This window comes from Hyla sarda, chromosome 2 (assembly GCF_029499605.1).
Source record: "Hyla sarda isolate aHylSar1 chromosome 2, aHylSar1.hap1, whole genome shotgun sequence".
Taxonomy (NCBI): domain Eukaryota; kingdom Metazoa; phylum Chordata; class Amphibia; order Anura; family Hylidae; genus Hyla; species Hyla sarda.
Window position 1 is genome coordinate 265,182,174 of NC_079190.1, and position 121,896 is coordinate 265,304,069.

The window sequence follows — 121,896 nt, forward strand, 5'->3', positions numbered from 1 at the left end:
CTGCCGACAGGTGGCGCTATCAGCTCTAGTTGAAGCCTTTGTGTTTAATATTAGGAATCGTTATGGTGATTTTTTTTATTCCCGATCTGCCTGTGTAGCGGAATGTATATAATGTATTTGCATAATTGGTAATTCTCTACATATATTATCGAAATGGCTAGAGCAGTGTTTCCCAACCAGGGTGCCTCCAGCTGTTGCAAAACTACAACTCCCAGCATGCCCGGACAGCCAAAGGCTGTCCGGGCATTCTGGGAGTTGTAGTTTTGCAACAGCTGGAGGCACCCTGGTTGGGAAACACTGGTCTTATTCGGCAGCTTCTTATTCACTGAAGTTGGTTTCTTATTCGGCAGCTTCTTATTCACTGAAGTTGGTTTCTTATTCGGCAGCTTTTTATTCACTGAAGTTGGTTTCTTATTCGGCAGCTTCTTATTCGCTGAAGTTGTTTCTTATTCGGCAGCTTCTTAGTCACTGAAGTTGGTTTCTTATTCGGCAGCTTCTTATTCACTGAAGTTGGTTTCTTATTCGGCAGCTTCTTATTCACTGAAGTTGGTTTCTTATTCGGCAGCTTCTTATTCACTGAAGTTGGTTTCTTATTCGGCAGCTTCTTATTCACTGAAGTTGGTTTCTTATTCGGCAGCTTCTTATTCACTGAAGTTGGTTTCTTATTCGAGCAGCTTCTTATTCACTGAAGTTGGTTTCTTATTCGAGCAGCTTCTTATTCACTGAAGTTGGTTTCTTATTCGGCAGCTTCTTATTCACTGAAGTTGGTTTCTTATTCGAGCAGCTTCTTATTCACTGAAGTTGGTTTCTTATTCGGCAGCTTCTTATTCACTGAAGTTGGTTTCTTATTCGGCAGCTTCTTATTCACTGAAGTTGGTTTCTTATTCGAGCAGCTTCTTATTCACTGAAGTTGGTTTCTTATTCGGCAGCTTCTTATTCACTGAAGTTGGTTTCTTATTCGAGCAGCTTCTTATTCACTGAAGTTGGTTTCTTATTCGGCAGCTTCTTATTCACTGAAGTTGGTTTCTTATTCGGCAGCTTCTTATTCACTGAAGTTGGTTTCTTATTCGAGCAGCTTCTTATTCACTGAAGTTGGTTTCTTATTCGGCAGCTTCTTATTCACTGAAGTTGGTTTCTTATTCGGCAGCTTCTTATTCACTGAAGTTGGTTTCTTATTCGGCAGCTTCTTATTCACTGAAGTTGGTTTCTTATTCGGCAGCTTCTTATTCACTGAAGTTGGTTTCTTATTCGAGCAGCTTCTTATTCACTGAAGTTGGTTTCTTATTCGAGCAGCTTCTTATTCACTGAAGTTGGTTTCTTATTCGGCAGCTTCTTATTCACTGAAGTTGGTTTCTTATTCGAGCAGCTTCTTATTCACTGAAGTTGGTTTCTTATTCGGCAGCTTCTTATTCACTGAAGTTGGTTTCTTATTCGGCAGCTTCTTATTCACTGAAGTTGGTTTCTTATTCGAGCAGCTTCTTATTCACTGAAGTTGGTTTCTTATTCGGCAGCTTCTTATTCACTGAAGTTGGTTTCTTATTCGGCAGCTTCTTATTCACTGAAGTTGGTTTCTTATTCAGCAGCTTCATATTCACTGAAGTTGGTTTCTTATTCGGCAGCTTCTTATTCACTGAAGTTGGTTTCTTATTCGGTAGCTTCTTATTCACTGAAGTTGGTTTCTTATTCGGCAGCTTCTTATTCACTGAAGTTGGTTTCTTATTCGGCAGCTTCTTATTCACTGAAGTTGGTTTCTTATTCGAGCATTTTCTTATAGACGACTATGACAGAAAACCCTTTCCTCGTCTTATTCCTCTGCAGTAAATCTCTTTTTTATACATAAATGCTGAATATTATTTGTGAGCAATCGAATTCAGAATAAAGAATCTAAATAGTTTTTCCTAAAAAAAACAAAAAAAAAAAAAAGATAATAAGCAATGGATGAAAAAATATGGGTTTTGAATAAGTAACTGGTAGTAGCCACTGAATCAAAAAAACAAATAAAAACAAGCATACATGCAACGTGTTCATCTGCATACATGTTTAAATGCAATACATAAATATATAAATAAATAAATAATAAATAAGCAAACAAAAACAAAGATTATTTTATGGACAATAGTGCTAGAACATCTGGATCTATATCTATCATATTGAATATTGTTGTAAAGTTTCACTTATTGTAGACATTGCTATCCATCCACCAGACCAGTGTTTTCCAACCAGGGTGCCTCCAGCTGTGGCAAAACTACAACTCCCAGCCATGCCCAGACAGTCACAGGCTCTAGTCCCAGCTGCAGTCCCATCTAAACATTCTGCTCCTCTTTCTCCCTCTAATAGGCACATGACTGTGTGAATCCAAAATGGCTGCTGGGCAAAGTTAACATCCATTTGGTGTGGGCTTCATAAATATTCTAATTTGAATGTAGCATTTTTTGGCACATTTACACTACAAAATACATGCCAGGAAAGTGATGTAATACTGGCAAACTATGTGGCAAAAGCAAATGTATTATAGTGACATGACAGTTCTTTTTACCCCCATAACAATTATGTGTGTGAAAAATAACACCGTAAACACTATGCAGCGTTTTCCCTTTGCATTCAATGAATTTCAATTGGTGACACATTAAAGATACAAAACATGTGTGTTACATACAGTCATGGCCGTAAACGTTGGCACCCCTGAAAAATGAAGTATTTCTCACAGAAAAGGATTGCAGTAACACATGTTTTGCTATACACATGTTTATTACCTTTCTGTGTATTGGAACTAAACCAAAAAAGGGAGGAAAATAAGCAAATTGGACATAATGTAACACCAAACTCCAAAAATGGGCTGGACAAAATTATTGGCACCCTTAACTTAATATTTGGTTGCACACCCTTTGGAGAAAATAACTGAAATCAGTGGTTTCCTATAACCATCAATAAGCTTCTTACACCTCTCAGCCGGAATGTAAGACCACTCTTCCTTTGCAAACTGCTCCAGGTCTCTCTTATTGGAAGGGCACCTTTTCCCAACAGCAATTTTAAGATCTCTCCACAGGTGTTCAATGGGATTTAGATCTGGACTCATTGTTGGCCACTTCAGAACTCTACAGCACTTTGTTGCCATCCATTTCTGGGTGCTTTTTAACGTATGTTTGGGGTCATTGTCCTGCTGGAAGATCTCGGACGCAAACCCAAGATCTTGGACGCAAACCCAGCTTTCTGACACTGGGCTGTACAGTGTGACCCAAAATGTGTTGATAATCCTCAGATTTCATGATGCCTTGCACACATTCAAGGCACCCAGTGCCAGAGGCAGCAAAACAACCCCAAAACATCATTGAACCTCCACCATATTTCACTGTAGGTACTGTGTTCTCTTCTTTGTAGGCCTCATTCCGTTTTCGGTAAACAGTAGAATGATGTGCTTTACCAAAAAGCTCTGTCTTGGTCTCATCTGTCCATAAGACATTTTCCCAGAAGGATTTTGGCTTACTCAAGTTCGTTTTGGCAAAATGTAGTCTTGCTATTTTATGTCTCTGAGTCAGCAGTGGGGACTTCCTGGGTCTCCTGCCATAGCGTTTCATTTAAATGTCGACGGATAGTTCGCACTGACATTGATGCTCCCTGAGCCTGCAGGACAGCTTGATTATCTTTGGAACTTGTTTGGGGCTGCTTATCCACCATCCGGACTATCCTGCGTTGACACCTTTCATCAATTTTTCTCTTCCGCCCACGCCCAGGGAGATTAGCTACAGTGCCATGGGTTGCAAACTTCTTGATAATGTTGCGCACTGTGGACAAAGGAAAATCTAGATCTCTGGACTTGTAACCTTGAGATTGTTGATATTTTTCCCAAATTTTGGTTCTCAGGTCCTCAGACAGTTCTCTTCTCCTTTTTCTGTTGTCAATGCTTGGTGTGGCACACATAGACTGTTATATTATGCGCTACGGCCGCACACGCTGGCCGTGAGCACATGGTCCCGTTACCTTCTGCTGCCGGCGGAGCTGGGATTCGCATCGTGGGACATGCCCGCATGCGAATCCCAGCCCGTCACTCACCTGATGCTTCTCCTGCCCCCACCTCTGCCTCTCTGCTCCGGCATGCATGTCCTCATCCCCTGGGGCGTGCGCGCGACGGAGCTTTAAGATTTAAAGGGCCAGTGTGCCCATTAGTGAAGTAACACCTGTGGCTCATTGATAAATTCCTCCACCTCCCACACTTCCCTGCCTGATCTTTGTTGCCCTAGTGACTGAGAGAAAGCGTTCCTGAGAGTTGCCTTGCCATGTATCATACCCTTTGCTCCGTGACCTGACCTTGCTCCTTTGCTGCCTGCCTACTGACCACTTGCTACTTTCCTGACTATGCTACTGTGCCGCCAGCCCTGACCTTCTTCTATCCTGACCACGAGTTGCCTTATCCCGCCTGTGCCTCGAATCTCCTCAGCCGCCTGTGTGGTCGAGCCGTGCCAGGGGTAGTGACCTGGGTGCCGCCTGCCGCAGCAAGTCCATCCCGCTTTGCGGCGGGCTCTGGGGAAAACCAGTGGCACCTTAGACTCCGTTCCCTGGTACGGTCCGAGTCATCTACCACACAGGTCCAGTGGATCTACTATCATCTGTGTTCCAGTCTACTGAAACGTCAGTGTTACACAGACACACAATGCAAAGACTAAGTGAACTTCTCTCCTTTTTATCTGCTTTCAGGTGTGATTTTTATATTGCCCACACCTGTTACTTGCCCCAGGTGAGTATAAAGGAGCATCACATGCTTGAAACAATCTTATTTTTCCACAATTTTGAAAGGGTGCCAATAATTTTGTCCAGCCCATTTTTGGAGTTAGGTGTGACATTATGTCAGTTTGCTTTTTTTCCTCCCTTTTTTGGTTTAGTTCCAATATACGCACAAAGGGAATAAACATGTGTATAGCAAAACATGTGTTACTGCAATCCTTTCTGTGAGAAATACTTCATTCTCTTCAAAACTTTTAGGGGTCATCATTTACGGCCATGGCTGTATGTATTGTAGTTCTAAAAAAGAAAAAATAATACATTAAAAAAAAGAAAAATAACAAAAAAATAATAATAAAAAAAGATAAAAATTCCGCCAGAAATGCAGCCAAAATTTAAAGCGCATTGATTTCAATGTGATTCCGCAGTCCCATTCAGACAACAAAATTTCCATGGTGGGCATTCCGAAATGGAAATTCCGCTTTACGGGCCAGTCTTATATTTTGCAGAATTCCATGTCGGAATCCCATAAAAATCAATGGGGCTTGAATTTTGATGGAATTCTGTGTTCTGTGAACACAAAAATTCTGCCACAATTCTGGTGGAATTCTGCAACCTTTGTTGAATGGAATTTTTGCAGAATTGTGCCCTGTGTAAACATAGCCTTTTGCTAAAAAAATGTTCAACATAGAAAAACAGCATTGCACAAAAATTTGCAACTTTTGTGTGGCAGTTTTCTGGTGTAGACATTGATAATTCATCTCAATGTGGTGTGAATATCTAAATTAGAATATAAAAATATATACATCTATATATATATATATATATATATATATATAAAATATTTGTGGTCGGTGCTCATTAGTATAGCGAGCCTACTAAAAGAACCTCTTACTAAACTCCTATTCCTACTAAATCCTGTAACCTAACTAGGCAGTTAGAGTTGTGCGATATACTACCACGTAGGAGTACACCTTAAAAAATAGAGGGCAAAAACCCAGAATCAGAACAAAGTGCTATTAATACGTGTAATAACCACGTGACTAATGACTGAAATGCATCATGCAATACTGACTATGGAATAGGGGTACAGTGCATGTAGCACCGAATTCCCAGCACCACGATTTCTTAACCACGTGTGCTGGCACACCATGATGTAACGTCTGTGCAGCAGCCCCAATGCTTAGAGAATGACTGGATATAATGGATGGATCACTACAAAAGGATTTGACAAGAATACGTACGTGTTTGACAAACAACATAGTAGTGAGTGCTTGCCCCCTAAAGAATAGCAGTGGCTGATCCCGTTGGATCCTAAACATGCGGAAGCAAAGATAGCCAACTCGAGCTGAGCATCACTCGTGAGACTTGGGAAAATGCCGTATGATGACAACCTGACCGGACAATGACATTCTACTGCTATACAATTCCCATGCATAAAACCTACATCCTAACGAAATTAATGTAACTATGGCCATGCACCTACATGTAATTCCCCTAAACCTTAAGTAACCTCGACAACTCAAGAACAGCGAGGCTTCTAATGTTAAGCTATCCTGATATCCTAATGGGGAATTACCTAAAGCACCAGCTAACCAAGTAACTAAGCCAGCTGCCAGGGCTGATGGCTAGAGGGCTTGCAAACCTCCCTATTTGCGCACTCTTCAGAGCAGATTTGATGGCCTGGGACGCAAACAATGACGCCCTGTCAGAGCAAGACAACATGATATTAAGCTGGATACCTGACAGACAGATACACTTTGATAGTATTATGCTAGATGCAAAGAAGAGTGGCAAAACCTGATGAATGCAAATAGGAATAAAATGGTGAGTAAGACAACCTCTGGGACTCTAATGTAAAATATTGTGTAAGTATTCCAGGCTGCGTGTTGAAAGCTCACCTTGAGCTGTAGACGTGGAAAGACTCAGAGAACAACCCAATGCCCGTATGCACAACTTGAAGTGCTAACAACGTGTATACACAAATGACTACCTAGTCGCCAACCTAAACCTGTGTGAGGTTATCACTGTAACCAACCTGTGTATGTGACCGGCAATGAAACCACTTATGCAGCAAAAGTGACAATGAAACTCAACCAACATGTGATTACTATCATCGTCAACCTAAGCCGAGACAAACAAACCCAACCACCCAGAACCAAGCTGCATCCCTTTACGCACAACCCAAATGCTCATGGACACATAATGACGTTGCCGCCAACCTGAAGTCGTGTCAGGTTGTAACTGAACCGACTTGTAGACGTGACAGGCCGAAAATAAATGAAAGATTCAACCAAATCTGTAACTAATTGTATGACTGTCAACCTGAACCAAAACAGGTTTTAACCGTGATAGACCTATAGACGTAGCAATTAACAATGGATATATAAACTATCCCTGTAAATAAACACAACGTATATAAAGAAGTCGTGTCAGGTTGCATCCGGACTGACCTGTAGACGGGACTGGTCTAGCCGAATTAAAAGCTTCAACCAACATGTATGACTACTAGTATTGACGTAAACCTAAAGTCTAAACAGGTTGTAACCATGATTGACCTATAGACGTGTCAATTCACAATGGAAAAGTAAAGCTATATCCCTGTGCATAACCCAACAGCTGAATAACACAACGTATATGATCACATTGTCGCTAACCTGAAGTCATGTTTACAGGTTGTATCCGGGCTGACCTGTAAACGTGACTGGTCTAGCCGAATTTAAAAGCTGAAACAAGTCGTAACCATGCTAGACCTGTCGATTTGGCAAGTAATAAACCGAACCCCAGCTATTCACGTATGCACAACTCAATATTTACAAAAATGGTGATGAATTATCCGTGAACAGATTCGCCCAATGCCATAAAAACCTGCGCAGTGTCAAAGACATGGGTGTATGGTTTAACACCATAACATGCACAGCAAGACATCAAGAAACGTATGTGCCTAATAAACCTATGAATGTATACCGAAAATGAACAATCTAAATGTATGTCTAGCATGACTCCTTGACCCATATGCAGACCATGACAGCATGAACGTGAGCCCGGCATAACCATCAAGGCCATATGTACCTCACTAACACTACGACCGTATGCTCAAACAACCCACGACTGTATACACAGACAAAAACTATATAGGCATATGTACAAAACTTTTAGTGCGTGCACCGAACAAACTAAACGTATGGCTAGAATAAACTGTATGAGCGAGCATATGCACTGAACAAACTACAGTGACCCCCGACCTACAATGGCCCCGACATACAATAATTTCAACATGCGATGGCCTCTCAGAGACCATAGCATGTTGAAGGCAGCATCATGCTTTTGTATGTCGGGATCATCGCATAAATGGCTATCCGGCAGCACAGACTGCTTCAGCTGCTGCCGGATAGCCGTTTACGGTGCCCCGTGTGCTCCAGTTATTGTCTCCTACCTGTCCTTGGGGCTCCGGAGCGTCATCTTTACGATCCCCTCCATCACCGGCGCCCTCCATCATCGTTATCACGTCGAGCGCACGCCGTCCGGTCATCCAATAGGAACGGCGTGCGTGCGTAGTGACGTGAGGACGGCGGCGGAGAGCGAGGATCCCGGGGAAGCAGAGACGTCCAGAACGTCGGGGAGACCACGGAACGCGGCAACAGCGATGGAAGGTGACATCCAGGGCAGCGGTGACGGGTCCGGAGTGGCGGGGACAGGTGAGTACAGCTTCCTATACTTTACATTGCACTGATCCCTCAACATACGATGGTTTCAACAAACGATGGTTCATTTGGAACGGATTACCATCGTATGTTGAGGGACCACTGTATATGAGCAGATGTACAGAGCAACTTTTCCACACATATGCCCAGTACAATTATATAATTGCATGAAGCACTGATGTATGATACAACACATGAATTTATACATATGATGTCTGTCCTACTGTACAATAACTAGAAAGCACTGATCTGAAGCGAATTTTCCTTTTTTTCTTTTTGTATTTATTTATTTATATATATATATTTTTTTTATTGCGGCCATGGCAGGTATAATGGGTATACACCGCCTATGTGTCGTGTTATCATTGTTCTGAAGACGTGTCAGTAACAACAACTATGCAATGTACCCCCCTGCAGACGTGGTAGGTATAATGGGTATACACCACCTATGTGTCGTATTATTGTTGTTCTGAAAACGCGTCAATAACAGCAACTACACCATGTATCTCCCTGCAGGCGTGTGGTATAAACCACATATGGGTCGTGAGGCTGTAACTCTGAATACGTGTCAGAAAAAACTACTGAGTACCACCCCCTGCTGACATGGTAGGTATGATGCCCCGACCGCAACAGCTGTATAAATACTAAAGTGAGGAACGCATGAGCCCCAATGCTATGCAACTATATGCACTGCAGACACTACAATGAATTTACAAAAGGGCACTGTAAACACTATAACGTGTGAGAACTAAATGAACTGACATTAGCATAAAACCCTGAGCGGATAGACCAAATGAACTACGTGTGCGTATATATACAAACGAACTATATGAACGAACGCCCATGGCAATAAACACTTATTCACAGTATCAAAGTAACAAGCAGATGTAATGTATAACACAAGCGTAAGAACAGTATACTGTAATTAATACCAGCATAAATAAATTACAAGCATAAGTACAACATGAATCTATGAGCGTATATATGTGAGTGTGTTATGTACAGTATAATTCCTATGAGCGTATGTACGACATGAAACCTACAAGCGTGTGTACAGTATAAATACTACCAGCGAGTGTACAGTATAAACCATCTGAGCATATGTACAGTATAAACCTGCGAGCGTGTATACCGTATAAATCCTACAAGCGAGTATACTGTTTTAATCCTACGAGCATGTATACTGTATAAATCCTATGAGCGAGTATACTGTATGAATCCAACGAGCGTGTATACTGTATAAATCCTACGAGCTTATGTACAATATGAATCCTACGAGCGTGTGTAAAGTATGAATACTACCAGCAAGTGTACCATATAAACCCTCTGAGCGTATGTACAATATAAATCCTACGAGCATGTGTACAGTATAAATACTACCAGCGAGTGTACAGTATAAACCCTCTGAACGTATGTACAATATAAATCCTACGAGCGTGTGTACATTATAAATACTACCAGCGAGTAACAACAACAAAAAACGTGGTCTCAAATGGCTGGAGGTGCTCAACCCCAAATGCAGTTGTGCATATATACTGGGGGAGCAGATCCTGCCCTTGTAGTCCGTTGCTAGGGGCGATCCCCAGCATAAAAATGCATACAATGGAGGATGCCTGCAGTGGACTACAAGTGCCACAATAGAATCCTACACCAGATAAACGGTGTGGATGTGTAACAATTAGAATACAATACAGAAATGTGGGTGCACTACTGTGGTAGATGTATACAATGACATTGGCTAATCCCTCAACACTGGCCCCTGGTTTTTGCATATTACGCACAGGTAGGTTAGCGTTAGGTCCCGTGCCATCTGAGAAACCTTGGCGTTGGTGTGCGGGCTCTGGTGTGTCCTTAATATAAGGATACACTGGCGAATGTCTCAATTTTAACATCAGTGTTGAGGGATTAGCCAATGTCATTGTATACATCTACCACAGTAGTGCACCCACATTTCTGTATTGTATTCTAATTGTTACACATCCACACCGTTTATCTGGTGTAGGATTCTATTGTGGCACTTGTAGTCCACTGCAGGCATCCTCCATTGTATGCATTTTTATGCTGGGGATCGCCCCTAGCAACGGACTACAAGGGCAGGATCTGCTCCCCCAGTATATATGCACAACTGCATTTGGACTTGAGCACCTCCAGCCATTTGAGACCACGTTTTTTGTTGTTGTTTGTAAATTTATACGTGGAGGTGTGTAAACTCCATATGTTAATGCGCCTTGAACATTTTCCAGGCAGCATTAGGGTTGCACCTGTGAGGCCATGCACCTATATCAGCCAACTTGGGTGGGGCTTGTAGCCTCTCTCCCCCACTTCCATTGTATGTGTGCTTAGTCACGCTGGAGGGAACTGGGAGCAGGCTACATGTCGACCTAGTGCTGCTGTAATTGCCCACTGGCCCCTGGTTTTTGCTTATTACGCACAGGTAGGTTAGCGTTAGGTCCCGTGCCATCTGAGAAACCTTGGCGTTGGTGTGCGGGCTCTGGTATGTCCTTAATATAAGGATACATTGGCGAATGTCTCAATTTTAACATCAGTGTTGAGGGATTAGCCAATGTCATTGTATACATCTACCACAGTAGTGCACCCACATTTCTGTATTGTATACTACCAGCGAGTGTACAGTATAAACCCTCTGAGCGTATGAACAAAATAAATCCTACGAGCGTGTATACTGTAAAAACCTATGAACGTGTGTACAGTATAAATCCTGCGAGCGTGAGTACAGTACAAATCCCACGAGCGTGAGTACAGTATAAACCATGCGAGCGTGAATACAGTATAAACCCTACGAACGTGTGTACAGTATATATCCTGCAAGCGTGAGGACAATATACACGTACCCTTGAGTGACCCTTCAACTACCATGGACCAACCTTGCTGACGAAGTGTTTGTCACGGAGGATCAGTTAAAAGCCTAAATGGGGACCGTAGCACCTAAAGAAAATAACTAATCTAAATTTCACACAAACACCATTTTTATTTTAATGATTTTTTATTATTTTTTATAAGTTCCGCATAATTATATCTGTACATGGGTGGCAGAAGGATGCTAGACATAAAACACACCCAATACGTAAAAATGCTAAAGCTGAACCTACCTAAACACCCTGACATGAATAATTAAGTGCATATATGATGTGCTTGATCATCTGATACCTAGAAGAACCCCCCCCCCTTTTTCTTTTTATTATTTTTATTTATACCTGTAAAGAGAACACATATATCACACAACTTTCATAACGTAGCCATGCATTCTCTGCATGTATGTAACAAAGCCCCTGCAATGTGTATGGACAGAGCGGAGCAGCCAGGAAGCGTGCCGGCATATAATTAACCCCTTACAGTAATGAGTGGAGCAGCCAGAGAGCGTGCCGGCATATAATTAACCCCTTACTGTAATGTGCAGAGCGGAGCAGCCAGAAAGTGTGCTGGCATATAATTAACCCCTTACAGTAATGTGCAGAGCAGCTAGAGAGCGTGCCGGCATATAATTTGACTGCTTACTGCAATGATTAACCCCTACTGTAATGTGCAGAGTGGAACAGCCAGAGAGCGTGCTGGCATATAATTAACCCCTACTGTAATATGCAGAGCGGAGCAGTCAGAGAGCATGCTGGCATATAATTAACCCCTACCGTAATATGCAGAACGGAACAGCCAGAGAGCGTGCTGGCATATAATTAACCCCTACTGTAATGTGCAGAGCAGTCAGAGAGCATTTTGACATATAATTAACCCCTTACTGTAATGTGCAGAGTGGAGCAGTCAGAGAGCGTGCTGGCATATAATTAACCTCTACTGTAATGTGCAGAGCGGAGCAGTCAGAGAGCGTGCTGGCATATAATTAACCCTTTACTGTAATGTGCAGAGTGGAGCAGTCAGAGAGCGTGCTGGAATATAATTAACCCCTACTGTAATGTGCAGAGCGGAGCAGTCAGAGAGCGTGCTGGCATCTAATAAACCCCTTACTGTAATGTGCAGAGCGGAGCAGTCAGAGAGCGTGCTGGCATCTAATTAACCCCTTCTGTAATGTGCAGAGCGGAGCAGTCAGAGAGCGTGCTGGCATCTAATAAACCCCTTACTGTAATGTGCAGAGCGGAGCAGTCAGAGAGCGTGCTGGAATATAATTAACCCCTACTGTAATGTGCAGAGCGGAGCAGTCAGAGAGCGTGCTGGCATCTAATAAACCCCTTACTGTAATGTGCAGAGCGGAGCAGTCAGAGAGCGTGCTGGCATATAATTAACCCCTACTGTAATGTAATGACAGGCACCGGGGGTATGATGATAAGCCTGTATGATGATACAACAAGCAGGGGCCAGTCCCTAGGCAGAAAACCCGAGGCGACAGCACCGACCCGGCAATAGAAATGCAGGTTCCGTACTGCCACGGGGGTTTGTGGGGAAGCGAGGACTCATGCTGCCATCCCCAGATTACAGCAGCATGCCCCCGTCACGGGTCCCACTGCCGGTGGAGACTCGCTGTGCACTGCCGTACCTGACCGGCCGGGAGAAGAGAACTAGCCACGTGGGACGCATGTCCCCCTGTTGCTGAAACTGGGGCCGGGGCCTGGCCGAGGGTACACCCCTGGACTCTGGCTTACCTCCGGAGAGGAGGCTGTGCAGAAACGCCGCCACCCAGGCTAGCCCCGGACCACTTACCCGTACCCCACCGCTGGAAACAGCTTCCGGTCAGCTGACCTCCCATCACGTGACGAACCCGCGGCGTCAGAAACAGGTACGGCCGCGGGTTCTTATAGGGAATCCCCGCCCCTCCCACAAATGCAGGCTAATGAATTAGCCTTCAAACATATAGTTCCAAAAATTAACAGGGCGGCACTCCAGCGATCCAATATAAAAAATATTTATTCACCCAAAATGTGAAGCGACGTTTTGACCTACTCAATGAGGTCTTTTTCAAGCATGCTTGAAAAAGACCTCATTGAGTAGGTCAAAACGTTGCTTCACATTCTGGGTGAATAAATACTTTTTATATTGGATCGCTGGAGTGCCGCCCTGTTCATTTTTGGAACTAAATTTCTTGGGACGTGTTGGTCTGGTCTTACATAGGACTGATCCTGGGATTAAATCCTGCACAGTGCCACTCTCAGATCTTTACTATATATATATATATATATATATATATATATATATATATCAGATTATACCATGTGCATACATTTTTATGCCTCTATCACCTCTCTTTTCATTAGCTCACAGTGTTGGAAATCCTCTCAGAGGAAGTGGGCGTGTCCATCCCTTGTGGTGGTAGGAGGTGGTCTGCTCATGCAGCCTTGTCTGTGAGTCATCTCTTGTCCATGACTAGTGGACAAGCCTGATGCTGTTGCAGGACTGGTTAGTGTCCCAGTAGGTATAGGGACCCATAGTGGTGGGATTTTCAGGAGCAGTTTTCTTAAATTAAATATAAAAAAATATTCAAACAACCATGTTACAAAAGGTCTTTAATTTTTATCAGTAACAACATATAAAAGGTTTTTGGATCTGACAGTGCCCACTTAACCATTTAAATGAAGAACATCAGAGCAATTTTCGATTTCCATCATTACTGACAGATATCGGCTGTTAGCAGTGGAAATCTGCCGGTTATTACGTAAAACCGACTCACAGGCCAGCACCAGGTTCCCCTCACCCGAACCATGGTGTACTGGTACGTTAAGGGTCATGAAGGGTTAATAGCTATGCCTTTAGTTACGGTAAAACCATTTTGAGAAGACCACTCAAAGTTGCACTTTCTGCCTTAAAAGGGTACTCCACTGGCCAGCTTTCGGAAGTAAATGTTCCGAACACTTTTTTCGTGCTGCGGGGGTCGACCACGCTCCTTGTGACGACATGGCCACGCCCCCTCAATGCAAATCTATGGGAGGGAGGTGACGGCCGTCACGCCCCCTCCCATAGACTCGCATTAAGGGGATGTCGCAGTGACATCACGAGGTGCATGACCCCCACAGTGCGAAAAGAGCGTTCGGAACATTTACTTCCGAACGCTGGCCAGTGGATTACCCCTTTAATGCTATCCCTTATAGATTGTAAGCTATACTCAAGAGTGCTCTTCCTCCTCCCGTTTAAATATTTAGGGTAGGGTAACACGTATCGCATCCACAGCATATTTAACGCTGCGGATGCACCAATGACTGTTTCTATAGTGAGCTCCCTGCTGTGCCTGTGTCCTGCCTTTCAGCAATCAGCTGTTACAAGTCACACATGGGCCCTCATTTACTAAGAAAATCGGGTTGTAAGTCTATGTTGCTTTCTTACCCGACTGCTTTTTTCCCCTGGTATTTATTATTATGTCGCATCCTGTTTGTCGCACGTGGGTTTTGTTGGTTTTGGTTTCCAACTCCTCTGAGCTGTCGGGAAAAAATCCACAACAATACAACAAATTCGGGTTGGAAACCTTTATAAATACGTGGTAAAGCTCAGAAATGTCGGGTAACGCCCCTTTTTCGGGTTTGGGAGAATCCACATCGGGTCCGTCGGGAAAAAATGTCGCATAGTGTCGCAGACTGGCGCACGATGTCTGCGACATGGCGCAGACAAAGATGCGACAAAAAAACCCGACAAAAGAGGTCGGGTTTAGAATAGTAAATGAGGGCCATGGTCTGTAGTAGACTGTGCACGCTTGTGCAGTTTACTCTCAGACATCGCGGCCGCTCTCGGCAAAGCTCAAGGAGCAGGGGGAGCGACCACGATATCTGTAAACTGTAAACTGTGCATGCACGCGCATTTTATCACAAACTTGCAAATCCCTGTGTGCCAACTTGTAGAGGTGGATTGCTGCTACAAGCAGGGCACACGGGCACAGCAGGGAGCTCACTCTGGGGACAGTCATCAGCGCATCCGCAGCGCAAATTATGCTGCGTATGCGCTACGTGTCATCCTACCGTTAGTGTGTAATATTGCGATGCCTGATATTTGTCTTTATTTTTACCCTCAGAATTGTAAAATGCTGCGTTATATGATGGTCCTATATACAGAAATAGTTATTATTATTGGAAAGTGGTCTCCTATGGGGGTGGTCTTCTCAAAGAAAATGGCACCTATAAAAAAAATGTATGGTGGATCAAAATTCCATCACATAAAATCGGTCTGGCAATAGAGTTGGTCTTCTCAAATAGGTGGTCTTTTGGAGAGGTTTCACAGTGCATAGATCAGTGTTTTCCAACCAGGGTGCTTCTAGGTGTTGCAAAACTTCAACTCCCAGCATGCCCGGACAGCCTTCGGCTGTCCGGGCATGCTGGGAGTTGTAGTTTTGCAACATCAGGAGGCACCCTGGTTGGGAAACACTGGCATAGATACACGATGGCAGCACTGAACAGCTGCTGGATACATCATCTGAGGAGATAATGATGTAGGGAAATGTCCCTGACATCACCTCCACATATGTGGACCCCAGAAGCCCACTAGGCAAGTTCTACCCGAGCACAAAGCCCACATAAAGCTGCCTTCTGTTCACACTGCGGAGAGCTAGCAAGGGCTGTTCCATTGGCTGAATGTAGGGGTGTTCAGGAGCTTATATATTCTAATACTTCTTTCCTTTCCCCACATAACGCTATGACTCACAGAATAATAGTTGCATACATTATAATGTAAACCTACACAGCATGGAGTGACTGTAAATAATTCATAGTATATGAGTATATACACGTGCACCTGTTGGTGTCCACCCTGTGGGAGTGGTGGTAGGTGCCGGCCATTTTCTTGTAAATGCATTGTGCTGGATGGACAGAGGATGATGTGTGATGAGGAGTAGTGTAGTATCAGCTGCCTCCCTCATCCTACACACCACAATGGGCTCTGCAGAAGGGACTACAGACCAGTCCTCACCATGACTAGCATCTCCTGGCTGACAGGAAAGCTGCAACCCTCCTGGACACAATGGACACCATCTCCATCCTGCAGCCTTTAGGTTGACTTGGCTAGCTCTGTATCTTCATCCCCCTATAAGGTAGGTACAGCCTATAAGACCCCCACATTTCTCACTTATTTCTTCAATATATTTGCTATGATGGTTATATGTTTACACCATTCACATTGTAACACTTCAACCACAGTAGCTGGTTAACCCTTACCAACCAAATGTTATTGCTTGAAAAGAGTGGGGGGTCAAATTACTTTGATGGATGGTAGGTATATAAAGACCACCTATTTGGGAAGACCACCTCCTTATTTTTTTTCTCTACATTTATGATGCAGACCACCCCCTTGCTATTTTTTGGAGGTCAGAGATTTCACTATATAACATGTTTTTTTTGTTATTTCTGTGTATAGTTTCAAGCAATATGTTTTAGGACTACACTAGACCTTTTGTCATGAAGTACATAGCGCAAAGGAATGGCAAGGCCACCTTCAGACAGCGTGCTTTATTCCAGTGTTAGTAAGCCAAAACTACAAGTCTGTAGCAAAGAAGAAATGGACATTTTGCCATTATACCTTTTCTCTGTTTCTCAGGCTTTAGCTTACAAATAGATAAAAATACTGTACTGCCATTTAAAAATGGCTTTGAAGCGCAACTGTCATGAACTTGGGGCTATATAACCTACAAACAGCCTTTGTACTGTGTGCAGATTGTGTCTATAGTAGTGTTTTTACCTTAGTTCTCTCTGCTTTTATCACCCCCCCCAAAAAATGTTTTTGATAGCCGTCACACATAGTCAGATAGGCGTGGCGCAAGGTTCGCTATGCCCCGCCGCCGACACGCCTATCCCCTGTACGTCAGCGCTGGGACCGCTGTGTGAGTGACACACAGGTTCCAGCGCATGCGCATCTTCGCTTATCCCCCATGTAGGGCTGGGCGGTATGACCAAATGTGTGTATCACGGTTCCACTGTATATAACGGTATTTCCTCCCCCCCCTCCCCCAATTAATTATCAGACCAGCGCTGCCCCCATCGGGGAAAATACTCACATCACCCGCAAGTGCTGCCCTCCTCGTCCTGATTGTTGCAGCCGCTGACGCTGACACTCTATACTGTGCGGTATCCCTATGCCCGGGCTGCAGAAGGTAAACAAAATAAACTTTAACGCACAAACATTGGCCTTACACTGGGGACGTGAACGTCGGACAGCCGTCAGCCTATCACAAGGCTGCAGCGATGTTCCGCCTCAGCCGGTGATAGGCTGAGCCCACTGTCATGTAAGAAGCCGGCTTCTTACATGACAGTGGGCTCAGCCTATCACCGGCCGAGGAGGGAGATCGCTGCGGCCAGTGATGGCTGACGGCTCCCGTCCCCAGGAAGCAAGTGAGGCCGGTACCGGACCAACGGGAGGTAAGTTAAAGTTTATTTTGTTTCTTTTTTGCAGCCCAGGCATAGGGATACCGCACAGTATAGAGCAGTAGTCTTCAACCTGCGGACCTCCAGATGTTTCAAAACTACAACTCCCAAAAAGCCATCGGCTGTCCGGGCATGCAGGGAGTTGTAGTTTTGCAACATCTGGAGGTCCGCAGGTTGAAGACCACTGGTATAGAGTGTCAGCGCCCGAGGGGGAAGGGCCAAACCGGTATTGCGTTATGGGTTAAAATTCATGCACAAAAATTTCGGTATGAACCGGTATAATGCCCAGCCCTACCCCCATGCGCGGTACAGGGGATAAGCGTGTCGGCGGCGGGGCATAGCAAACCTTGCTCCACACCTATCTGACCGTGCGGCTGCTATCAAAAATTTTTTTGGGGGGTGATAAAAGCAGAGAGAACTAAGGTACTAATTCTGTAGACACAATCTGCACACAGTACAAAGGCTGTGTGTTGGTTATATAGCCCCAAGTTCATGACAGTTGTGCTTTAACCCCTTCCCGACCCACTGCATAAATTTACTTCATGGGTCAGATTTTAAAAAAAAATTTTTTTTTAGTAGAACAAAACAAAAATGATCCAAATTTGGTATAATTGGGATCGAACTGACCCATAGAATAAATGCATATCAGATTTACCATATGTGAACTTTGAAAATATTATTTTTTCTGACTTTGTAATGCATTATTTGGTAGAAGTAAAGGGTGCCAACAATTTTTCCTTCATAAAATAAGCCCTAATGCAACTCTGTTAGTGGGGGAAAAAAGTTATGAGGTGGAAGAAAATGTAAAAAAAAAAAAATTGGGGGGGATTGGGAACAGATTAAACATTAAATGTGTTCTATGTGAAGGACCACCCCTTCCTGTGGCTACATGAATAACCAAAGTGACATAGAAGGCTTGTAAGAAATGGTCAAAACATGTGTAATATGGTAAAAGGTATAATTATTCTATTATTTTAGTGTAATGCCTTGGTGGTTTGCTTGCACTGTACTCTTCTAAAGGTGATAATGGGTTTGTGTTATTGCTCTTGTTACATATGGAAAACTTTGGGTTATGTGCCAGCTTTAAAAAAAAAAAATTCTAATAATTCAGATGACTATTTAAATCTTTGGCTTTAACATTTTTTATTTTTTGTAATTTAAAGTAGATATATCATTCAGAAAAACGTATCCCCTGTCCGACCGCTGGGACTACCAGCAATCTCCTGCACGCGACCATGTCGATCCCCGCACAAAGCAGTGGTCGGCATGCCCCCTCCATGAATTTTATGGGAGAGCCCTTTGGCTATTTACAGGCTCTACCATAGAGATACATGGAGGGGTGTGTTGGCTGCTTATTTGTGTGGGGTCGACAAGCCCCGTTCCCAGGGAGAGCCAGAGTCCCATGCAGGAGATTGCAGGGGGTCCCAGTGGTCGGAGACCTCGCTATCGCTATCTTTGTATAGGGGATACGTTTTTCTGCATTATATATCTCCTTTATTAATATTTAAGGTGATGCCCAAGTTATTTAGAATTAGACTGGTAACATAACTGATGGCCGTATCTTTTGTCCCTTTTCAAATCTATAAAAGGTCATAAACAAATTGGTGGTGGAACCTCATGTGAGCATGGCAAGACCATATATATAGATCTACCTATGAATGGATTTGCAAAACTTGATGCCACCCTTGTTCCCATTGCAGTGCTGACCTCCTATGCCTTAGGGGGTTGTAAGGGTCTTGCAGATTTTAGGGAGGATATAGAAAAAAGAGACAGATGGATTTTTGGTGATGGGGAAACTTTTTCTCATTTTTCTCTCATTTTTCTCAAGAATAGATAATGAGTATGCATAGTAAATAAGCTTCCTATGGATTTTCTTGATATAGAAAAATCTCTAGATACTTTTTTTTAATCTACCAAGATGTTAAGTGCTCCCTTAGACACTTATCATGGTCTTGTATTACAATACCCCCCCCCCCCCCCATATCTGAACACATAACAAGGTTGGTATTATGGTGAAGGTTCCCATTGCGGTTTTTGCATTCCCGGTATGGTTGTGGGGGATAAGTCAATGGTATTAAATTCAGTTGCCACAAGAGAGTGGAAGGTATGACTGACGCTGCCATGATTCTGAGCTTGATAGAAGTTAGGTGGAGGTTGGACTTGTAGATCTGTTGAGTGGAGGAATATCTAATAGGGGGACCAGCAGCCTGCCTATGTAAACTGAGCTTGCAGCTGTATAAGTGTAGTTTTAAAACAAGGATAAAGGTATTATGGTTGTTTTATGGAAAGAATGAGAGTCTTTTTTAAGAGGTTTGTTTCATGCACTGTTAATTTCGAGGGGGTTAGGATAATCCAGTTTATTGGCCAGTGATTTGGTTACGGTAGTTTTCCTGTCTTCCATATTTTGCCCCTGCTTGATCATGGGATCCCTTTTGATCTTTTCTTTTTGTCCCTTTTTGGGAGAAGAATGAGGAATGAAAAATAAAAACGGACTAATACCATACATAGAACCAGCCTTAAAATTAACAACAATGATTGATGAATTGTGGAGGCTTTGACTGGGCCCAGCAGGGGAGTTTCATGTATGGTTATGGTTAGCAAAGAAAGTATGGAATAACAGTCAATTAGAGGAGGGGGTTGGGGTAGGGGATCAGTCTGGATAGTAGCCGTATGGTTAAAATCAGTTATTATTGTCAGGTGTGCAGAGGGGTAAGGTCTGCAATCCATTTTATGGATTAGTATTATCATAAATGAAACCACAGAGATCATCATATGACATTTTGACTGACTCTCAGGGTTACATCCACATGTTCCATTATAGATTCAATGTTCATATAGCGATGCAGTTATTTATTTAAAGGGGTTACTTACCTGCCAGACAGTAATGGACATGCTTAGAAAGGACCCGTGCTTGTCTTGGGGCTTAATGGCTATGTTGTGAGTCCACCGTAACGCTGCTGCTTTCTTTTTTTGAACTGGCTATTTCCTGTTGGAGTCCCCTCCTTCCAGATACAAGTCCGAGGATCCCTTGTTTGTAAGTGTGAGGTCACTTTTCTTCCTTCCACACAGCCACCCTACCCATTGTAGCTTCCTTGCATGCTTTGCTGTGCTGTAAAATACAATTCCCTACAGCCCTTTGGGTTATGATCTCACTCGCACCAAAAACATACAGCCAAGACCTGTCTTACTAAGCAGTTTCAAAAAGTCGCACAAAAGTTGCACTGGTGCAAAAAGTCTTCAAAAAGTAACAGAGAAGAAATCATACAAAGTGGTGTTCTGAAATGAAATGTAATCAGTTTGGTTTATGTAAACTCCAACTAATCCATCTAATCCTGTGTATGACATCAGTGCACCTACTCTGACTTAAATAAATATCCCCAAGTATCTATGTGTGTGTTTTATATATCAAGATTTGCTTTGCCGTAATACTCCATGTCATATGTGTACATTATGGTACTTGCAGGGGCATATAACCCATAATCCTTGTGGGAAAGCATCAGTGATTGAAAGCCATACTCCCACTTTCACAGCTTAGATTGTAGAAAACAATCAGATTTAAGGAATGTAAGTGAAGTGAAAAGGCTTCCTGTCAGCTTTGGCATTGTGATCTACAAGAATGACAGTTTTGTAGTAAAAGCCTTAGGTCTAAATAGTGCTATTACTGCTGTCTTCTGCACACCACAGCCTATCCTAAGTCCATGCATGCGTGGCCACCTTTTGTATTGAAAATGAGAAATGAAATGCCTTTCTTATTAGATGAATGTGTCCCGACTACCCATAGATTTGATTTTTCATTTGTTTGCATGCTTGTCTTTACATTTTACCTTCATTTCAAAGTGTATTTTGTTCAGAATATTTATAATTCTAAAAATATGATTTATGTGGTCAAGAAATGTACACCTTTCCCATATTTTCACTACCTTGCACCACTTCCAAATCACTTCCTCTTACACAGAAGAGCATGCGCTTTTCTGGTGGTCTGAGTAGTGGTTACTGGACCCAGCCTCAGTAATAATATGAATTATTGCAGAAGAGCTGGGATGAAACAGATGATACCACAGGAATACTGGGCATGAGTTGTCATTATTATTATATGTACAATAACTTGTAAGGAAGACTTCTTATGCCTAACAATTTCTGGATTCCTTAGCAGCTGGACAAAATATTAGAAGGCGAAAAATTGTAACATGGTTTGGTATTTTACTATAGTTAAACTTTAAAAATGGCCTGTGAGGTCTTCTGATATGTCTATGTAGGTAAATGTCTTTATTCATTATAACTTAAAGGAGACCTACAGTGAAATAAACGTATCCCCTGCAATCTCCCGTACCGAGCCCCGGCATTGCCACACTGTGCGCTGGCTAATGCTCAGGGAGGTCAATGAACACGCCCTTCCCTTCCTCCCATACAGCTCTATGGAAGAGGCGGGGATGCACGAACGCTGCATCTCTGCCTTTCCCATAGAGATACATGGAGGGGGCCTGTCAGCCGCAGCATCATGCTGCGGCCGGCACAACTCCTACGCGTTCGCCCCCCCCCCCCCCCGCGTTTAATCACATTTAGATTTTGCCCTATGTGACCATTGGCAGCATGTTATATATGATAACATCAGCTTGCTTACAAGGTCCATGAGTTTGAAAGTTTATACTGTGCTGTATCTGGAGCACACTTCTTACTAAGATAGTCACTGAGGCTCTGGACTGTATTCATTCCTACTCCAGCATCATTCACAGCCCAAGCACCTCCGACGTCACCGCTATGCATTGGAATTTCACACAGGCCCTGAAGCAGTGCTATCCCTGTGAATTAAGCTGCTTCTGGGCTCACAAGACTTTAGTGTGCAGAAGGAGTAGAGTGGGGATGTCGGAAGTGACCGAGCTGTCATTCACGCTGGAGTAGGTGTGATTACAGCACGTTGCACATTTACTATCTGAAGAAAAAAAAACTCACCCTATCAAGAAGGGGAATGTTAATTCAGTTGTGTTTTTTTTTTTTTTCACCATGGAAGTGCCTCATTACATGGAGATTGGTGTATGAAAATGCTACTGCTAAATGGGACCCAAAAGACAAAGAGCTTGAGGTGCACTAGTGAGATGGGCTTGCTAGTTCATTTAGCAATTAGGCTCTTGTGGAAGAGGGTGTGAGATGCAGGGCAGATGAAATTACCCTAGGCGCAGATTAGTGCTGGGCAGTGTGACCAAAAATGTATATCACTGTATTTTTCTAAGTTATGGCAGTTTCACGGTCTTTAACGGTATTTCGGGGGGGGGTTCCTCAGTATAGTGCCAGGTGGTCAGGGGTCCTCTCCATGGTACCCGGGTCTCGTTCAGGCCGCCTGTTAACTCTTCTCCATGTCTCCGCAGTTCTGCTTGAGTTTTCCGGTGGTCGGGGGTCCTCACCATGGTACCCGGGGTCTCTGTCAGGTCGCCTGGTAACTCTCCTCTATGTCTCCGCAGTTCTGCTCTAGTTTCCCACGCCCCCGCACAGAAGTCACATGCCCGCCAGGAGTTGTAGTCCCCTCCCAGCTCCTCACAGTTCAGTGCGGCTCGGACTACACTTCCCAGAGACGCTGTGCGGCCGGAGGTGACTATATGCCATCACTCATTGGAGTTGGTTGCTATGGAGACGGTATTGCGATATGTGAAAAATTTATATCATAAAGAAAAAACACATCAGTATTCGGTATGAACCGGTATACCACCCAGCACTATGGCAGATGGCATTGACCCCTTGTATCCGTGATGCCAGGGCATGGTTTATCCTTAACACCACCCGAAGGTATAGCTCTGGATCCTGGGCTAGGCATGGGGCAATAATGTCTCTGACGCCAAGTTACGGACAACGGTAGCTTTACTGAGTGACAGATGGTACAGTCTATACAGTTCAGCCAGGCCCATGGAGGTGACCAGTGACTTAAGGGCTTGCTGGGACTTGCAGTAGATTTGGACAATTTTAGTGCAGGCCACTCTGACTTGACAATAGATGACTGTGACTGACTTGACTTGAGACAGACAATGCTGTGGTTGACGCTTACTTGTAGAATTGTGGCTGCTGGACTGACTTGAGGCCTCCTATAGACTCCAGAAACACTCTAGGATTTGACTGCACTGCAACTCAGAAGAAAGAGAGAGAGAGAAGAGACTCCTCCCTGGGCTTTTATCGGGGAGACTCTGGTGGGGTCCCATAGGTCACCCTTAAGTCACATGGTCACTGATACCTCCTGGGTTACACTCACATGACAACTGGTGATCACATGTGAACCTCTCTTAAAGTAGTAACACTTTCTATATGCATTATACAGTATAATACATGGCAAACAATATATACATAAGGGACAGGTGTAAGGAGGCCCTGGGGGACACTGTAAGGAGGCTGCCTGACAGGGCAGCAAGGGTACAGGGGCACAACTCCCGTACTGGGCCACCACACTCTGTTCTTCAGGATAGCGTAAGAGATCTATAGTCAGCACATCCTTTTAATAGATGCACTCATAAAACTTTCCAGCAGAGAATTTGATCGCTTATGCTTTGCCTGGCTAGCTGCACTAATAGGAGCTTAAATCATCCATATAAATATGTTCCTGATCTACTGTATTGATTTTGCATTTGAAAGCAGTCCTGCAACACTAAGCATTGACATTGAGCCCCTGCCTGCCGCACGCCGGGGAATGCTGATTAGCCAGGACAATATCTGGAGGCCATTTCCAGGCCTTCCATTCTATATCTTATGTATGGATCTTTCCTAATCCTAGCACAGGAGAACGACTTTCATAGCCTCCTGTATAGTGTCATGAAATGGGCCCTGCCAGCTGTCTCTTTCTGTATTTCTTCTACATTGAGCTGGGTATACGAAAGAGGGGAGCTTATTGCTACCTGTGAGAAAAGTAGGAACTTCCATTGCATAAATAGAAAGGTATCTATTTGTTGGGGACCAACTGTATTTGGAATAGTCTATTTTCTTCTGCCTTTCACAGGACACCCTGTTTAGCACTTTTTTTTTTTTTTACATTATTATTATATTATAGCTTATTGCTTCTTTCCTTTATGTGTCTGTCTGGTCGAGAGTCATATGCTCAACATGCAACATGCTAGGCTTAAACTGCGCAACAGATTCTGATGCACTTTTGGCTCACAAGGGCAGATCTTAAATGGGCACTCTCATTAAAACTAATTTTTGGTATTGCACTCCTTATGGTAAATAAAAAATATTTCTAATATACTTTGTTTGAAAAAAATGAAGTTTTCTATGTTTTATTTGTGCTTATAAAAGCTCAAGAGCACATTTTCCCCCATCTCATTCACAGACTTTGGACCGAAGCCCAAACACAGGAAGTGCAGCCTGGAGTGCTGAGGGGGGGGGGGGTCCAACCAACAGCATATAGCAGTTTAGGCTTCTGTCCAAAGTCTGTGTATGAGATGGGGGAAAATGTGCTCTTGAGCTTTTTTAAGCACAAATAAAACATAGAAAACTTTTTTTTTTCAACAAAGTATATTAGAAATATTTTTTATTTACCATAAGGAGTGCAATAGAAAAAGTTAGTTTTAATGAGAGTTACCCTTTAAGTCATTCTCCATTTTACTGAGGCCACACCCCTTTTGTCGGACACATTTGCCATAGCAAATGTGCTCCGCTGTTTTCTTATCAGGGTTTCCCATGGAATCCGGTCAGGAGTTATGAGAAATGCCGCAGAGGTGTCACTTTTACAATACAGAAGGCATGGGGGTGAACAGTTACAAAATAGATCATGAGAATACTCAATGTTTGGATTCTTCCAAGCAGGGATCCCAGGATAAGAAAGTGGATAATCAATGATCTAGTGTTTAAATTATTAAAATCAATATTATTATTACTATTCTTGCTGTACTTTACATTTTGGTGTGAAGAACACCTTTACACAATGATAGATCTTTTTGTCACACACATATACAGTGGGAAAAAAAATATTAAGTCAGCCACCAATTGTGCAAGTTCTCCCCCTTAAAAAGATGAGAGAGGCCTGTAATTCATCATAGGTATACCTCTATAAAAAAACATATTGAGAAAAAAATCCATAAAATCACATTTGTTATATATTGGCAAGGTCTTCACACATTGTTGTTGGTATTTTGGCCCATTCCTACATGTAGATCTCCTCTAGAGCAGTGATGTTTTGGGGCTTTCGCTGGGCAACACGGACTCCTTCAATGCCCGGGTGGTGTGTTTGGGATCATTGTCATGCTGAAAGACTCATTTCATCTTCAGTGCCCTTGGTGATGGTAGGTTTTCACTCAAAATATCACAATACATGGCCCCATTCATTCTTTCCTTTACAAGGATCAGTCATCCTGGTCCCTTAGCAGAAAAAAAGCCCCAAAGAATGATGTTTACACCTCCCATGCTTCACAGTAGGTATGGTGTTCTTTGGAAGTAACTCAGCATTCTTTCTCCTCCAAACACGACAAGTTGAGTGTCACGATGCCGGCTGGCAGGTAGTGGATCCTCTGTGCCAGAGAGGGATTGGCGTGGACCGTGCTAGTGGACCGGTTCTAAGCCACTACTGGTTTTCACCAGAGCCCGCCGCAAAGCGGGATGGTCTTGCTGCGGCGGTAGTGACCAGGTCGTATCCACTAGCAACGGCTCACCTCTCTGGCTGCTGAAGATAGGCGCGGTACAAGGGAGTAGGCAAAAGCAAGGTCGGACGTAGCAGAAGGTCGGGGCAGGCAGCAAGGATCGTAGTCAGGGGCAACGGCAGAAGGTCTGGAAACACAGGCAAGGAACACACAAGGAACGCTTTCACTGGCACTAAGGCAACAAGATCCGGCAAGGGAGTGCAGGGGAAGTGAGGTGATATAGGGAAGTGCACAGGTGAACACACTGATTGGAACCACTGCGCCAATCAGCGGCGCAGTGGCCCTTTAAATCGCAGAGACCCGGCGCGCGCGCGCCCTAGGGAGCGGGGCCGCGCGCGCCGGGACAGAACAGACGGAGAGCGAGTCAGGTAGGGGAGCCGGGGTGCGCATCGCGAGCGGGCGCTACCCGCGTCGCGAATCGCATCCCGGCTGGCAGCGGAATCGCAGCGCCCCGGGTCAGAGGACGTGACCGGAGCGCTGCCGCGGGGAGAGTGAAGCGAGCGCTCCGGGGAGGAGCGGGGACCCGGAGCGCTCGGCGTAACAGTACCCCCCCCCTTGGGTCTCCCCCTCTTCTTAGAGCCTGAGAACCTGAGGAGCAGACTTTTGTCTAGGATGTTGTCCTCAGGTTCCCAGGATCTCTCTTCAGGACCACAACCCTCCCAGTCCACTAAAAAAAAATTTTTCCCTCTGACCTTTTTGGCAGCTAAAATTTCTTTGACCGAGAAGATGTCCGAGGAGCCGGAAACAGGAGTGGGAGGAACAGATTTGGGAGAAAAACGGTTGAGGATGAGTGGCTTGAGAAGAGAGACGTGAAAGGCATTAGGGATACGAAGAGAGGGAGGAAGAAGAAGTTTATAAGAGACAGGATTAATTTGACACAAAATTTTGAAAGGACCAAGATAGCGTGGTCCCAACTTGTAGCTAGGGACACGGAAGCGGACATATTTAGCGGAGAGCCATACCTTGTCTCCAGGGGAAAAAACGGGGGGAGCTCTTCTTTTCTTATCCGCGAACTTCTTCATGCGTGATGAAGCCTGTAAGAGAGAATTTTGGGTCTCTCTCCATATGATGGAAAGGTCACGAGAAATTTCATCCACAGCGGGCAGACCAGAGGGCAGACTGGAGGTAGGAGAGGTTCTTGTGGTCGGTGTAGATAATAACAGGAGAACTTGATCCCTCCAGCAGATGCCTCCATTCCTCAAGTGCTAATTTAATGGCTAGAAGCTCTCGATCCCCGATGGAGTAGTTCCTCTCCGCTGGAGAGAAGGTCCTAGAGAAAAAACCACAAGTGACAGCATGCCCGGAAGAATTTTTTTGTAGAAGAACAGCTCCAGCTCCCACTGAGGAGGCATCAACCTCCAATAGGAAGGGTTTGGAAGGGTCAGGTCTGGAGAGGACGGGAGCCGAAGAAAAGGCAGACTTGAGTCGTTTAAAGGCGTCTTCTGCTTGAGGAGGCCAGGACTTGGGATCAGCATTTTTTTTGGTTAAAGCCACGATAGGAGCCACAATGGTAGAAAAATGTGGAATAAATTGCCTGTAATAATTGGCGAACCCCAAAAAGCGTTGGATAGCACGGAGTCCGGAGGGGCGTGGCCAATCTAAGACGGCAGAGAGTTTGTCAGGATCCATCTGTAGTCCCTGGCCAGAGACCAAATATCCTAGAAAAGGAAGAGATTGGCATTCAAACAGACATTTCTCAATTTTGGCATAGAGTTGGTTGTCACGAAGTCTCTGAAGAACCATACGGACATGCTGGCGGTGTTCTTCTAGATTGGCAGAAAAAATTAGGATATCGTCCAGATATACAACAACACAGGAGTATAACAGATCACGAAAAATTTCATTGACAAAGTCTTGGAAGACGGCAGGGGCGTTGCACAGTCCAAAGGGCATGACCAGATACTCAAAGTGTCCATCTCTGGTGTTAAATGCCGTTTTCCACTCGTCCCCCTCTCTGATGCGGATGAGGTTATAGGCGCCTCTTAAGTCCAATTTAGTGAAGATGTGGGCACCTTGGAGGCGATCAAAGAGTTCAGAGATGAGGGGTAAGGGGTAGCGGTTCTTAACCGTGATTTTATTAAGACCGCGGTAGTCAATGCAAGGACGTAGGGAGCCATCTTTTTTGGACACAAAGAAAAATCCGGCTCCGGCAGGAGAGGAGGATTTACGGATAAAGCCCTTTTTTAGATTCTCCTGGACGTATTCGGACATGGCAAGAGTCTCTGGGGCAGAGAGAGGATAAATTCTGCCCCGGGGTGGAGTAGTGCCCGGGAGGAGGTCGATAGGGCAATCATAAGGCCTGTGAGGAGGTAGAGTCTCAGCTTGTTTTTTGCAGAAAACATCCGCGAAGTCCATATAGGCCTTAGGGAGACCGGTTACTGGAGGAACCACAGAGTTACGGCAAGGGTTACTGGGAACCGGTTTTAGACAGTTCTTGGAACAAGAGGACCCCCAACTCTTGATCTCCCCAGTGGACCAATCCAGGGTAGGGGAATGAAGTTGAAGCCAGGGAAGTCCAAGGAGAATTTCCGAGGTGCAATTGGGGAGGACCAAAAGTTCAATCCTCTCATGATGAGATCCGATGCTCATAAGAAGGGGCTCCGTGCGGAAACGTATGGTACAGTCCAATCTTTCATTATTTACACAATTGATGTAGAGGGGTCTGGCGAGACTGGTCACCGGGATGTTGAACCTGTTGACGAGAGAGGCCAAAATAAAATTTCCTGCAGATCCAGAGTCCAAGAAGGCCACTGTAGAGAAGGAGAAGGCAGAGGCAGACATCCGCACAGGCACAGTAAGACGTGGAGAAGCAGAGTAGACATCAAGGAGTGTCTCATCCTTGTGCGGAGTCAGCGTACGTCTTTCCAGGCGGGGAGGACGGATAGGACAATCTCTCAGGAAGTGTTCGGTACTAGCACAGTACAGGCAGAGGTTCTCCATACGGCGTCGTGTCCTCTCTTGAGGTGTCAGGCGAGACCGGTCGACCTGCATAGCCTCCACGGCGGGAGGCACAGGAACAGATTGCAGGGGACCAGAGGAGAGAGGAGCCGAGGAGAAGAAACGCCTCGTGCGAACAGAATCCATATCTTGGCGGAGTTCCTGACGCCTTTCGGAAAAACGCATGTCAATGCGAGTGGCTAGGTGAATAAGTTCATGTAAATTAGCAGGAATTTCTCGTGCGGCCAGAACATCTTTAATGTTGCTGGATAGGCCTTTTTTGAAGGTCGCGCAGAGGGCCTCATTATTCCAGGACAATTCAGAAGCAAGAGTACGGAATTGTACGGCATACTCGCCAACGGAAGAATTACCCTGGACCAGGTTCAACAGGGCAGTCTCAGCAGAAGAGGCTCGGGCAGGTTCCTCAAAGACACTTCGGATTTCCGAGAAGAAGGAGTGTACAGAGGCAGTGACGGGGTCATTGCGGTCCCAGAGCGGTGTGGCCCATGACAGGGCTTTTCCGGACAGAAGGCTGACTACGAAAGCCACCTTAGACCTTTCAGTGGGAAACAGGTCCGACATCATCTCCAGATGCAGGGAACATTGGGAAAGAAAGCCACGGCAAAACTTAGAGTCCCCATCAAATTTATCCGGCAAGGATAAGCGTATCCCAGGAGCGGCCACTCGCTGCGGAGGAGGTGCAGGAGCTGGCGGAGGAGATGACTGCTGAAGCTGTGGTAGTAACTGTTGTAGCATAACGGTCAGTTGAGACAGCTGTTGGCCTTGTTGCGCTATCTGTTGTGACTGCTGGGCGACCACCGTGGTGAGGTCAGCGACAACTGGCAGAGGAACTTCAGCGGGATCCATGGCCGGATCTACTGTCACGATGCCGGCTGGCAGGTAGTGGATCCTCTGTGCCAGAGAGGGATTGGCGTGGACCGTGTTAGTGGACCGGTTCTAAGCCACTACTGGTTTTCACCAGAGCCCGCCGCAAAGCGGGATGGTCTTGCTGCGGCGGTAGTGACCAGGTCGTATCCACTAGCAACGGCTCACCTCTCTGGCTGCTGAAGATAGGCGCGGTACAAGGGAGTAGGCAAAAGCAAGGTCGGACGTAGCAGAAGGTCGGGGCAGGCAGCAAGGATCGTAGTCAGGGGCAACGGCAGAAGGTCTGGAAACACAGGCAAGGAACACACAAGGAACGCTTTCACTGGCACTAAGGCAACAAGATCCGGCAAGGGAGTGCAGGGGAAGTGAGGTGATATAGGGAAGTGCACAGGTGAACACACTGATTGGAACCACTGCGCCAATCAGCGGCGCAGTGGCCCTTTAAATCGCAGAGACCCGGCGCGCGCGCGCCCTAGGGAGCGGGGCCGCGCGCGCCGGGACAGAACAGACGGAGAGCGAGTCAGGTAGGGGAGCCGGGGTGCGCATCGCGAGCGGGCGCTACCCGCGTCGCGAATCGCATCCCGGCTGGCAGCGGAATCGCAGCACCCCGGGTCAGAGGACGTGACCGGAGCGCTGCCGCGGGGAGAGTGAAGCGAGCGCTCCGGGGAGGAGCGGGGACCCGGAGCGCTCGGCGTAACATTGAGTTTTTACCAAAAAGTTATACTTTGATTTTATCTGACCATCTGACCTCTTGTGGATCATCCAAATGCTCTCTAGCAAACCTCAGACGGGCCCGGACATGTACTGGCTTAAGCAGGGGGACACGTCTGGCACTGCATGGTTTGAGTCCCTGGCGGCATAGTGTGTTACTGATGGTAGTCTTTGTTACTTTGTTTCCCAGCTCTCTGCAGGTCATTCACTAGGTCCCTTGTGTGGTTCTGGGATTTTTTGCTCACAGTCCTTGTGATCATTTGGACACCACGGGGTGAGATCTTGCGTGGAGCCCCAGATCGAAGGAGATTGTCAGTGGTCTTGTATGTCTTCCATTTTCTAATAATTGCTCCCACAGTTGATTTCTTCATGCCAAGCTGCTTGCCTATTGCAGATTCAGTCTTCCCAGCCTGGTGCAGGTCTACAATTTTGTTTCTGGTGTCCTTTGACAGCTCTTTGGTCTTGGCCATAGTGGAGTTTGGAGTGTGACTGTATGAGGTTGTGGACAGGTGCCTTTTATAATGGCAACAAGTTCAAACAGGTGCCATTAATACAGGTAACGAGTGGAGGACAGAGGAGACTCTTAAAGAAGAAGTTCTTGCTTGTTTGTAGGGGAACAAATACTTACTTTCCACCATAATTTGCTAATACATTCTTAAAAAATCAGACAATGTGATTTAATGGATTTTTTCCTCATTATGTCTCTCATAGTTGAGGCATACCTATGATGAAAATTACCAGCCGCTCTCATCTTTTTAACCCCTTAGGGACTCAGCAAATTTTAGTATTTTTGCATTTTCGCTTTTTCTCCTTCCCTTCTAAAAATCATAATGCTTTAAATTTTGCACCTACAGACCCATATAAGGGCTTGTTTTTTGCGTCACCAATTGTACTTTGCAATGACATCACTTATTTTATAATATAACCTGCAGTGAAACCCCACAAAAAAATTACTTGTGGGATGAAGAAAAAAAAAACACACCATTTTGTAACTTTTGGGGGCTCCTGTTGTTACACAGTGCAATATTTGGTAACAATGACACCTTATCTTTATTCTGTAGGTACATACGGTTAGAATGATACCCAATTTATATACCGTATTTATCGGCGTATAACACGCACTTTTTAGGCTAAAAAGTAACATAACATGCGTGTTATACGCCGATAAGCCGCTGCAGTTCAATGATTTAAAGCGGGTGCTTTAAATCATTGAACTGCAGCGACTTTGCAGGTGCAGAGACCTGCCTTCGCTGCCGGCTTCTCTGCCCCTGCCTGTCCTGGGTTATAGAGCCCTGCTGCTGGCCCTTCTCTCCCCCTGGCTATCGGTGCCGCTGCCCCATTGCCGGCGCCGATAGCCAGGGGGAGAGAAGCGGCGCCGACAGACAGGGGGAGAGAAGGGGCAGCGGCACCCATTACCCGCGCCGCTGCCCCGTTGCCTCCCCAATCCCTGGTTGTATAATTACCTGTTGCCGGGATCAGGTCCGCGCTGCTTCAGGCCTCCGGTGTGCGTCCCCTGCGTCATTGCTATGCGCTGCGAGACACAATGACGTCACTCGTCATTGCGCCGTGCAGTGCATAGCAACGACGCATGGGACGCACACCGGAGGCCTGAAGCAGCGCGGACCCGACCCCGGCAACAGATAATTATACATTATACGGGGATGGGAGAGGCAACGGGGCAGCGCACTGGCAATGGGTGCCCCTTCTCTCCCCCTGGCTATCGGCGCCGCTGCCCCATTGCCGGCGACGCTTCTCTCCCCCTGGCTATCGGCGCCGGCAATGGGGTGCCGGCACCGATAGTCAGGGGGAGAGAACGGGCAGTGGCGCACATAGCCAGTGGGAGAGAAGGGCAGGAAGCAGGGCTCTAGACCCCAGGAAAGGCAGGGGGAGAGAAGCGGGCAGCAACGGCCTCTCTCCCCCTGTCTTTCCTGGGGGTGTATCGGGGTATACGCATGCACACACACGCACCTTCATTTTACCAAGGATATTTGGGTAAAAAACTTTTTTACCCAAATATCCTTGGTAAAATGAGGGTGCGTGGTATACCCCAATAAATACGGTAGTTTTTATTTTAATACTTATTTTATTTTAATACTTTAAAAATTCTAAACTATATGCATCAAAATTAGTTTAAAATTGTCATCTTCTGACCCCTATAACTTTTTTTTTTTCCGAGTATGGGGCGGTATGAGGGCTCATTTTTTGCACCCTCATCTGTTATTTTTTGCACCCTCATCTGTTAATGCCGGGCATCGGCCCGATCGGGTGGCCGTGGGTCCTAGCTGCCCGTAGCAACCGGGACCCATTGGGTTTAACCCGTTCTCCGCCAGTGAGAACGGTTTAAACCCGTTTTACCGAACCAGGGCGTACCTGTACTGAAGGATCGGGATGCAGGGTGTATGCATACACTCTGCGTCCCCAAGAGGTTAAGTGGGAGAACTTGCACAATTGATGGCTGACTAAATACTTTTTTGCCCCAATGTAGAACCTCTTTCATAATGCAGTCATGTGGATTCAAACAAACAGCTTGATTTACCGGGGGAAGTTGCACCCAGCCTGGCATTTCTCCTACAGCTTCTTCCTCAGGGGAAATATTGTATTACATGGCAGCCAGTCAGCTCTGTGTCTGTCCTTGTAACATAAGAATTAATGTGAGTTGTACAGAACAACTCTCTATCTCACCTAAGCAGGGGACCCACCTCGATGATGTCCATATGAAGAAGGGTTGTCTTTATGAAACATCCCTTTTAATATCTGCAGATTGGAGTACAGTGCAAAGAATGTGCAAAACGTAGGAATGAAATCTTTATAATGACCCTGAATATACCTATACATTTTCATACGGTTTGTTTGCGCTAATGTATTCCATTGACCTAGATCATCATACTTTTTGTGTTAATATAGTGCTGTACAGTACATCCTAGAACCTGTGCTATAAATCTAAATGTCAGACAATAAGCTACGGAGATACTGCATTGGTCACACATTTGATATAAATATAATTGTGAGTTGCTATGGGGATAAGCTCTGCATGTGCTCCAAGGGCTTAGGAAATAAAATGCTTTAGTGTATAAAAAATATGCCAGTATACCATTGGCAGTCATCCATTCTGCAATTATCTGGTAAAAGTGGTAAGACAGGGATTACGCTTACAAAAGGTCTTAAAGATGAGTCAGTTGCACAGAAAGGGCGATGTAAAACAGCATTTCCATGCAAACAATTGCTGGGATCCTAGTGACTTCTCTTATGGTCACATGGTGAATCATATAGTAGTTTTTCACCCAATAGATAAAATAACCATTAGGCTATGGGGCCCACATTTATAAAAGTCATGTAATGTTAATCCATGTCTCAGGTAAAGGGTTAATGTATCAAAATCATGCAGGTTTTTTATGCTTAAAAAAACAATATGTATGCTGAGAGGACTTATGGTTCCATTTTATAGTGTGTGATGCCCTGATTCCAATGATGTGTTTCTGTCATGCCCCAACCGCATGCTGTTCCTGAGATATAAGGGCTTTACTGTTTGGTTGACTATCTTTACTTCTCTGAATAGTCAGATGGGCGGGAACTTTATTGTAAAATGGGGTGTGAATACTAGCTTAAGGGGTTTTATTATGAGGCTGAGGTGGTGTGAATCATATCAGGGAGGTATGATATTAGACCCCCCCCCCCCCCCCAGCCTAGCATTCACTCCCAGTTTTCACTAAAGTTCCTGCCCATCTAACAATTCAATGAAACATGCAGCCAAATAGCAAAATAGTGAGTATAGGTCAGTCTACAGTGTGAAATGCTGCAGTGAGCTCCAGAAGAATCAACAGAGAGTAGATGTCATGAGATTGTGTCATAAAGGGACCAAAGGTTTTATTGCTTAAGGGTAAGTTCTCACGGGTGTATTTTCTGCTGCAGATTTACTGTAGCAGATTTTGCCACTGATTAAAGTCAGTGGGCAGCAAAATCTGCAGTAGCAAATCTGCAGTATTTCAGCAGCAAAAAATATGCACGTGTGGACCGACCTTAGGGTTGCAAAACTACAACTCCCAGCATGCCTGGATAGGCTTTGGCTGTCAAGGCATTCTGGGAGATGTAGTTTTGCAACACCTGGAGGCACCCTGGTTGCGAAACACTTGGGTAGGGTCACACATCTGCTGATGACAGACCCTACAGTGTGCCTCCAGCTGTGCCTGCAGCAATCCGCCGCTATGAGCAGACACACAGTGTTCTGAGAGTCACATCGCGCATGCGCAGTATACTCGCACACATTGCGGCTGCTCTCGGCTTAGCTCAGGGAGCAGGGGGAGTGGCTACAATGTCTGAAATAGGTAGATCAACAGTAGCCTAAATAGAACCCAATGAGAACTGGTATAAATAAGGTTGTGTACCTTGGACAACCTAAGAAACATACATAAAGCAAAGGAGATTACCATTCTCTAGTCTGGTCTAATCGCCTATAGTTTCTTATGCATATATAGTATTCAAGAATAGTTTTAGTAAAAAGAGATGAAGATGTAAGTTTGGGGTTAGTCCAGTATATTTGGAGAAAAAGAAAAGGGTATAAACTTTTCTCTAGTGTGATGTTATAAAACTAAATCAGTCTATTGTATATAAGGGAAAATGTGTGCAAGTGGGTAAGTAACTGGCTCAGTGATAGGAAACAGAGGGTGGTTATTAATGGTACTTATTCTGATTGGGTGACTGTTACTAGTGGGGTACCACAGGGGTCCATCTTGGCTCCTATCCTATTTAATATATTCATTAACGGCCTTGTAGAGGGGTTGAATAGTAAAGTAGCAATATTTGCAGATGATACTAAACTCTGTAAAGCGGTAAACACTATAGAGGACAGTGCACTGTTACAAATGGATCTGGATAGGTTGGAGGTTTGGGCTGGGAAGTGGCAGATGAGGTTCAACACTGATAAATGTAAGGTAATGCACATGGGGAAGAAAAATCCGGGCTGGGATTATGTATTAAAAGGGAGAACACTTGGGACGACTGACGTGGAAAAGGACTTGGGAGTCTTAGTAAACAGTAGATTTAGCTGTAGTGACCAGTGTCGGGCAGCTACTGCCAAGGCAAATAAAATCATGGGGTGCATCAATAGGGACATAGATGCTCACGACAAGGAAATTATTCTACCACTGTACAAATCACTAGTCAGACCACACATGGAATACTGGGCACAGTACTGGGCACCAGTGTACAAGAAAGATACAGTGGAGCTGGAGAGGGTTCAAAGACGGGCAACCAGGGTAATACGGGGAAGGGAAGGACTACAGTACCCAGAAAGATTATCAGAATTAGGGTTATTTAGTTTAGAAAAAAGAAGACTTAGGGGAAACCTAATAACTATGTATAAATATATCAGGGGACAGTACAGAGATCTCTCCCATGATCTATTTATACCCAGGACTGTATCTATAACAAGGGGGCTTCCTCTACATCTAGAGGAAAGAAGGTTTCTACACCAGCACAGACGGGGGTAAGCGACACCTAATTGTGCCTCACCTTGGGTGTCTGGTGATGTCTATGTCTAGATTGCTCTATATACCTTAATTAGGGTTATAGGTTGAACTTGATGGACTCTGGTCTTTTTTCGACCTTGTGAACTATGTTGCTACTATGTTTCTATATATAATATAGTGTATATAATTGTATCATGTGGATTCACACTGTTAGATGTACAGGGATGTTTGGTTTTGGACTAATAGAGGTGTGTGTATATATATATATATATATATATATATATATATATATATATATATATATACAGACAAAGAATAAGTCAGCCAGCACTTTAGTTGATACCAAACTATTATATGGACCTGGCCTACAGGTGCACGCTACTAGGCTAGATATACAGCAACAGAAGAATGCAGCAGCACACTGCCAGCACAAGGATATAGGTGCAACATGAATATGCAGTTAAAACATGAAGAGCTATACAGCTATGGTGTAATAGATGCAAATGTGAAACTATGAAATAGTGAGGCACTTAGCTCGCAAATTTGTCTCCGCCGGCGGTCAAATAGCTTGGACCGTCCCACCGCGATAAGGTAGCCTCCTGGGACGGACCCTACACTGTGAATATGCCTCTGTGTGAACAGTTCAGTAAGCATGGCAGGATCTGGAACATCCAAGCCACCTTATATACACACCTGATAGAGGTGGGTGGGGTGCAAGGCCAACATGGAGGTAGCCACTCCCCCGTATGTGCAATACAGACAAAGAATAAGTCAGCCAGCACTTTAGTTGATACCAAACTATTATATGGACCTGGCCTACAGGTGCACGCTACTAGGCTAGATATACAGCAACAGAAGAATGCAGCAGCACACTGTCAGGTGTGTATATAAGGTGGCTTGGATGTTCCAGATCCTGCCATGCTTACTGAACTGTTCACACAGAGGCATATTCACAGTGTAGGGTCCGTCCCAGGAGGCTACCTTATCGCGGTGGGACGGTCCAAGCTATTTGACCGCCGGCGGAGACAAATTTGCGAGCTAAGTGCCTCACTATTTCATAGTTTCACATTTGCATCTATTACACCATAGCTGTATAGCTCTCCATGTTTTAACTGCATATTCATGTTGCACCTATATCCTTGTGCTGGCAGTGTGCTGCTGCATTCTTCTGTTGCTGTATATATATATATATATATATATATATATATATATATATATATCCAGTCCCAACATAAAGTATTTAAAATTGTTAATTTATTGATAAAAGAGAGATAGACAGATAGATAGATAAAAGATATAAAATGCAGGGCCCTTGCAGCTATTCTCCAACTAAAAACAATATATAAATATGATACTGGTTAATTATATAGTACACGTGGTCCCCTGAAAAAATTAAGGTATCTAACAAAGTCTCAGTATGAACCATTATAGAGAAAGATGGTAATGATGTTAATAATAAACATATATTTGTTTCAATTTTCGGCCATTGTATCATTGTATTAGTATAAAGCACTATCTCTGAATAGATAGCGGTTATGTAGTACAACAGTTTAGTTCCATTAACTTTAATGAAGCTGAGCTACAATAACAGATATAACATGCGTACAGCAGTGGTGCTGTTTTTGCTAAAAAAGGAGCTACATTATTCTACTAGTGGACACATAGCAAGAGTCAGGAAGAGGGATATGCAGAGTGATGGTGCTATGATGATGATCCAGTTCCCTAAATGTAACAAATCCAGTTCCCTTCATTTAACAAATTGCAAAAACAAAAAACATATGTCTTGTCGACCAGGAAGAGAAAGAGGAGAATGGAGAATTTTGATGCCATTAGGATTATAATCGACTAAATACATTTTCACACAAATGTTTTTTTTAATGCAAAATCATAATGGGAGCACACCCTACTGCCCCTACATTTACAATACTGGGCAGAATAGACAATACTAGAGATATACATCCACTTGATTAATTTACGTGCTGCTTTTCTGCATTTTTTATTTTTTTTGCATCTGTACATTCCTGTTGTTTTACATTATAAAGGTTACAATATAGCACTTTGGAAAATTAATAATATATGTATCTACTGTTCAAGGAGGATGGATGAGTGGAATCCGATCAGCTTTCAGTGTTCTACTGTGTCTCCCATATTGTGTCTTTCTTTGTGACTGATCAGTTTCTCTTCTGTTACTTAAACATTCATTGAAATTTTATATCACAAAGAGAACTTTAGCCTTTTGAAATTACATACAAGCCATTGACAGATGTCCTTTAGGGGTAAGTATGAATGAAAAGAAGTCATTTAGATGTAGTGTTATAGAGGAGTGCATAAAATAGTTATAAACAGGTTTGTGCCATAAGGGAGGCTACATGAGGAAGCACACTGCCCCAAGTAAATGTGGGAGCCAGCTTTTGGATGAAGAGGAGGTGAGGCCCGTCAATAGCCTAGCTCAGTGGTACTGAGGACTATGATTAAGAGCATTCTCTTCTAGAAACGTGTCAGTCTCTGGACCTTAGAATTGCTATCTGTACACATTTTAATTATCATGAAATGAAAGATGTGGATTTTAAGGAACTATCCAAGAATCATTTTTCTTTTTACTTTTGAGCCAATGGCTTTGTAAGTTCCTGGACACCTGCACTAAAGAATTCTGGTTGGGTGAGAACTTATTTGCTTTGCTGGTACCGAGGAGGCCTTGCAGAGACACATGCATACATGGTCACTTGAACAACTCAAGACTTTTACTAGCAACTTTTCAACAATTGCAGATGAGAATGATGGTAATAGTTCCTCCGAGTAGGAAGGCACAGTACATGAACAGTTGCAGCAGACTTGTTTTAAGCACAACTTGTTAGGCTGCTGTCCCTTTAACTTGTGGCCACTAAGCTGGGCAGTATTTAACCAAAATCACTGGGTTAAGCCATTGCACTTGAACTCAGAGTCTCTTGTCAGTCCCTTGCTCACTGTTGGAAAGTCCTGCCTATGTAGTTTCTGCCTACAAGCTGGGGGATCTTTATTACATTACAATCTACCACCAGGTTCCCTGACCAGGTACAGTCTTGGCACTTCTCTCCTGGAATTCCTCAGTACCAGATCTTCCCTCTTGCTCCAGCAGGTGCATCAGCTTTCTCAGGTGCAGGGACTTGTGAAATCCCCAGGAACAGTTGCAGCAGCAGTCTGTATTCTTGTTATAGCAACCTCCTTTTCCAAGGTGCATCCTGCTGGGCACAGGGTATGCCGTAAAGCACCCTGTCCAAACAGGAGATCACATTGATTAGGTCCTGGAAGGAGCAAACACGGATAGGCAGAGTAGGGACAACAGTTAGGCTAGGTTCACACTACTGAAATTCCGCATGCAAATCTGCTTTGAAATTGAAGACAGAAATTCTGCTTACTAAAATGTACATGCGAGTCAATGGGTTTTCCGTGCACCCATTCACGCTTTCAAATTTCCATCTGAATAATGGTGGTGCTCTTTCTTCAGGTGGATTTTCGTAGCAGAATCCCAATGACTTCAATGAGACTCTCATTTAAAGGCGGATTTTTACCCAACGCGGAATGGAGGCAGATTGACTGAAAACAGGCTTTGGAGGCGGAAATTACCAACTTTTGCAAGCAGACAAGCGGAATTTCAGTAATGTGAACCTAGCCTTAGGGTCTATTTACACGGCGGAATTTCCACGGGTGGAATTCCGCCTGAAATGAAAGCCCAATACACTTCTATGAGATTCCGCACTTCCGTTGACACTTTGGAAATCCTGCTTGTGGAATAGCGGGATTTTCGAAGTGTCAACGGGAGTGCGGAATCCCATAGAAGTGTATTGGGCTTTCATTTCAGGCAGAATTCTGCCCTGTGAATAGACCCTTACACAAATCAGGTTAGACTAACATGGAAACTTCTAGTAAGTTCCACACACTTTACTGTGAAACTTCTAGTAAGTTCCACACACTTTACTGTGCTACAAGAAAGGCACAGACATTTAATCTTGAAGTAACAGTGATCAAAATACATACACATATTAAGACGTTACAGGACAAGAGCTACAATGATGCAATCAATGCAACATAATACATATAATAAAGTGCAACTCTCAAAGTGCATCAGTACTGAAGTGGATGTACAAATGTGTATGTGTGTGTGTATGTATGTATGTATATATACATATATATATATATATATCTATATATCCAATTGGTATAGGTCACAGCAAGAAGTATGCAGACTCCCAATTTCAAAAAGGCTGTGGTCTTTATTTAGGTCATCAGCAATGCAACGTTTCGGCTATAGTGTAGCCTTTGTCATGCATGCTTGACAAAGGCTACACTATAGCCGAAACGTTGCATTGCTGATGACCTAAATAAAGACCACAGCCTTTTTGAAATTGGGAGTCTGCATACTTCTTGCTGTGACCTATACCAATTGGATGTTCTGTATCTGGACTGGTTATCCGGATGGTCACGGGCATAAGAGCAGGGACTAGTGCTGTCTTCCTCCTTGGACGTATATATCTATATATATATAAGGGATCGACCGATTATCGGTGTGGTCGATATTATCGTCCGATAATCACGATTTTGGGCATTATCGGTATTGGCAATTACCTTGCCGATAATGCCCCGCCCACCGCACCGCCACCACCACACCGCGACCGCCCCCCGACCCACCGCACCGCGTCGCACCCCCCACCGTAGTGCTGGGCGGTATACCGGTATAAACCGGATACTGTTTTTTTTCCCCCACGGTATGGATTTTTGCCCATACCGCTATACCAGTCGGGCCCCTCCCCCACCCTCCGAGTCAATAAAAAAAAATTAAACTTACCTGTAATGGGGGTGGTCCGGGCCATCCAACCTTCGGGTAGTGTCCGGCGGCATTCCGGGTGGAGGGTGAACCGGTCCGGGCTGTACTTCTTCTCCGGGGGTCCTCTTCTCCACTCCGGGCAGGCTCTGGCCTAGTACGCTGCATAGACGCCGCTACGCTGTGAAGTCAGGTGCGTAGCTGCGCACGGGCGTCACTGCGCAGCGGCGTCTATGCTGCATTACTAGGCCGGAGCCTGCCCGGAGTGGATAAGAGGACCCCCGGAGAAGAAGTACAGCCCGGACTGGTTCACCCTCCACTCGGAATGCCGCCGGATACTACAGGAAGGATGGATGGCCCGGACCACCCTGACAGGTAGGGGGAGAGAAGCGTGTGGCGGCGGCGACCTATGGCACTGCAAAAGCCACTGCAGTGCATTTATTTAAAGCGCCCGCTTTAAATCAATGATCTGCAGCGGTGTCGCGGGGGGATAAATAGCCGATAACTTATACCGGAATATCGGTATAAGTTATCGGCTTTCGGCCCTAACCTCCACCGATTATCGGTATCGGCCCTAAAAAAAACTATATCGGTCGATCCCTAATAAAAATATATATATATATATACATATACTGCTCAAAAAAAATAAAGGGAACACTAAGATAACACTTCCTAGATTGAGTGACTGAATTAATCGTATTAAATATTTTCGTCTTTACATAGTTGAAAGTGCTGACAACAAAATCACACAAAAATGTTTCAATGGTAATCAAATTTATCAACCTATGGAGGTCTGGATATAGAGTCACACTCAAAACAAAGTGGAAAACCACACTACAGGCTGATCCAACTTTGATGTAATGTCCTTAAAACAAGTCAAAATGAGGCTCAGTAGTGTGTGTGGCCTCCATGTGCCCGTATGACCTCCCTACTCATCTCCTGATGAGGTGGCGGACTCCTGGACAGTCTGTGGTGCAACGTGGCATTGCTGGATGGAGCGAGACATTATGTCCCAGATGTGCTCAATCGGATTCAGGTCTGGGGTACTGACGGGCCAGTCCATAGCATCAATACATTCCTCTTGCAGGAACTGCTGACACACTCCAGCCACGAGGTCTAGCATTGTCTTGCATAAGGAGGAACCCAGGGCCAACGGCACCAACATATGGTTTCACAAGGGGTCTGAGGATCTCATCACGGTAGCTAATGGCAGTCAGGCTACCTCTGGCAAGCACATGGAGGGCTGTGCGGCCCCCAAAGAAATGCCACCCCACACCATTAGTGACCCACCGCCAAAACGGTCATGTTAGAGTATATGTCAGGCAGAAGAACGTTCTCCACTGCGTCTCCAGACTCTATCATGTCTGCCGCATGTGCTCAGTGTGAACCTGCTTTCATCTGTGAAGAGCACAAAGCACCAGTGGCGAATTTGCCAATCTTGGTGTTCTCTGGCAAATGCCAAATGTCCTGTACGGTGTTGGGCTGTAAGCACACCCCTCACCTTTGGATGTCGGAACCTCACACCACCCTCATGGAGTCTGTTTCTGACCATTTGAGTGGACACATACACATTTGTGGTCTGCTGGAGGTCATTTTGCAGGGCTCTGGCAGTGCTCCTCCTGCTCTTGCACAAAGGTGGAGGTAGTGGTCCTGCTGCTGGGTTGTTGCCCTCCTACAGCCTCCTCCACATCTCCTGATGTACTGGCCTGTCTCCTGGTAGCGCCTCTATGCTCTGGACACTACACTGACAGACACAGCAAACCTTCATGCCACAGGTCGCATTGATGTGCCATCCTGGAGGAGCTGCACTACCTGAGCCACTTGTGTGGGTTGTAGACTCCGTCTCATACTAACACTAGAGTGAAAGCACCGCCAGCATTCAAAAGTGACCAAAACATCAGCCAGGAAGCATAAGAACTGAGAAGTGGTCTGTGGTCACCACCTGCAGCACTCCACTCCTTTATTGGGGGTGTCTTGCTAATTGACTATAATTTCCACCTGTTGTCTGTTCCATTTGCACAACAGCATGTGAAATTGATTGTCAATCAGTGTTGCTTCCTGAGTGGACAGTGTCATTTCGCAGAAGTGTGATTGACTTGGAGTTACATTGTGTTGTTTAAAGGGGTACTCCGGCGCTTAGACATCCTATCCCCTATCCAAAGGATAGGGGATAAGATGCCTGATCGCCGTGGTCCCACCGCTGGGGACCCCCGTGATCTTGCACGCAGCACCCCAGTTAAAATCAGTCCCCGGAGTATGTTCGCTCCGGGTCTGATTACCGGCGACCACAGGACCGGCGGCGAGTGACGTCACGCCTTTGCCCCCGTGTGACGTCACGCTCCGCCCCTCAATGCAAGCCTATGGGAGGGGGCGTGACAGCTGTCACGCCCCCTCCCATAGGCTTGCATTGAGGGGGCGGAGCGTGACGTCACATGGGGCGGAGCGTGACGTCACATGGGGCGGAGCCTTGACGTCACAACACTCCGGCCCCGTGATCGTCAATAATCAGACCCGAAGCAAACACGCTCCGGGGACTGATTTTAACCTCTTAAGGACGCAGGGCGTATGGATACGCCCTGCATTCCGAGTCCTTACGGAGCCGAATGCATGCTGAAATCGTTCAGCAGGCATCCCGGCATATCGCCCAGGGGGGTCATTATGCCCCCCCATGTCGGCGATCAGTCCAGCGATCTGCGGCGATTCCGGGTCAATCGGGTCTCCAGTGACCCGGTGACCCGGAATTACTGGCTGTTCGGGGCCGTCTCCGACGGCCCCGAACAGCCAGAGCCTGCAGAGGTGAGGTGGCGCTGGTGCCACCTCACGATCGCCCTGATTCGTCGGCCGGATTACAGGCCGACCAATCGGGGCGTCTGCTGCGGGTGTCACTCCCGCACCCACTCCGCCCCTCTTCCGGAGGGCGTGAGCGGGTGCGGGAAGACGACCCCGGGTGCTAGGGACCCCGATCCCCGGCGTCCATGTTGGGATCGGGGCCCCAGGAGCGGCGGCGGGACTGACCTCACGCGGCTGGATCGTTGGAGGTGAGTGACAGCCTCTTGCTGTTGCTTAGCAACAGCTCCCAGCATGCAAAAAGGGCATGCTGGGAGCTGTAGTTATGCAACAGCAGGAGGCAGACCACCACAACTCCCAGCATTCCTTTATGGGCATGCTGGGACTTATGGTTTTGCAACAGCTGGAGGCACATTTTTTCTATGGAAAAGTGTACCTTCAGCTGTTGTATAACTACAACTCCCAGCTTGCACAAACAGCTAAAGTGCATGCTGGGAGTTGTAGTGGTGCATCTGCTGGTTGCATAACTACAACTCCCAGCATGCCCGTTGGCTGTCGGTGACTGCTGAGAGTTGTAGTTTTGCAACAGCTGAAGGCACACTGGTTGTGAAACTTAGAGTTTTTTTTTTACCTAACTCAGTGTTTCACGACCGGTGTGCCTCCAGCTGTTGCAAACTACAACTCCCAGCAGTCACCTTACACCATGCACCGTACATGCTGGGAGTTGTAGTTTTGCAACAGCTGGAGGCACACTGGTTTTGAAACACTGAGTAAGGTCACAAACTCCGTGATACATAACCAGTGTGCCTACAGCTGTTGCAAAACTAAAACTCTCAGCATGTACAGTCTGTCAGCGCATGCTGGGAGTTGTAGTTTTGCAACAGCTGGATGTCCCCCCCAATGTAAACGTACAGGGTACACTCACATGGGCGGAGGCTTACAGTAAGTATCGGGCTGCAAGTTTGAGCTGCAGCAAATTTTCTGCAACAGCTCAACCTGCCAGCGAGAAACTACTGTGAACCCCCGCCCATGTGACTGTACCCTAAAAACACTACACTACACTAACACAAAATAAAATAAAAAGTAGAAAACACTTCATATACACATACCCCTACACAGCCCCCCTCCCCTCCCCAATAAAAATGAAAAACGTCTGGTACGCCACGGTTTCCAAAACGGAGCCTCCAGCTGTTGCAAAACAACAACTCACAGTATTGTCGGACAGCCGTTGACTGTCCAGGCATGCTGGGAGTTTTACAACAGCTGGAGGCACCCTGTTTGGGAATCACTGGCGTAGAATACCCCTATGTCCACCCCTATGCAATCCCTAATTTAGGCCTCAAATGCGCATGGCGCTCTCACTTTGGAGCCCTGTCGTATTTCAAGGCAACAGTTAAGGGTCACATATGGGGTATCGCCGTACTCGGGAGAAATTGGGCTTCAAATTTTGGGGGGTATTTTCTGCTTTTACCCTTTTTAAAAATGTAAAGTTTTTGGGAAAAGAAGCATTTTAGGTAAAAATTTTTTTTTTTTTTACATATGCAATAGTCGTGAAACGCCTGTGGGGTATTAAGGTTCACTTAACCCCTTGTTACATTCCCCGAGGGCTCTAGTTTCCAAAATGGTATGCCATGTGGTTTTTTTTTGCGGTCCTGGCACCATAGGGGCTTCCTAAATGCGGCATGCCCCCAGAGCAAAATTTGCTTTCAAAGAGCCAAATGTGACTCCTTCTCTTCTGAGACCTGTAGTGCGCCAACAGAGCACTTTTCACCCCCATATGGGGTGTTTTCTGAATCGGGAGAAATTGGGCTTCAAATTTTGGGAAGTATTTTCTGCTTTAACCCTTTGTATAAATGTAAATTTTTTGGGAAACCAAGCATTTTAGGTAAATTTTTGTATTTTTTTTAACTTATGCAAAAGTCGTGAAACACCTGTAGGGTATTAAGGTTCACTTTACCCCTTGTTACGTTCCCCAGGGGTCTAGTTTCCAAAATGGTATGCCATGTGTTTTTTTTTTGCTGTCCTGGCACCATAGGGGCTTCCTAAATGCGGCATGCCCCCAGAGCAAAATTTCCTTCAAAAAAGCCAAATGTGACTCCTTCTCTTCTGAGACCTGTAGTGCGCCAGCAGAGCACTTTTCACCCCCATATGGGGTGTTTTCTGAATCGGGAGAAATTGGGCTTCAAATTTTGGGGGGTATTTTCTGCTATTACCCTTTTTAAAAATGTAAAACTTTAGGGAAACCAAGCATTTTAGGTAAAAATTCTTTTTTTTTTTTTTTTTACATATGCAAAAGTCGTGAATCACCTGTGGGGTATTAAGGTTCACATTACCCCTTGTTACATTCCCCGAGGGGTCTAGTTTCCAAAATGGCATGCAATGTGGGGTTTTTTGCTGTTCTGGCACCATAGGGGCTTCCTAAAGGTGACATGCCCCCCAAAAACCATTTGACGCTCCTTCACTTCTGAGCCCTCTACTGCGCCCGCCGAACACTTTACATAGACATATGAGGTATGTGCTTACTCAAGAGGAATTGGGTTTCAAATACAAGTAAAAATTTCTCCTTTTTACCCCTTGCAAAAATTAAAAAATTGGGTCTACAAGAACATGCGAGTGTAAAAAATGAAGATTGTGAATTTTCTCCTTCACTTTGCTGCTATTCCTGTGAAACCCGTAAAGGGTTAAAACGCTTACTGAATGTCATTTTGAATACTTTCGGGGGTGCAGTTTTTATAATGGGGTCATTTATGGGGTATTTCTAATATGAAGACCCTTCAAATCCACTTCAAACCTGAACTGGTCCCTGAAAAAAAGCGATTTTCAAAATTTTGTGAAAAATTGGAAAATTGCTGCGGAACTTTGAAGCCCTTCGGTGTCTTCCAAAAGTAAAAACTCATCAATTTTATGATGCAAATATAAAGTAGACATATTGTATATGTGAATTTAAAAAAAATTATTTGGAATATCCATTTTCCTTACAAGCAGAGAGCTTCAAAGTTAGAAAAATGCAAAATTTTTAAATTTTTCATCAAATTTTGGGATTTTTCACCAAGAAAGGATGCAAGTTACCAAAATTTTTACCACTAAGTTAAAGTAGAATATGTCACGAAAAAACAATCTCGGAATCAGAATGATAACGAAAAGCATTCCAGAGTTATTAATGTTTAAAGTGACAGTGGTCAGATTTGCAAAAAATGGCCGAGTCCTTAAGGTGAAAAAGGGCTCAGTCCTTAACCCCTTAAGGACCAAGGGCGTACAGGTACGCCTTTGCTCCCTGGTACTTAAGGACCAAGGGCGTACCTGTACGCCCGTGGGAATTTCGGTCCCCGCCGCGCGCCGGGCGGGGATCACGCCGGGGTGACTGCTGATATCTATCAGCAGGCACCCCGCGCAAATGCCCAGAGGGGTCATTAGACCCCCCCATGTCGGCGATCGGCGCAAATCGCAAGTGAATTCACACTTGCGATTTGCGCCGATTCCGGGTCATACGGGTCTATGGTGACCCGGTGACCCGGAATAGAAGGGGGATCGCGGGTGTCCTAGACACCCACGATCCCCCTGTAGCGATAGGAGTGAGGTGGCAGAGTTGCCACCCCTCCTATCTCTGCTATTGGTGGTCTAGACGCGACCACCAATAGCAGATCGGGGGCGGGGGGGTTTACTTTCGGTTTCCCCGTCCTGCCCACCCACAATAGGCGGGGCAGAACGGGGAAACCGACAGGGACCGGCGCTGAAGATCCACTTACCCATCGGCGACGGCAGCGGCGACGATCAGCGGCGGCGACGGAGATCTGCGGCGGAAGAAGAGGACCGCGACGCAGCTCCCTGGATCCAACGGAAGCCGGTGAGTTACTTAGCAACATCTGGAGGGCTACAGTCTGAGACCACTATAGTGGTCTCTAAACTGTAACCCTCCAGATGTTGCAAAACTACAACTCCCAGCATGCCCAGAGAGCTGTTTAGGCTTGCTGGGAGTTGCAGTTTTGCAACAGCTGGAGGTCTACCGTTTGAGACCACTGCAAAGTGATCTCTATACTGTGCACCTCCAGATCTTGCAAAACTACAACTCCCAGCATGCCCAGACAGCAGTTTGCTGTCTGGGCATGCTGGGAGTTGTAGTTTTGCAACATCTGGAGGTCCACAGTTTGGAGACCACTATGCAGTGGTCTCTAAACTATAGCTCTACAGATGTTGCAAAACTGCAACTCCCAGCAAGCCTAAACAGCTCTCTGGGCATGCTGGGAGTTGTAGTTGCGATCCCTCCAGCTGTTGCATAACTACATCTCCCAGCATGCCTTTCGGCGATCAGTACATGCTGGGAGTTGAAGTTTTGCAACAGCTGGAGGCACACTGGTTGGAAAATACTGAGTTAGGTAACAGAACCTAACTGAAGGTTTTCCAACCAGTGTGCCTCCAGCTGTTGCAAAAGTACAACTCCCAGCATGCACGGTCTGTCAGTACATGCTGGGAGTTGTAGTTTTGAAACAGCTGGAGGTTTGCCCCCCCCCCCCCAATGTCAACGTACAGGGTACATTCACACTGGCGGGTTTATAGTAAGTTTTCTGCTTCAAGTTTGGGCTGTGGCAAATTTTTCACCACAGCACAAACTCCTAGCGGTAAATTCACTGTAAACCCGCCAGTGTGAATGTACCCTAAAAAAACACTACACTACACATAATAAAGAGTAAAACACAACATATACACCCCCTTACACTGTCCCCCTAATAAAAAATAAAAAACGTATTGTACGGCAGTGTTTCCAAAACAGAGCCTCCAGCTGCTGCAAAACAACAACTCCCAGCATTTCCGGACAGCCACTGACTGTCCAGGCATGCTGGGAGTTTAGCAACAGCTGGAGGCACCCTGTTTGGGAATCACTGGCGTAGAATACCCCTATGTCCACCCCTGTGCAATCCCTAATTTAGTCCTCAAATGCGCATGGCGCTCTCTCACTTCGGAGCCCTGTCGTATTTCAAGGAAACAGTTTAGTGCCACATATGGGGTATTTCCGTACTCGGGAGAAATTGCGTTACTAATTTTGGGGGCTTTTTTTCCTTTTACCCCTTATGAAAAAGAAAAGTTGGGTCTACACCAGCCTGTTAGTGTAAAAAAAAATTTTTTTTTACATTAACATGCTGGCGTTGTCCTTTACTTTTTATTTTCACGGGAGGTAAAAGGAAAAAAAGACCCCCAAAATTTGTAACGCAATTTCTCCTGAGTACGGAGATACCCCATATGTGGGCGTAAAATGCTCTGCGGACGCACAACAAGGCTCAGGAGTGAGAGCGCACCATGTACATTTGAGGCCTAAATTGGTGATTTGCACAGGGGTGGCTGATTTTACAGCGGTTCTGACATAAGCGCAAAACAATAAATACAGACATGTGACCCCATTTTGGAAACGACACCCCTCACGGAACGTAACAAGGGGTATAGTGAGCCTGAACACCCCACAGGTGTTTGACAAATTTTCATTAAAGTTGGATGGGAAAACGAAAAAAAAATAAAATTTCACTAAAATGCTGGTGTCACCCTAAATTTTTCATTTTCACAAGGGAAAATAAAAAAAAGCCCCCCAAAATTTGTAACCCAATTTCTTCTGAGTAAGAGCATACTCCATATGTGGGTGTAAAGTGCTCTATGGGTGCACTACAATGCTCAGAAGAGAAGGAGCGCCATTGGGATTTTGAAGAGAAAATTTGTCCGGAATTGAAGGCCACTTGTGTTTACAAAGCCCCCATGGTACCAGAACAATGGACCCCCCCCCCATATGTGACCCCATTTTGGAAACTACACCCCTCATGTAATGTAATAAGGGGCGCAGTGAGCATTTACGCCCCACAGGTGTCTGACAGATTTTTGGAACAGTGATCCGTGAAAATGAAAAATGTAATTTTCCATTTGCACAGCCCACTGTCCCAAAGATCTGTCAAACGCCAGTGGGGTGTAAATGCTCACTGCACCACTTATTAAATTCTGTGAGGGGTGTAGTTTCCAAAATGGGGTCACATGTGGGGGGGTCCACTGTTCTGGCACCACGGGGGGCTTTGTAAATGCACATGGCCCCTGACTACCATTCCAAACGAATTCTCTTTCCAAAAGCTCAATGGTGCTCCTCCTCTTCTGAGCATTGTAGTTCGCCCGTAGTGCACTTCAGGTCCACTTATGGGGTACCTCCATACTCAGAAGAGATGGGGTTACAAATTTTGGGGGGTATTTTCTGCTATTAACCCTTGCAAAAATGTGAAATTTGGGGGGAAACGCACATCTTAGTGAAAAAAATATATATATTTTTTTACATATGCAAAAGTCGTGAAACCCGTGTGGGGTATTAAGGCTCACTTTATTCCTTGTTACGCTCCTCAAGGGGTCTAGTTTCCAAAATGGTATGCCATGTGCTTTTTTTTTGCTGTTCTGGCACCATAGGGGCTTCCTAAATGCGACATGCCCCCCGAGCAAAATTTGCTCTCAAAAAGTCAAATATCACTCCTTCTCTTCGGAGCATTGTAGTTCGCCCGTAATGCACTTCATGCCAACTTATGGGGTGCCTCCATACTCAGAAGAGATGGGGTTACAAATTTTGGGGGGCATTTTCTGCTATTAACCCTTGCAAAAATGCGAAATTTGGGGAAACACACATTTTAGTGGAAAAAAAAATATTTTTTTTTACATATGCAAAAGTCGTGAAACACCTGTGGGGTATTAAGGCTCACTTTATTCCTTGTTACGTTCCCCAAGGGGTCTAGTTTCCAAAATGGTATGCCATGTGGGTTATTTTTGCTGTTCTGGCACCATAGGGGCTTCCTAAATGCAACATGCCCCCCAAAAACCATTTCTGAAAAACGTACTCTCCAAAATCCCCTTGTCGCTCCTTCGCTTCTGAGCCCTCTACTGCGCCCGCCGAACACTTTACATAGATATATGAGGTATGTGCTTACTCGAGAGAAATTGGGCTACAAATACAAGTATACATTTTCTCCTTTTACCCCTTGTAAAAATTCAAAAATTGGGTTTACAAGAACATGTGAGTGTAAAAAATAAAGATTGTGAATTTTCTCCTTCACTTTGCTGCTATTCCTGTGAAACACCTAAAGGGTTAAAACACTTACTGATTGTAATTTTGAATACTTTGGGGGGTGTAGTTTTTATAATGGGGTCATTTGTGGGGTATTTCTAATGGGAAGACCCTTTAAATCCACTTCAAACCTGAACTGGTCTCTGAAAAAAAGCGAGGTTCAAAATTTTGTGAAAAATTGGAAAATTGCTGCTGAACTTTGAAGCCCTCTGGTATCTTCCAAAAGTAAAAACACGTCAATTTTATGATGCATACATAAAGTAGACATATTGGAAATGTGAATAAAATAAAAAAATATTTTGAATATCCATTTTCCTTACAAGCAGAGAGCTTCAAAGTTAGAAAAATGCAAAATTTTCACATTTTTCATCAAATTTTGGGATTTTTCACCAAGAAAGGATGCAAGTTACCACAAAATTTTACCACTATGTTAAAGTAGAATATGTCACGAAAAAACAATCTCTGAATCAGATTGATAACTAAAAGCATCCCAGAGTTATTAATGTTTAAAGTGACAATGGTCAGATGTGCAAAAAACGCTCTGGTCCTAAGGTGTAAAATGGCCTGGTCCTTAAGGGGTTAAGGGGTTAAATGGGGTGCGACGTGCAAGATCACGGGGGTCCCCAGCGGCGGGACCCCCGTGATCAAGCATCTTATCCCCTATCCTTTGGATAGGGGATTAGATGTCTAAGCTCTGGAGTACCCCTTTGAGTGTTTACTTTATTTTTTTGAGCAGTGTGCATATATGTATATATATATATATATATATATATATATATATATATATATATGTGTGTGTGTGTATGTGAATGCATTATAAAAAGACTATTTGACAAAGCCCATCCCCCATGCTACTCTGCTCCTTGCTTTCCCTCCTCCCTTCGAGGAATTTCCTGTTGTAGCCTGTTCTATTACCTTCTTAAAGGGGTATTCTAGGCCAAAACTTTTTTTTTATATATCAACTGGCTCCGGAAAGTTAAACAGATTTGTAAATTACTTTGATAAAAAAATCTTAATCCTTGCAATAGTTATTAGCTTCTGAAGTTGAGTTGTTTTTTTCTAACTGCTTTCTTATGACTCACGTCCCGGGAGCTGTACAGTTCCTATGGGGATATTCTCCCATCATGCACAGCTCCCGGGACGTGACATCATCATTGAGCAGTTAGACAGAAAACTTCATAAGCTAATAACTATTGAAAGGATTAAGATTTTTTAATAGAAGTAATTTACAAATCTGTTTAACTTTCCGGAGCCAGTTGATACATAAAAATACATGATACATGAGACAGAGGGCATACCTTATATGGCATGCCAAGGCTAAAAACACCTCCCTAGTGAGGGTGGGAACTTATGCTAATTGCAATGATAAAGCTAGAAATATGTTAACACTGACAATGTGTTTCTGTGTGTGATTTATTTATGCGCATTCACTTTAATCTGATAAAGATTTAACGAATTCGGATGGGAGTTAGATATTTACTAGGTCACTGGTAAAATCCATATCAGTTTGGCGCCCCAACAGGGACTCTGGGTTATGATACCATGAGGCAGTCGCGCAATACAAGGCATTAAGTTGGACCAAAGAGATGGGACACAGACGGAAGCTGATCATCTCCAAGAGTAGAGTAGGACAACTTTCTTGTACCTAGCCAAAGTGCCACTGTCTCCCCTTTGGTTTATCTTGGTGCCTTAACCCCTTAAGGACCAAGGACGTACCGGTACGTCCTTGGTCCTGCTCTCCTGATATAACGCGGGGTTACACAGTAACCTCGCGTCATATCACGGCGGGCCCGGCGTCATAGTGAAGCCGGGACCCGCCTCTAATAGCGTGCAGCGCCGATCGCGGCGCTGCACGCTATTAACCCTTTAGCCGCACGCTCAGAGCTGAGCCGCGCGGCTAAAAACGAAAGTGAAAGTTGCCGGCTTGCTCAGTCGGGCTGTTCGGGATAGCCGCGGCTAATCGTGGCATCCCGAACAGCTTACGCTACCCCTACCTGCCTCCTCACTTTCCGATCGCCGAATGACTGCTCAGTGCCTGAGAACCAGGCATGAGCAGTCATGCGGCAGAATCGTCGATCACTGGTTTCCTATGAGAAACCAGTGATCAATGATGAAGATCAGTGTGTGCAGTGTTATAGGTCCCTATGGGACCTATAACACTGCAAAAAAAAAGTGAATAAAGATCATTTAACTCCTCCCCTATTAAAAATTTGAATCACCCCCCTTTTCCAATAAATAAATAAAAAACACAGTGTAAATAAAAATAAACATATATGGTATCACCGCGTGCGGAAATGTCTGAATTATAAAAATATATTGTTAATTAAACCGCTCGGTCAATGGCGTGCGCGCAAAAAAATCAATAAGTCCTATCAATGCAAAAATGGTACCGTTAAAAACTTCAGATCACGGCGCAAAAAATGAGCCCTCATACCGCCCCATACACGGAAAAATAAAAAAGTTATAGGGGTCAGAAGATGACAATTTTAAACGTATTAATTTTCCTGCATGTAGTTATGATTTTTTTCAGAAGTCCGACAAAATCAAACCTATATAAGTAGGGTATCATTTTAATCGTATGGACCTACAGAATAAAGATAAGGTGTCATTTTTACCGAAAAATGTACTATGTAGAAACGGAAGCCCCCAAAAGTTACAAAACTGCGTTTTTTTTTTCAATTTTGTCGCACAATGATTTTTTTTTTTTCGTTTCACCATAGATTTTTGGGCAAATTGACTGACGTCATTACAAAGTAGAATTGGTGGCACAAAAAATAATCCATCATATGGATTTTGTAGGTGCAAAATTGAAAGAGGTATGATTTTTTAAAGGCAAGGAGCAAAAAACGAAGATGCAAAAACAGAAAAAAAACCCGGTCCTTAAGGGGTTAAGTCGACTGTCTCGCAACCAACAAAGGCAGGTAACTTCTCGCCCAGAGTCTGTTAACTGAACCTGTCAAAAGTATCTGCTAACCGAGTGTGTATAAAATGTGAATGAGTGAATAAGCAGGATCCTTGGGAGAAGGATATTGGGTCTCTCGGGGAATTGAGTTTAGGAGTATACTAATGATACAGAGAGAGGATATTAGTGGATTTTGGCGCAGGACGCCGGTTATAATGTCATAAGTAGACACTGTGGGAAGGTGTGTCTAGGACAGTGTATACCAGAGGGTATGACACAGGAGTCTCCGACCATAACATATTCCTGGGACCCGTTCCATTGCAACTGATTGTATATGTGTCATGTCATGTCTTAATTGTGTCCATGGATTAATGTTAGCTATTTTAGAAGAGAGGGAGATCTTTCCTTTCTAGTACCAGACTTAGTTAAAAATGAAAAACTGCATTTAAAGCAGAGCAGTCTTGTTTTTGCAACAAATAGGTACCACTTTAAATAACACAAGGGGGGCCTGTGGGCCAGATGTAAGACAATGAGAAGCAAAGGTCACAGAGCTGCAGTTTAGAATGACCTCACTGGTATAGTTGTTGAAAGGAGAGAGAGGGGGAAGGATGTATGAGTTTGCAAAGATGGGAAACGTATAGAGATGATAATGAGAGCTGGAGAAACTGAAAAAGTATGTAGATGTGTGTGTAAAGGGGTGAAAGGAAGGTATAATGGGAGTTGTAATACCCTCAGAAATGTCAGAACTGTGCCTGTGTTGTAAACTCAGTTGTTGAGTAGGATTGCCCAATTATCTCCCACAGAATGTTCCTTAGTGGTATTGGATATAGTAGTTTGAAGAGACAAAGTATGCATTGTGTTGTTGAGAAAGGTGATAAGTTAGTCCAAAAGTTAATGAGATATACAAGTGAAACGACAAGTAAAAGAGGAGCAGATTGTTGTTAGCAGCTTGATAGGATTAGAGAGAGAAAGAAAATGGAAACTCAAGGTTTTGATGGAAAAGCATGTGGTGAGTGAAGAATGGACTATGGATATTAAGGAAGTTGAAAGTTTGAAATATACTGATGGACAGAAGTATTCATATATAGCAGTGTTATATACAGTATTCATATACAGCAGTGTGATTCTTGAGAGCAAATTATGATTAATTTGGTTATATTGTAGTCATCTGAACTGTTATAATTATAATCAAAATAATTAGGTAATGAAATTAACACTGATGTACAGATATACATTTTGGTAGCCTGTTGATAGGATGTTGAATAAGAGATATATTATATATTGAATAAAGAAAGCCTTTGTTTCAGGGTGTGGATAATAACTTCCAGATGTGTTAGTCCAATGAACTTCCAGATGTTAGTCCAATGAATGGAGACGAATGAATGGAGTTGGCAAAAGTGGAGATGATGATGATGAGAAGTGCTTAGTGCTATGGAAAGCAGAGGGTGTGGTCTTTAGGAAAGCTGAGTGAAAGCATGGTTGAAGCTGTTTATGTAAGTTTGTGTTGTAACGGATCCTTTTTTAGATTGGTGAAGAACAAAAGAAAATCCATGTGGTATTAATTGAACCTATTTGATGATATTGTCACAGTTCCGCAGGATGGATGCCAAAAATGAAGTGTATCAGGGAATGCGATTAATTGTCTGATTATATTATAGGAGTAACAAGAGAAGAAATTTGGCCAAGAAAAATAAAATAAAAGATATAAAAAAGTGATCACTATTTAATTGATAGGCATTACCCAAGCATTTAAAATCAGCTAATGGCTCTATTGGATTATAAACAATGCGCATTGAAGGTAATTTTTTGCAGTTTTTGAAAGAGCTCTGTATATTTTTTTTTATTCTTTTACATTTTTGGTAAGAATGTGTGTTGGGCCCTGTGTGATGTACGTTGAGTATTTGTACATGTCGGTATTGTTACATGTTATGTGTGTATTGATGTCCTCATGTAAAGTGACACAGGAATCCAGTCTGTTACTAGACATTCAAGGGTTATTGATGACTGAGCTAAGCTGAGGGAAAACAAAAAGCCAGACTCAAAGGGGTGGTGACCAGTGACATGGAGGAGTGTGAGGAGAAAGGTGGGGCTTATAGGGAGAATGACAGCCTACTCTCCTGAAACACAAAGTCACATTAGACTTGATGGAAATATATATCTACTGTTTGAAATCGAGTATGTCCATAATACATGTATACACAATGTGATATACCGATACATTCTATATTGCATTTATTTGAATAACATCAATTTTGAGTTGATAACTTTATATTGATAATTTAGTGTAAAATGAAGATGCTGAAAAAGAAGAATTCTCTTTGATAGCTCTGCTACTCTCAGATTATGATTCATTGTCTTGAACTTATCAAGGTTAAGAATTCAAGAGCCATGATAAGATATCAGAGAATCCATGGTTGATGCTGAGTTGTAAATGTAAGCTTGCTCCAAGTGATGCAAAGATGTAATACATAGGACAGGATATATGGTGACCACACGCAGAATGAAGTTCTACTTCAATAAACCACTCGATCTGAGCTGTTGCTTCAGAAAGTAGAGTTGAAGAGATCCACTGAGCTGTGTAACTTGGCTGAAGGAACCAGCAATGCATGCTGAGAGAGACCAATGGAAGAAGAAAGAGGTGGTACAGGGCAAAGACGGCATCTGGAGAGTTGGTAAGAAACTGTGTGTGCCAACAGTCTTGTACCCCATAGTATATATGCCCCCATACACAAAACAGAAGTTAGCTATGTGTGTAGTAATGTCCGTACATTGGGTGGCCTCAGGATTGTAGAAAGAAGGTTTGTACAGACTTCATTATTTACATCTGTTATGACCTAGGTAAAACAATAAAGGTACCTGACCAACACACTCCATAATCATCTTACCTGTTTCAGAGACTATGAGTAGACTTCATCTAACTGCCTAAAGTGGACCAATATAAGTATGTCCTTGTCAGACTGTACTGATTCCCTAACCATAAAGAATACAACTAAGAACCTTTTGTAAAGTTGGGCCTAGTTCAGATTCTGTAATTGTTACACATTTCCTTAAACCCATGATTGAGTGTGTGTCAGGAAATAAGTGAGGAAAGAGACGCTTACATATGATGATCCCGTATAGATGTATATAGGAGTATGCACTGGATGTTGCAAAAGACTGAGTTTTATAGTGTAATTGTGCAAACAAATGGACTTGCTGAACTGATGAATGAAAGAAGACTGAGCAAAACGTTTATAAATATCAGGAAATGATTGGACAGATAACTAATTAATCTAATGGCCTGATGTCTATATATTCTCTAATAACTGTTAAATCTATATCTTTACATAATCATGGTTGTTCCAGAGGAAAAGATAATCACACTGGATTGTTAGGATGTGACACTGTATAAGGAGAATCAGTGGGTGAACAATGGTGTCATCTTAGTGGGTGATAATCTTATAAGGAAAAGGAATACTTGGTGTAAAAATAAAGAAAGGAACGGCCTAGCCAGTGGGATGAGTAAATGTTAACTACCGTAAGGTATGGGATACTTGGGGATATGAAGCTCAGAACCTGAATAGAAGGGAATTGGTCTGGAGAATGCACATTAGCCACGGCTCTTATGCCCATACACATTTTCCCTACCAAGCCTACAGAGGAACCTGAACCACACTCCAGAATTAAATGTGCTGGGCGGTATGACCAAAAATGCATATCACGGTATTACTGTAAGTTATGTCGGTTCCACGGTATTCCCCCCCCCCCCCCACGCTGGGGAACTAATCATATGTGACCCGCCGGCGATCTTCGGCTTCTCTAAACCCCCCCCCCCCCAATGAATTATAAGCCACAGCGCTGTACTGTCCCCCACATCGGGGAACTAATCATATGTGACCTGCGCGCGCTGCTCCCCCCCGTCCTCCTGTGAGCCGCCGGCGCTTTAAATGAGTTGCGTGGCGCTGTGCTGGAAATGATTAATAAAGGACATCTGTACTGATTAATTTTACATATTCCTGTGCCCGGGCAGCAAAATTAAACAAAATAAACTTTGACTCACCTTCCTACGTTCCCTGTTGCTCTGGTATTGGCCTCACTGTTCGCAGCGATCTTCATGCTGCTTCCTGGGGACGGGAACGTCACAGAGCCGTCAGCATATCACCGGCCGCAGCGATGTCCCGCCTCGGCCCGTGATAGGCTGAGCGCACTGTCATGTAAGGAGCCAGCCATATATCTCAGCCAATACAGGAACCAATGGTAAGTAACCATAGCCATAAAGAAACTAGAAGACCTATCAGTAGAACTTAAAGGGGTTATCCAGGAAAAAACATTTTTTTATATATCAACTGGCTCCAGAGAGTTAAACAGATTTGTAAATTACTTCTATTAAGAAATCTTAATCCTTTCAGTACTTATGATCTGCTGAAGTTGAGTTGTTCTTTTCTGTCTAAGTGCTCTCTGATGACACGTGTCTCGGGAACTGTCCAGAGTAGAAGCAAATCCCCATAGCAAACCTATTCTACTCTGTGCAGTTCGAGATAAGCAGAGATGTCAGCAGAGAGCACTGTTGCAGGACAGAAAAAAAAACCTCAACTTTAGTAGCTGATAATTATTGGAAGGAGTAAGATTTTTTAATAGAAGTAATTTACAAATCTGTTTAATTTTCTGGAGCCAGTTGATATATATATAAAAAAGTTTTTTCCTGGAATACCCCTTTAACCCCTTAAGGACTCAGGGTTTTTCCGTTTTTGCACTTTCGTTTTTTCATCCTTACCTTTTAAAAATCATAACCCTTTCAATTTTCCACCTAAAAATCCATATTATGGCTTATTTTTTGCGTTGCCAATTCTACTTTGCAGTGACATTAGTAATTTTTTGCGCGTACGCCATTGACAGTGCGGTTTAATTAATGATATATTTTTATAGTTCGGACATTTACGCACGCGGCGATACCACATATGTTTATTTTTTTTTTTTTTTACACTGTTTTATTTTTTTATGGGAAAAGGGGGGTGATTCAAACTTTTATTAGGGAAGGGGTTAAATGACCTTTATTAACACTTTTTATTTGCAGTGTTATAGGTCCCATCGGGACCTATAACACTGCACACACTGATCTCCTATGCTGATCACTGGCGTGTATTAACACGCCTGTGATCAGCATTATCGGCGCTTGACTGCTCCTGCCTGGATCTCAGGCACGGAGCAGTCATTCGGCGATCGGACACCGAGGAGGCAGGTAAGGGCCCTCCCGGTGTCCGGTCAGCTGTTCGGGACGCCGCGATTTCACCGCGGCGGTCCCGAACAGCCAGACTGAGCAGCCAGGTCACTTTCAGTTTCACTTTAGAAGCGGCGGTCAGCTTTGATATTAGCCGCGGGTCCCGGCCGTTGATGAGCGCCGGGACCGACGCGATATGATGCAGGATAAGGGGTTAAGGGGTTAACTCCTTCAGGACAAAGGGCATACCTGTACGCCCCTCGCCCGGTCCTGGTGTTTAAAATGGGGTCACGCCGTGACCCCGCATCACACCAGGTCGGTCCCGGCTGCTAAGCTAGCTGGGACCCTGGGCTAATAGCGTTCGGCACCAATCGTTGTGCCGCACGCTATTAACCCTTTAGACGCGGCGATCACAGTTGATCGCCGCGTCTAAAAATGAAAGTAAACGCTTCTCGGCAGCTCAGTCAGGCTGATTGGGACATTGCGATAAAATCGCGATGTTCCAATCAGCTAAGACGCGAGTGGAGACCCCCTTACCTTGCCCTGTCGTGTCCGATCATCGGCGTTTGATTGCTCCAAGCCTGAGCTACAGGTTTGAGCAATTGAGCCCCTATCTCGCTGATCCATGCAAAGCTATGGCTTTGCAGGGATCAGGGTAAAAGATCAGTGTGTGCAGTGTTATAGGTCCCTATGGGAGCTATAACACTGCAAAAAAAAGTGGAAAAAAAAGTTATCAAAGGTCATTTAACCCCTTCCCTAATAAAAGTTTGAATCACCCCCCCCCCTTTTTCCATCTAAAAAAAAAAAAACTGTGTAAATAAAAATAAACATATGTGGTATCTTGTGGAAATGTCTACTATAAAAATATATCGTTAATTAAACCGCACGGTCAATGGCATACGCGCAAAAAAATTCCAAAGTCCAAAATAGCGTATTTTTTGGTCACTTTTTATATCATGAAAAATGAATAAAAAGCGATCAAAAAGTCCAATCAATACAAAAATGGTACCAATAAAAACTTCAGAACACGGCGCAAAAAAATGAGTCTTCATTCCGCCCGTACGCAGAAAAATAAAAAAGTTATAGGGGTTAGAAAATGAGAATTTTGAGAATTTTTAACATATACATTTTCCTGCATGTAGTTGTGATGCACTAAAATGTACGACAATAAACAACCTATATAACTAGGGTATCATTTTAACCGAATGGACCTACAGAATAAAGATAAGGTGTTATTTTTACCGAAAAATGCACTGCGTAGAAACGGAAGCCCCCAAAAGTAACAAAATGAATTTTTTTCTTCAATTTTGTCGCACAATTAATTTTTTTCCTGTTTTGCCGTGGGTTTTTGGGTAAAATGACTAATATCACTGCAAAGTAGAATTGGTGGCGCAAAAAATAAGCCATCATATGGAATTTTATGTGCAAAATTGAAAGCGTTATGATTTTTAGAAGGTGATGAGGAAAAAATGAAAATGCTAAAGCGGAAAAACCCTGCGTCCTTAAAAGGTTAAAAAGAATTCTGGAATCTCAGACCCCTGGGATCAGTACTCTGATTGGATGGGAGGGTGGAAAAAGGGATAGGAATAGCCATACTTAGAATCCTGATAATCCTTGCTTTTGTTTTGTGCTGTGTTTTGTCTTGCTTAAAGAAGATGTTGAAGTGATGACGAATTTGGACTTTTAGACTACTGATGAAGCCTATACCCCATTACAGAGCTTCAATGCCATCTATAAAACAAGTGAACCATAGGGACAGCATCTGACTCCATATGTCTAAAGTCTGAGGCTAGGGGGGTCCATGGACAAGCCATGGGTCGTCTAAAGTACAGTGAAGCATTTGAGAAAACACATTGGGGCAGATGAGTTAGGATGATGGAAATTTGGGAAAGGGAAAATAGTTATTTTAACCTGCTAATGACCATGGACGTCTATGCTAGTCCATGTGCCCTTAACGGGGTATGACATGGGCTCCCGACTCGAGTCCGCTTCATACCGGCCAGCTCCCAGCTGATTCCAGTAGCTGGGGGGGCGGTGTTAATAGCCACGGGCGGCTATTAACCCTTTAGATCGCCGCTGCCAAAGCTAACAGCGGCATCTAAAGGTGCCTTTATTCCGTCCCTGGTGGTCCAGTGGGGTGGATCGCCCCCCCCGCAGCGCGATTGCGGGGGGGGTGTTCCACTGTGGAGGTCGCCTGCGGGCTTACCTCTCCTCCTGTGCCGACTCCGGTGCTCAGAATGATAAAGCCTGGCAGGACCAGGCTTTTTCAATCGAGCGCAGAGCACACAGATCAATGTGGCTCTATGGAACCACATTTATCTGTATGAGGATTTAACTGATTCCTCCTAAAAGTCCCCTAAGGGGACTAAAAGTGTAAAAAGAAAAAAAAACTTAAAAAAGTTTAAAAACACACACACATTAACCCCTTACTTATTAAAAGTTTAAATCACCCCCATTTTCCCAAATTCCTTATAAAAATGTATAAACATATTAAAAATAAACATATGTGGAAATGTCTGAACTATAAAAATATATTGTTAATTAAACCGCATGGTCAATGGCGTATGCGCAAAAAAATTCCAAAGTCCAAAATAGCGTATTTTTGGTCACTTTTTATACCATAAAAAAGGGAATAAAAAGCGATCAAAAAGTCTGATCAAAACAAAAATGGTACAGATTAAAACTTCAGATCACGGCACAAAAAAGAGCCCTTATACCACCCTGTACATAAATAATAAAGTTATAGGGGTCCGAAGAAGACAATTTTAAATGTATTAATTTTCGTGCATGTAGTTATGATTTTTTCCAAACGTACGCCAAAATCAAACCAATATAAGTAGGGTATCATTTAACCATATGGACCTACAGAATAAAGATAAAGTGTCATTTTTACCGAAAAATTTACTGCATAGAAACGGAAGCCCCCAAAATTTACAAAATTGTGTTTTTTTTTCTATTTTGTCGCACAATAATTTTTTTCCTGTTTCGCCGTAGATTTTTGGGTAAAATGACTGATGTGTTAACTAAGTAGAATTGGTGGCGCAAAAAATAAGCCCTCATATGGATTTTTAGGTGCAAAATTGAAAGGGTTATGATTTTTAAAAGGTAAGGAGGAAATAACGAAAGTGCAAAAACAGAAAAACGCTTGGTCCTTAAGGGGTTAAGGGGGGATTGAGGTGGATGTGTTTATATATATATATATATATATATAATATATAGAAGGTCCAAGTACTGATATGGATTTTATCAGTGACCTATTAAATATCTAACTCCTGTCCAAATTCGTTATATTTGCATCAGATTAAAGTGCATGCACATAAGTAAATCACACACAGACAAACATTGTCAGTGTTTACATACTTCTAGCTTTATTTGGCAATCTTCCAGGTTATATAGACATTGCAATTAGCATAAGTTCCTGCCCTCATTAGGGAGGTGTTTTTAGCCTTGGCATACCATAGGCATATCATATAAGGTATGCCCTCTGTCTCAGATATTTAAAAAGGCTTTAGGCATTGGCTAGAACAGGAAATACCTCTCCTCGACGGGAGGAGGGAAAGCAAGGAGCAGAGTAGCATGGGGGATGGGCTTTGGCAAATAGTCTTTTCATAATGCATACACATATATATATAATATATATATAGTATACAAAAAGAAGGTTATAGCAGCACTCGTTCAAAAAAATTGAGGCTCTTAGCGCACTTTTTGATCAAAACATGTCCCCCATCCACCACGGGGAGGTGGCCTCATTTCGGATGGGACCATAACACTCACTCAGACTAAATAACTGAACCCCAAGGCCGAAGCCCCGGGTATGAAACCTCTATTGCTTACCCCTAAAATATAACTTTTAATTCATAATAATGTAAAAGGTACAAATCCCAACAAAAAGAAAGTTAAAACTGATAACCAAGGGACCCTAGTGTCAATATAAATCGTTTTAAAAGGACAATCTCCACTTTTTAACTGAGTAGCCCTGCAGTGGCTATCTATTATAAGGATACCACTGGTATCGCTTAAAAATAACACTTTTGCCGCCTCTACATGTTTTGCCCCCTCCGCGGCTTTCTCAAGAGGCAATGGTGGCAATGACGCCAAAGATAAAAGTCTAAGGGGGTCAGATCGGGAGACCTTGGGGGCCATTCAACTGGCCCACGACGACCAATCCACTTTCCAGGAAACTTTTCATCTAGAAATGCTCGGACCTGACACCCATAATGTGGTGGTGCACCATCTTGCTGGAAAAACTCAGGGAACGTGCCAACTTCAGTGCATAAAGAGGGAAACAAATCATCATGTAGCAATTTCGCATATCCAGTTGAATGGCCCCCAAGGTCTCCCGATCTGACCCCCTTAGACTTTTATATTTGGGGTCATCTGAAGGCAATTGTCTATGCTGTGAAGATACGAGATGTGCAGCACCTGAAACTACTGATACTGGAAGCCTGTGCTAGCATTTCTCCTGCGGTGTTGCTATCAGTGTGTGAAGAGTGGGAGAAGAGGGTTGCATTGACAATCCAACACAATGGGCAGCACATTGAACACATTTTATAAGTGGTCAGAAACTTGTAAATAACTCATGAAAGAATAAAGTTACGTTAAAACCAAGCACATCATTGTTTTTCTTGTGAAATTCCCAATAAGTTGATGTGTCACATGACCCTCTTCCTATTGAAAAAACAAAAGTTGGATTCAAAATGGCCACCATGGTCACCACCCATCTTGAAAAGTTTCCCCCCTCACATATACTAATGTGCCACAAACAGGAATTTAATATCACCATCCATTCCCATTTTATTAAGGTGTATCCATATAAATGGCCCACCCTGTATATATGTATGTGTATGCATTATAAAAAGACTATTTGACAAAGCCCATCCCCCACGATACTCTGCTCCTTGCTTTCCCTCCTCCTGTCGAGGAGAGGAATTACCTGTTCTAGCCAATGCCTAATGTCTGAGACAGAGGGCATACCTTATATGGTATGCCAAGGCTAAAAACACCTCCCTAGTGAGGGCAGGAACTTATGCTAATTGCAATGTCTATATGACCTGGACGATTGCCAAATAAAGCTAGAAGTATGTAAACACTGACAATGTTTGTCTGTGTGTGATTTACTTATGTGCATGCACTTTAATCTGATAAAGATATAACAAATTCGGGCGGGAGTTAGATATTTACTAGGTCACTGATAAAATCCATATCAGTACTTGGACCCTCTAAAGGTCCCAGCTAATTGTACTTATGGCAGCTAGCACTAATACTGGAGGGCACATACATCTATGTACAAATATGGCGACTGCCAGCATGGTAGTGGCATCATTGCCCATGGCAACTATATATGCTCCATAACTCACAATTAGGTAGGATAACTTGATCTCTGGTATTATCCATTAATGTTCCCTGAATCTGTAGAGCGGCAGCTCCATATGAATAATGACAGCTGACATTTTCAAAAAAGGCCAGGTCCCCTTTAACTATGCAGACACATTTAAGAGACACAAAAGTATATGGCAACCACTTATAGCAGTGTAAAACAGCAGATGGAACTTCTGTCCTTTTAAAAGACAGAAGTTATATCTTGCAATTATATTTCTCAATATTTAAAGGGGTACTCTGACAATTTTTCTTATTTTTCCATTATGTCCGGACTGCGGCAATTAAAAAAATAAACCTTAACCTTCCACCAATCCCTTGGTATCACTGTACCATCCTCCAGTGCGTTTTTTTTTTCTGCCTCTGGAGCTGGACATGTCACACTGCGGCTCAGCCTATCACCGGCTGAAGATGGACATTGTTGCGGCCGGCGAATAGCTGAGTTTCAGTGTGACATGTTGTGCCCCTGAAGCAGAAAGAAATCCGCACAACAGGGTGGGACGGCGGCACCAGCAGGAGGTAAGTTTTATTATTTTTTTATTTATTGCGGCAGCACAAATAGTTGAACAATGGGTTCAAATGTTGCAAATATTTGCACAATGCATACAGCCTTATTCAAGAAAACAACGTAGTGTGGCATAGTTAGCTTTTGGCAGTGGTCTGTGATCTATCAATTGCAACTTTTTCAAGATTGTTGCATAGTTTTGTGATTGCACTAAAATGTTTTGCTAAACCTCTCGCCAGCCCGGAGCATGCTTGCCTACATGTAAGATACTTTGCTATTTCTGAACAATGTGCACCTCTTTCATAAATGTGGGTAAAGTACACATGAAGTACGCCTAGGCAAAAAGAACAGAGAATGATAAATGCCCCCATACTGTGTGTTTAGTGTGATAGTATATTCACAATTGCCCCAGGACAGAAGTCCAGGGCACTAAAGTCCCATTTGGAACTAGCTACCTTGAAACTTAACTTTTAATGAGTATGACATAAATTAATTATCTCATGCAGACGTGCGACCTCGGGCTCTGCCCTCGCTTCTCCCCGTTCTAGCTTCGGAAAACTTTGGGGAGTGGAGGAGCGGTCCGACTTTTGCATGAGTTTGAAAATCTCACCTCACACAGGCCTGTTACACTGCGAACTGTGCCAGCCGCCCGGTGCCCCCTATTGCTATGGCACCCTGTGCGGCCGCACAGCTTGCACACCCCAAAAGCCGTCCCTGACTGAGTGGTGCCTACAGGCTGAACCACCCGCTGTTGGTGGGGCCTACAGGTTCTTCCACCGTGGGTGTACAGTCACTACCTCTTCTGACAAGTATATGAGTGACTGTCACGATGCCGGCTGGCAGGTAGTGGATCCTCTGTGCCAGAGAGGGATTGGCGTGGACCGTGCTAGAGGATCGGTTCTAAGTCACTACTGGTTTTCACCAGAGCCCGCCGCAAAGCGGGATGGTCTTGCTGCGGCGGTAGTGACCAGGTCGTATCCCCTAGCAACGGCTCAACCTCTCTGGCTGCTGAAGATAGGCGCGGTACAAGGGAGTAGACAGAAGCAAGGTCGGACGTAGCAGAAGGTCGGGGCAGGCAGCAAGGATCGTAGTCAGGGGCAACGGCAGGAGGTCTGGAACACAGGCTAGGAACACACAAGGAAACGCTTTCACTGGCACTAAGGCAACAAGATCCGGCGAGGGAGTGAAGGGGAAGTGAGGTGATATAGGGAAGTGCACAGGTGTAAACACTAATTGGAACCACTGCGCCAATCAGCGGCGCAGTGGCCCTTTAAATCGCAAAGACCCGGCGCGCGCGCGCCCTAGGGAGCGGGGCCGCGCGCGCCGGGACAGAACTGACGGAGAGCGAGTCAGGTACGGGAGCCGGGGTGCGCATCGCGAGCGGGCGCTACCCGCATCGCGAATCGCATCCCGGCCAGAGGCGGTATCGCAGCGCCCCGGGTCCGTGGAACCGACCGGAGCGCTGCAGTGAGAGGAGTGTAGCGAGCGCTCCGGGGAGGAGCGGGGACCCGGAGCGCTCGGCGTAACAGTACCCCCCCCCCTTGGGTCTCCCCCTCTTCTTGGAGCCTGAGAACCTGAGGACCAGACTTTTGTCCAGGATATTGTCCTCAGGTTCCCAGGACCTCTCTTCTGGACCACAACCCTCCCAATCCACTAAAAAGAAGGTTTTCCCTCTGACCTTTTTAGATGCTAAAATTTCTTTGACGGAGAAGATGTCCGAGGAGCCGGAGACAGGAGTGGGGGGAACAGATTTGGGAGAGAAACGGTTAATGATAAGTGGTTTAAGAAGAGAAACATGAAAGGCATTAGGAATACGAAGAGAAGGAGGAAGAAGAAGTTTGTAAGAGACAGGATTAATCTGGCGCAAAATCTTGAAAGGACCAAGATAGCGTGGTCCCAACTTATAGCTAGGGACACGGAAGCGGACATATTTGGCGGAGAGCCATACCTTGTCTCCAGGGGAAAAAATGGGAGGAGCTCTTCTTTTCTTATCCGCGAATCTCTTCATGCGTGAAGAAGCCTGTAAGAGAGAATTTTGGGTCTCTCTCCATATGATGGAAAGATCACGAGAAATTTCATCCACAGCGGGCAGACCAGAGGGCAAGGGGGTAGGGAGGGGGGGAAGAGGGTGACGGCCGTACACCACGAAAAACGGGGATTTGGAGGAAGATTCAGAGATTCTGAAATTATACGAGAATTCGGCCCAAGGTAGAAGATCTGCCCAGTCATCCTGGCGGGAGGAAACAAAATGTCGTAAATAGTCACCCAAGATCTGGTTAATTCTTTCTACTTGTCCATTGGATTGAGGATGGTATGCAGAAGAAAAATTTAATTTAATCTTGAGTTGTTTACAGAGAGCCCTCCAGAATTTAGACACAAATTGGACGCCTCTATCCGAGACGATCTGCGTAGGCAACCCGTGAAGACGAAAAATGTGTACAAAAAATTGTTTAGCCAACTGAGGCGCTGAAGGAAGACCAGGAAGAGGGATGAAATGTGCCATTTTGGAGAATCGATCAACGACCACCCAAATAACAGTGTTGCCATGGGATGGGGGTAAGTCAGTAATAAAATCCATACCAATCAGAGACCAAGGTTGTTCGGGAACAGGCAGAGGAAGAAGAAAACCAGCGGGCTTCTGGCGAGGAGTCTTATCCCGGGCACAGATAGTGCAGGCTCGCACAAAGTCCACCACATCAGTCTCTAGAGTCGGCCACCAATAGAAGCGAGAGATGAGTTGCACAGATTTCTTGATGCCCGCATGACCTGCGAGATGGGAGGAGTGACCCCATTTGAGGATTCCGAGGCGTTGGCGTGGAGAAACAAAGGTCTTTCCTGGAGGAGTTTGCCTGATGGAGGCTGGAGAAGTGGAAATCAGGCAGTCAGGAGGAATGATGTGTTGAGGAGAGAGTTCAATTTCAGAAGCATCTGAGGAACGAGAGAGAGCATCGGCCCTAATGTTCTTATCAGCAGGCCGAAAGTGAATTTCAAAATTAAATCGGGCAAAGAACAGAGACCACCTGGCCTGACGAGGATTCAGCCGTTGGGCAGACTCGAGGTATGAGAGGTTCTTGTGATCGGTGTAAATAATAACTGGAAATCTTGATCCCTCCAGCAGATGCCTCCATTCCTCAAGTGCTAATTTAATGGCTAGAAGCTCTCGATCCCCGATGGAGTAGTTCCTCTCCGCCGGAGAGAAGGTCCTAGAAAAAAACCCACAAGTAACAGCATGCCCGGAAGAGTTTTTTTGTAGAAGGACAGCTCCAGCTCCCACTGAGGAGGCATCAACCTCCAATAGGAAGGGTTTAGATGGGTCAGGTCTGGAGAGCACGGGAGCCGAAGAGAAGGCAGACTTGAGTCGTTTAAAGGCGTCTTCCGCTTGAGGAGGCCAAGACTTGGGATCGGCATTTTTTTTGGTTAAAGCCACAATAGGAGCCACAATGGTAGAAAAATGTGGAATAAATTGCCTGTAATAATTGGCGAACCCCAAAAAACGTTGGATGGCACGGAGTCCGGAGGGGCGTGGCCAATCTAAGACGGCAGAGAGTTTATCTGGATCCATTTGTAGTCCCTGGCCAGAGACCAAGTATCCTAGAAAAGGAAGAGATTGGCATTCAAACAGACATTTCTCAATTTTAGCATAGAGTTGATTGTCACGAAGTCTCTGAAGAACCATACGGACATGCTGGCGGTGTTCTTCTAGATTGGCCGAAAAAATTAGGATATCATCAAGATATACAACCACACAGGAGTATAACAGATCACGAAAAATTTCATTAACAAAGTCTTGGAAGACAGCAGGGGCGTTGCACAGGCCAAAGGGCATGACCAGATACTCAAAGTGTCCATCTCTGGTGTTAAATGCTGTTTTCCACTCATCCCCCTCTCTGATGCGGATGAGGTTATAGGCGCCTCTTAAGTCCAATTTAGTAAAGATGTGGGCACCTTGGAGGCGATCAAAGAGTTCAGAGATGAGGGGTAAGGGGTAGCGGTTCTTAACCGTGATTTTATTAAGTCCGCGGTAGTCAATGCAAGGACGTAGAGAGCCATCTTTTTTGGACACAAAGAAAAATCCGGCTCCGGCAGGAGAGGAGGATTTACGGATAAAGCCCTTTTTTAGATTCTCCTGGACGTATTCAGACATGGCAAGAGTCTCTGGGGCAGAGAGAGGATAAATTCTGCCCCGGGGTGGAGTAGTGCCCGGGAGGAGGTCGATAGGACAATCATAAGGCCTGTGAGGAGGTAGAGTCTCCGCTTGTTTTTTGCAGAAAACATCCGCGAAGTCCATATAGGCCTTAGGGAGACCGGTTACTGGAGGAAGCACAGAGTTACGGCAAGGGTTACTGGGAACCGGTTTTAAACAGTCCTTGGAACAAGAGGGCCCCCAACTCTTGATCTCCCCAGTGGACCAATCCAGGGTTGGGGAATGAAGTTGAAGCCAGGGAAGTCCAAGGAGAATTTCCGAGGTGCAATTGGGGAGGACCAAAAGTTCAATCCTCTCGTGATGAGATCCGATGCTCATTAGAAGGGGCTCCGTGCGGAAACGTATGGAACAGTCCAATCTTTCATTGTTTATACAATTGATGTAAAGGGGTCTGGTGAGACTGGTCACTGGGATGTTGAACCTGTTGACGAGAGAGGCCAAAATAAAATTTCCTGCAGATCCAGAGTCCAAGAAGGCCACAGAAGAGAAGGAGAAGGCAGAGGCAGACATCCGCACAGGCACAGTAAGACGTGGAGAAGCAGAGTGGACATCAAGGATTGTCTCACCTTTGTGCGGAGTCAGGGTACGTCTTTCCAGGCGGGGAGGGCGGATAGGACAATCCCTCAGGAAGTGTTCGGTACTAGCACAGTACAGGCAGAGGTTCTCCATGCGGCGTCGTGTCCTCTCTTGAGATGTCAGGCGAGACCGGTCGACCTGCATAGCCTCCACGGCGGGAGGCACAGGAACAGATTGCAGGGAACCAGAGGAGAGAGGAGCCGAGGAGAAGAAACGCCTCGTGCGAACAGAGTCCATATCTTGGCGGAGCTCCTGACGCCTTTCGGAAAAACGCATGTCAATGCGAGTGGCTAGGTGAATAAGTTCATGAAGATTAGCAGGCATTTCTCGTGCGGCCAGAACATCTTTAATGTTGCTGGATAGGCCTTTTTTAAAGGTCGCGCAGAGGGCCTCATTGTTCCAGGATAATTCAGAAGCAAGAGTACGGAATTGTACGGCATACTCGCCAACGGAAGAATTACCCTGGACCAGGTTCAACAGGGCAGTCTCAGCAGAAGAGGCTCGGGCAGGTTCCTCAAAGACACTTCGAATTTCCGAGAAGAAGGAGTGTACAGAGGCAGTGACGGGGTCATTGCGGTCCCAGAGCGGTGTGGCCCAAGCCAGGGCTTTTCCAGACAGCAGGCTGACTACGAAAGCCACCTTAGACCTTTCAGTGGGGAACTGGTCCGACATCATCTCCAAGTGTAATGAACATTGGGAAAGGAAGCCACGGCAAAGCTTAGAGTCCCCATCAAATTTATCCGGCAAGGATAGTCGTAGTCCAGAAGCGGCCACTCGCTGCGGAGGAGGTACAGGAGCTGGCGGAGGAGATGGTTGCTGGAGCTGTGGTAGTAACTGTTGTAGCATAACAGTCAGTTGAGACAGCTGTTGGCCTTGTTGCGCAATCTGTTGTGACTGCTGGGCGACCACCGTGGTGAGGTCAGCGACAACTGGCAGAGGAACTTCAGCGGGATCCATGGCCGGATCTACTGTCACGATGCCGGCTGGCAGGTAGTGGATCCTCTGTGCCAGAGAGGGATTGGCGTGGACCGTGCTAGAGGATCGGTTCTAAGTCACTACTGGTTTTCACCAGAGCCCGCCGCAAAGCGGGATGGTCTTGCTGCGGCGGTAGTGACCAGGTCGTATCCCCTAGCAACGGCTCAACCTCTCTGGCTGCTGAAGATAGGCGCGGTACAAGGGAGTAGACAGAAGCAAGGTCGGACGTAGCAGAAGGTCGGGGCAGGCAGCAAGGATCGTAGTCAGGGGCAACGGCAGGAGGTCTGGAACACAGGCTAGGAACACACAAGGAAACGCTTTCACTGGCACTAAGGCAACAAGATCCGGCGAGGGAGTGAAGGGGAAGTGAGGTGATATAGGGAAGTGCACAGGTGTAAACACTAATTGGAACCACTGCGCCAATCAGCGGCGCAGTGGCCCTTTAAATCGCAAAGACCCGGCGCGCGCGCGCCCTAGGGAGCGGGGCCGCGCGCGCCGGGACAGAACTGACGGAGAGCGAGTCAGGTACGGGAGCCGGGGTGCGCATCGCGAGCGGGCGCTACCCGCATCGCGAATCGCATCCCGGCCAGAGGCGGTATCGCAGCGCCCCGGGTCCGTGGAACCGACCGGAGCGCTGCAGTGAGAGGAGTGTAGCGAGCGCTCCGGGGAGGAGCGGGGACCCGGAGCGCTCGGCGTAACAGTGACGCAATTAAAAACCTGAAAAATTGCACCCCTCTGCATGTTTCACCGTCATCAGGAGGAACAATTAGGCAAACCACCTACCATGTGCTGCAAACAAGTATTTATGGGGTTATCATTTGCACCGTCATCTTCCTGCACCTTCCATTCACCAATCCCTTCACTGCATCTATCATTTGTCATGGCAACCTGTACCTTCACATCCTATCCTATAGCCAATCACAGAGGCTAGTCACCCTGACATATTACCTCACATCATCTGAAGTCATCATAAGCCTCGCGCGATTTAACATGTAAGCCGATACAAGGATGCGCATCCTCAGAATAGAATGCGATGCGCGCAGTGGGGAACAAGTCCACTGTCATCCGCGAGGTTAAGGAAATGTCGCGCGACTTATAGCGGACATGGAGAACAGACGCCTGATGGTGACTTCAGAGGATGTGAGGTAATATGTCAGGGTGACTAGCCTCTGTGATTGGCTATAGGATATGTGAAGGTTGCCATGATGAATGATAGATGCACTGAAGGGATTGGCGAATGGAAGAGGCAGGAAGATGACGGTGTAAGTGATAACCCCATAAATAATTGTTTGCAGCACATGGTAGGTGGTTTGCCTCATTTTTCCTCCTGATGACGGTGTGGTGACACCGAAACATTCAGGTTTTTAATTGCGTCACTCATATACCTGTCAGAAGAGGTAGTGACTGTACACCCATGGTGGAATAGCCTGTAGGCCCCACCAAGAAAACAATAAATTGAGTAGTGGGTGCAGAACTATTGTGGTGTAAGAGCCTGTAGGCCACGCTACCTACCCACAGTCGTGCTGTTAATTAGAACAGTGATATAGACATTCAAGACATAGTGATGCCAATTTTAACAGTACCAATCACCAGGTCTTAATTTATGTCGTACTCATTAAAAGTTACATTTTAAGGTAGTTAGTTCCAAATGGGACTTTAGTGCCCCCGACTTCTGTCCTGGGGCAATTGTGAATATATTATGATTGTAGTCCCACACTTACCTCGTTTTTTTTTGTGTTTAGTGTGATAGCAAACATAGCTATAAGATAGGGTTTTAGTGGTCAAGGTATTATTTATACACATGTATATATATTTTTTTGTGTTACAGATATGCCTCCACAGGAGCTGATGTTGTAAGGTTCGCTTGATATCCAAAAAAGGACAAAGGTTTATAGATCAGAACATTGTTATCTGAGATGGCAAGGCTTCGAAGGAAAGCATGTATTGCTCTTTTCCTTTTTACTCTCTTTATTTTTGGAACTATGATGGGCTTGCGAACTTTAAAGCCCACAGATGGCTTTTCTGACCTGGCTCCTGGCCTAGAGCTTATGCCCTTTGGAGAACAATCAGAGAAGCGGTCTGCTTCCAGTGATGTTATTTCCCAACCACAAGGCACTGCAAATGCACCAGACCAAACAAAAGTGTACTATGATCTTCATGTTTTCTACTACATGTGGTATGGAAATCCTAAGTTTGATAACAACTATATCCACTGGGATCATGTGATGGTACCTCATTGGGATCCAAAAATTTCAGCAAGTTATCCAAAAGGTAGACATAGTCCACCTGAGGATATTGGTTCCAGCTTTTACCCAGAGTTAGGACCCTACAGTTCTAAAGACCCAGAGGTCCTTGAAGAGCATATGAGGCAGCTGAGGGCAGCTGCTATAGGTAAGCCAAAAAAAATCTTATACATCAGAACTGTCCTAGTGTGTTATTTACAGGTTTTTCCAAGACGTAACCAATGAAAACTGAACTACATATTTGTTTCTATTTAAGGAGTACTTGTGCTGTTGTGGTACCCCCCTGGTACAGCAGATGAGAATGGAGAAGCAGTGGAAAATCTGGTACCACTAGTTCTGGATGCTGCTCACAGATACGAAATAAAGGTAAGAGATATACTGTGGTCTTAAAAAATAGCTTAAAGGGGCACTCCGGTGGAAAACTTTTTTTTAAATGAACTGGTGCCAGAAAGTTAAACAGATTTGTAAATTACTTCTATTAAAAAAATCTTTACCTTTCCAGTACTTTTTAGCAGCTGTATGCTACAGAAGAAATTCTATTCTTTTTGAATTTCTTTTTTGTCTTGTCCACAGTGCTCTCTGCTGACACCTCTGTCCGTGTCAGAAACTGTCCAGAGCAGCATAGGTTTGCTATGGGGATTTCCTCCTGCTCTGAACAGTTCCTGATACGGGCATCAGGTGTCAGCAGAGAGCACTGTGGACAACACCAAAAAAGAATTTCCTCTGTAGCATCTAGCTGCTAATAGGTACTGGAAGGGTAAAGATTTACAAATCTGTTTAACTTTCTGGCACCAGTTGATTTAAAAAAAAGAATGTTTTCCACCGGAGTACCCCTTTAATAATGCAAGGGCTGTAAAGTTAATTCTTCCCTTCTGGGCAGGGGTGTAACTAGAATAGGCTGGGCCCCATAGAACAAAGGGGAAAAAGCTCTCCGCTGGGGGCTTTTTTTTCTTAATTATTCTGCTCAGTAACAGCGGTGAGAGTGGATATAGATTTGCCGAAAATGTCCAACAGTTATATTGAATCCATATACTTCTCAAGATGAGAAGAGGCATCTGCCTCTTCATTCTAGCAATCAGTGGGGGTATTAGCAGCCAGGCCCCCACTGATCACAAATTCTGAAATGTCCCTATGATGTGTCAGATGTTTAAAGGCGTTTTTCCATCTCATTCAGTTCTACCCTATCCACAGATTGTGAACTATGGACCACTTTTGGCCAGCTACCGCTCCTTTCATTGTCTACAGGGCCGCCAAATATTTCCAAGTGATAATGTTCAGGGGCCCCTTAGAGTATGAGTGGACAGTGGCTGACCAGGTACGGGCTTCACCATTTATTCCGGTGGTTGTAGCAGTAGTAGTAGTTGCCATATAGCATAGATCGATATAGAAATAGATAGTGCACTACAGCACTCACCAAGATAATCCTTTGTCCTCTACTGTAGTGGTAAGAGGATCTGATAAGAGGTCTCGGCGGTGTTGCACTTGTGTAATGTTTGCAGAACTAGTCTGTCTGGATCTCTCTGTGAAGATGCACTTTTTATCTTGCTGCATTTAAAGTGTTTTACATGAGAATGATCCAAGCTTTACACTAGTCATGCCAGTTTTGCAAAAGTGGGCGCAGTTATGTAAATTTCATGTTTTACATGATAAAAGGGCGAGGGTCCATTTTACATAAAAAATTTCACACCAGCCGTTTGCTAGTGTAGAAATCACAGAAATGGTTGTTGGTTTTTGTTTCTGTTAGTTTTTTGGGAAAAAATGGTGTTATTTAATTAATTGAAATTATTATTATTATTTTTCATGGTCACTGCACCTGCACTCACATTTAACCCCTGGACATATTTTATCCATATAGTTATCGCTTGTATGGGCACTGGTAATCATGAAATATTAGATGAGATACTTCCGCCAGAATTTTCTGTGATTTAAAATTAGGCACCACCTTGGCAATTTTGGCGCAAAAAAAAATCTATTTGGCACCATAAAAAATTGGAATTTTTTTACGCAAAAAAACAAAAGTGGCACAACAATGAACATATTTGTATATTATCAAAGCATCACAAGATACCTTTGAAAATGTGATGAGAAAAAATAAGTGTGAGGGGTACTCTGGTGGAAAACTATTTTTTGTTTTGTTTTTATCAACTGTTTTTATCAACTGGTGCCAGAAAGTAAAACAGATTTGTAAATTACTTCTATTAAAATTCCAGTACTTATTAGCAGCTGTATGCTACAGAGGAAATTCATTTCTTTTTTAATTTCTTTTTTGTCTTGTCCACAGAGCTCTCTGCTAACACATGATGCCTGTATCAGGAACTGTCCAGAGCAGGAGAAAATCCCCATAGCAAACCTATCTTACTCTGGACAGTTCCTGAAATGGACAGAGGTGTCAGCAGAGAGCACTGTGGTCAGACAGAAAATAAATAAATAAAGAAAAGAACTTCCTGTGGAGCATAAAGCAGCTCATACATACTGGAAGAATTAAGATTTTTTAATAGAAGTAATTTACAAATCTGTTTAATTTTCTGGCTCCAGTTGATTTAAAAAAAAAGTTTTTGTTTTCCACTGGAGTACCCCTTTAAAGGGTAACTCTCATCAAAAAAACTTTTGATGTATTATAGATTAATGTATGCAGAATAACTTTACAATTGCATGTTATTAAAAAATATGCTTCTTTCTATTTCATTTTCCACTTTGAAGAAATGACCACTAGGGGTCTCCGTACCAGTCCTGGCAGCAAGCATTTCAGACTCATGCTGGAGTCCTAAACACTACGAGCTGCCAGTCTGCTTTGTTCACAAAGGAGAACACTCAGAGCTGCCAGCCTGCTTTGTTCACAGCCTGTTTGGCTGTGAACAAAGCAGGCTGGCAGCTCTGAGCATTTAGGACTCCAGCATGAGTCAGAAATGCTTGCTGACAGGACTGATCGGGAAAAATACCATAGAAAGAAGCATATTTTTCATTAACATGCTATTGGAAAGTTATTCAACATTCATTAATCTAAAATATATCAAAAGTTTATTTGATGAGAGGTACCCTTTAATATCGCTGGAACAAAAATTACAGTAGTTTTTTAATATATCCCCCAGTGTGTGTGTATATCTAGGTATTGATGGATACACACCTGCAGACAAACACATTTATTTTCAAAGCAACAAATATTTAGGGGGTCCATACGAAGAGAATCCTCACAGCCTGCCCTGCGCCTCTCTGCCCCTCCTCCATTATTCTAACGGCAGATGTATAATTTGACCAGGGTCTTTGATGGCAGTATTGCCATGATGGGGCCCCCCTGTCTCACAGGTCCCAAAGCAGTTGTCTGGTCTGACTCTATGGGCCCTACGGTACTTCTTCTGGGGAAACGTTAGTTACTTATAGGATATAATAGAATGCAAAATATATGCAAATATGCCGCACGTCCTTTATAAACACACCAATTGCAGTCTTTTATAAATGTAAACTTATTCCTAAACACATATTCATATTATTTTTTATTTATTGAAAAATAGGTACAATTTAAATGATTTTACTTCCATAAAAAAAATTTCTTAAATGAACAGTCTTTATAAAAATTGTGTTTTTTTTTTTTTTTTTTTTTTTTTTTAATAGACAGCATCCTCCATAAATTCTATAGTAATACTGGTTTTATTCTATACAAGTCAATGGCTTGAACTTAAAACTGCATGTTTTATTTTTGCAACGTTCATTGTAATTGTTAATTTTTTTTACATTTGTAAATCGAGAAAAAAGTTAATTCTTTAAAGAATACCTATCACCAAACTAAACTTTTAATATATTGTTCCTTATGTAATTATAAGACACTTTGCTATTTACTTGCTGTTAAAATTCTCAACCTTTATATGTTTTTTATCTATCTATGTTGGACATATTTTTGTTCCACCATATATCGTGTTTAGTATAATTTCTATCTATATCCATTGGGTCAGTTGGTGCAGATCGGAACCAATAGACTTATCTATGTTCTGCCTATGATCATAGGTTGAACTCTGAGAATCAGAAGGGATAGGTTTTTATTCCTGGAAACATGAACTTGTGCCTATTCTGTGATCCTGAACCTCTATATCCCCCGCACTCTTAATTTTGTATATTTCTTATCTAAGTTGTTTTTTTTTCATACTCTTTTAACCTCTAATTAAGATCTATAAAATTGTGCCATAATTTCTATGAACCTTAGGTTCATATTTACATTTTAGCACTATGATTGTGGATGGAGCATGCGCGCTTGAAACTAACTTCTGTAACCCGTCCGCATCCATTATACCCGCCTACTATGGGAGTAGCATCGCACGTCATATATCATATGACGCAATGGCCCCGGTCACCTGATGCGCGCACACACACGTGGTGTTTGTTTACTTCCGACACCTCGCGCTTCTTAGCAGCGGGACCACGGCGTCTGATGCCGCTTCTGGGGCACTGTATATCTGCCGATACGGACTTATCAGGTAAGTCCGATGCCTGCCAACAGCATATTGATTGGACAAACAATGAGAGGGGAGGGTCCAGGATCCCTATTTTAACCTCAGATAGGCACAGTCCAATATGGCCACCAGCAGTTTCCACCCTACTGTATTCCATCCGCCATCATGGGATTGTCCATTTACACCATATCACCCCTCTATTGTCCCCTGAAGAACTGAGGGGGTGAAACGCGTAGGGACTGCAGTCCTCCGATCCTAAAGCGGTCTGATAAGTATCCCACTGCCCTATCTGTGTATACTTATATCTATTGCTGTGTTTCTTTTGTGAATCTGCATTTGGATATATGTGGTACTGACCAGTGGACCACATAGAGAGTCACATGTATGGTATATATCCTGAGCTGTGAGTCATCTTAGTTGCCTATGGCAACCAATTGTGAATCCTTCTTATTGGTTTATATTGAGTAGCGAGCTTTGGAATAACATTGTCTTTGACATTTCTCTGGATGCACCAGGTCATATAAGTGAGGTTGTGAATTTTGGACGAGTTGTCTATAGCAACCAGGTATTTTGCTCTATCTGATTATGCTTGTACCTTGTTAAGACCTAACTACTCAAACCTGGGACACCATGATAGATATATATACCGATATATGGCTCAGTTTGCAGGGATCTGCGATATATATCCTGCTATAGTCATCGACCAATACTATACTCTATTAGGTAACAATTAGCTCTTCATCCTTTATCTGTATATAGTATACACCTATTACTTTACATAACATCTCAGTGAGATACTTACACATTTTATTCTCTACATTATCTGACTATATATGTATGTAGGTTAGGGCATCCTCCCTGTCCACAGAGTTAGACAGGGCGCCCCAGTGAGACAGAGAGCCACCTTCCTACTTGTCTCTGAAACAGGGCTGTTCCAGGGCATACTAGGGTAGGTTCTGGAGCGGGCCGCCCTTATCAGGGTGTTCACTCCGCCTAGGTTTAGGCCTAGAGTAGGGTGACCATCTAGGGTTAGGATAGCCACAGGGGCACTTAATATCTAGCCCGTGCTACCCCCAGGTCCTACCCATACCTACCCCGCCCTTATACCCATCCTTTATTGTAGGACATCCTGTATATATCCTGTATATATTGAAACACTATACTGCTACTGGGTCGGGGGATCTGTGCATTTTTCTGTAAGTCTGCAAAGGGTCAACTTATCATAGTTGCGGTGCAGCAAAAGTGGTCTGAATGACCAAGGTGTAATTTTTGTCTCCTCTGGTTGGATGTACGATATTTGGGTACAACACCAGAATTGTTATATGTGTTTTTTTGATGGTCTATATATTTTATAGTGATATAATAAAAGTGAAGTTTTAATGTTTTCTGTGATTCACTTTATATGTTTTTAAAGTGATTGAAAAAACGGCCACTAGGTGGCTCTGTTCTGTTCCCTGCACAAGTTAAACAGTTAGTTTGGTCTCCTCCCTGCCTGGCAGGAGACCAAACTCAGGAAGTGTGTGCATTGCATGGCAAGGCACAGCTCTTGCAGGCTTCAGTGACGTTGCGCCTGTTGGGGAATGGCCACTTTCTCTTGCCGGGAGCTTACACAATGTGAGCAAGGGGAAAGGTGTGATACACAGCTTTTTGAGGCTCGGGAAAAAAATTAAGTGCACGAGGGATGTTAGGAGTGGTATGGAAATGTAACCTGAGTTAGTTTAGAAAATATGGTTGGATAAAAAGTACTCTTTAACAAAAATGTAGAACAAATAGGGATGAAAAACTGACAACTTATAAGAAAATAAGGAACTAAAATGGATACAATATATCATGACATATTGGCCCTGATTTATCAATCAGCCTGAAACCCTAATTGTCTGTTTTTTTCCCCATAGCAACCAATCACAGCTCAACTTTTACTTTACAAGAGCTTGTTAACATTGAAAAGCTGAGCTGTGATTGGTTACATAGTTAGTATGGTTGAAAAAAGACATACGTCCATCAAGTCCAACCAGGGGATTGAAGTGAAGGGTGTAAGGGGATAAGGGAAAGGGATGTAGTTTTATAATTCTGAAAATTCTGGTTGCTGTGTGAAAAAACAGACAATTAGGGTTTCAGGCTGATTGATAAATCTATCCCATTATTTCTGTGTTTAGATTTTTAATATATGTGTAACATTTCTTAAAGGGAACTTGTCACATTAAAAATGCAGTTTAATCTGAAGGCATTATGTTATAGAGCAGGTGAAGCTGAGCTGATGACATGTAGAAAAGTTCCAGGATAACTCTCTGCTCTGTTCATGTAAATCTCTGCTTATTCTGAGCTTAGTAGTCATGTGGGAGGTCCTACACTGTAACTGACAGATATCTGGGTATTAGTGTGAACACAGGGAGCTGTCAGTCACTGGGTAGGACCTCCAAAATGACTACTTAGATTTGGATGAATAAATGACAAGTCTACCTGGAACTGTTCTCACAAACTAGTTATAAATCTGCTCAGCTCCTCCTGCTCTAATATAACGCAATGTGACAGGTTCCCTTTAAGGATTTGCAGTGAGATCTGCAGTGGAATATTTCTGTGGCTGAATGTCAATTCCATCTAAAAAGGGGTTGCTCCTGCATCACGCACATGGATTTCTGTACACCCCATACAAATGAAAGGGACATTCAAATCCTTTTTTTTTCCAACAAATCTGTCACTTATAATTTTACCCTTAGACACAGTGGGTGACAGCAGTGAAAAGAACCAATTTCCTTTTGTATAACTGCAACCCCTATGAATGTCTTCCTCCAATATACACAGTGGAGGAGAGTGGACTGTATTGTAGCAGCAGCAGTTTTCTTTCATTTCAATCACTGCACATAGCTAGTAAATGATTTTGTAGTAGTCTTCAATATCATCAATCATTTATGTCAGTGCACAGTGCTGTATTATCGTGCATGGCTGACAACATTTGTGCAGTTTTCATAAATACAATACTGACAAAAAAAAATGGCACCCCTGTAAATGTGCTTTTATAGAAAACCCCCTCAGAGTATTGCTGAAAGGGGACTTAAAGAACTACTCCAACAGGAATTTTTTTTTCTAATTATGCCTGTTTTGTGGAGTACAAAAACAAATATCTACTTACTTCTAGCACTCTCACAGTCTCCTGCCGGAGTTCTCACCTCTCTTTAACTTATCAACAGCAGCAGAAGTTTACTGCTTAACCCCTTAGGGACTCAGCCCATTTTCACCTTTAGGATTTTTTGCAATTCTGGCAACTGTCACTTTATACATTAATGACTCTGGGATGCTTTTACCTTTTATTCTGATTCCGAGACAGTTTTTTTGTGTGACACATTCTACTTTAATATAGTGGTAAATTTTCGTTGTTATTTGCATCCTTTCTTGGTGAAAAATCCCAAAATTTCATGACAATTTAGCATTTTTCTAACTTTGAAACTTTCTGCTTGTAAGGAAAATGGACATTCCAAATAAATTATATATTGATTCACAAATACTTTATGTTTACTTTATGTTGGCATCATAAAGTTGACATGTTTTTATTTTTTGGAAGACGTCAGAGGGCTTCAAAGTATAGCAGCAATTTTCTAAATTTTCACAAATTTAAATGTGAATTTTTCAGGGACCAGTTAAGTTTGATGTGGATTTGAGGGGCCTTTCTGTGAGAAATACCCCATAAATGACCCCATTATAGAAACGACACCCCTCAAAGTATTCAAAATGACATTCAGAAAGTTTGTTAACCCTTTAGAATAATAAGAATAGCAGCAAAGTGGAGGAGAAAAATCTATATCTGCATTTTTTACACTCGCATGTCCTTGTAACCCCATTTTTTTTTTTTTCATTTTTAAAAGTGGTATAAGGAGAAAAAGACGCCAAATTTTGTAGCCCAATTTCTCTCGAGTATGGAAATACCTGAAATGTTGGCATAAAGTGCTCTGCGGGCTGACAACATGGCTCAAGAGTGAAAGAGCAACTGTGGGGATTTGGAGAGTTTTTGGGGGCCATATTGCATTTAGGAAGCCCCCAGGGTGCCAGAACAGCAAGAACAGCAAAAAAAACTTCCACATGGCATACTATTTGGGAAACTACAACACTCAAGGAACGTAACAAGGAGTATAGTGAGCCTTAACACCTCAGGTGTATGATGACTTTGCGTTAAAGTTGGACATGAAAATGGAAAATTCGATTTTTAACATTAAAATGCCGGTGTTACCCCAAATTTTTCTTTTTCACAAAGGGTAATAGGAGAAAATGCCCCGCAAAATTTGAAACCCCATTTCTTCTGAGTATGGAAATACCCCATATGTGGACATAAAGTGCTCTGCTGGTGCACTACAATGCTCAGAAGAGAACGAGCAAAATTTGGCTTTTTTAAAGATAATTTTGCTGAAATTATTTTTGGGGGGCATCTTGCATTTAGCAAGTCCCCAGAGTGCCAGAACACCAAAAAAAAAAATAAACAAATGGCACACTCTTTGGGAAACTACACCTCTCAAGGAACATAACAAGGGGTATAGTGAGCCTTAAAGGGTACTTTTCATTTATATATTATAGATTAATGTATGTAGAATAACTTTCCGATAGCATGTTATTAAAAAAATATGCTTCTTTCTATTTAATTTTCCATTTTGAAAAAATTACCTCTAGAGGTCTCCCTACTTTTTATAGATTTCAGACTCATGCTGGAGTCCTAAATCTCAGACTGTAGCCGGGCACCAACAAGCTCAGCTGGCAGCTCTGAATCTTCTCCTCTCTGTTTTCAACTGCATTTGCAGAGAGAAGAAAGATCGGAGCTCAGATAGTAAAATGAATGAGGGCATGCAGTAAGGCAGAGTCAGGAATATGCCCTGCTGTGCTATGAGCACAGTGCTGGCTCCTACCTGTCTGATTGACAGTCAGGGAGCAGTGCTGAGCTTGTCTGTATCCCGGCTGCAGTCTGAGATTTAGGACTCCAGCATGAGTCTGAAATCTATAAAAGGGCTTGCGGCCAGGACTGGTAGTGAGACCTCTAGTGATCATTTTTTCAAAGTGGGAAATTAATTAAGAAGCATATTTTTTAATAACATGCAATTGGAAAGTTATTCTGCATACATTAATCTATAATGTATGTTGTGGTTCGTGGCTTTGGGGTTGAATTATATCTGGCTCCAAGGGTCCACGACCAGTTAAAATCTGCAGACCATGCATCTGGGACACAAAATGTCCGACAAAAATGGCTGCCACCGTGCGGTGTTGTGAATACAATATATTCACAGACCAGGTGCATAGACACTTAACTGAGCAGTACTACCGGAGACCAAATGCATTCATAAACTCCCCACAGACCAACCTATTTAGGAATTTTGGAAGAGTTATATCCTAATATCCAATGCACAAATTAACACTAAACACCCAAATACTGGCAGAAATAAAGATGTTTTAATATACAGCTAACTAAAACACACTCTAACTAAGAGAGAAAAGAGAAAAAGATTTTACAAATAGCTAGAAACTTAAATCTGCAGTGTAAGTAGACACATATACAACGATTATAGTAGAAAACACTATCCGTTGGCTATTTAGGTGGATTTTCCTTAAAATATACAACTATACTAAATGAAACACACAGAGAATATAATACTGAAAAATACTTAGCTTCGGGGACCCTTTACAGCAAGTATGAGCAACAAAGACAGGCATGGGAGTAGCTTCAGTCCTTTGTTTCAGGATTCAGGCCCAAACAGGAAGTCGAATGGCCAGGTGTGTTGGTATCCAGCCCCGCAATAGAAAGAAGAGAGCGGTCCCCTTTGAATGGGCTTTTATTTAGATGGTCTCCGCCCCAGCCAGCCCCCAGGTGGTCTGTCTAATGTTACAAAAGCCCCTGTAAGCATGCCTTGGAGACCCCCTACTATAAAGATGATCCTCCATCTTTTCTTTTGTCTAAACTCCATGCGGCCTTCTAGGACTAGAATCACAAAATATAGCAAATAAAATGTATGTCATTTTCATGTCCATAACATTCCACCTCTTGATTCTAGTACCAGGAAACCACATTAGAGTTGCTTGCTGGATGGGTAATCCTCTAAACTCAGTATTCACAAATTATTAAATTAACATTAGGTAGCCCTAGATTCTTGCTATCAGCTTACATAGATTATGGTAGACATCGCCCGCATTGTTCACTATGTAGCTATAGCACCGACTCTACTGTTGCCAGTAAAGGGATAGTCTAGGTCTTAGGCGAGTGATGGAGCTACTGTCCTCATGTTGTAGCTTCTCTTGAGACAGTTCATTTAAAGCGTCCTCTGTGGTGTCCAAAAGCCTTTTCCAAAATTTTGGAGGGAATCCTTTGGTTCTGGGTTCTCCTGTCTTGTGATGTCATCCAAAACCCAGTCTTGACGACTTGATCCTTGTCATCTTCCAACCACGGGATGCTGGGGAATAGGTAGCCTTCTTCACTCCATTAGAAGCGCTGGTCATCTGGTCATCTGTTTGTGGTGAGCTTGGATTCTTCTGATTGGAGGTCCATGGGTTGAGCGGGGTTACACTGCCACTAATCTGCTGAATGGAAAACAAACATGTTTAGAGTCACTTTCCAACAATACAATTTTAGTATTTCCAGGTCCATCAGAGATTCTCTTCGGCCTGTGCTGATCAGTGAACCTTGGAACAACCCAACACCAGACACAGTTGAACTCCACTCTGCATATCCACACTCACTTTCCCAGCATTATTCCGATCATTGCTAACTAATATTTGAGTGTGAGTGTTACCTCAGTCCCTCTAGGCATATTGCCTTCTAGTGGGAGGAATAGCTATTGCTAAACCTTCCCCACCTCTTGAAAAAAATAAATCAAAGTGGTTAGTTAGTTTCTTCCTAATTAGTTTTCCCCACAAATTTGGGGAGGCTCCTGTAAATGTCAACCCTAAACTAACAAATGAATTGTCATTTTTACAAGTAAGCCTATGGCATGGCCCTAGTGGGCAGAAAGAAAGTTTAGTCAGTATCTTATGTACCGCCATTTTTCTCCAAAAGACAAAACAAGTGAACACTATTTACATGCAAAAGGAAGGTGGCCCTTGTTCACTCTTTAGTCTCCCTTCCCCCGTTTGACCAACAGGGGGCATGGGATCCTCCACCTGTATATACGGTTTCTGTAAGAATATTGCTACCTGTGCACACAACTCCTCGAACACGTATTTTGTAATGTCATCTTTCATAGGATTAAACAGATGAGGTTTATATGGGAAGCTGAGAGATTTCTCTGGAAACTGTTGTTTGGAGGAAGAATGTAGATTTCCCTTCCCAGTCTGTTTGGATTTACCTGGTTCCCTCTGCTTCATGTTTCCAGTAGAATAACAACTTGTGGAGATATGGCCACTATGACCACATGTAGTACATTTAGCTGAACAGTGTTTCGTTTTGTTACCATGTGCCTTACAATATCTAGCTATATGGCCTGAACCACCACATGCAAAACAAGACTTTACCCTTTTAGCCGTATTTACTATCTGGGTCTCATTTTTCATAGCTGATCTATACCGCTTCACTGCCAGAGACACACTTCTAACAACTCTTACACTTCTCCAATTTGCTTTGCATTTCCCCTTACTGTTAGTCAATTTCTGTTTATTGCACAATTGAGAACCAACACTGGGAACTTCTACAATCTCACTCTCTAGCGCCCCCTTATTTGCACTTGAAACACAGACCTTATCAGAGGGTAAATTTGCTGTGGAATGTGGCTGTGAATTATGGGAAGGGGCCACACCAGACACCATTTTGGGGAACTCGCTTTTAGCAATCTCATTCCTCAACTCCCGGATTTCAGCATAAGACTGAGACAATTTTTCATCAGTATCTATACATTGGCTCTCCCATTCCATTAATTCTGATTCCAACATGCAAATCTGCTTATCTTTATCACAAATCACCTGTGTTTTTGTCTGCAACTCTTTCTCAAGTTCCTCATTTCTCTGCACCTCACATTTTAGGGCATGTAACAAAGTCCAGCCCACTTCAGCCGCAGCTCGGCTCTCATTTTTGGGATAAACCCCTAAATCAAGCTTCAGAGCCATACCTCCTATCTCATCCCCCATCTCTGGGTAAACCGGTGCACCATAGCGTACAAGCTCTTCTGCTACAACACTCCATTTTCCCATAGTGGTAGCCCAATGTGGTACAGCCCCAAATTTGGGCCTTCTATCCTCAATCAATGAGCAAAACTTCCTTCTAATGAAGCTCATTCTCTCAGTCAGATATACTTGGAATGTGATCAGACAAAGGAACCTCAAGTACAATATCAGAGGGCAGGACAATCACCAAACACATACACAAACAGGCTACACTGGGGTATCTCACTTGTGTATACGCCCTCCCACACTAGATAATACAGTGGAGAGTTACAGCTCGCACAACTAAAGGTACAGTCACAATATGAAAACACATGTACAACAGGAGACTTTCAATATGCTTTACAGTCTGTGTCTAAACTATCATGTATGCAATACAAACAACCATTACCTAGAAAAGCAATGCTATTAATTACCAGTGACAAATCACTAAATAACTATCATGTATGATATTCAAGTTACCCTTAAAACAAGGAACACAAAGCAGCAGTCTATTAGGATCCTGTAAAATTAGTACAGTGCTACACGAGATAACCACATCTAAACAGATTAACCTATTGTATAAGAGTACAACAAAACATGCCCCTCCCCCGACCATGTGCTTTCTTTGTCCCTAAAAATGGCCCCCAGCTATGTATAAAACGGAAGCAGGAAGTACAGGCCAACATACAAATCACCCTTTTAGTTTAAAAGCCCTTTGAAGACTACAAAGTTATTCATCAGAAAAATATTCCTTTATAAAAGTTTCATAAATTAATTATAATTGTTAGGAAAATTAGTTAATATGGTCAATTGGTTACTAATATTCATAACTCCTGCAAAATCCCATCCTCGTCGCCATTTGTTGTGGTTTGTGGCTCTGGGGTTGAATTATATCTGGCTCCAAGGGTCACACGACCAGTTAAGATCTGCAGACCATGCATCTGGGACACAAAATGTCCGACGAAAATGGCTGCCACCGTGCGGTGTTGTGAATACAATATATTCACAGACCAGGTGCATAGACACTTAACTGAGCAGTACTACCGGAGACCAAATGCATTCATAAACTCCCCACAGACCAACCTATTTAGGAATTTTGGAAGAGTTATATCCTAATATCCAATGCACAAATTAACACTAAACACCCAAATACTGGCAGAAATAAAGATGTTTTAATATACAGCTAACTAAAACACACTCTAACTAAGAGAGAAAAGAGGAAAAGATTTTACAAATAGCTAGAAACTTAAATCTGCAGTGTAAGTAGACACATATACAACGATTATAGTAGAAAACACTATCCGTTGGCTATTTAGGTGGATTTTCCTTAAAATATACAACTATACTAAATGAAACACACAGAGAATATAATACTGAAAAATACTTAGCTTCGGGGACCCTTTACAGCAAGTATGAGCAACAAAGACAGGCATGGGAGTAGCTTCAGTCCTTTGTTTCAGGATTCAGGCCCAAACAGGAAGTCGAATGGCCAGGTGTGTTGGTATCCAGCCCCGCAATAGAAAGAAGAGAGCGGTCCCCTTTGAATGGGCTTTTATTTAGATGGTCTCCGCCCCAGCCAGCCCCCAGGTGGTCTGTCTAATGTTACAAAAGCCCCTGTAAGCATGCCTTGGAGACCCCCTACTATAAAGATGATCCTCCATCTTTTCTTTTGTCTAAACTCCATGCGGCCTTCTAGGACTAGAATCACAAAATATAGCAAATAAAATGTATGTCATTTTCATGTCCATAACATTCCACCTCTTGATTCTAGTACCAGGAAACCACATTAGAGTTGCTTGCTGGATGGGTAATCCTCTAAACTCAGTATTCACAAATTATTAAATTAACATTAGGTAGCCCTAGATTCTTGCTATCAGCTTACATAGATTATGGTAGACATCGCCCGCATTGTTCACTATGTAGCTATAGCACCGACTCTACTGTTGCCAGTAAAGGGATAGTCTAGGTCTTAGGCGAGTGATGGAGCTACTGTCCTCATGTTGTAGCTTCTCTTGAGACAGTTCATTTAAAGCGTCCTCTGTGGTGTCCAAAAGCCTTTTCCAAAATTTTGGAGGGAATCCTTTGGTTCTGGGTTCTCCTGTCTTGTGATGTCATCCAAAACCCAGTCTTGACGACTTGATCCTTGTCATCTTCCAACCACGGGATGCTGGGGAATAGGTAGCCTTCTTCACTCCATTAGAAGCGCTGGTCATCTGGTCATCTGTTTGTGGTGAGCTTGGATTCTTCTGATTGGAGGTCCATGGGTTGAGCGGGGTTACACTGCCACTAATCTGCTGAATGGAAAACAAACATGTTTAGAGTCACTTTCCAACAATACAATTTTAGTATTTCCAGGTCCATCAGAGATTCTCTTCGGCCTGTGCTGATCAGTGAACCTTGGAACAACCCAACACCAGACACAGTTGAACTCCACTCTGCATATCCACACTCACTTTCCCAGCATTATTCCGATCATTGCTAACTAATATTTGAGTGTGAGTGTTACCTCAGTCCCTCTAGGCATATTGCCTTCTAGTGGGAGGAATAGCTATTGCTAAACCTTCCCCACCTCTTGAAAAAAATAAATCAAAGTGGTTAGTTAGTTTCTTCCTAATTAGTTTTCCCCACAAATTTGGGGAGGCTCCTGTAAATGTCAACCCTAAACTAACAAATGAATTGTCATTTTTACAAGTAAGCCTATGGCATGGCCCTAGTGGGCAGAAAGAAAGTTTAGTCAGTATCTTATGTACCGCCATTTTTCTCCAAAAGACAAAACAAGTGAACACTATTTACATGCAAAAGGAAGGTGGCCCTTGTTCACTCTTTAGTCTCCCTTCCCCCGTTTGACCAACAGGGGGCATGGGATCCTCCACCTGTATATACGGTTTCTGTAAGAATATTGCTACCTGTGCACACAACTCCTCGAACACGTATTTTGTAATGTCATCTTTCATAGGATTAAACAGATGAGGTTTATATGGGAAGCTGAGAGATTTCTCTGGAAACTGTTGTTTGGAGGAAGAATGTAGATTTCCCTTCCCAGTCTGTTTGGATTTACCTGGTTCCCTCTGCTTCATGTTTCCAGTAGAATAACAACTTGTGGAGATATGGCCACTATGACCACATGTAGTACATTTAGCTGAACAGTGTTTCGTTTTGTTACCATGTGCCTTACAATATCTAGCGATATGGCCTGAACCACCACATGCAAAACAAGACTTTACCCTTTTAGCCGTATTTACTATCTGGGTCTCATTTTTCATAGCTGATCTATACCGCTTCACTGCCAGAGACACACTTCTAACAACTCTTACACTTCTCCAATTTGCTTTGCATTTCCCCTTACTGTTAGTCAATTTCTGTTTATTGCACAATTGAGAACCAACACTGGGAACTTCTACAATCTCACTCTCTAGCGCCCCCTTATTTGCACTTGAAACACAGACCTTATCAGAGGGTAAATTTGCTGTGGAATGTGGCTGTGAATTATGGGAAGGGGCCACACCAGACACCATTTTGGGGAACTCGCTTTTAGCAATCTCATTCCTCAACTCCCGGATTTCAGCATAAGACTGAGACAATTTTTCATCAGTATCTATACATTGGCTCTCCCATTCCATTAATTCTGATTCCAACATGCAAATCTGCTTATCTTTATCACAAATCACCTGTGTTTTTGTCTGCAACTCTTTCTCAAGTTCCTCATTTCTCTGCACCTCACATTTTAGGGCATGTAACAAAGTCCAGCCCACTTCAGCCGCAGCTCGGCTCTCATTTTTGGGATAAACCCCTAAATCAAGCTTCAGAGCCATACCTCCTATCTCATCCCCCATCTCTGGGTAAACCGGTGCACCATAGCGTACAAGCTCTTCTGCTACAACACTCCATTTTCCCATAGTGGTAGCCCAATGTGGTACAGCCCCAAATTTGGGCCTTCTATCCTCAATCAATGAGCAAAACTTCCTTCTAATGAAGCTCATTCTCTCAGTCAGATATACTTGGAATGTGATCAGACAAAGGAACCTCAAGTACAATATCAGAGGGCAGGACAATCACCAAACACATACACAAACAGGCTACACTGGGGTATCTCACTTGTGTATACACCCTCCCACACTAGATAATACAGTGGAGAGTTACAGCTCGCACAACTAAAGGTACAGTCACAATATGAAAACACATGTACAACAGGAGACTTTCAATATGCTTTACAGTCTGTGTCTAAACTATCATGTATGCAATACAAACAACCATTACCTAGAAAAGCAATGCTATTAATTACCAGTGACAAATCACTAAATAACTATCATGTATGATATTCAAGTTACCCTTAAAACAAGGAACACAAAGCAGCAGTCTATTAGGATCCTGTAAAATTAGTACAGTGCTACACGAGATAACCACATCTAAACAGATTAACCTATTGTATAAGAGTACAACAAAACATGCCCCTCCCCCGACCATGTGCTTTCTTTGTCCCTAAAAATGGCCCCCAGCTATGTATAAAACGGAAGCAGGAAGTACAGGCCAACATACAAATCACCCTTTTAGTTTAAAAGCCCTTTGAAGACTACAAAGTTATTCATCAGAAAAATATTCCTTTATAAAAGTTTCATAAATTAATTATAATTGTTAGGAAAATTAGTTAATATGGTCAATTGGTTACTAATATTCATAACTCCTGCAAAATCCCATCCTCGTCGCCATTTGTTGTGGTTCGTGGCTCTGGGGTTGAATTATATCTGGCTCCAAGGGTCACACGACCAGTTAAGATCTGCAGACCATGCATCTGGGACACAAAATGTCCGACGAAAATGGCTGCCACCGTGCGGTGTTGTGAATACAATATGTTCACAGACCAGGTGCATAGACACTTAACTGAGCAGTACTACCGGAGACCAAATGCATTCATAAACACCCCACAGACCAACCTATTTAGGAATTTTGGAAGAGTTATATCCTAATATCCAATGCACAAATTAACACTACACACCCAAATACTGGCAGAAATAAAGATGTTTTAATATACAGCTAACTAAAACACACTCTAACTAAGAGAGAAAAGAGGAAAAGATTTTACAAATAGCTAGAACTTAAATCTGCAGTGTAAGTAGACACATATACAACGATTATAGTAGAAAACACTATCGGTTGGCTATTTAGGTGGATTTTCCTTAAAATATACAACTATACTAAATGAAACACACAGAGAATATAATACTGAAAAATACTTCGCTTCGGGGACCCTTTACAGCAAGTATGAGCAACAAAGACAGGCATGGGAGTAGCTGCAGTCCTTTGTTTCAGGATTCAGGCCCAAACAGGAAGTCGAATGGCCAGGTGTGTTGGTATCCAGCCCCGCAATAGAAAGAAGAGAGCGGTCCCCTTTGAATGGGCTTTTATTTAGATGGTCTCCGCCCCAGCCAGCCCCCAGGTGGTCTGTCTAATGTTACAAAAGCCCCTGTAAGCATGCCTTGGAGACCCCCTACTATAAAGATGATCCTCCATCTTTTCTTTTGTCTAAACTCCATGCGGCCTTCTAGGGCTAGAATCACAAAATATAGCAAATAAAATGTATGTCATTTTCATGTCCATAACAATGTATGAAAAGTTTTTTTTTTGATGAAAGGTACCCTTTAACACCTTACAGGTGTTTGACAGGTTTTCATTGAACAGAAACCCCACACATGTGACGCCATTTTAGAAACGACACCCCTCAAGGAACGTAGCAAGGGTTATAGTGAGTACTTACACCTCACAGGTTTTTTGAACAGTGGGCCGTAAAGTTAAACATTTTATTTTTGAGACTGAATTGCTGGTATTAACCAAATTTTTTTTCGTTTCACAAGTAGTAAGAGAAAAAAAAAATCCAAAAATTGTAGCCCAATTTCTCCAAAATAAGGAAATATGGTGGTAAAGCACTATGCGGGTGCAAATCAGGGCTTAGAAGTGAGACAGCACCGCAGAGATTTGAGGCCTAAAGTAGTGATTTGCACTGCAATGGTTGAGGTTCTGACATAAAATCAAAAAATCAAAAACAGGCAAGTGACCACAATTTTGAAACTACACCCCTCAAGTAAGGTAACAAGGGGTACAGTGTTTACTTACACCTCACAAGTTTTTTGAACAGTGCGCCATAAATTGAAAAATGTGATTTTTTTTTTACACTAAAATGCTGGGGTTACCCAAATTGTAACATTTTCACAAGGGGTGGTACACAACAAGGCTCAGAAGTCATATAGGTCTGTTTGCATTTGAGGCCTATGGCATATCAGTAGCTGACTATTACATACATTCAGAGGAAAATACAAAAATGAAACACCCACATGTAACATCATTACCGAGGAATGGGTATAGGGCTAAAGAGGACATTTATTTCCGAGGAATGGATGAAGGGTAGCTTTTAAAAATTGCAATTTTCAACCTATACTCTGCTTCATCTTTCTGGGAACAACTAACATGTGACTCCGAATTGTCGCCTGGAAATACGACAGAGCTCATGAGCAAGAACTCTTCGCGTCTGAGGCCGATGTTTCTTACGGACCTGACAGTTACATACATTCAGAGGAAACAAACTCAGGAATCAAGTTCTCCGTTACGGGGCACCAGTGAACTTGGCTTGGGGGTTTGACTAGTATGAGCGTCAGGGGGACTCATACTAGCTTGGAGCACAGGGTCAGGAGCAGAGTAGGTTTGAGGCCTCGCATGGCAGTGACTCCGCCGCCTTGGTGGCTCATCATCAGAAGATGATGAGGAGGACAAAGAAGAAATAAGGAGGGTGGGTTCTTCCTCGTCCCGACTGGCACTTTCAGTGTTAGAGGCAAGTAAGGCATGTGCCTCCTCTGCTGAAAACGCCTTGAGGGCCATTTACCTGACCTCCTGTCCTAACCTACTACCTAACCCGCCCTAAGAACAAAAATATAAAAATATAAAATAAAACTAAAAACTAAAAAAAAAAGGACTTCTGGCGCAAAAAGCTTTTACCTAATCAGTGGTTTGCGCACTGATTAGCGCTTGGTGGCGGCAGAGGGCGCAGAAGTCAGTGGGGGGTCTGGCCTCTCAGTCCAGAATAGTGGCTTGTGGCACTAACACAGCCCCCACCCCACGGGATAAGTTTTTCAGCACTGGATATCTCCTTTAAGTACCAGGACTTCAGGCATACCTGTACGCCCTGCGTCCTTAAGGATTTAAACTAGTTCCACTTGTGATGTAACTCTAGCTGTGATCCTGTTGCTGTATTCTGTTCTGCTCACAAAACACCTTGGAAAGCCAGTACATTAGTAACCTCCTTTCCCCTTCAATGCTTCCTATAGTAGTATACTTAGTATATCTTCCCCAGCACTGTGCCAATCTGTTCAGTCTAGTGCACTTTTTTAAACAGTATATCAGCATTGAGGTGTAGGTGCTGTCCTTTGATTAACCAGAGAATTAAGGAACAGGAAGTCCAGGTGTGATTACTGCTGGCAAACGGCCCATTTCTGATCCTGCCCCCCTGAAATAAAATGAGAAAAAGCTTTGCACCATGGAGGGGATTTTTAAGGGCTGAATAACAGCAGTGAGAGCACTAAAATAACCTTTTTGCTACTCTGGAGGGTTAATGTAAGAAAACTTTTTTTTTTTTATGTTTTTTAAAAATTCTAAAAGTATGCTTTAAATAAAAGTTGTCATATTTTCTTTGTATTACAGGTGGCATTTCATATCCAACCATACAAGGGACGTGATGATCACACACTTCATGAAAACATTAAATACATCATTGATAAGTGAGGTTTTTTTATTGCCATTATTTGTTGCAGCCTTAGACACAGTTTTACTTGTGCAGTTAATGTCAGACTTTTACATAAGGATGCTAGATATGTAAAAATATATATATTTTTTATAGGGAAATGCAAAATTACACTATAATATAGATTGGAAAGGGTTCCCATTTACAGAACAATTGGTGCATAAAAATGTTACACTAAGAGACAATAACATTCACTACCTGATAACCTTGTTAGGTACCAACTAAAAAGTCAGTTCTTAGTGTTGATCATATGTAGAATGTGCTGTAAAAACAAGTCTGGTCATTGGAGGCGGCACTTTTCTTAAAGTGGTACTCTGCCCCTAGACATCTTATCCATTGGCGGAAGCCAGTACACAGCCGCAACACCCTCTCCCATAAACATTAATGGAGGGGGCATGGTGTGACACCACGAACACAGGAGCCCCAAGCTTCCATGTTCCGAACACTGCGGTACAGGCCCGGAGATATCCTTTGGATAGGGGATAAGATGTCTAGGGGTGGAGTACCCCTTTAAACACATGCCCTTTTTACATGTGACATGTTATGCAAAAAAAAAATATATATATATATTTTCATCTTGTGCATATGTTGAAAATGTTCATGCTAAGCAGCAAAACTGCATGTTGAAGCATACTGTTATAACAATGCATGTTTTACAATGTTCCTATCCCACTGCATATCTTGTTTATCATGAAATATTCCTCTTTCTTTTTAGCTTCGGATCCCATGCAGCTTTTTACAGATATAAAACAAGTACTGGTAAAAGCCTTCCTTTTTTCTACATTTATGACTCCTATCTAACACCACCTGAATCATGGGCAAACCTACTGACAGTGACTGGCTCACACTCTATCCGTAACACCCCTTATGATGCAGTTTTTCTTGGCCTGTTGGTAGAGGAAGGACACAAACATGATATCCTTACAGCTGGGTATGATGGTATTTACACATATTTTGCCTCCAATGGTTTTTCTTTTGGCTCCTCACACCAGAACTGGAAAACTATCAAAAGCTTCTGTGATACCAATAATCTTATGTTTGTACCAAGTGTTGGTCCTGGCTACATAGACACAAGTATCAGGCCATGGAACAATCATAACACCAGGAATAGAGTGAACGGAAAGTATTATGAAACAGCTCTTCAGGCTGCCCTCACTGTCCGTCCAGAAATAGTTTCCATTACATCGTTCAATGAATGGCATGAGGGTACCCAGATTGAGAAAGCTGTTCCAAAGAAAACAGCCAATCGTCTCTATTTAGACTATTTGCCGCACCAGTCTGAACTCTACCTTGTTCTTACAAGGAAATGGGCAGAACACTTCAACAAGGAAAAAGAACAATGGCTTATGTGAGCTCAAGCAACAAAATTTCTACTTGGAAGAAGTTAAACCAATAAGTCGGTGAGAATGATGACGCATGCATTTGTGACTGCCATTTGCTGGAAGACTACTAAGTGGAGTTTGTCTGAAATTGTATGAGAGAAATTTACATTAAATAAACTTCTAAGGAAAATATCAGGCTCTGCAAGACTGAGTATTGTCTTAACCCAGCAGCAAGCATTTGGTTCACAGCATTACTCAGGGTCCATTTCAACCAGGGGGGCTGTTAGTGTAATCGACAGATGTACTCAAGAGGTACAGCTTTTACACATTATGGTAAAGGAGGTTCTCCCACTGAACCTGTAGTAGAGAAGCTGCTTTTAACAAATACATTTCCCATTACTTGATTCAGTATTTATATCTCCAAGCCTAGGATCTTCCCCTCTGTTATATGTTGCCCTCCAATAGTGTAACATCATAACTATTGTTAATATAGAATTCACAAAGGCACTTAAAACATTGTAAGATGCAGAATAATCATTTCAGGTACCATAAAGGGCTGGAAAGTGTTAAAAAAAGTTATAAAACTGCTAGACACAGGGTATGCGGCTGTTTTGAGGGCATAAAAACGTAAGCAGTCCCTATCACAGTCCGTGATTCCAATCTATAACTTATTGACACACACACACACACACACACACACACACACACTGAACCACTAAAGATAGTGGCAAAACCAGTCCTAACCTGTTTTATGTTTGTTTTATAGTAGCCTTTTTAAATGGTCAATCATTTCGAGGATGCTCTCCTTGTTACCCTTGGTAGAACGAGAAATACAAAAAATGTTCCCATAAGTAACAGACTCTAGGTCATCATTTCATATGCAACCACAAAACACCAAACGTATATGGATAAAATAAAAGATAATCTTTATCAATACATAAATGCAAGACATATACATATTTAAAATTCATAAAATCTATAAAGCCGTGAAGAGTAATGCTGGTGTGAATCGAACAAAGATGGAGGCTTGACAATGCCAAAAGACAGTAAATAAGGGTTCACAATGGGTGGATATAAGGTATTATACCCTTAAGGTGGACAGCACTAATAATATCACATAGTCAGTAATGCAAAGTGCAGAAGTGCTAAGTAAACAAAGTATCCAACAAAAGGAAAAAACAAACAAACAGTCCTTTACCAAGTGGAAGGTGTACAAAGCAAGCCTCCAACACCCAACGTTTCACTCCTATGGCTTCTTCCGGGCCTCCCCGGAAGAAGCCATAGGAGTGAAACGTTGGGTGTTGGAGGCTTGCTTGGTACACCTTCCACTTGGTAAAAGACTGTTTGGTATTTTTTCCTTTTGTTGGATAACCCTTATTCTTGTATTTTCATGTGTTGTTGACCAGAACAACAGCTTACAATAGCTGGTATGGATCTTAAATCTCCCTGACATCCTATCATAGAGCAGGACAGAAGATTGGAGCTGCATCCTACTGTATAGGGAATTTATGGCTATAAGCACTGTACTATGACTTCTATCACTGTTATGGTGGCACTAGAAGCATCTGAAAAGCCTAAAATCTCTGCTTGGTCATCATCTATTTATTTCAAGAACTTATTAAGTTTATTTCTGTTTTATGTGTTATTTTGGGGAATCAGTAAGTATAAGAACGTGTCAATAAATGTCCTGATTGTCTTACATTTACCCATTTTATTTAGTAGGATACAAAGAGAAAAAGTCCAGCGCTTGTAGGTGAAGTGGATAAAATTCAAAGGCTTTATTGATTCTTTTAAAACATCAGCTTACAGGCATGTACAGAAGAAGCAAAAGCTCAGCTTGACACGTTTCGTGGCATCCCACTTTTCCAAATTATACTGCAAGCATTACACAAGGCATTAAAATAGGAAAACTCCAGAGACTGATAGTCATCAGCTGAAGACACACAATTAAAAACAATGAGTAACACGAATGCAAAACTTTTCATAAAAGCAAGGTTAATATTAACCCCTTATGTAACACTTCAGGATTACACAAAAGTGTGTAATGCTTGGAGTATGATTTTGAAAAAGTGGGATGCCATGAAACGCGTCAAGCTGAGCTTTTGCTTCTTCTGTACAATGCCTGTAAGATGATGTTTTAAAGGGATTAATAAAGTCTTTTTATCAGCTTCATTTACAAGCGCTGGACTTTTTCTCTTTGATTGTATCCTGCTTTCCACTGCACCGTGGTATCTTTGCACTGGGTCTAGTTCCAAGGTCAGAGGGTGAGCTGAGAATATATATCTCTATTTTATTTAGTACATCCATAAAAAGGAAACATAACAGCAATAAATAAATACCATACTGATCACATCTGGCCACCCCTAGCATACATACTAATAGAAATGATTTCTAACACAAATCTTACCTTATTCAATATTGTATTGTAGTTTAACCCTGGGATTGTAATGGCTCTTTTGCTAGATCTTTCACTGACCTTAATACTGCACACCGCTGGCCCCTGCAATTCCTGAAAATCTCCCTAATCTGCAAAACTGACCCTAACACTCATAACAGTTGGACTGTAGGACCCAGAAGCACGAGTATAAGCAGATAGCAGAAGGAGCTGATCTGAACTGATCCAAACTGCCCCTAAGAGACATAAGACATGAAAATATCAGAATTTTCACTAAAGTTGGACGTGAAAATGAAAAATTAGATTTTCTTTTGTTCACTAAAATGCTTTGTTACCCCAAATTTTACATTTTCACAAAGGGTAATAGGAGAAAAAGCCCATTAAAATGTATAACCCCATTTCTTCTGAGGATGGAAATACCTCATATGTGGATGTAAAGTGCTCTGCAAGCGAACTACAGGGCTCAGAAGAGGAGGAGTGCCATTGAGCTTTTGGAAAGAAAATTTTGTTGGAATGGAAGTCGGGGGCCATGTGCGTTTACAAAGTCCCCATGCTGCCAGGACAGTGGATCCCCCCACATGTGACCCCATTTTGGAAACTACACCATTCACAGAATTTAATAAGGAGGTGCAGTGAGCATTTACACCCCACTGGCATTTGACAGATCTTTGGAACAGTGGGCTGTGCAAATGAAAAATTTCATTTTTCATTTTCACGGACCACTGTTCCAAACATCTGTCAGACACCTGTGGGGCTTAAATGCTCACTGCACCCCTTGTTACAATCTATGAGGGGTGTTGTTTCCAAAATGGGGTCACATGTGGGGGGTTCGGCTGTTCTGGCATCATGGGGGCTTTGTAAACACACATGGCCTTCAATTCCAGCCAAATTCTCTCTCCAAAAGCCCAGTGGCACTCCTCCTCTTCTGAGCCCTGTAGTTCGCCAGCAGAGCACTTTACATCCACATATGGGGTATTCCCTTACTCAGAAGAAATGGGGTTACACTTTTTTTCCCCTATTACCCCTTGTGAAAAAAAAAATTTTTAGGGTAACACCAGCATTTTAATGAAGAAAATTAAATTTTTCATTTTCACGTTCCAACTTTAAACAGAAATTCGTTCAACACCTGTGGGGTGTTAAGGCTCACTGTGCCCCTTGTTACATTCCTTGAGGGGTGTAGTTTCCAAAATGGGGTCACATGTGGGTGTTTGTTTTTTCACGATTATGCCAAAACCGCTGTAATCAGCCACCCCTGTGCAAATTACCAATTTAGGCCTCAAATGTACATAGTGCGCTCTCACTCCTGAGCCTTGTTGTGCACCAGCAGAGCACTTTTCATCCACATATGGGGTATTCCCTTACTCAGAAGAAATGGGGTTACAAATTTTGAGGTCTTTTTTTTCCTCTTACCTCTTGTGAAAATGAAAAGTATAGGGCAACACACGCATGTTAGTGTAAAAAATTTAATTTGTTTACACTAACATGCTGGTGTAGACCCCAACTTTTCCTTTTCATAAGGGGTAAAAGCCCCCCAAAATTTGTAACAGAATTTCTCCCGAGTACGAAAGAACCCAATATGTGGCCCTAAACTGTTGCCTTGAAATATAACTGGGCTCCAAAGCGAGAGAGCACCATGCGCATTTGAGGCCTAGATTAGGGAGTTGCATAGGGGTGGAAAGGGTGCCTTCAGCTGTTGAAAAACTCCCAGCATGCCTGGACAGTCAATGGCTGTCCGGCAATGCTGGGAGTTGTTGCTTTGCAACAGCTGGAGGCTCCGTTTTGGAAACACTGCCGTACGATACATTTTTCATTTTTATTGGGGAGGACAATGTAAGGTTTTTTATATGTAGTTTTTACCCTTTATTTTGTGTTAGTGTAGTGTAGAGTTTTTAGGGTACAGTCACACGGGCGGGTTCACAGTGATTTTCCTGTTTGGAGTTTGAGCTGTGGCGGAAAATTTTCCACAGCTCAAACTTGCAGCGGGAAACTCACTGTAAACCCGCCTGTGTGAATGTACCCTGTACATTCACATAGGGGGAGGGTGCGCAAACCTCTGCAAACTGACAGACCGTGCATGCTGGTAGTTGTAGTTTTGAAACAGCTGGAGGCACACTGGTTGGAAAACCTTGAGTTAGATTCTGTTACCTAACTCAGTCTTTTCCAACCGGTGTGATTCCAGTTGTTGCAAAACTACAACTCCCAAGCATGTACTGATAGACGAAGGGCATGCTGGGAGTTGTAGTTATGCAAGATCTGTAGGGCCACAGTTTAGAGATCACTGCACACTGATCTCCAAACTGTAGCCCTCCAGATCTTGCAAAACTACAAATCCCAGCATGCTCAGACAGCAAACGGCTGTCTGGGCATACTGGGAGTTGTAGTTTTGGAAGATCTGGAGGGCCACAGTTTAGAGATCACTCTGCAGTGATCTCCAATCTGTGGTCCTTCAGATCACTCAGAGGCCACTCACCAGGATCTTCACCGCATCACTCTGCCGCCTGGACGAGTAATGCCGCCACCACCCGCTGCTCCTACTGTTCTCCTGCTCTGCCCAGACACCCATGGGTGGGCAGAGCAGTGGAACTGAACTTTAACCCCCCGCCCCCGATCTGCTCTTGGTCGGTCGCTTCTGACCAACCAATAGGAGGGGTATCACCCCTGCCACCTCACTACTATCCCTTCTGGGGGAATTGATTCTGTCTCAGGATCCCCCAGGCGTTGGCACAGGGTGCCTACTGAATGATTTCAGCAGGCATTCTGTTTCATTCATTCTTAAGAGGTTAATATTTGTTATTTTTGAAACTTAAATATGAATTATTATTATTGTTCATGATATTATTAGTATCAGAAGGCAGCATGATCACCAAGATTGAACAAAGAATGACATGACAGATGCCTGTGACCTTATCAGATTTCGAGCCTATGAAAAAAAAAAAAAAAACCCTGCCAGACTTTACCTTAACCTGTTCAGAACGCCGGGTGTATGCATACGCCCTGCATCCCGAGTCTTTAAGGACGTGGGGCGTATGCATACGCCCGTTGGAATTCCGGTCCCCGCCGCTAGCCGATTGGGGACCGGATCGGGATGCCTGCTGAAATCATTCAGCAGGCACCCCGGCACATCGCACAGGGGGGTCCTGAGAAATCCCCCGCTGGAAGTTGTAGTTTTGCAACATCTGGAGGGTCACAGTTTGGAGACCACTGTTACAGTGGTGCCCAAACGGTAGCCCTCCAGATGTTGCCAAACTACAACTCTCAGCATGCCTGGACTGGCCAGGCATGCTGGGAGTTGTAGTTCTGTAACATCTGTCCCTTCAGATTTAGCAATTTTCATGAATTTTTTGAAAATTGCTGCTCTACTTTGAAGCCCTCTAATTTTTTCAAAAAGCAAAAATATGTCAATTTTATGATGCCAACATAAAGTGGACATATTGTATTTGTGAAGAAAAATAAAATGTATTTGGAATATCCATTTTCCTTACAAGTAGAGAGCTTCAAGTTAGAAAAATGCTAAATTTTCATGAAATTTTGGGATTTTTCACCAAAAAAGGATTCAAGTAATGCCGAAAATTTACCACCAAAATAAAGTAGAATATGTCACGAAAAAACTCTCTCAGAATCAGAATATACGGTAAAAGCGTTTTCGCGTTAATTCGTAAAGCGAGGGTGGTCAGAATTGCGAAAAAGGGCTCAGTCCTTAAGGGGTTATCTAGGAAAAAACTTTTTTATATATATCAACTGGCTACAGAAAGTTAAACAGTTTTGTAAATTAATATGAACACAATGGAGAGGCTCCTGTCTATTTGACCGTCACTAAAGACCCGAGCAACCCAACAAACACCTATACCCACGGTGTAAAAAATAGGGACAATATATTAAAAGTAAATGGGGCTCAAAGGTCAAAGATATCTGGTTTAGAATAATTTGTATTTATTAATATAGAATGAAAAATGAATTAAATAGGGAATGCACAGGGCCCTTGTACTCCCCTAATTAATTTAATACACAGTAAAATATATAATAATCCCAATATAAAAATAGCAACTAAAAACTAAAATTAAATATAAACTAAAAATAACTGTAAAATTATTCTGCGATTTGAGCCTGTGTGATCAATATGGCGATCTACTAATCCTGTAGAAAAGCACAGTGCAAATGTTCATTCCTGTTCTCAGAGCTCTTCAATAAAACAGATACAATGTAGCAGCTGCAGATAACGGTAAGTCAATTGGTATTGTATCTGTCCAACCAGTGGCAACTAAATTCCACCGATATAGTGATACAATATAGCGCTTTGTGTATAGTCGCTTAAAATCGATCTTTAAGTATCTCTGTATATACCGCAAAATATCAAATCAACCAGTTGGCAATAAACTCCATAAAATGCTCACCGCTCCCGGGATACCATGGATCTCCCTTCGGTGTAGTCCTGTGGACCGGCTGTATAGCGTATTTCGCCCGGTGACTGGCCTCAGTCAGGGATCGTGCTGCTGGAGTCTCGGCCGACTCCTAAGGGCGCAGCACTTGGTGGTGGGCACCGTTTGGGGGGACTGCAGCGCTGTCAAGCGGAGTCCCTAGGTCAGACCAACTGGGAATGAAGGCGGTCAGCAAGCATCGAATCCTTGTTGTAGATAGCCCGGTTAGCTTTATACTTGTGATTAAAGTAGCGGTTGGATGCGGTATGCAGAGTGAATAATCCGGCGGCGTTCCTCGTGCACAGGTCGCACGCTCGGGAGATAGCGCACTGTAACAAATGTCTTGGATCTGTCGGATGATCGCTAGTACTGTTAGGCAGATGTTCTATATTGGCAGGCTCAATATCGCATATTTAGAATCGCTGGACGCGTTTCAAAACCATCCTCGTTTTTTTCTTCTTTTTTCTCACGTTCCGCTGCTGAAGAAAAAAACCGAGGATGGTTTTGAAACGCGTCCAGCGATTCTAAATATGCGATATTGAGCCTGCCAATATAGAACATCTGCCTAACAGTACTAGCGATCATCCGACAGATCCAAGACATTTGTTACAGTGCGCTATCTCCCGAGCGTGCGACCTGTGCACGAGGAACGCCGCCGGATTATTCACTCTGCATACCGCATCCAACCGCTACTTTAATCACAAGTATAAAGCTAACCGGGCTATCTACAACAAGGATTCGATGCTTGCTGACCGCCTTCATTCCCAGTTGGTCTGACCTAGGGACTCCGCTTGACAGCGCTGCAGTCCCCCCAAACGGTGCCCACCACCAAGTGCTGCGCCCTTAGGAGTCGGCCGAGACTCCAGCAGCACGATCCCTGACTGAGGCCAGTCACCGGGCGAAATACGCTATACAGCCGGTCCACAGGACTACACCGAAGGGAGATCCATGGTATCCCGGGAGCGGTGAGCATTTTATGGAGTTTATTGCCAACTGGTTGATTTGATATTTTGCGGTATATACAGAGATACTTAAAGATCGATTTTAAGCGACTATACACAAAGCGCTATATTGTATCACTATATCGGTGGAATTTAGTTGCCACTGGTTGGACAGATACAATACCAATTGACTTACCGTTATCTGCAGCTGCTACATTGTATCTGTTTTATTGAAGAGCTCTGAGAACAGGAATGAACATTTGCACTGTGCTTTTCTACAGGATTAGTAGATCGCCATATTGATCACACAGGCTCAAATCGCAGAATAATTTTACAGTTATTTTTAGTTTATATTTAATTTTAGTTTTTAGTTGCTATTTTTATATTGGGATTATTATATATTTTACTGTGTATTAAATTAATTAGGGGAGTACAAGGGCCCTGTGCATTCCCTATTTAATTCATTTTTCATTCTATATTAATAAATACAAATTATTCTAAACCAGATATCTTTGACCTTTGAGCCCCATTTACTTTTAATAGATTTGTAAATTACTTCTATTAAAAAAAATCTTAATCCTTTCAGTACTTATGAGCTGCTGAAGTTGAATTGTTCTTTTCTGTCTAAGTGCTCTCTGATGACACGTGTCTCGGGAGCTGTCCAGAGTAGAAGCAAATTCCCATAGGAACTGCACAGAGCAGAATAGCTTTGCTATGGGAATTTGCTTCTACGCTGGACAGCTCCCGAGACACGTGTGATCAGAGAGCACTTAGACAGAAAAGAACAACTCAACTTCAGCAGCTGATAATTATTGGAAGGATTAAGATTTTTTTAATAGAAGTAATTTACAAATCTGTTTAACTTTCTGGAGCCAGTTAATCTAAAAAAAAAAAAAAAAAAAGTTTTATCCTGGAATACACCTTTAATATCTGTCATTAATTCATTGATTCAGAACCATTTATTCAGCCTGTACCAAGTGCTGGATCATAACAGCACACTACTGAATCCTAGATCAATGTAATGTTCCTGTAGAGTAGACTAGGCAGTTATCTACCTGCCTGGCTAAATAACTACCTAGTTAGTTAGTTATCTATCTACATACTTCGTTACCCAACTACCTGCCAACATATTTACCCAGTTGGGTGTATTAATCTACCCAAGGATGCATTTACCTATTTGGGGAGGGCACTACCTAGAAAGGAACTAACTACTGTGGCACATGGAATTAAAACTTAACCTTTAATGACGTCACTAAAAGTACAGGGGGCATTATTACAGTTTGGGAGCTTAGAGATGGAGAAATTGTGTAGACGGCACTGGAAAAATCTTTGTCATGCAGATGCTAAAGAGTTCTGGCTGGAAGAAGTCAACATGGCAGTCTGATCTGGAGGGATAAGAAAAGTAAGAGGACGACTCTGATCGGAAAGGGAATCATTATATTAAACTGTAACCACCTATATGGTATACAGATCAGATCATGTGTACTGCTGGTATCTATATTGTCAATGTATGTAGGAATATTATTTACGGTTTTGTATAGGTTTTTTTTTAAACCCCTAATGACCGGGCCATTTTTCATTTTTGCACTTTTGTTTTGTTTAAAATATTTGTGGGGCATAATTGAAAAAAAAAAAAATTGTAAATTTTGGGGGCTTCCGATTCTACGCAGTGCACTTTTTGGTAAAAATGACACCTTATTTACGTATACGCCATTGCCCGTGCAGTGTAATTAACATTATATTTTTAGATGTGAATTCAAATAGAGAAAACAGAGACATGGTCACACATCTACAACATGCACAATGATCTAATGTTTCTCAGCAACATTAATAAAGCTTAATAAAAATGTATAAAACTAAAGCTAGCCACATCACAGCCACCTGTAAGTAGTGGGTCCCTAATGTCCCTAGCATAAAATGGCGTAGCACTGAGCGGCGCCCACCATCACCGTAACACCAGTGCCCACAGGGGGAACGACCACCACTGGCAGAGCAGCACCAATGCCACGCCTCACCACAGACACTGTGCCTTGGCAGCAATGGACGCCGCACAGCACCAAACCAGTGTGAACAAGGTGTACAAGCTCCCAGTTTTTTTTGTTTTTTTTACTTGGTCAGCACATTGCCCCTCCCCCTCAGCCCAGGCATATATAAATAAGCAGAAAGCTGCAGAGTGCCCCTTTCTTTCTGGCTACCTTCCAGTCTCCGACTGGGAGCACTTGGCGAGTGAGCTTTTACATGCTGCTGTGCAGCGTCCATTGCTGCCGCAGAGCCATGTCTGTGGGAAGGCACGGCCCTGGGACTGGTTTGAGTGGCATTGGGGCTGCTCTGCCAGTGGGTCGATCCCCCTGTGAGCACTGGTGTTGCGGCGGCAGTGGTCAGCGCTTAGTGCTACGTCATTTTATGCTAGGGATGTTAAGGACCTGCTACTTACAGGTGGCCGGGATTGCACTTCATGATCATAAAGGAACATTAACGACCTGTTAGTTTAATAAATGTTGCTGAGAAGCCTTAGATCATTGTGTATGTTGTGGATGTGCGACCATGTCTGTTTTCTCTATTTGAATTCTCAAAGTTATATTTTGAGAGTTTGGAAATTTACGCACGTGGAGATACCACATATGTTTATTTATGTTTACATTTTTTGGTTTAAATGGTAAAAGGGGGGTGAGTCAAACTTTTATTAGGGAAGGGGTTAAATCACATTTAACTTTTTTTTGTCACCATAGAGAACTATTACATGCAATCTTCTGATTGCATACACTGTTCAATGCTATAGCATAGCATTGATCTGTGTTATAAGCTCTCTGCTGCTCCAGCCTGAATTACAGGCATGGAGCTGCAGTGTGCTGATCGAACGGAGATGGAGGCAGGTAGGGACCCTACCCTGTCCATACAGCTATTTGGGGCCCCGCAATTTCACCGCAGCAGTCCCAAAAAGCCCCACTGAGCTGCCAGGAACTGTTTATTTTCATTTTAGAAGCAGCAATCAACTTGATCTGAACTGATCACCGCGTCTAAGGGGGTTAATGCCGAGCATCACCGCAATCGCCGATAGCCGCTGGGACCAGCCGGCTATGACCGGGGGGGGGGGTCGGGGAGGGGTTTGGTCAGCCACTGATCCTGTGTTGTTGTAGCACATGAGCGGTCCTTAACCCCTTAAGGACAGACCCATTTTTTACCCTAATTAGAGATGAGCGAAGTTACAGTGATTCGATTCATCACAAACTTCTCTGCTCAGTAGTTGATGACTTTAGCCTGCATAAATTAGTTCAGCTTTCAGGTGCTCCGGTGGGCTGAAAAAGGTGGATACAGTCCTAGGAGAGAGTCTCCTAGGACTGTATCCACCTTTTCCAGCCCACCGGAGCACCTGAAAGCTGAACTAATTTATGCAGGATAAGTCATCAAATGCCGAGCCAAGAAGTTTGTGATGAATCGAATCACTAACTTCGCTCAACTCTAACCCTAATTACCGGGCTTTTTACATTTTTTTTTTATTTATTTGACATGTATCTCTTTAAATGGTAATAACTTTAGAATGTTTTTTCTGAGCAGAGTGATTCTGAGACAGTTTTTTCGTGACATATTGTACTTTATATAAGTGGTGCATTTTTGTTTACACGTGCAGCATTTTTTGTACAAAAAAAATCCAAAATATTGTAAAGGACTGGAAAATATCTGGCTTTAAAAAAAAAAAATTATGATGTTCAATACACAGTAAAAGTGGTGTTCTATTTATTCTGTGGGTCGGTATGATTATGGTGATACCCATTATATATAGCTTTTTATATTATTTTCCCTTTTCTGAGCAAAATTCTTTTTTCCCCTCATTTTCCGACAACTGTAACTTTATTTTTCGGCCGACGCCATTGAGTGAGGGCTTATTTTTTACGGGACAAGCTGTACTTTTTATTGGTATCATTTTTGCGATATATGCTACCTTTTAATCTTTTTTATTCTGCTATTTGCACCAAAATTTTTACCGCGTTCACCGTGCAGGATAAATTTACAATATAACTTTATAGAACATGTCATTACGGACGTGGCAATACCTAGTGTGTATATGATTTGTGTTTTCTTTAATGATAAAACAGGGCTTTTATTGAGAAAGGGGCATTTTTTTTATTATTTTTATTTATTTATTTTTTTACACTTTATACTTTTATTGAAGAACCTTTATAGTTTTTTTTCACTTTGTACAGGTTATACTATGCTGCAATACATTTGTACGACCTGATGAGCTGTACACACGACAGCATGCTTCCGTAGCAGGCATACAGGAGGTCATCATTTGACCTCCTGCTACCATAATAACAAACGGCGACCGGGATCGTATCGCGGCGCCACCTTGGTGAACAGGGGGAGCACCCTCCCCGTCAACACCGTAGATGCTGTAATCAGGCCTGATCCCGGCATCTATTGGGTTAATGCTGCTGGGACTTGCATGATCATGGCGGGACCTCTGCTGTGATTGACAGCCGGGTCCCGCCGGCGATCTCCTGCAGCGCAGAGAAGGAGATGGCTAGGATGTATGCATACGTCCAGTTGCACTAACAAGCTAGCAACTTGGACGTATGCATGCGTCCAAGGGCGGGAAGGGGTTAAGGTGTTAAGTAACACTATAGCTGCATTAGTAGTAATGGTGGTAGTATTTGTCCCTTACTAGTAACACACAAAGCTAGCAGTGTGCACCTAGCATGTATTTCATTTTGTTTGGATGTGCTGACCATTTCAGTTTTTTGTACTGGTATTATTGGTAATATTGGTCTCAGTTTTTGTCAGTAACAGTATGATGGTAATAACTATGGTGATGATCTTTATTTCTTCTATACTGGAAAGAGTATCTGGGTGCACCTTAGGTGCTGAATATGGATATCCGCAGTATGTAAAGCAGCTCGGGAGGCACTTACACACCTTTTCTTGGCTTGTGCCCTCATAAAGCCTTTCTGGAGAACTGTAAAAGGTCTTATACAATAAGTCCTGGAATAAGACATATCCCTGAAACCTAACACTGGGTTCATGCAGCATTAAAATTGTGTACATGTGTTAGTTACACTCTTATTTTCAGTAATAATATCGGCCACAATTTTTTTCGCTACCGTTTCCCACAACAAAATTGCTAAAAATATTAGTGCCTTATGATACTGCACATCTTAATAGCTACCAGCTTTGATTACTCTAAGTGGTTATTTGTTTTAATACTTGTATACCCATTTGTTTTCCTATCTTGCCTGTTCCTTGGACACTGATGTCTTCAGTGCATGTATATGTTCCTATAAAGAAAAGAAATAATGGTTCTGATAACAGTCTTCTAGCTGGCATCATGCTCTCAGAGGGCAGTCATTTGCCCTCTCAGCGTAATGTATGATTGCATATGCCTAAAATATTTCCTTGTAAATATACTTAATTTCACAGAGTTCCTTAGGATTCCTTTCACTGTGCACCCCTTCCGGTAGGTGTGCAATACCATAGTGTTGTTCCCTTTTAGAATATCACACCTGTAAGTGGCACCTGAAAAGTCAAAACACGAATACTTAGATTTTTATTTTACAAACACAATTTATTGGAAGGCTGGCATGCATTAGTATGCATGAAACTGTACCAGACACTTAAACTGATAACAAACATTGTCAAAGTTGCTAGCTGAAAAGTTTGGTTGAGTTTAGCAGCAGCAAGTTACCTTTCATGCCTGTAACTACAAGCAAAAACGTATGGTCTGCATCTATAGTATTTTGAAATGAAAAGGAAAAAAAAAATGGGGAAAATCCTAATGCTGAAAACAATTCTTTAAGAAATTCTAGTTCAATTTTAAAATCATAAAAAAAAATCCTTATGGGGGATTTCAGACTAGCAAAACATGCCTGTATTACATCTGCAAATTGTAGCCCAACAATAAATCTAGTGTGCCAACGTATATATCCTAATATTTATTCTGGAAATCAAACCAGCAGTTAGGCTGAGATTTGCCGGCATAATATCAGTCCAAAAATATACTCCTATGACACTGGCCTAAACAATAACTTAAGTCTGGTCCTTTAAAAACAGAGCACCCATCTGTAATATACATGGACCCGGATACTCTAATGTTTAAGTAACAAAATAGGTCATCGTCGGAACAGTTTATCTTTCAAATAAATAATTCATTTTCCTTGTGCATTCAATGTTTCCTTGCATCCATATTGAAACAGAATCACAAGTTTAAAAAGTCCAACTGATTAAAACATCACCAAGACATGCCGTGGATTTCGGGCACCGCACTTCATTCGTCCTTGCATTAAATATATGTGCTGGTCTGCTGTCACCACATGGATTATGTCTCCGTCTACAGTTTGAAGATCATCAGCCAAGGGCAGAAGACGTCAGGACACAGATGACATGCCATATTTGTTCTTCAAGGTTTCCAATGTTTGTTTTAGAGCACTGCAACAGACAAAAATATAGAAGGCGATTAAATACAGGGACCCACTAAGTTACAGCATATTCAGGTTACAATATTCAATGATCCTTTCTGTAACCTAAAACCTTACTTGTACTGCAGATCGGACAGTCTGTAGCATATGTTAATGGCTAAATCATCTGAGTTAGCATTTACCTGGTAAAATCCCTGTATTACTAAACAACACTCACTGACTGGATGTCTATTGTGCCAGGATGAGCAGCTTCTACACCAAATGATGGCAGCTCCATTTTGTTTCTATGATACAAGGTGAGGGGAATTAAATAAAAAAAAATGCCCAAATGAAACTCACAGCACCACTGTAGTTTCTAAGGAACACTATATGAAATAAAAGCAAAGCTGTGATTGGTTGCTATGCGTAGTAAAGACAGTTTTTCTTTTAAGGGTAGAATCACACAGAGGGCATCTGCAGTGTATTTCACAATGTGGATGCATCTATGAGAGACACATGAGTGAGCTCCCTGCTGCAGCTGGGTAGCTCTATGTGTCCGCTTGTTGCGGCGCATTTCCCGCTGAAGACAGTGTGTCTGCTCATAGCGGAAAATCGGACACTATGAGCAGACACAAAGAGCTACCTGGCCGCAGCAGGAAGATAGCTGTTGTGACTGCTGTCAGCAGGGGAATAAACAAAAGCTGCCTTTAGGTCTATTCACATGTATGGTATACAGCACATATTTGATGCGCAGGACTTAAAGCTGTATGCAGTCATTTAGTTTACATTGAAATATGCAGCTTTAAAGGGGTACTCCGGCACTTAGACATCTTATCCCCTATCCAAAGGATAGGGGATAAGATGCCTGATCGCGGGGGTCCCGCCGCTGGGGACAGCTGTCACACCCCCTCCCATAGGCTTGCATTGAGGGGCGGAGCGCAACGTCACACGGGGGCAGAGGCGTGATGTCACACGCCATCGGCCCTGTGGTTGCCGGTAATCAGACCCGGAGCGAACATGCTCCGGGGACTGATTATAAAGGGGGTGCGGCATGCAAGATCATGGGGGTCCCCAGCAGCGGGACCCCTGCAATCAGGCATCTTATCCCCTATCCTTTGGATAGGGGATAAGATGTCTAAGCACCGGAGTACCCCTTTAAATCCTGCGCATCAAATATGCATAGGATACTGTATGTGTGAATACACCCTTAGGGTACATTCCCACACGGCGTATTTGCTGCTGCGTATTTTATTTTCTCTGTTGAAGTCAATGGGTAGGAAACTACGCAGCAAATACGCAGCAAATACGCAGCAAATACGCCGTGTGGGAACGTACCCTTAGGGGGTAGGGTAACATACCATTGGGCATTTGGAGAGAGAATGTGGCTGGAATTGTAGTTGGGGGCCATGTGCATTTACAAACCTCCCATGGTACCAGAACAGCGGAAACCACCCACATGTGACACCATTTTGGAAACTACACCCCTCGAGGAACGTAATAAAGGTTACAGTGAGTACTTACACCTCACAGGTTTTGAACCTGTGGGCCATAAAAGTGAAAAATTAGATTTTTAAACACTAAACTGCTGGTATTAACCCAAATGTTTCATTTTCACTAGGGATTATAGGGGGGAAAAAATAAACAAACAATTTGGAGCCCAATTTCTCCCGAGTATGGAAATACCCAATATGTGGATGTAACGTGCTGTGTGGGTGCACAACAGGGCTAAGGACTGAGAGAGCACATTTGAGGCCTAAGGTGGTGATTTGCACTGCAATGGCAGAGGTTCTGACATGAAATCTACAAAAAAAAAAAAAGACCCTGTCAAGTGATCTCAATTTTGAAAATACACCCCTTAACACTTCACTCCTTAGCCTGTTTTGACCTTAAAGGGGTACTCCAGCGCTAGGACATCTTATCCCCTATCCTTTGGATAGGTGATAAGATGCCTGATCACGGGGGTCCCACCGCTGGGGACCCCCGTGATCTTTCACGCAGCACCCTGTTACCATCAGCCCGCTCTGGGTCTGATGACTGCCGATCATGGGGCCAGAGTATTGTGACATCACGGCTCCGCCCCCGTGTGAGGTCACGCTCCGCCCCCTCAATGCAAGCCTATGGGAGGAGGCGTTGCATCTGTTACACTAATAGATGCTGCGGTCTCAGTGACCGCAACGTTTACAGGGTTAACCCAGGATCAGAGCGTGTCCTCCGACGGGGGCCCCCCTCAATGCAAGCCTATGGGAGGAGGCGTTGCATCTGTTACACTAATAGATGCTGCGGTCTCAGTGACCGCAACGTTTACAGGGTTAACCCAGGATCAGAGCGTGTCCTCCGACGGGGGCCCCCCTCACTACCGATCGCTTCACTGTGTGAAGCGACGGAGGAAAGGGGAAGGAGACCCCCGTAATATCCCTGCTACTGGTCCATCTGTACTGATGGACCAATAGCTGTGATCGCCAGCCGGGGACCGCTGCGATTGGTCCCTGGCCGGGTTCAGGGAGGCTCGGCTGTGCAGCGCAGCCGAGCCCAATAAACTGTCACAGCGCCCGGCGGCGCTGTGACAGTTAATTCCATCAAGTACATGTATGTGGTGATGCGTGATCCCTAATCACCACATACATGTACCTGATTTTGTGTAAAGGGGTTAAGGAATGTAACAAAGGGTAAAGTGAGTATTTACAAAAGTGTTTGGAACAGTGGGTTGTAAAAATGAAAAATGATTTTTTTTCACTAAAATGCTGGTGAAAATTTAGCTTTTTCACAAAGCAAATAGGAGAAAAAGCCCCAAAAATGTTTAGCCCAATTTCTCCCGAGTAAAATGCCCCATATGTGGATGTAATGTTCTATGTGGGCACACAACAGGGCTCAAGACTCAGAATTATGTTTGCATTTGAAGCCTATGACAATCCAGTAGCTGACGGTTCGATACATTAAGAGAAAAAAAAAAAAGAAACACCCACATGTGACAACATTACGGAGAGTACACATCTGAGGAATATTTATAGGGGTGAAGTGGACATTTGGAACGGACGGGTGTTTCTTAAATGTATTTTCCAGGAATGGATGAAGTGTAGTTTGTTAAAAATTAAAATTGCAATTTTCCAACTGACATGCTATCTGTGTACTCAGTAGGATGACCCAGAGCATAACCAAAAGTAAAATGTATGCCTGCAACAAACCCTATGCTCTGCTTCATCATTCTGGGAATGTTTGTTATGTGTGGCTGTCCCTAAACTGTTACCTGAAAATGCGCACAGTGCTCAGGGGAGGAGAGAGCACTGCACATTTGAGGCCGATGTTTCTTACCGACATATCAGTAAGTGACAGTTACATACATTGAGAGGAACATTTTAAAAAGAAAAAAACACCCACATGTGACCCCATTACAGACAAAACACCCCCTGGGAAAGGTGTATAGGGGAGGGAAGTGGAGATTTGGAACAGATGGATGTTCCCTCAATTTATTTTCCAGGAATGGATGAAGTGTAGTTTGTGAAAAATGAAAATTGCAATTTTCCTACTAATATGCCAATTAGGTACCCAGAATGATGACCCAGAGTATAGCCATAAGTAAAAATGATGCCCGCCCCAAACCCTATGCTCCGCTTCATCATTCTGGGAATGTGATATGTGTGTGGCCGTCCCCATTCTGTTACCTCAAATGCGCACCTGCATTTTATTGGGTAAAAAGATATTATCAGGGGTATTGGGAAAGGGGTTTAAGTTTAAAATTGTGAAGACACTGTACTCTGGACTGGTACATTGGAGTCGAGTTTTGGGGAATTAAAATTAGGGAAAAGGAATATAAATTTAGTGCTCCATGGAAGTGTGTGCAATTTTTAATGCAGAGGCCCGGATGATCGGGGCAAGTGTCACACTGAGTGGTGGTGTCCTTCCGAATCCCCCTCCTGTGAAACACACTGCATTTTTGTGGGGATCGCCCCTTCTTTCCAGTGTGGGGAACCTCACCTGGAAAGTGTTGGCCTGAGACCATCCTGGCACCTCTCATTCCGGACGTGCTTGGGGCCTCTTCCCCTGATCGCCAAAGATGAGTGCCTTTACAAGCACCTCCCGGAACTTGAGAAATCTCCTGTGTTGTCAGCGCTCTGGTAAAGTACAAATTCATTGTACATGGCAACCTGGACCATGTAGATCGCAACTTTTTTGTATGGTTTGATCAGAGAGATCAGAGAGATCAACTCCCCCATATACTGATTGTAGTCCAGAATTCAATCGGGCTTGAGGACCGATGCAGCAGTACCTCGCAAGGCAACAGGGGTGCTGCCATTCCCATGAATTGTGGTGTGCATAAGGACTTGTCCTTATACCTGACCAGCAACCGGTTTTCACTGGTAAAGGCACGGGTCTCACCCCTGGGGATTGGTGCCTGGAGAGGATAGGTCAGATTTTTCTGCACGGTCCCACAAGCGGATGTGGATCTGGTGGCACAGGATTCAAAAAGAGATACTAGTATTGAAGTTATCCATGTAAAAGGTGGTAACCCTTATCCAGCAGTGGGTGCAAAAGGGGGGGGGGGGGGGAGGGAAGACACATTCTGGGGGTTCAATGACTCTTGACCCACGTAAACTCTAAGCCTGTAAGTGTACCCTGAGGTACTCTCTCAGAGTTTATAGAGTTACATGCCATTCCTCACCCGCTTAGATGGGATATATTGGCGGAAAACGAGTCTCCCTTTAAAACTAATGAGACACTCATCAATAGAGATCAAGAGATTCATGACCAGCCTGATTTTGTACAGGCAGTCATAGGCAGGATCACCTTATGGGGGACATGCTGGGTTATCATTGTAATGCAGGCATTCCCATATGGCCTCAAAACGTGCCATGGCCATACTGTAGAGTGGGGGCTGGTAAAAGGACATCCCCACTTCAACACTGCCTGACACTGGGTGTTTTGACTATGCCTATATACAGCACGAGGCCCCAAAATGTCCTCATTTCGGCTGCATTGACGGCGTGCCGTTCATTGGGCCTAGCCAAAACTGAGCCTGGGTGTGCGGAGACAAAATGTTAGGTTTGTCTGCTCTACCATCGGTCACAAAGTCTATTTCAGTAAAGCCAGCAATGTCAATGTTGATTCCTGGGTTGCCAACAAACCCAGGAATCACAGGCTCATAGTTCTTTGGGGCACTCCAGACATGTTCACCGGTAAAGGGTACCAGTGGACTTGCCTCTTGGGCCGGCATACTAGTAGTGGTGGCAGGGTCGCTCGTACTAGTATGGGGCACAGGATCAGTTGTATGGGGGTTTTGTGGCCTCGCAGAGCAGCATCTCCACCGCCTTGGGAGCTCATCATCATAACTGGATTATGAGGAGAGCGAGGAAGACAAAAGGAAAGTGGGGTCTTCCTCGCCCTTACTGGCGTTTTCTGTGTCAGAGGTCAGAGGCAATTAAGGCATATGCCTATTTCGCTGAAAACACCCTGCGGGCCATTTCATAACTTTTATGGGGGTGTGTATGTGTGGGGGCTTCTACTTTATCCCTAACCTACCCTAACACAACCCCTAACAAAGAAAAAAATATATATAAGGGGAAAGAAAAAAATTAAGGATGTACTTCTAGCGCAAAAAACCCTGCGCCAAAGAGAGTATACCTAATCAGTTGTGTGCGCCACTGATTAGGGCTCAGTGGCAGCAGGAGACACAAGGGGTTAACAAAACACCTGCCTGAACCCCCCCCCCCCCCCCCCCAAAAAAAAACAAAAAAAAAAAAAAAAACGCTGATCAGTGATTTATTACTGTTACCAGTCAGGGCAAGCACACACACAGGGGTACGGTACTGCTGCTGGTGGCTCGGCCCGCAACAAAAAAAAAAAAAAAAAGAAGATGGGCATAAGCCGCAGCACCCCTGTAAGGTCTGGGGCACACAGACATCAGGTGCTGCTCTCTCTCTCTCTCTGCTCACCAACTACAAGGAAAGCACAGGGGAGATCTGGGGGGGCATTGGGAGGGTGAGGGGAGGAGATCACCTCCAGCAACTACAAGCAATTGGACGGTCATACAGACCACATGGGGGTGCGATGTCACGGGATGCCTGCTGAATGATTTCAGCAGGCATCCTGTTCTGATCACCACCCCGCGGCAATCGGAAATACCGAAAGTGTACAGGTATGCCTTTGGTCCCCAATAGGTTAATAGGAATTAAGGAAAGTTAATTACAGTATTTATCGACATATAACACGCACTTTTGAAACTTAAATTTAGGGCAAAAAGCCTGCCTGCGTGTTATACGCCGATAAGTCTTCTGGTCACTGATTTAAAGCGGCCGCAGCAGCGTCTGCTTGTTAAGTATTAACAGCACGGCCACTTTAAATCAGTGACCAGCAGCGTCTCCTCCCCGCACTGTCACTTTTTTTCTTCCGCACTATCCACAGGTACTGGTGTGGTGGATAGTGCGGGAGACGCTGATTAAAATGAGCCCTACACTATTGTTTTCTCCCGCACTATCCACCACACCAGTTCCTGTGGATCGTGCGGGAGACAAGTGAGTTTCACTTTTCATTTTCCCTCCCTCATCATTCCCCCTCCCTCATCATTCCCCCCTCCCCAGCTTTTTAAAGTTTTGTTTATTTTCCTTACCTGTCTGCGCTTCGGCAGGTCAGGCGGGGGGGGGGGCTTACAGGGTCAGTGAAGCAGATGAGTTACGTTCTTCTCTGTGCGGAATCACTTCACTTCCTGTAGTCACCACTGAAAAGTGACGTCCGTGATGCAGCACAGAGAAGCCGGGAGAGGACATCACTCATCTGCTTCACTGACCCCGCAAGACAGCTGAAGCGCAGACAAGTAAGGAAAGGGGAAGAGTGGTCTTCAACCTGCGGACCTCCAGATGTTGCAAAACTACAACTCCCAGCATGCCCGGACAGCAGTTGGCTGTCCGGGCATGCTGGGAGTTGTAGTTTTGCAACATCTGGAGGTCTGCAGGTTGAAGAACACTGGATGCCATAGGAGGAACATGATGGGGGGATGATAGACAGGGGGAAATGGAAGGGGGGGGGGGGGGGAGATGAGACAGGGGGAAATGATGAGGGACATGATGAGACAGGGTGGGGGGATGATGAGGGAGAATGATGGGGGACATGATGAGACAGGGGGAAATGATGGTGGGGGAGGGACTAAATGCTTCATGTCTGTATGTCTAGTGGTGGTCTATGACAGGGGGAAATGATGAGACATGGGGGGGGGGGGGGGGGTGATGAGACATGGATGAGACAGCCCAGAGTTATGTTTAAAGTGACAGTGGTCAGAATTGCAAAAAAGGGTTCAGTCCGTAAGGTGAAAAAGGGCTCAGTCCTTAAGGGGTTAAAATTGCTGGTGGTCCAACATTCCGGCTGAGAGGTGTAAGAAGCTTATTGATGGTTATAGGTAGCGACTGATTTCAGTTTTTTTTTCCAAAGGGTGTGCAACCAAATATTAAAGTTAAGGGTGCCAATAATTTTGTCCAGCCCATTTTTGGAGTTTGATGTGACATTATGTCAAATTAGTTTTTTTTCCTACCTTTTTTGGTTTAGTTCCAATATACACAAAGGGAATAAACATGTGTATAGCAAAACATGTGTTACTGCAATCCTTTTCTGTGAGAAATACTTCATTTTCTTGAAAAATTTCAGGAGTGCCAACATTTACGACAATGACTGTATTGTGATACCAAAGCACAAGAGGAGCACCACAGTACCATCAATGCCAATATATTATTATTTAGTTTCCAGCAACATACTTAACCCTATTTGTTTAGAAATTACACACAACATGCAAGGAAAATGATTGTAACCCAAGCATTTGTATTTTGTCTTACATATTTAGGCCTTTACTAACGTATGCAAAGTAGTTAGACAATAAATTAATTATTAAAATACATGCATATAGCAAAACCAAGACATACTCTGACATCAGTGAACTTACCATCCAGGTCGGATAATCGTAAACTTCCCAGAAACCGAAAGATCCACTACTGTTGAACCTAATCTGCATTCAGGACTGGACAAGTCTCCAATAGGTCCTCCATCCACTACGAGGGACAACACAGGCCACAAGTCTTTAAACTCCTACAATCAATAAAGTAAAATAAATAACTCATTTCTATGTAACATCAAATAAGGAAATGTCATAATGTGGCAATATCAGATCACAAATGAACTGGTGCCAGAAAGTTAAACAGATTTATAAATTACTTCTATTAAAAAAAATCTTAAAAAGGAGTAGTCCGGCGAGCACTTTTCTTATTTTATCTGGTCCAGGCTGCAAAAAATAAAAAAAATAATATTTTTTTTGCCTACCTACACCTATCACCGGCCGAGGTGGGACATCTCTGCGGCCGGTGATAGGCTGAAGCTCCGTGTGACGTGCTGGGCTAACAGGAAGTAAGAAGCAAACAGCCCGTCGTCCGAACACCTGTACCGGCAGGCAAGAAAACGTTTTGTTTTTTTTGCAGCCCGGACCGGATAAAATAAGAAAAGTGCGCGCCGGACTACTCCTTTAATCCTTCCAGTACTTAACTACTATTTGCTCCACAGGAGCTCTCTGCTGACACCTCTATCCATGTCAGGAACTGTCCAGAGCAGGAGCAAATCTATCTTGCTCTGGACAGTTTCTGACATGGACAGAGGTGTCAGCAGAGAGCACTGTGGTCAGAAAGAAAGGAAAAGAACTTCCTCCGTAGTATACAGCAGCTGATAAGTACTGGAAGGATTAAGATTTTTTAATAGAAGTAATTTAAAAATCTGTTTAACTTTCCGGCACCAGTTGATTTAAAGAAAAAAAAATTTCCAGTGGAGTACCCCTAGAGTACTAAAAGGAGTACTCCGCCCCTAGACATCTTATCCCCTAGCCAAAGGATAGGGGATAAGATCTCTGGGCTGGCAAAGGAGCATTCTGAACACAGAAGCTTGGGGTTTCGTTGTTCGTGACGTCACACCATGCTCCCTCCATTCAGGTCTATGGGAGGGGGTGTGATGAGTAGACATGAACAAACATGAATGGAGGGGGCGTGCTGTGACATCACAAACACAGAAGCTCCAAGCTTCCTTTGTTCAGAACACCGTGGTGCCGGGCCCTGAGATCGCGAGGGGTCCCAGCAGCCGGACCCCTGCGATCGGACAAGATGATTTAAGTAACCCTTTAAATTTTAAAATATGTTAAAATAATTTTTTTGTGACTTAAATCTGTAGAACTTACAGTATAACAAAGTATTTAATATAAAGTAATACCTCAACTGACAGTGTGCTTGGCTGGGTGCTGATGTTTGCGCTAGTCAGTGCCAATGGTTCAGTGCAGATCTGTGCCAGCTGTCTGATAAATGCATGATCGGGAATGCGAACACCCACCAGCTGGAGTAAACAAGACAAAAGAAATCAATGCAAAAAAAAATAAAAAATAATAGTAAGACAAATGGCTACTTTTTTTTTTTTTAGAGTAGAGAAATCATGATTGGTATATTTAAAAGAAAATGCTAAAGGGCTGAACATATTAAAGAGTTATCCCAAAATTTAGAAGTCCTCATCTGCAGGATTGGAGAGGAGTAGGAGATTTATGGAGGTCTAAGCTTTGGGGCCTCTTACCAATCAAGAGAAAAGGGATCTCTTGTCCCCAATAGAATAATGCAGCAGCTCACATAACCGGCTGCCACTATATTCACTTGCCATCTTTGGCAGTCCCATAGTTAATAAATGTAATTGTGGCCAAGCATACAAGCTGCGACTTCATTCTTTCTCTTGATCTTCAGGGGCCCAGTGGTTGGATTCCCACCAATCAGAAACATATCACCTATGCAGTGATTGGAATAATCCCTTTAATATATAATAATAAAGCCAAAGTCAACTTGAGAAAGGGTTTACTTACTACAATCAATTCTAAATCAATGGGCATTCACTAAATGATGTGCACAGTTGTATGGAAGCACACAGACACAGAGTCCTGAAACATAAGTACAGCCTGTGCCAGTGTATGGTGCTCAGTGTGGTACTGCATTATAGAAATATTCGACTCTAAAAATAATACTTCAATAAAAATCTATAGACACATTAATGTGGGCCTACACTACAAGACTGTCTAGAGCTGTAATGCACTAATGTTCATGAGACCTAAAATATTTTATTTACATCACAGAAATGTATTCCAAGTGTTATGGATTCAGTATGTTCCATAAGTACTACAGAATATTGATTATACTTACTGGAGTGTAAGGATTCAGCTCCTTATTAAGTTCATCTGATCTCTCCATCACCAAAGTAACTGGTCCAGGTAATAAATCCCGAAGTAACTGGTCAGGGACATTAACATGACAATATCTGCATTCAACAACAAAAAAATCAGACATCTTGGAAGAAAGCTCTGTAAAGTGCTACTGTTATGCACAACAGGCTTCAATTATGTTAAATAAAAAGTGATTCAAGATAAATAATTTTTTTTTTTTAAAGAGGCTAAGTGTATCTAAACAGAACTGATCCCTGTCCACTAAAAATGCAAAATACTGTATTGGATGAATTAATGGCATGGATGCTTGATAGCAGTATCCACCCACTTACCAGCAAAATAAGGGTTTGGTGAGCCAGGTCTGCCATTGGAAAGGTGGCCCCACTTGCATGATTCTCTCTTCTGATGAATGTTATTTACTCTCCTGCCTCAATGATGTACAATGATCCGACAGTGCCTGGTCCCCGCTGCACACCACTTTCTGGTGACATGTCAACACAAGGAAGTGCCGTTTTGCCAATCTCTGGTCAAGGCGGTGACCTGTCTAAGCCTATGTTTAGCTGAGTGGGAACTTACTTGTGTTGAGATGACATCAGAAAGCAGTGGGGACCAGACACTGCTGGATCTGTTTTAAGCATAAAAAGACCTTAGATAACTTTAGTCAGCTGTTTAGTGGAATAAACAAATACATTTTTACAAATAAAAAACAGTAATACAGCACCTTATGGTCATTTAAATAACTTTTTGATATCACACAGACATGTTAAAAAGCTTAAATTGGTCAAGTCTCAGTGCTAAGAGTTACTGTCACAGACACGTCAAACACTCAGATTGTCAGGGTCTCAGTGCCCTCTGATCGGGAGGTCTAGGTGGGTTAAGTGTTCTGCACACTTTGCTCCCCAGCTTGATGCACAGTCCTTATAGCAGGAGACAAGCTCAGTAGACTTATAATTGCCCCCCCCCCCCCTGCTGCAATCTGTCAGACTGCATACCGGGCAAGGGAGTGAAGTGCACCACCACACAATTTGTTAATCGAAGGGGGTCTCAACACTTGTGACAGCAACACTTGTAATGCAAGCCAACAATATAGAAGGATTTAATGGTGTTACTAACTTATAAATATCCTCAATGGCCCCCACACAAATAGCCAGTGGTTTGGTCCCGTTGCGCCCTTTGACGTTATAAATGTTTCTGATGGACTGGGAGCTCTGTGCCAGGCATGCCACGCCATAGATGGTGTCAGTGGGCACACCAATCACTCCACCTTGTTGGAGGACACCTGCAGAGGTATTCAGGATTTCCTTCCAGCCTAGGGGGGTAGAACAGAAAAAAGTGACATAGACCTGAGAGTTTTAACAGTTTCCTAGGTCAGGAAGATCACTGAAAAGATGGGAGGACAGCATCCAGGAGATGTCCTACCCCAAACCCAACATACTCCTCACCCTTGAGGTCTTTGTCCGGGCCGTTCCTACAACTGTTAGACCCGCCGGGAAGCTTCACTACTTTACTGACCAAGTCTCTACACGGAGGCTGACAGGCCATCGCGGACACTACTCCCTGTAGCCGGCCAATCTGCCTCATCTGACAGGGTTTCCCGAACAACCACGTGTGAGGAACAACACTTCCGGGGTCAGCCGCTGCGCTGTCTCGTGTTGATGACGTCACCAGTGATGGCTACGTGTCTGCGCCGTCTTGGCTACGTGGGATTTGCGTTCCAGCTAACAGGAAGTGGTGTGACTGCTGCTACACAGTAGAACTCTGCTCACTCTTTACTATCGGTCTTTAATCGGATAAATTTTTCAGAACAATTATATGAAACATAGGACTTTGGCTGCAATGTATACAGCATATGCATAGTGCTGTTCTGCGCATGTCCTTTCGCCACAAGAGGGTGTCGGTCAAAACCTGTGTGATACCTTAGCTTCTGCTAGTGTTTAACAGTGTGTCTCCATCTGTTCGGGCATGCTGGAAGTTGTAGTTTTGCAACAGCTGGAAGCACCCTGTTTGGAAAACACTGCCTTATCCTACTTGAGGATCCCACAAACCACACAAGAGCTCTACTTTCATCTGGTTTACAAGCATTACTTTACTTACAGGACTGTAAACGTAGGCCGGGTTTGCATTATAACACCTTTGCATCTTGCTTTTTTCCTCCTCACTTTTAACCCCTTAAGGACTCGGCAAATTTTATTGTTAAGTTTTCGTTTCTAAAAATCATAACTTTTATATTTTCAACCACAGACTAGTATGAGGGCTTGTTTTTGCGCGACCAGTTGTCCTTTGTAATGCCATCACTCACTTTACCATAAAATGTATGGAAACCAAAAAAATACTATTTGTGTGGGGAAATTGAAAAGAAAAACGCAATTTAGCAAATTTTGGAAGGTTTCGTTTTCACACTGTACAATATACGGTAAAAATGACATGTTTTCTTTTTTCTGTGGGTCAATACTATTAAAAGCATACCCATGATTACATAATTTGCTATTACTGTTGCGCTTTAAAAAAAATCGATAACTTTTTAACCAAATTAGTACATTTAAAATCACTCTATTTTGCTGACCTATAACTTCTTCATTTTTCCGTATAAGCGGCGGTATGAGGGCTAATTTTTTGCGCCGTGATCTGTACTTTTTATTGATAACACATTTGCTTATATAAAACTTTTAATACATTTTTTATAAATTTTTGGGGGAATAAAATGTTACAAAAAAGCAATTTTTGACTTTTTCTTTTTTTTTTTACGTTCACGCCATTCACCATACGGGATCATTAACATTATATTTTAATAGTTCGGATATTTATGCACGTGGTGATACCAAATATGTTTATTAATTTATTACATTTTTGGGGGGTAAAATGGGAAAAAGGGACAATTAAAATTTTTATTGGAGGAGGGGATTTTTCAAATTGTTTTACTTTTTAC

General features: G+C 43.4%; 2 protein-coding genes across 2 annotated transcripts; one reads left to right on the top strand and one right to left on the bottom strand.

Moving 5' to 3' along the window:
• Nucleotides 1-16,147: 16,147 nt before the first annotated feature.
• MANEAL (mannosidase endo-alpha like) lies at nt 16,148-94,812 on the top strand. Its single transcript, XM_056557096.1, has 5 exons — nt 16,148-16,395; nt 72,553-73,115; nt 73,224-73,333; nt 93,199-93,275; nt 94,014-94,812. The coding sequence occupies exons 2-5, from the start codon at nt 72,641-72,643 to the stop codon at nt 94,648-94,650; spliced, it is 1,299 nt and encodes a 432-aa protein (XP_056413071.1). The 5' UTR covers nt 16,148-16,395; nt 72,553-72,640; the 3' UTR covers nt 94,651-94,812.
• Nucleotides 94,813-108,475: 13,663 nt separating this feature from the next.
• On the bottom strand, nt 108,476-120,622 carry YRDC (yrdC N6-threonylcarbamoyltransferase domain containing). The gene is made up of 6 exons (XM_056557097.1): nt 120,413-120,622; nt 120,084-120,279; nt 118,951-119,065; nt 117,986-118,105; nt 116,682-116,824; nt 108,476-108,791 (listed from the first exon to the last, which is right to left on the bottom strand). The coding sequence occupies exons 1-6, from the start codon at nt 120,549-120,551 to the stop codon at nt 108,731-108,733; spliced, it is 774 nt and encodes a 257-aa protein (XP_056413072.1). The 5' UTR covers nt 120,552-120,622; the 3' UTR covers nt 108,476-108,730.
• Nucleotides 120,623-121,896: the final 1,274 nt, after the last annotated feature.

Coding starts and splice junctions, on each gene's coding strand:
- MANEAL (XM_056557096.1), top strand. CDS start 72,641: ATGGCAAGGCTTCGAAGGAAAGCATGTATTGCTCTTTTCCTTTTTACT. Junction 73,334..93,198: donor CTCACAGATACGAAATAAAG/GTAAGAGATATA, acceptor TTTGTATTACAG/GTGGCATTTCATATCCAACC. Junction 93,276..94,013: donor ATTAAATACATCATTGATAA/GTGAGGTTTTTT, acceptor CTTTCTTTTTAG/CTTCGGATCCCATGCAGCTT.
- YRDC (XM_056557097.1), bottom strand. CDS start 120,551: ATGAGGCAGATTGGCCGGCTACAGGGAGTAGTGTCCGCGATGGCCTGT. Junction 119,066..120,083: donor GCCATTGAGGATATTTATAA/GTTAGTAACACC, acceptor TGTTGAATGCAG/ATATTGTCATGTTAATGTCC. Junction 116,825..117,985: donor CAAGCACACTGTCAGTTGAG/GTATTACTTTAT, acceptor TATTGATTGTAG/GAGTTTAAAGACTTGTGGCC.